The sequence below is a fragment of the Myxine glutinosa genome, chromosome 5 (assembly GCF_964187855.1).
Source record: "Myxine glutinosa chromosome 5, kmMyxGlut1.1, whole genome shotgun sequence".
Lineage (NCBI taxonomy): Eukaryota > Metazoa > Chordata > Myxini > Myxiniformes > Myxinidae > Myxine > Myxine glutinosa.
The window spans coordinates 188,264,175-188,408,353 of NC_136265.1; positions in this window are offsets into that span (position 1 = coordinate 188,264,175).

The window sequence follows — 144,179 nt, forward strand, 5'->3', positions numbered from 1 at the left end:
TCCAAGGCAAGCCCTAGGACCCCGCTCATTGCTTAGTGATGGGTGTGTTCAAATGTGTGTGTGTGTGTGTGTGTGTGTGGTGTGTGTGTGAGAGTGATTTTCATTGAAGTGGACAAGAGGTTTACATTGTTTGAGAATTGTGGAATCTTTTTTCTGAAATTTAAATTTTTAAAAAAATGTATGTTGCAAGAGAAGGTTTGGTGAAGGCCCGACGTGGAGATCGGTTTCTGAGGTTTGGGACATGGAATGTCGGGACAATGACAGGGAGATCAGGAGAAGTGGTGGAAGTATTGGTCAGAAGAAGAGTGGACATATGTTGTGTGCAGGAGACGAGATGGAAGGGAAGTGGTGTGAGAATGGTGAAGGGTAGGCAGGGACAGAAATACAAGTTTGGGTGGCAAGGGTGCCCGGAGGGCGTGAATGGTGTTGGTGTCCTGTTTTCTGAGGAGTTTGTAGACAGTGTGGTGAGTGTGACGAGAGTGAGTGAAAGGTTGATGATGGTGAAAATGATGATTGGAAAGCTCTTGGTGAACGTCATCTCGGGATATGCTCCGCAGGTTGGTCGGAGCGAGGGAGAGAAGGACAAGTTCTGGTGTGCAATAGAGAAGCTGATGGAAAACGTGAAAGATGAGGAAGTTGTTGTGGTAGGAGGAGACCTAAATGGACATGTGGGAAGGAGTATGGACGGTTTTGAGGGAGTTCATGGGGGTTACGGATATGGTGTGAGAAATGGAGAAGGTGAAAGGATTTTGGAGTTTGCTGATGGAGCTGATTTGTTGATTTGTAATACTCAGTTCCAGAAAGAGGATAATAAGCTTGTTACATACACGTCAGGTGGGTCGACGACAACCGTTGACTACCTGATGGTGCGTAGGCGAGATAGGGGGCACCTCCGGGACACAAAGGTGATCCCGGGGGAGGAGGCTGTTTCACAGCACCACTTGGTTGTCTGCGACATAAGGTTGAAAGGTGCGAGGAGAGCTCGGCGGGTGAAGTACCAACCGAGAATGAAGGTGTGGAAGTTGAAAGAGGTGACAGTGAGGGAGGCATTAAAAGAGAGGCTGAGTATGGCAGAGGATTATGTGGTTGAGCTTGAAAGTGGTTGGATGTCAATGAAAGATAGTCTGTTGGGAGCCGTTGGTGAGGTATGTGGATGGACAAAAGGACCACCGAGGCACTCGGAAACATGGTGGTGGGATGATGAAGTTGGAAAGAAGATTGACGAGAAGAGGAAGATGTTCAAGGAGTGGCAGAGGGCGAAGGGTACGGGGGCAGAAAAGGAAGAGCATGAAAGTTATAAGGCAGCCAAGAAGGCTGCAAAGAAAGAGGTAGCAAAGGTGCAGGAGGCATGCAGGAAAATGTTCGGAGAACGCTTGGATTTGGAAGAGGGTCAGAGAGCGGTATTCAGGATTGCAAAGCAGATAGCGAAAGAGAGGTGTGATGTGATGGGGGTGAGTTGCTTGAAGGATGAAGTGGGACAAATCGTTGTGGACCCAGATGGAATTAAAGGAAGATGGAAGAGATATATGGAAATACTGTTGAATGCAGAGAATGAATGGGATGGCAACATCGAGAGTAACCCAGTTTTAGGACCGGCAGAGAAGATAACTGAGAAGGAAGTTGAGGAAGTGATAAAAGCAATGAAGAGTAGAAAAGTGGGAGGGCCGACGGGAGTTGTGGGAGATATGTTGAAGGCAGCGGGAAATTGGGGTGTGAAGAGAATGTCAGATCTGCAATCTGGTGGTGAAAGAAGGCCGCATTCCAGTGGATTGGGAATTGAGTACCCTCGTCCCTCTATACAAGGGGAAAGGTGACCCTCTGGACTGTGGCTCGTATCGAGCGATAAAGTTATTGGAGCATGGAATGAAGGTATTGGAAAGGGTGTTGGAGAGGAGGATAAGGAAGAAAGTGAAGATTGACGAAATGCAGCTTGGATTTATGCCAGGAAGAGGAACGACAGACATACTTTTTATTGTGAGGCAGTTGCAGGAGAAATACATGGAGAAGAGGAAGAAGTTGTTTCTTGGGTTTGTTGATCTGGAGAAAGCATTCGATAGGGTTCCACGTGAAGTAGTGACATGGGCACTGAGGAAGTTAGGAGTAGAGGAATGGTTGATCAGAGTAGTGATGGCAATGTACAAAAGAGCGCACACAGCTGTAAGGACGAAGGACGGGAACAGTGGTGAGTTTGAGGTGAAGGTGGGAGTGCATCAGGGGTCGGTACTAAGTCCACTACTATTTGTAGCTGTGATGGAGGTACTGGCTCTGAACGTAAAGGAGGGTTTACCGTGGGAGTTGTTGTATGCAGATGATCTGGTGTTGATTGCAGAAAGTATGGATGGACGGAAGGAGAAGATGAACAAGTGGAAGGAATGTATGGAGACGAAAGGTCTGAAGGTGAATATCGGAAAAACAAAGGTGATGGCAAGTGGTAAAGCATGTGGTGAGGTGGAAAGAACTGGGAAGTGGCCACGTGCTATGTGCAGGAAGGGTGTCGGAGAGAACTCAATTCAATGTACAATGTGCGCTGAGTGGGTTCATCAAAAATGTAGTGGTTTGAGAGGGTCATTAACCAGTGTGGCAGCTACATTCAAGTGTAAGGTGTGCACAGAGGGAGCTGCAGATGGAGGAAATGTTGAGTTGGATCTTGGAGACGGCATGAAGCTGGAAGGTGTGAAAACATTTTGTTACCTAGGAGACATGCTGAATGGAGAAGGTGGATCAGACTCGGCAACGGTTGCTAGAGTGAGATGTGCATGGAAGAAGTTTCGGGAACTGAGTGGCGTGCTGACGAGGAGGGAAGTGTCGTTGAAGCTGAAGGGAAAGGTGTATGCTGCATGTGTGAGAAGTGTTATGATTTATGGGAGCGAGACATGGGTAATGAACGTAGAGCAGCAACGAAGGCTGGAAAGGGTGGAAATGCAAATGGTTCGGTGGATGTGTGGAGTTTCGTTGAGAGGAAGCCAAATGATGAATTGCGAAAGATGATGGGAATAGAGCCTGTGATGGATGCTGTGAAGAGAAACAGTTTGAGATGGTTTGGTCATGTGTTGAGGAAGGATGAAAGTGACTGGTTGAGAAGAGTGATGGAAATGAATGTGGAAGGAAGTCGAGGACGGGGAAGACCGAGAAAGACTTGGCTAAAGATGGTCGAAGAAGAAATGCGGGCAAGGGGGTTAACAAGGGGAGATGCAGAAAATAGGGCAAAATGGAGAAGATTGTCATGGGGACCGCAAGGCTAACCCTCGCTCTTGCAGGGAAAATGGCCTTAAATTCCATCAATGAAGAAGTATATAAAAAAAATTCAAACTTTATTCCCCATGGCAAGTCAATCATATGTATAAAGTTTCGCATTGATCTGTTAAGCAGTTCTGGAGAAGATAGTTTTTTCATTTTTCAATCCAATGTGACCACTAGACCATGTGACTGATGATGTCATAAATGTAATTCTTAACTTGCATTGGGTCGTAGATCAGATGTGAAGTTTCTGATTTTTTTGAATAAGGATTTGGATTCAACCAATTATGGCTGGAATACTGCTTCACCGATGTCTTCGTTATCATGCTATATACAGTCGTGGCCAAAAATATTGCCACCCTTGCACCTTTTTCAAATAACTCACAATTTTCTCTAAAAAGTAGTTAAAATTGACAAAAGTATTTGGTCTACACAATTCTTTATTTCACTGTTAATATTATAGAACCTTTGTTTTTGATTCAGAACTTAATACATCCTTTTAAATCCGAAAATAAAAAGAAATAGCATTGATAAAATTATTGACACCCTCGAGTTAATATTTGGTAGCACAGCCTTTGGACAAAATAACTGCAGTCAAGCACTTCCTATAGCCATGAATGAGCTTCCGCCACCTCTCTACTGGCAATTTGGCCCACTCTTCTTGTGCAAACCGCACCAGTTCTCCCAGATTTGAGGGGTGCCTTCTCCCAACTGATGTTTTCAGATCTCCCCACAGGTGTTCAATGGGATTTAGATCTGGACTCACTTCAGAACAGTCCAGCGTTTTGTCTTGAACCATTCCTGGTGCTTTGTGAAGTGTGTTTGGGGTCATTGTCCTGCTGCAAGACCCATGACCTTCGACGGAGACCCAGCTTTCTGACACTAGGTTGAACATTGTGCTCCAAAATGCCTTGGTAATCTCCTGATTTCATGATGCCATGGGGACCGAAAAAACAACAACAACCACGGTTCCCGAAAAAGGCCAACCCCCGCTTTGCGGGGAAAAATGGCCTCTAAAGGTGGGGGTTTTTTTTTTGATGCACACATTCAAGGCACCCAATGCCAGAAGCAGCACAGCAAACCCAAAACATCACTGAACCTCCTCCATGTTTGACTGTAGGGAAGGTGTTCTTTTCTTTTGAAGGCTTCATTTTGTTTTCTGTAAACATAGAGATGATGTGCTTTACCAAAAAGCTCTAATTTGGTCTCATCTGTCCACCGGACTGTTGTAAAAATCAAATCCACAACATTGTCCTAATGGTAGGTTTAATTCAAATTCGATCTCTGGCAACACCTGTAAGATATAATCAAGCCTTGTATCAGGATTACATAATCATGGAGGAGTTAAGCAATTAGCAATCAATGCAAGCAAGCCTGGAACATCTAGATATACACACCATTCGAGTATACACTGTCACTCAGATTAAATGTCACAGGAATGATTCGGAGCGATGTTCGTCCGACTTCTTATAGACGCCTCTCAGTGGTTGGAGAGAGCATCACACCTGGGTTCAACTTAGATACAATTTCATTACATTCTCCCCGCCGTTAAAACTACACTTCCGCTAAGGCAGGAATCAAGCTAGCAGCATATAGCAGCAGAATAATAGCAGTGAGCAGCAGTTGTCCGTCCATGTCAGTCGGTCCAACCATAGCGGTCGGGGCGGCGAATCTCCCTCCTGGCGTGGGTCCGGAAACTACCGGGTACTACATCCCCAAGACCGGAGTCCCCTGCGTCGGAGTAGCCGCCTAAGTCAGGTGACGGCGGTGGCACCACAGGGCCTACAGGTTGGGGAGCGTTTAGCGGTGAAGATGCTGGCAGATACTCCATAGGTGGATCAACGGGAGAGTCCATGGACTCGTTAACTGGTTCGTCAATGTCCCCGCATGGGGCCAGGTGGCGTACGGAGACTGTCGACTCGCGTCCATCAGACATCAATACACGAGCATGCTCGGGATTAGCTTGGAATACCTGCACCTTATCCACTAGTGGGTCATATTTACTCATGCGAACTGCACTATTGAGGAAAGCCGGTCCCGGCTCAGCAAGCCAACTCGGTAAAGGTCAGGTACTACCCGAACTCCTCGGGTGATAATAATAATAATAATTCATTTATTTTGTATAGCGCTTTTCCAGAAGCCCAAAGGCGCTTTGACAGAGTGGCAAACATAATGCATAACAATACATGAAAACAACAATTGCAAAAAGACAAGAATCAATAGGGAAATATTTAAAGCAAAAGGAGGGAGAAGGAGAAGAGATAGTCAGGGGTTAAATGCTGTGGGTTGAATGTTGAATGCAGTGTTGAACAGGTGGGTCTTTAGTGATGTTTTGAATGTGGTGAGTGAGGAGGAGTCTCTGATGGTGTGAGGTAGTGAGTTCCAGAGGGTGGGAGCAGCGATGGAGAAGGCCCTGTCCCCCCAGGATCTGAATTTGGTCCGGATGGAGGGGGTCAGGAGGTTGGTACCAGCAGAGCGGAGGTTGCGGGTGGGAGTGTGTCTGGAGAGGAGGTCAGCCAGGTAGGATGGGGCCAGGTTATGGAGGGCTTTGTATGTCAAGAGGAGGATTTTGTACTGGATTCTCTGGGGGATGGGGAGCCAGTGAAGCTTGTAAAGGACGGGGGTGATGTGGTCACGGGTCCGGGAATGGGTACGTAGACGGGCAGCGGAGTTCTGAATGTATTGGAGTTTATTGGTGATTTTTGAGGGTGAACCATAGAGGAGGCTATTGCAGTAGTCCAGACGGGAGGTGATGAAGGCGTGGATGAGGGTTTCTGCAGCCGTGGAGGAGAGGGATGAGCGGAGACGGGCAATGTTTTTCAGGTGAAAGAAGGCTGACTTTGTGATCTGTTTAGTGTATTTGTCGAAGGAAAGGGTTTGGTCAAAGATGACGCCAAGATTCCGGATGTGAGGGGAGGTGGATACTGGGATACCGTCGATGTTGAGGGCAAAGTTATGGGTGGATTTTGTGAGCGTTTTTGGGCCAATGATGATTATTTCAGATTTATCACAGTTAAGCTTGAGGAAGTTGATTTGAAGCCAGGATTTTATTTCAGTGATGCAGTTTGTCAGGATAGAGTGGGTGTCGGTGGAGACGGACTTGGTGGAGATGAAAAGCTGGATGTCATCGGCGAAGCAGTGGAATTGGAGAATTGGTGATGAAACATCCGTTCGTGGGGAGTTTGATTGGTAGCTGTACACAATAAAGTCCTGATCGAGTTCAGTGCCACGGGTAGCGACCAAGCCCATTTGTCTAGGCCTCGGCCGAGGGACTTAAGACTCAGCGTAACGGCTCTCCATATAGTACCATTGAAGCATTCGACCTGTCCATTCGCCTGCGGCCTATACGGAGTAGTATAGCTAGAAGCGACATTATGCTGGAGTAAGAAGTTCCTCACTTCCTGGGACAGGAACACCGTGCCTCGATCGGTATGCACATAGGCCGGATTCCCAAAAATAGAAAACAAGTTCTGCAGGCACTGGATAACCGTGGCGGCCGTCATATATACGCACGGGAAAACAAAAGGGAATCTCGAGAACTCATCAACGATCGTGAGTAGATAACGAGAGTTACTCGAAGCCGGTGATGCCGGCAGTGGTCCTTTGAAATCCATCGCCAATCTCTCCCACGGCCTAGTGGCTCGGACCAGCGTACCCATAGGAGGGTTGTAGAAACGCGGTTTGAGTTCAGCACATACAGAACAAGTGCGACAGAGCTGACGAATATCCTCAACAGAGTCGGGCAAGTTGCGACTGCGCACAAAATGAGCGAAACGCGTCACCCCGGGATGGCACAAGGTGTCGTGCAAAACGCGCAGGTCCTCAAAAGAGGTGAGGCTCGCACACATCGCCGGCCGCGATAAAGCGTCGGCAACCAGGTTATCCCGCCCAGGGCGATATTTGATTGTGTAGCAGAAATCGGCGAGCTCGATCCGCCAGCGAGTGATTTTCTCATTCTTAATGCGTTGAGCATGCTGTGTGTTGTACATAAAATCAACGCTCTGTTGGTCTGTGATAATTTGGAAGCATCGTCCGAGCAAATAGGGACGCCAACGCCTGATCGACTCGACGATGGCATACGCCTCCTTTTCGACAGACGAATGTCTCCGCTCAGCGGAGGAGAGAGTCCGTGAAAAGAAGGCCACAGGGCGCCCCCCTTGAGAGAGAGTTGCAGCTATCGCATGATCCGACGCATCGCTTTCCAAAACAAAGGATTTATTTTCGTCAATCGTCGCCACAGCGGCGCCAGCGATGTCAGACTTAAGGCTATGAAAAGCGGCCTTGGCAGCAAGGCTCATAGGGAACGCTTCGCAATCCAGAAGTGGGTGGAGCTTCGCGGAGAAATTTTGAACCCACTTGGAATAATGAGCAAACAGCCCGAGATCACGCTTCAACGAAGCACGATCGCAGGGCGGGGCCATGTCGAGCAAGGGTCGCAGACGCTCCTTATCCGGAGCGACAGAGTCGTGGGTCACGGTGTACCCCAGGAGATCTATCGTGCGAGCAGAGTAGCGACATTTAGCCTCATTCATAGTCAAGCGATACCTCTGCGCGACCTCGAGGAAGCGCTTCAGATTAGCATTATGATGTTCCTGGTCATACCCGCAAACCGTGAGATTATCCAGATAAACGAAGACATCGGCAAGTTCTCCTTAGCGATGAGGTCGTCCATAGCCCTCTGAAAACACGCGGCCCCCTTCGTGACCCGAAAGGTAGCCGGGTGAACTGGTATAACCTCTGACCTGATTCAAACGCAGTATAGATGCGATCTGCCGCGGAGATGGGGATCTGATGATACGCACTACGTAGATCGAGAGTGCTATAGACCGAATACTGTGCCACCTGTCGAAACAGAGAGTCCAGTCCCGGGAGTGGGTAGGCGTCCAGCTGGGTAAAACGATTAATCATCTGCGAAGTCGATTACCATGCGTTTGCGATGCGATTCGCTTCGTACCACCAGAACTTGGGCCCGCCATGGCGACCGACTAGGTTCTCTGATACCTTCCTTTAGTAGCTGCGCCGTTTCTTCCGCAATGAATTGTGCGTCAGCTCGTGAGTAGCGTCGCGATTTAACCGCGCCAGGTGTGCAGTCCATGGTCATATTGGGGAACAGCAACAGTGGCTCAATTTCCATCCCTGCAAGAGCACACACAGCAAGAGTATCAGTACCACCAAGTTCCATTTCCAAACGTCCATGTCGCTTGAGAAAATCATGTCCGAACAAAACTTCTGCACATAATGCTGGTAAGACCATTAAATGCACATCCGGAAACATTCGACCCTTAATTACAAGCTTCAGTCGACATTCCCCTTTTGTGCTAAGCCATCGCCCCTGAGAGGCCATAAAGATTCTGCGTCTTGTCCCAAGAATCGGCCATCCATGTTTCTGCACAAGCCGAAGATCCACATAACTATCCGTGGATCCCGTGTCGATTAAAGCATTTGCAAAAATTCCTTCAATCATGAGTGGGATTATAGCACGAGACAGGCCAGGTGGCCCTGTAGTTATCGAGTCGTCGAGGGGAGGCGCTCGAGCCTCGCGTGTGGATCCGACGCCAGCTAATGTCTTTCGTGCCATTGAAGTCGCTTGTAGGCCAGTCGTGCCACCTCCAGAGCGCGCTCGAGCCACGCGCGAAGTTCCCAGCTTTCATGCAGTTAAAGTAGCTTGTAGGTCGATCGTGCCGCCTCCGGAGGGCGCTCGTGCCACGCGCGGAGTTTCAAAGCCAGCATTCACCGATCGGGAGGCCGATCCCGGAAGTTGGCAGGGTGTCGGAAGAATGCCTGTCAAGGACGGTCATGCTGCGTACTGAAGTGATTGCGACACTTGTTTAGTCGGCGCGGTGAGTCTCATCAAGGTCGAGCTCTCAGCTCGGGGCCCACGGAGAGGGGCGATCCCCATCAAAGTCGGGCGAGACGCGCCGAGCGCCGTTCGTACCGCGGGCTCAGAGATAAGCACATTCATCGTCGAGCGAGCTCGCTTGCCTTGCGACGCTCGGCAAACTTTTGCAAAATGTCCCGTCTTTGTGCACAAATGACACTTTGCGTCCTTAGCTGGGCAAACTGACCTGGGATTCTGATTCCCGCAGAAATAGCACGTAACGTTACTTCCTGACTTGGGTCCTGCTGCAGCAGCCACCGTCCAGCCTGGATCGGGATCCTCGAGAGTATCCGTGGTCCCCGATTCCGGCGGAGGTGCCGAGGCGGCATCCTCGATCTCGGCGGTAGCTCTCTCCGGTCAGGTCTGTCGAGATATCCCCGCAGTGACGTGTGGGCATTCATACGCGTCGGATTATTCCCGTGCTTCGGTGTACACGTGAGATAACCGAAGTGCTTCGGCTAGTGTCAAGTCGGATGCTTCAAGTAGTCTTTGTCTGACGACCGGCGACCTTAGACCTTAGACGAAAGCATCGCGGACAAGGTCATCGCAGACCTGTTCATGGGTGCGTACCACAGGGGTACTTTCCTTCAGTAGGCATCGGAGGTCTTGAGCAAATTGATCTAAGGTCTCCGTGGGCTGTTGTCGACGAGACGCAAGCAAATGTCGGGAATAGACCACGCTTCGTTTTTTTATGTAGATACGCTTCAGCTCAGCCACAGCAACATCGAACGTCTCACATTGTTCAATGGTCATATACACAGTGTGGTGCACCGTAGATTGCAGCACAGCGACCTTTGTTTCATTGGTGACAGCCTCCTGGGCATTGAACTGATTATTCAAGATTTTCAGCCAATGTGTTAGTTGGGCGGCCGCGTCCGTCGCCTGGGGATCTGCTCCGAAGACAGGCACTTGGATCATCTTATGAGCCATGTCGTACTCGTTCGGGTCTCGTACTCGTTCGGGACGAAGAGACGAATTTGAATTAAGTGTTGTAAAAATCAAATCCACAACATTGTCCTAATGGTAGGTTTAATTCAAATTCGATCTCTGGCAACACCTGTAAGATATAATCAAGCCTTGTATCAGGATTACATGATCATGGAGGAGTTAAGCAATTAGCAATCAATGCAAGCACGCCTGGAACATCTAGATATACGCACCATTTGAGTATACACTGTCACTCAGATTAAATGTCACAGGAATGAGTCGGAGCGATGTTCGTCCGAGTTCTTATAAACGCCTCTCAGTGGTTGGAGAGAGCATCACACCTGGGTTCAACTTAGATACAATTTCATTACAAGGACAATCTCCCAGAAGGATTTTGGCTTGTTCAGGTTTGTTTTGGAAAACTCCAGTCGGGCTTTCTCAGCAGTGGGGTCCTCCTAGGTCTCCTACCACAGAACCCCCTTTCATTGAGTTGGCGACAGATGGTGCGAGTTGAAACTGTCGTACCTGGTGTCTGAAGGTCAGCTTGAATCTGTTTGTCAGTTGATCGAGGTGCTTTCTCCACCATTCGAACAATCCTTCGCTGCAAACTTCGATCACGTTTTCTCTTGCGTCCACATCCAGGGACGTTGGCTACAGTGCCATGAGCCTTAAACTTCCTGATAACATTGCGTACGGTGGACACAGGAACATCAAGGTCTCTGGAGATGGACTTGTAGCCTTGAGATTGTCAACGCTTGGCTACAATCTTGTGTCTGACCTCCTCAGACAATTCTCTGGTTTTCTTTATTTTCTCCATGCTCATTGCAAGCCTGGTGTTGGCTTAGCGGTTAGGGTGCCAGCTTGGGATCCTAGGATCCTGGGTTCGAATCCCGGTCGATCGCTAAATTAACGCCAGGGGGGTTGACTCAGCCTGTCATCCTTCCGAGGTCGGCAAATTGAGTACTAGTTCACTGGTAATTCCCTGTGTGTCACAAGAGGCGACTAACAGGGTTGGCGGCTGGAAGGGCATCCGGCCATAAAACATTGCTTCAAAAAGGGGACCAAGGTGCCTGAAAAAGGCCACCCCCTGCTCTGTGGGGAAAAATGGCCTCTAACGGTGGTCTCTCTCCATGCTCATTGCGGTACACACAGTGACACAAAACAGCAGAATGACTCCTTTTCTCTATTCAAATTGGTTAAATGAGTGATTTTATATTGCAGGCACCTGCAACTCACCACAGGTGAATTCAATTCCAAAGTAAAGGAGCATCACGTGCTTGAAATCTAATTATTTCTAACCACTTCTGAAAGGTGCCAATAATATTGTCCGGGATTTTTTAGGATCTCTTTGTGGAATAAGCTAAGATTTAGTAATTTTTCAGCTCGTTTTGTTTTGTTCCACTGCAAACCAAAGAAATACATTTGTGGATACCAAAAGATTTTAAAATTTCAACATTTTTCTGGAAGAATTGGTGCATTATTTGAAAAAAGTGCAAGGGTGCCAATATTTTTGGCCACAACTGTACCCCTTTGGGAGTTGACGACATATGCGGTTTCATTTTTTTTCGTTTAGTGGTTTTGGAGAAGATGTCCAATTTTCTTCCTTTGATATAATATGGATGTCATATGATGTCAGTTATCAATAACAAAAACTTCACCATGTGGAGTCCCTCCTGTTTAAAGTTTGGCAGCGATCAGACAAGCGGTTGCAGAGAAAATCAAAGATATATAGATGTGGACACACAGACAGACAGGGCCGTTACAATGGTCTCACATCCCGACTCGGGGGCGAGACTAAGAAGGAGGTAGTATTCCCACAGTCAAAATAAACATAAATCATTGTCATCAATGACTATTCTCTATTTCCAGAATATTAGTTTTTGTAGCTGAAAACCAAGCCTAGACATGTTGCCACTGCCATAGGGTGTTGTGGGTTAGGGCTGGTCCAGCTTCCACAACAACTCTATCAACCTGCAAGCACTTCATTTACTCTAAACTATTCAGTGGCCCATGTCATATTCTTTCTGCTTTATTCATCAAAAACGTGAAGAATGCAACAATTAAATTTTGTTTTCCTTCATTATTAAGATGATAAAGAAAATCAACAGGTGACACCATACCTAACCCAACAGTATATTTTCACCAGGATATGAAAACGATGACAATACGTCCAATATAATGGGATTTTCTTATTTCTCCCTGAAGGATATGATCCTTAAATCCACAATAAACCCAGTAGATTGATTCGATATATTTCCCAGCAAGACACAGTGATCATATTTTACTTGCTCAAAAGGATAAAGCATGTGCTATTGGGGTTTAAGTTATTAGTGCAACAAAATAGAATAATCATTAAAATATGCAAGTAATTTTTCATTCTAGACCCCATGTAGGTGGACTTGAACGAATAGACATAGAATGCCAGTTCATCAACAGTCTGATTAGTGCTCGCTACGCTATATCCTTCCTATTGCTTAGGTATGCGAAGTATTGATTTCTCCTGTGGGCTCAGAACTCCAGGCTCCCACTTTTCATGCTTCGACTCTGTGGAGTTCAAAGCTGTAAACATCACTGACATTAACCACACAACTAGTAACCACTTTCTTATTAAAGTTTGGAGGTTCAGTTTATCTGCTCACCTCCATTTCATTGTTCTACTTTTACTTTGCCTGTGGAAGTGGCTGTTGTTTAAAATGTGAGACAGACATGGAGCTACAGGTGAGGAGGAGGGAGACAAACGTGGAAGGAGGGAGGACACCAACAGCGGAGGATAAAATACAGAGAGACTTGGACAACCAAATGGTATGGGAAGAATGGGGTGGACAGGATGGATACAGAAGGAAACTTGCCCTCACCCCTCTTTGTCTGTGTACTATCTTTTTGAAATGGTGAGCATCAATCAAGGAAGTAGCATGTACCATTTTTAGTCCTCGATATACGAGTAATTAATGACTTGGCCTGGGTTTGAAATTCCAACCTCCTCCACTCTGAGTGGACACTCTAACTCTGATGAATTATGTCATTGGGGCCACCGAATGTTAAATTTAAATTAATTTTGGACTTCTTTGAAGTTTATTATTGGACATTATGTTTCGGTGCTAAACGTAGGTTTTTCTTTAATTAAATGATCGCCTTGCACTGCAACCTTTCTTCAAAGATTTTCACTGTAGGTTACTGTTATTAATAACACTGACATGGTTTGTTCAACTTTGTGATAATCCTCAGGTCGCATCTTAAGGCACTGTTATACAAACCGAATCCATGTTGTATTTATCTGTTTACAATAAATGTAAATGTTTGGTATCATTCTTCTCGTTCAATGTTGAGCTTTGCCTGTGTGTGCAGCTTTTCAAATGCAGCATGAGCAGCAGCCGCCGGAAACGGGAGACAGATGAACGCACGAACAGCCACCACAGTTCTCATTATATAATAGATATGTACTCAGTGGGGGCTTCCTCAGAGGTTCTAGGTTCTAGAAGCTCACCAAGAAGAGTCTAAGTGTTAACCAAGCAGTGAGAGAGACTTCTGTGCTGACTCCAATTATGTTTCTGCTGTTCTGTATAAATATGTTGATTTTAACCTCAGGCCTGTAATTCTTCTATGCATTCAATTTATTGAATTGTCTTGTGAAATTGTCATTATTTCTCCTTGTTCATCAATATCGATGGATCCTTGTCTCTCTTCGTTTGTCGATTTATTTTTGTTTGTTCAATAATTTTTTGCTTATTTTCCTTTTTTTTATTCCTGCATAGTTTTTTTAACAAGTGATGGCAAAAGATTGCACTTGTCGTGCTGGGACCAGTCACCTTCTTGAAAAGTTAAATATATTGCAATGTGTTGTGGTCCATATTTTTACACGTATAATACCTGAAATTGATTTTTAGCCTCACCCATTCCATTGATGAAGGAAATGGAGAGGCTATTGCAATCGGTGTGAGTACACATTCAGACGTGCTTCATTATAGATGATGAATTATTTTATATAATGCAAGCTACAAATATATATATATATACAGACTTGGCATTTAATATGGAATATTTTTTTTGTGGGGGTGAACTTACTTTTCAAGATGACTTAGAACCAAAAGTTCATTGGAATTATGTTGAAATTATTCTAGATTTTGTTATTGTGACCTTTAAAAGAAACAAAAACCACAGTTGACATTTCGAAGCAAATAAATTGATCCTTGAAAGTGATGGAAACTGATATCGAACTCAATTCACAGACAGTACTGTGTTAAATTTCTGTGCGTTTTCCAGAAGTATCTCTTTGTTTTGCACATTAGCCAAAAATTTTTTGAACAAAAACAAAAGTTAAATTACGACTGGGATTACGGACAGTAAAATTACAGTTCAGTACTTCGTGTAACCCCCACGAGCATTAAGGAGAGCAGTTACACGTTGAGGCATGCTGTTCACGAGATTTGCCAAGGTTTGGACAGGAATCGCTTGCCATGCAGTGACAATAGCCTGCTGCAATTCACGCACAGAGGTCGGCTGCTGGTCCAAGTGGTCGATTTGACGCATTAATTCTGCCCACAAGTTCTCTATCGGATTCATATCCGGGGACATGGCAGGCCACTCCATATGCTTACACCACGGTCAGCAAGAAAGTGTTGGATCATGCGAGCACGATGAGGCCGTGCATTGTCATCTTGGAAGACAAAGTTTCCTCGAAAGGCTGCATGAGCAAATGGAAGCAATGTTTCTTCCAGAATGACCCTGTACTTGAACTGGTTCAGGTTTCCATTCAGAACAACCAGGTCAGTTTTGCCCCCTGCATGAAAAGCAGCCCAAACGGTCACCCCACCACCTCCAGCTTGGACTCTTGGCACTATACAATCTTCGTTGTGGGCTTCATGCACTTGTCTGCGCACTCGGACGCGGCCATCTTGACGATAGACCAGAAATCTAGACTCGTCACTGAAGGTCACGTGATTCCAGTGTCTTGGCTGCCATTGACGGTGCTCTCTGGCCCACTGCAATCGGTGCTGGCTGTGTTGTCTGGTCAGGCGTGGCTTTCTCAGGGGACGCCTGGCACGATAGCCGGCTTGAACCAGTCGTTGGTTGACTCGCCTTCTGGATACAGGCACTTTTGTCAGTTGCTGCCACTCAGCCCTAAGCCGATTAGCTGACTTGGTACGGCCATTGCGGACTAACCGGTGCAGCTGGCGATCATCCCTCCTTGTGGTTCTGCGGGGACGTCCTGGCCTCGGTATTGGAGTAGGGACACCCCTCTGAGCATTTCGTTTCAGGATGTTTGACACCTGATGTTGAGTGATGCCATACTGCCGAGCAATAGCACGCTGTTTCATGCCGTAATTTCGTAAAGCCACCACTCCATGACAAACAGCATTGTCGAGTTGACGGACTATCTCCAGAGGAAGCGGCAATAACTTTTGGAGACGTGCAGCAGTTGTTTTCCACTAATACAGAACGCAACAACCCTTGTATACCTGACTGTGAAGCCAATCATCAAATGCACCTGTCTGTACATTTTGCCACGCCACCTGTGATATAATCCTGTTGTTGACTTCTTGCTGCGACAGACAATCAGTGACATGGTTCTTTTAACAAATAAATCACCAAAGTGTAAAAGAAACTCACCAGATTGATATACTGAGTTAAGAAAGAAAACCCAAGTCAAGAAAAAAAAAATATTCCATATTAAATGCCAAGTCTGTATATATATATATATATATATATATATATATATATATATATATATATATATATATATATACATACATACATACAGTGAAACCTTGACTTACGAGTTTAATTCGTTCTGTGACCGAGCTCGTAACTCAATTTGCTCGTTTCTCAAATTAAATTTCCCCATTAAAATGAATTGAAATGCTATTAATCCGTTCCAGCCCCCCAAAAACCACACCAATTTTTTTTGAAATATATATATATAAATATCTCGCGCTTTATATTTCACCTGTATGCAGCATACAAGTTGGCAGGATGGCCTGGACTGGAGGTACGCACACTTGACTCTAAACTGTCCAGCCTGGGTTTGAATCCCGACCCAGCTATAACCTGTCATGTCGGTGTTTCACAGGCAGGGTGATTCATCAATGTGTGTACCGCTAAACTGGGCGCCCCGTTTGCGTCCCATTAGTTGTTGGATGTTAAGGATCTCACCGTGTCTTCCACAAAGAGAAGGCGAGCTATCGCCGGCACTCTGAACAAGTTGTGGCTTGGCATGCTCTTCTCCTCTGCCGTTATATACGTCCTCCTCGGCATCTTTTTCCAGAAGAGCCCTGTCTCGTCGCAGTTGAAGATTTGCTGGGGGATGTATCCTTCGGCTTCTATCAGTTCGGCAAAAGTTATAATAAAATCTTCAGCTGCCTTCACATCCGAGCTTGCTGCCTCACCATGCCTGACGACGGAGTGAATGCCGGTCCTCTTCTTAAAATTATCAAACCATCCCCGACTGGCTTTGAATGACTCTTCCGATGCCTCGTCCGTTGATGTTCCCGCCGTCTGCTGCACCAAATCCCCGTAAATGTCTCGGGCCTTCTCACACATGATGCTCTCGGTCACGGTATCTCCTGCGAGCTGCTTCTCCGTCAACCACACAAACAACAACTTCTCCATCTCTTCATGGACAGAGGTCCGGAGCTTTGAAATAATCGTAACGCCCTTGGCTGGCGTCATAGCCTTTATCGACTCCTTCTGCTTCAAAATCGTAGAAGTACTACGATCGTACTGCCTCGCCAAGTCGACAACACGCACACCTCACTCATGTTTTTCGACGATTGCGTGTTTTATATCCAAGCACATCATCCTCTTCTTCTTCTCAGCACTGCCCTTGGCACTCAATTTCTTAGGACCCATGGTTAAAACTAAGAAATTTTCCAAAATAAACAAAATGCGAAAACAAAGCAGCAGCGATATACGGCAGAGATGCTTGCACGGCAAGATAACCACGTGACCTGAACGCTCGTTGGGCCACCTAGTGGCGGGTGGCGTAAGCTCGTAACTCAGATCTCGGCTCGCATCACAAAGCAAAAAACCGCCCGAGCGACGGCTCGTATCTCGGAAAACTCGTAAGTTGGTGCACTCGTAAGTCAAGGTTTCACTGTATATATATATATATATATATATATTTTTTTTTTTTAATAGCCATAGATGATTCTGTCTGTTGGACGTCTGTCCGGGGTGTGGCTTACTAGGTTTGCAGAGTAGCTCCACCCATAGCTCCACCCATTCTGGGAGAGGCTTCATGTAAACAAATATCCACCATTTTATTAACTAGCATAGCTTTGAGGCCTGTTTTGTAGGCCCGTGGTGTCTTGCTCTCTCTCCCAGTTTTATTTCAAATCTAATTCGATATATCATTTCATTTTTCACAGTCGCTAACATAGTTTTAGACTCGGTTGAAAAAAAACGGGAAGAAAATCCGATGAAAGTTGCCGTTTATAGAACGAAATGAATTCTCAAAGGCCTGTAACTTCAAGGCCATTGAGTCTCTCTCACGCCTTTATCTCCAATCTAACTCACCATCTGATTTCATTTTTAGCGATGGTTTTAGACTCGGTGTCAGCAATAATTGAGAACATTCCACACACGTGGGAAAATGCAGATATATTTTTAAAAATCGCGTCATGATGTATCATACACCGCCCAACATGACACCGATGGCAACGTGTCGACATATATTAAAAATTCGCTTTTGCTTTTCCGTTAAGATATATTACTTTTTCGTTTGATGAAAGTAGTCACAAAAACGTCAACAATGATGCCGACATATATTTCTTCGTTTTTATTTCATTCAACATTATTATCCGGAAGTAAAATATGTTTCAGGAAATTACCGAGAGATATTTCTTCGTTTTTTTTTATTAGTTATGTGCGCATACACTTTAAATAGGTTTATTTGAAATCTTTAATTTTCCACAATATAATTTACTTGCCATTTATCATTTGATGATTACGAGACACTTCCTCTTGAGGATCGTGACAATTCATGCGCTGCGTGGAAACTTCTATTTCCAAAATGAATGAGACGATCGATGAAGAACGCAGATTTGAACAGGATGTAGCAAGAAAACGAATGAGACGGGCGAACGAGTCCATCGACGAACGTCAATGCAAACTTGAACATGATGGAGCAAGAAAAAGAACGAGACGGGAGAAAAACGAGAGAAACGAGACGGGGCAAGCCGATTGGAGAGGCGAGTGAGGAGCGATTGGAGAGGCGAGTGAGGAGCGATTGGAGAGGCGAGTGAGGAGCGATTGGAGAGGAGAGTGAGGAGCGATTGGAGAGGCGAGTGAGGAGCGATTGGAGAGGAGAGTGAGGAGTGATTGGAGAGGAGTGTGAGGCGCGATTGGAGAGGAGTGTGAGGCGTGATTGGAGAGGAGTGTGAGGCGCGATTGGAGAGGAGTGTGAGGCGCGATTGGAGAGGAGTGTGAGGCGCGATTGGAGAGGAGTGTGAGGCGTGATTGGAGAGGAGTGTGAGGCACGATTGGAGAGGAGTGTGAGGGCGATTGGAGAGGTGAGTGAGGAGCAATTGGAGAGGCGAGTGAGGAGCGATTGGAGAGGCGAGTGAGGAGCGATTGGAGAGGAGAGTGAGGAGCGATTGGAGGGGAGTGTGAGGCACGATTGGAGAGGAGTGTGAGGCGCGATTGGAGAGGAGTATGAGGCACGATTGGAGAGGAGTGTGAGGCGCGATTGGAGAGGAGTGTGAGGCGCGATTGGAGAGGAGTGTGAGGCGTGATTGGAGAGGAGTGTGAGGCGCGATTGGAGAGGAGTGTGAGGCGTGATTGGAGAGGCGAGTGAGGAGCGATTGGAGAGGAGAGTGAGGAGCGATTGGAGGGGAGTGTGAGGCGCGATTGGAGGGGAGTGTGAGGCGCGATTGGAGAGGAGTGTGAGGCGCGATTGGAGAGGAGTGTGAGGCATGATTGGAGAGGAGTGTGAGGCGCGATTGGAGAGGAGTGTGAGGCGCGATTGGAGAGGCGTGTGAGGGATTGGAGAGGAGAGGAGTGTGAGGGATTGGAGAGGTGAGGGATTGGAGAGGAGAGGAATGTGAGGGATTGGAGAGGAGAGGAGTGCTAGGTGGAGAGAGGAGAGTGTCAGGTGGAGAGAGGAGAGTGTCAGGTGGAGAGGAGTGAGGGGTCACATATTATGTGAAATAAATAAATTGTGATCATTACACCATTTCTGGATCTGATGACTTGCCAGTAACCATTTTGTAAAAATGAATGTGCAGCATCAAACTCAATATGTCGAAATGTCACACACATCCATGCCCGTGGGATTCCCACGCGGGTGACCCCGCTAGTATTTATATGTTGTGTGTGTGTGTGTGTGTGTGTGTGTGTGTGTGTGTGTGTGTGTGTGTGTGTGTGTGTGTATGTATGTATGTATATATATATATATATATATATATATATTGTTGCGGATATGGGATTTGCATCCATCCATATCCGCTTGTAAATATTCCCCTATTTCCTCAATACTTCCCAACTATCCCCAATCCCCCATTCCCTAGTCCCATTTTCTGTAAACAACACTCTGTAGACCCGACCTCCCCCTATTTCCCCCCATTAAATGTCGCATCCAGGTCCACCGCATCTCACGTAGACAACTATAGGACATCTTGCTAGTTATTCTTAGTCTATGTCAGTTAAGGATTCGTTTCCATTAATTCTGACCCTTCGTTGCACCAGAATGTGATTGTATGGCACCGTTAGGAAGTTTAGGACCTCCCAATACCTCCCCGCAGCTCTTCCTCACGGTTCAGAAACAACAACAACAACAACAGCAACGGCGGCGGCGTGCACAGTGAGTGCGCGTCCTCACTCCGGCTTGGTTGGTAGGGGGTGTTGGGAGGGCACGAGGCCTTCCCCACGAGCCGCCATCGAACATGTGCTCGACGGGGTTACCAAATAGGGGCTCCCTGTCAGCTCCTCATCAAGGGCGGAGCCCGGTAACCCCCGCACCCAATGGAAGCGGCGGACCGGTCCCATCTGGGGTGGAGCCAACCAGCCGAGGGCGTGTCACTCCCCGTTGAGCATGCGCAGCCGAGGGAGTGGTGACGTCAGATGCGCGCTGAGCTTGAAGCAAGAGAGACGTCCCTTCCGAGCGCAGTGAGACCTCCCTGCATCTCTTGGACCGTGCTTGATCCTGCCCCCGAGCCAAGGTGCACCTTGTGCTATCGACTACCTGTCCCTTCCTGCCATCAATCCCTGTGTAAGTCAGCCTTGTCCCGTTTGTCTGTGGTCTGTCTGGGCTAAGATAAGATTGTATTTAAGTGCCTATCTCTTCTGTGTCTTTACCTCACTACCTTGTAATCTACCCCTTTTCTCCACCACTAATTATACCCTCCTCCGGAGGTCTTGAGAACTGTACCCCTTGCGTCGTTTCATTTATCCCAGTCGTTGTGTCCTTTCCAATCATTGATTTAGCGTAGCGTGATTTGGCCAACGTTCGGGTGGAATCGGGTGAGTTGGGGAAGAATCGGGGGAACTGTTAGGTCGCGGCAATACCACCGCTCGGTAAATAACATCTAATCCGCGATCCGTAACAATTGGTGTCGAGGAGTGAGATACGAGGCCCGAAGCGCGCTTAACGCGCTCAAAATTACAAGCAGTTGGAAATTGTTTTGTTTTTAAAGGAAAACCCGAATTTTGAAAGTCGCGCTATGGCAGATCAAGACGGCTGGGTTCCGGTAGAGGAGAGTGAGGCAGGGTCGATCCAGGACCAAATTGAGGGACAAGAGGAGAGCGAAGCAGTGAGGGCGGCAGGTTCGCAAAATGGCGTCCTCGCGCACGAGGTTTCGGGCGCACAAGATGGCGTCCTCGCGCACGTGGGTGTAGCGGCACCAAATTTTGCCGCGCCCGTGACCGTAGCAGTACCAAATTGTGCTTCGCCCGTGGTCGCGGCAGCCGAGCCAGAGATGCCAGAGTACATGCGAGTCTTTATGATTCAAATGATGGCAAAAATGGATGCTCAGGGGGAGCGATTGGAGGGCCAAATGAGGGCTGATAGTGAGCAAATGAGGGCTGATAGTGAGCGATTGGAGGGCCAAATGAGGGCTGATAGTGAGCAAATGAGGGCTGATAGTGAGCGATTGGGGGGCAGAATGGGGGGCAAAATGGGAGAAATGGGGGAACGGTTAGAACAAAGGATGGGGGCCCAGATCGGAGGGTTAGGGAGTAGAATAGAGGGATTAGACAATAGATTAGGGGAAATACAGGAGGGGTTAACGGGGGTAGAAAACAGAATGGCCGCTCAAGAGAATCAAATGGAAGGGATGAAAAAGGGGTTAGAGGGGTTAGAAAACAGTATGGAAGGCAAATTGAGGGACATGAGGGACCAAGCGGAAAGGGAAGTTTAAAAAATGGGGCAGCAGATAGAGGGGGTCAGAATGGGGGTAGAAACTAAATTGGATGCTCACAGGGAGGAAATGGAGCAGATGAGGGTGGCATCTGGGCAGGAGATGCAAGTGATGGGAGAAGAGATCAGAAGAGGTGTGAGTGAGGAGGTCGGAGGAGTGCGCGAGGAGGTGAGGCACTGTAAGGAGCGCATGGAGAAGGAGGTGAGAAAGGGGACTGTAAAATTGCAAGGTGGTATAGAGGAGTTGACGCTGGGAGTAGAACAACTGACAGTGGGACAAAAGCAGTTGGGGGACCAGGTAAAGAAGAACACAGCGGTAATAGAGGGTTTAAAATCGACACAGAAGGAGATGAAAAAGGACGTAGGGGTAATTAAAAAAGAGTGTCAGACGGTACATGAGGACCTGACGAGGAAAATGAACAAGGTGGTAGAGGTGATGGAGGTTAAAGAGCGGGAGGTGCGGGAGCATATAGAAAAAAATAAGGTGGAGTTAGAGGAAGAACCTAAGGGGGCGCACGAGGAGATGAAGGAGGTGAAGCAGAAATTAGAAGAAGTGGAAGAAGGGGTGAGCGAAATTAAGAAGCGACGGAGAGAGGATAAGAAAGAGATAAAGGAGGAAGTAAAAGAATTGGTCCAAAGTCTGTGTTCGGATCGTGATGATGTGCTCATTAACCGGATGAGGGATTCGCAGGTGATGGAGGAGAAGCGAAGAGAAAGAGGACCCGGTGTAAGTGGTGACCAATATGGTCGTGCGTATGATGCGCCAGGTGATTTGATAAGCTTGGGGGTCGAGATGGACCCGGATGTTCGTGAGAGGCCAAGAGTGAGGTGTATGGCTGGTCTGGAGGGTATGGAACGAGGGTGCGAGCGATAGGGTCCGGTGATGGGAGAGGTGCGAGGTGTGAGTGAGCAAGGTTGTGGTGGTATGGAATGGGTAGCGGGTTGCGGAAGTGTGACCCATGCATCGACACCAACAGGGGTAGTTTTTAGAGGGACAGGGGAGGCACGGGAGCCCCTTGGGGGTAATGTACTGTGGGGGCCCGGCCGGTTCGGCCCCGCGCTGACCCCGCAAGGGGCGACGCACGGGGTCCGGCAGGCGGGCAACGACTCGCATACGAGGTGGTCCCACAAGGTCCCACTCGCGCCGTATGACGGCAAGAGTGATCTACGCGTGTACCTGGCGCAGTTTAACTGTGTGTGTAAGGGCAACGGTTGGGGTGAGGACAAAGGTGGAGTACACCTGGTGGCCGCATTGCGCGGCGCGGCGGCGGAGGTGCTGACGGCATTACCACCGGGTGCTCTCACCCTGCCAGCCCTCCGCGACGCCCTAATTAATCGATTCGGCATTGAACAGCAGAGCGAGCTTGTTAAAGCTCAGCTCGCGCTGCGAAAACGCAAGCCCCAGGAAGCCATCGGGGAACTTGCCCACGACATTCGCCGCGCAGTGGGGATCGCACATGCTAACATGGCAGCGGATTCCCGGGAAAGCCTGGTGCTGGACCATTTTATCCAGGCCCTCCCGGATATTGAGCTCCGGCAACAGCTCGCCATGTGGCGCCCGCAGACTCTGAGCCAGGCGGCTGACGCTGCAGCCCGTTGGGAAGCAGCGAGGACCCTGGCCCGGGGGAGCGAGCGTCACGCAATGGCGGTCCGCCAGGTGGGACCCCCGATGGAGGGCGGACCCCTTAGGGGGCCCGCCCCCGACGTGAGTCCTGACCTGGCGGGCATGGTCCGGAGGCTGGTGGACCAGCGCCTGGCGGGACCTGGACCATGGCAGGCGGCCCCGGAGGTGGCCCGCGGTGGACCACGAGCGGGTAATCCAATTCGGACCTTCGGGGGGGGGGAATTTGGAATTCCGGAGACAAGCACCTTATCAGGTGAGGTGCTATACTTGCAACCGTCTGGGTCACCTGGCGCGGCACTGTCGAGCCACGCGCCGGGATGATCCCCGGCGGTTGAGGTCCTTAACTCCGCCCAGGGGGGAGCGGGTTAGCCGATCCCAGACACCCCCCCGCCAAACCCCGGGAAACTAGAAGGCCTTACACCGGCGAGCAGGCGCCCCCGTGGATTGCCTCGGCTTTAGATGCCGAGGCGGGACCCAGTACCTCTGAATAAGGGGGGCCTATTAGTGCCAGAGGACTGGGGGATTGATGAGCGATGGGCCCGGTGGGGAAGGGTGGCATCCCTGCCACCCTTCCCATGAATGGGGCAGATGCGCTATAGATTATGGGGTGTATGGCAGTGAAAACTAGCCCGGGTGGGTTAGGATATTGTGTGTAGGGACCTAGAAGATGACATTAGGTAACGTTAAGGTTAGTTAGTGACAAGGATACCTGTAGAGGGGACACAGGTAGATTAGAGTGGATGATAATGACGAGGGAGCGCAATAGTTTAAAGGGACGACTGGGAAGCGCAAGTTTCAGAGGGGAGTAGTTAGATGAGATGATGCTGTGTGAGAACTGGACAGGTGTGTGGAGCAGTGTATGAGTAGTGAGTGTTGTGGATCAGCGCGAATGCGCTTGGGGGAGAGAAGGGTGCAGGCGGCACCAAGTATGAGAGCACAGGTATGCAAGTACAGGTGTGTGGAATATATGGAGCAGAGAATGAGTGGTGTGGAGAGAGTTGGAGTAAGTGGTACGGAGTGGTGTGCATGGTGCGAAGGTGTGGATGGGGGAAGAGTGGACCCCTTTTCACGAGTACCCGGGGAGGGTAGTTTAAAGAATAGTTAGAAGGTATAGGTAAATTGTGGTTGGATATTGGCATTTGTGGTGCGGTTGCAGAATGGTATTGTGGATGGGTGCATTGGTGAGGTGAAATTGGCTGGTCGTGTGGCCTGTTAGTATGAGTGTGAATGGTTGGGCACTCCGCCACTGTTAGATGTCGGCCAGGTGAGGCCGCAGGTGGGCTCTGGGAGCCGTTACTGTCAGTGGGTGCCTGAGGATCCCGGGTGTGGATCGGGCAGGCCGTGCCAGAGAGGGCACTAAGGGGGTGAGAGTGTGAGAGGGCCTTCCCCAGTTAGTTAGGTTAGGGTGAGGAGCAGGTGAGCTCGGTAGGCAACAACAGTGGTGGAGGTGTGCAGGTGGGCGGACCAGCTGGGAGCGTCACACGACCCAGCCACCGAAATTGTGCTGGGGCACCGAGTGTTGAATCGGGGGAGTGAGACCTCAACTTGAGAAGCACCACAGTTTGGTCAATGGGAATTGGTTTTTAGAACCCATAGTGTAAGTTGGCCAATGGATTGGCAGGGAAAGACCCCGGGTAATGTAAAGTTGTTAAAGTCATTTAGGAAATAGTTAGGATTGATGAACCTGTCGCACCATACGCAGCCACTTACCTGAGGTGATGATGATGACTCCACACCTGTGTTCCTTTGTTCTGTGTTGCAGGAAAGGAGAATTGCTGTGTGGATTTGTGAGACGCATCACGACGTGGATGAGACATTGGGGTGATTCCATCTCTCCCTCCTTAGGAGGGATTGATGATGAATTGGTGATGGCAAATTTTGATGTTGAGTTGGAGATGGCAAATTTTGATAAGATTTGGAAAGGGCAAATTTGATTGGTTAGGAGGGAGAGAAGACGAATTTGGTTGATGGGAGGAACGGGGAAGACAGTAGGGACGTTTGTTGATGTGTAAAGTAGATGTTTATGGGTAGTGTTGTGTTTTGTGGATACAGTAAGGGGTAAGGGAGGGGCAATGTAGGTTACCTGGTGGGGGGGGGGGGGGGCGTACGGTAGGAACGTACCTGTCTCACCTGGTTCCCATGTGCCCCCAGTGTGCATTACCTTGAATTGCGTGCACTTTTGCGCCCTTACCACCTTACTCACTTGTCTTCTTTTGTCTCCCACCTCCGAGGATCTGGCTTTGGGGCAGAGAGAGAGGAGAGAGAGGTGCTGGCTCCGCAGTTGTGGGCCTGTACTTCCGCTGCTTGCTGCCTGGATCGATACACCATATGGACCACAATTTTTGTGGCCGCCCACCATGGACCGCAGTTCTTTTGCGGGCAAGCACCACCCGTTGATGGACCTCTGGGTCAACGTGGCACCTATGCCATACAGGTGAACCACTTTTAGTTGGCCCCCTGACGGCCACAATTCAGAAATGGACGCGGTTGGCGCCTTTCTTTATTTCTAAAGAAGCCAGAAGGCCAAGTGCACTCCATGAAGGCAAGACCAGCGGCAGAACATCGGCCGGCTGCGACACCACCGGTGACCATTGACACTTAATTGTGCATTTTTATGAACACTTTATTGGTGCACCGGATGGTGCTGACTGTGCGTATGGGGTGGTGCTTTTGGTGCTTGGACGGGGTGCTCTGCACATTATTAAAGGCCGTAGGGCCACAGGGCACTCGTGGGTTGGTGTATCGATGCTGGCATGTGTGCTCTCTCTATGCATAACATCTGTATGTGTTCCTCAAAGAACAGGTCCTGGATCGTAGTGTAAATATCAGTCTTGTATAAATGATGCTCCCTACCGGCTGTATGTTTAGTTTGAGGATGCTTTCCGCGATTCGGTTATCCTGTGGGTGTGTTTCTGTTAGGAGAAGGGTGCAATGTCGCAGGGGGACATATTTACTCATTTGTGAACATCTGTAAAACTGTCGCACTCAGGGTTGAGTTAATAGTAGAGGGAACTACATCTGAGTGGCACACTAAAGTAGATAAAATTTATCGGGTCGGGCCGCCCCGAGGTAGAGAAGGGTGCAATGTTGCGGATATGGGATTTGCATCCATCCATATCCGCTTGTAAATATTCCCCTATTTCCTCAATACTTCCCAACTATCCCCAATCCCCCATTCCCTAGTCCCATTTTCTGTAAACAACACTCTGTAGACCCGACCTCCCCCTATTTCCCCCCATTAAATGTCGCATCCAGGTCCACCGCATCTCACGTAGACAACTATAGGACATCTTGCTAGTTATTCTTAGTCTATGTCAGTTAAGGATTCGTTTCCATTAATTCTGACCCTTCGTTGCACCAGAATGTGATTGTATGGCACCGTTAGGAAGTTTAGGACCTCCCAATACCTCCCCGCAGCTCTTCCTCACGGTTCAGAAACAACAACAACAACAACAGCAATGGCGGCGGCGTGCACAGGGAGTGCGCGTCCTCACTCCGGCTTGGTTGGTAGGGGGTGTTGGGAGGGCACGAGGCCTTCCCCACGAGCCGCCATCGAACATGTGCTCGACGGGGTTACCAAATAGGGGCTCCCTGTCAGCTCCTCGTCAAGGGCGGAGCCCGGTAACCCCCGCACCCAATGGAAGCGGCGGACCGGTCCCATCTGGGGCAGAGCCAACCAGCCGAGGGCGTGTCACTCCCCGTTGAGCATGCGCAGCCGAGGGAGTGGTGACGTCAGATGGGCGCTGAGCTTGAAGCAAGAGAGACGTCCCTTCCGAGCGCAGTGAGACCTCCCTGCATCTCTTGGACCGTGCTTGATCCTGCCCCCGAGCCAAGGTGCACCTTGTGCTATCGACTACCTGTCCCTTCCTGCCATCAATCCCTGTGTAAGTCAGCCTTGTCCCGTTTGTCTGTGGTCTGTCTGGGCTAAGATAAGATTGTATTTAAGTGCCTATCTCTTCTGTGTCTTTACCTCACTACCTTGTAATCTACCCCTTTTCTCCACCACTAATTATACCCTCCTCCGGAGGTCTTGAGAACTGTACCCCTTGCGTCGTTTCATTTATCCCAGTCGTTGTGTCCTTTCCAATCATTGATTTAGCGTAGCGCGATTTGGCCAACGTTCGGGTGGAATCGGGTGAGTTGGGGAAGAATCGGGGGAACTGTTAGGTCGCGGCAATACCACCGCTCGGTAAATAACATCTAATCCGCGATCCGTAACAATATATATACCTTTCGGTTTTTATATCAGTCACTATGCGACCTTCATATCATCAGTGAAAAACCGAAAGGGTCACAGAGTTACAAGTGTATGGAAAGCCTCACTGCGTTGCCCTGATGAAGCCCCAACAAGGGCGAAACCAGGTCGGTAACTGTGAGTTTTGCATGCACTTGTGACAGTATCTGAATTTATAATCCGTAATGACGCACTGCTAGATGGTTCCTCTGGAACTTTGCAGGCAAGGCGGACGTGCATGGCGATGACGTCATGTTGTCCGCTCATTAGGTTGGAGAACCAGATTACAGATACCATTATTAGTAACTCCCAACCGCAACCAGGTCGACTCCATATGATGAGTGGATACCAGAGATAACGTTACCGCGTGGCAGGCGGTGCTTATCGCTCCCAGCAAGGTGCAGCAGCAGCTGTATGGGACACCTTGCTGGCGGTTCTCCACTGATGAAATGAAGGTCGCATAGTGACTGATATAAAAACCGAAAGGGTCACAGAGTTACAAGTGTATGGAAAGCCTCACTGCGTTGCCCTGATGAAGCCCCAACAAGGGCGAAACCAGGTCGGTAACTGTGAGTTTTGCATGCACTTGTGACAGTATCTGAATTTATAAATCCGTAATGACGCATTGCTAGATGGTTCCTCTGGAACTTTGCAGGCAAGGCGGACGTGCATGGCGATGACGTCATGTTGTCCGCTCATTAGGTTGGACAACCAGATTACAGATACCATATATATATATATATATATATATATATATATATATATATATATATATATATATATATATATATATATATATATATATATATATATATATATATATATATATATACAATATATATATTGTTGCGGATTAGGATGTTATTTTTACCGAGCGGAGGTATAACCACGGCCGAACAGTTGTTCCCCGACTAAACCCGATTCACCCAAACGTTGGCCGTATCGCGCCACAGATACTCAATCTGGAAAACTCTAAAGCGACCGAATGCAAAGAGGAAGAAGAAGACGTACAGAAGAGTAATGGGGTTTATTATGTACACGTAAGCAAAAAGGAGCAGTCACGATTATGTACAGGGACATGAGACGCAGGTGACACAGTGCAAATTATTAACTTATCTAACAGGCTTAATTACTACCCAGGACAGAACAAATGAAGACACAGACTCACGCGGGGAATTGATGATAGGAATTGGCTGGAAGGAGGTGTGTGGCTGGAGGGGGAGGACGGCACGGAGCTGGCTGGAGCTTGATCCCGCACGGGACGTCGGGCTGGACCTCGACAGCCGCTGATGCCACCGAGCCTGTCGTGTGCGCGGGATCACGGGTCGGAGCTGCTTGGTGGAGCCGACGCGCTGGTGGGGGGGTCTGGCGTGACGGGTTCTCTCCTCTCTTTCTTGGTCCAACCACTCTTTCTCCACCGACAACTCAACGCAACCACTCAACGCAACCACTGACCACCCCTGACGACCAACTCAGCTCTTGTCATGGACCTCTCTACGCAGCTCTGTTCTGACGACCCAGCTCTTTCCTTGGACTCATCTCTCTTGGGGGCGTCTCTCATGGGCTATATATCGCCCCACCCTTGAACCTTTGCGAACCTCCCCGATTGCTCTTCCTCCGCCCTCTCAAACCAAACCCCTCGTGCTTGGTTGGTTGTTCGGGGCCGGGCCACTCCTCCCCTCTCTGACGAGGTGGGGACCCGCCTTTCTTCCCCAACCCTGCCTCGTGGCCAATGGTGGTTGAAGAAAACCGCCAAAAATGCAGTTGGCCATTGAAATGAAATGAAAGGGGATCTACTCTTATTTCACTTGGTGCAATGGAGTATTTAAATTAATGGGAGACACAGCCTTACCCTAAGACACATAATAAGATATAAGCTACTGAACAAGGGTTTTATCGGGTCCTGCAATGTGGTGTTTATGGAATAACTACCGAGACGCCCTTTGACCTTTACACTACGGAGGTATTTACAAGGATCATGACATTTACAAAGGGTGATCTTTACAACAATTTACACTACAACAACAACAAAAAAAAAACATTCTCATATCCACAACACTGCACCCTCCTCCTCTTAGGCACATCCCGGGCCTACAACTTAAATTTAGTGTGACACGTAGGTGTAGTTCCCTCTACTTTTAACCTGACCCTGAGTGCGACAGTTTTAAAACATAAATAAATGTGTCCCGCTGCTCCATTGCACCCTGCCTAACAGACTTACGCCCACAGTTAACCGAATTGCGGAATGGTCTTCAAACTACACACTGACGGTGGGGAGCATTATTTACAATTGACACTACTTTTATTTACAAGACTAACCCAGGACCTGTGATTGTTCTTTCTGGGGGGGGAGACAGTCTGCTCTGCATCGACGCACCATGAAAGCACCTATAACGCACCAACACACCCTCAAGCACCAATCGGTGCAGTCACCACAGTTCAACAATGTTCAATAAAAATAAAATCAACAACCCCTAACCCTGCAGGTGATCTCTTGCTCTTCGGCTCCCTCTGCTGGCTATTATTATTTCTTCCAGTTGTTGTCATTTTCTTTGCTGGCGGCCTATTTGCAATAAAACTTGCCCAAACGTGTCCATTTTATTTATTTTATTTATGGCCCACAGGGCCGACTAGTGTGGTTCACCTGTAGGGCATCGGTGCCCTGTGGCCAAGGTCCGCCAGCAAGATTTCGGGCCCTCATGGCCGGTTCCAGCAGAGGGGCCAAGCACCAACCCATGGGGTCCATAAGTGGTGCTCGGCCACAGACATGTGGTCCATAATGTGGTGCATCGATGCAGGCAGCTGGTTCTGAGGGTTCCGGGTGCACAAGGGCCGACTCACGCACGCTCCCCTCGGCGCCCAATGGCGCACAGGTCATGTGGGAGACAAAAGGGGGACAAGACAAATGAGCGAGGGGTAAGGTCACAAGGGTACACATCAAACAAGGCAATGCAAGGCGAAATGCGTACGGAGGGCGAAGTGAGAAAGCTCGTCCCTACCGTACATCACCCCCCCTGTCACCTACACTACCCTTGCCCTTACCCCATATGTACAAAATCTACACATTTACAAATTCGTCGCTACTGTCACGTCTCCCCATATTTCCCCTATACCAAATTCGTCTCCACAATCCCTCTAACCAAAATTTGCCATCACCCAATTCATCATCAATCCTCATAAGGAGGAAGAGATGGAACATCAAGCACAATGTCACACCCACGTCATGATGCGTCTCACAATCCAAAACATTTGCACCAAAAATAATCAAACATGGCATGGTGTGGAGTTACGTCACCTCAGGTGAGTGGATGCAGATGGTGCGAGGAGGCTCCAATCCTAACTATCCTCTTAATGACTTTAACATACGTTACACTACCCGGGGTCTTTCCCTGCCAATCCATTGGCCAACTTACACTATGGGTTCTAAAAACCAATTCCCATTGACCAAACTGTGGTGCTGCTCAATTTGGGGTCTCACTCCCCCGATTCATCTCCCGGTGCCCTTGCACAATTTCTGGGCTGTGACGTGTCGCTCTCCCAGCAGGTCTACCCACCTGCACACCTCCACCACTGCAGTTGCCACCCGAGCTTACCTAGCTCCTCACCCTAACCTAACTAACTGGGGAAGGCCCCTCCTGGCTCTGTCACCCCACTCGGTGCCCTCTGGCACTGGGCTACCCAGGTCCGTCCTCCGGATCCTCGGGCCCCATCCACAACAACTACTACCGGCTCCCAGAGCCCACCTGCGGCCTCACCTGGCCGACATCCTCACAGTGGTGGAGTGCCCAAACCAACTACACACACTAACAGGCTACATGCCCAGCCATTTCCACAACACTAATGCACCCATCCAAACATCATTCTTCCACCCGCACCACAGATGCCAATATCCAACCACAATTTACCTGTACCCTCTACCTAACACTTACACTACCCGCCCCGGGTATCCGTGTGGGGGGTCCACTCTTCCCCCATTCACACCTTCACACCATCCACTCCACTCCATAGTTTCCACCATACTCACTCCACTACCATCCATTCCAATACTCCATACCATTTATTCCATACACCTGTTCCTCATACCTGTTGTTGCACACCTGTGCACTCACACCTGGTGCCACCTGCACCCTCCTTCCTTCCTGGACCATTTGGTCAGCACCACACGCAATTACCACTACTCCCTCATACACTGCTCCATACACCTGTTCAGTTGCACACCTGTGCAATCACACCTGTTCAATCACACCTGTTCACCATACACTTCCAATCCTCAAACACACGGCATCATCTCATCTACTACTCCCCTCTGAAACTTGCGCTTCCCAGTCGTCCCTTTAAACTATTGCGCTCCCTCGTCATTATCATCCACTCTAAACTACCTGCGTCCCCACTACAGGTGTCATTGTCACTACCTAATCTTAACGTTACCTAATGTCAATCTCTAGGGCCCTACACATTATCCAAACCCACCCGGGCTAGTTTTCACTGCCATCAACCCCATAAAACTAGTGCTCCTTTGCCCCCTTTGTGAGGGATGGTGGATTGGCCATCCCATCACATGGGGCATCTCTTACTATAAATTTTGCTTACCAAATTCCAACCAATCAAAAATTTCCAATCACTCTACCAATCCTATTCACTTTTCTAAATTTCGTATCAAATCACTATCACTATCACTATCACCATCATCACAGTCCGCTATATCCTAGCCTCGGTGCGTCATGACATCATTAAACTCGGCTTCGTAAAGCCGAGCAATGAATTCGGGTGGTTTGGTCGCCTGCAGGTTGAATCCGTCCGGCTTTCGGTTCAAGGGAGGTGGTTTGGTCGGGCCGAGATTCCACGCACCATCTCGGCGCGGCACCTTGCGGTCCCGGGCCCGATGGCTCAATCTCCCCCGGTCGGAACCCCGTCCCCACGAGGGGGCACCGTTCCGCTTCCTCCCACTCACTCTTGAACCGTACCGGTCGCCTCGCCCGCCAAGGCCCGGACTCGACCGTGCAGGGCGGGGCCAAGCCCGAATCGGCAACGACGCTTCGAAGAGAAGCGACGCAGCATCGATCCGCGCCAGGCCTCGCATCCAACAAAGCACACTGCGCCCCGAGTGCTCGCATCGGCTATCCGTCGCTCTAACCGCTAACCCGGTTACCGTCGATGCTTCACCGGCATGCTCACACGCATACGCTACCCCTTTCACCCTCACCAAACCCGGCGTTCCAACGCCGTCCGTACATTCCACCAACGCACTCCCTGTTACACACCACCCCTCTCGCGCACACTCACCGTTCGCACACTCTTTTAACACACCTCGCACACCGTCTTGCGCACTCTCCCTTGGTACGTACTCCGTACCACTCACCTTGGCCGTGCACTCTGGCATCCACCCACTAACGCGCTCACATGGGCTCTCCCACACTCGCGCTACCACCAACTCAGGTGTGCTTCCTCGCACACGTTCCACCACCACCTTACTCTCCGTGTCACACTCCGTACACCCCGACGTGCATTCTCGCTCGCACTCGGTTTCACACTCGCGCTCCGATGTGCCCTCTCGCACCTGCGCCATCACCAACTCACTCTCCGTGTCACACTCCGTACACCCCGACGTGCATTCTCGCTCGCACTCGGTTTCACACTCGCGCTCCGATGTGCCCTCTCGCACCTGCGCCATCACCAACTCACTCTCCGTGTCACACTCCATACACCCCGACATGCATTCTCGCTCGCACTCGGTTTCACACTCGCGCTCCGATGTGCCCTCTCGCACCTGCGCCATCACCAACTCACTCTCCGTGTCACACTCCGTATACCCCGACGTGCATTCTCGCTCGCACTCGGTTTCACACTCGCGCTTCGTAACACGCTCACCCCTTGACGCACACTTTTTTTCCACACGCGTGCCATTTCCACTCACATGGGACCCTTCACCAACGCCCGGATGCTTCCTCGATCCCAAGCGTGCGAAAATTCTTTTGTCGCCAAACATCCTCTTACAAAATCTCCCCGCACAATATACAGCACGACTCACCTGGGGGATCCTTTTCTCCACGCGCACCTGCAAACCTCCATTCGGGTTAAGCACAGCATCGTGATGCGAGCAGGGACTTTGCACATTTTCCATTTCTCCCTGCAATTCCCGGGCTACCTCCGTCGTCTCTTCAATTTTAATTGTACCCACTACTGCTTTGTCTTTGTTCCCCTCGACGACCGTTGGCTTTAATAAAATTCCCTCTACCTCATCGGTCGCCGGCTTTTCCAAACCCCGTGTCGCGATTTCTACCCCCGTCATTGTACCCGCGCTTTCCTCCGCTTCGCTCAACCAGCGCTTCTCGACCCGCGTTACCTCCTCGTGCACCCCTGGGACCCTTTCGCCCAACTTGCGGTCTCTGTCCCTCTGCTCCCTTTTCTCCCTATCGGCCCTCATTCCGTTCGTTATTTCTTCAGTTCTTTCTTTTAGTTCCTTAGTCATTTGAACACCCATGTTGTTAATTTCCCTGGTGGATATGAGCCCCTGGGCATACATTTTGTTTTCTTCATCCCACTGGGTCAAAAATTTCAACAAATTTGCAAGAAATGGATCCCAGGCCGTTGGCACCGCGGGCTCGGCTGCCGCGCGCTCGTACGAGGCGCCTTTTTGCGCGCCTGCAACCTCGTGCGCGAGAGCGCCATTTTGTGCACCTGATACCCCCTCAACCACGTTGCCAATGTTCTCCTCTACTTCGTCCCTCTGATCCTGGGTTACTCCTAACCCCTCTCCTAGTTCACCCACCTGCATCCGATTGCCTTGACCAGCCATGGCGCGATTTCAAAATTCGGGTTTTGCTTTAAAACAACACAAATTTCGGTGGTTCCAAATTTTGACCAAATTTTTTATAGATGTTTAAAAAAAAATTTGGTTCGGGCCTCGTATCTCACTCCCAGACACCAATTTGTTACTGTAATAACACAATTGGTGTCCAAAATTTGGGCTAAATAAATTTAGTCCCAGGTTCGAATCCCAACTCCTGACACCAATTTGTTACGGTCCGCGGATTAGGATGTTATTTTTACCGAGCGGAGGTATAACCGCGGCCGAACAGTTGTTCCCCGACTAAACCCGATTCACCCAAACGTTGGCCGTATCGCGCCACAGATACTCAATCTGGAAAACTCTAAAGCGACCGAATGCAAAGAGGAAGAAGAAGACGTACAGAAGAGTAATGGGGTTTATTATGTACACGTAAGCAAAAAGGAGCAGTCACGATTATGTACAGGGACATGAGACGCAGGTGACACAGTGCAAATTATTAACTTATCTAACAGGCTTAATTACTACCCAGGACAGAACAAACGAAGACACAGACTCACGCGGGGAATTGATGATAGGAATTGGCTGGAAGGAGGTGTGTGGCTGGAGGGGGAGGACGGCACGGAGCTGGCTGGAGCTTGATCCCGCACGGGACGTCGGGCTGGACCTCGACGGCCGCTGATGCCACCGAGCCTGTCGTGTGCGCGGGATCACGGGTCGGAGCTGCTTGGTGGAGCCGACGCGCTGGTGGGGGGGTCTGGCGTGACGGGTTCTCTCCTCTCTCTTTCTTGGTCCAACCACTCTTTCTCCACCGACAACTCAACGCAACCACTCAACGCAACCACTGACCACCCCTGACGACCAACTCAGCTCTTGTCATGGACCTCTCTACGCAGCTCTGTTCTGACGACCCAGCTCTTTCCTTGGACTCATCTCTCTTGGGGGCGTCTCTCATGGGCTATATATCGCCCCACCCTTGAACCTTTGCGAACCTCCCCGATCGCTCTTCCTCCGCCCTCTCAAACCAAACCCCTCGTGCTTGGTTGGTTGTTCGGGGCCGGGCCACTCCTCCCCTCTCTGACGAGGTGGGGACCCGCCTTTCTTCCCCAACCCTGCCTCGTGGCCAATGGTGGTTGAAGAAAAGCGCCCAAAATGCAGTTGGCCATTGAAATGAAATGAAAGGGGATCTACTCTTATTTCACTTGGTGCAATGGAGTATTTAAATTAATGGGAGACACAGCCTTACCCTAAGACACATAATAAGATATAAGCTACTGAACAAGGGTTTTATCGGGTCCTGCAATGTGGTGTTTATGGAATAACTACCGAGACGCCCTTTGACCTTTACACTACGGAGGTATTTACAAGGATCATGACATTTACAAAGGGTGATCTTTACAACAATTTACACTACAACAACAAAAAAAAAAAAACCATTCTCATATCCACAACAATATGTTGGAGTTGTTGATACGTGCGGTGAGTGGCCATGGAAAGAAGTGGAGCTAGTCCCTGGTCAGAGTTTGCCAGCGATGTTTGCATTCATGGATGACCTGACAATTTTCCAACAGTCGGCTGATGCAGCAGCAGAGGTACTGGGACGACTGGAGGTGTTGTTTGTCAAAGAGGGCCAAGTGGTAAGAGGTGGAAAGAGGAGGTGGAAAGCAAGAGGACTGTCAGATGCTTGTGATTGGCAGGTGGTGGCAGAACCAAAGCCACAATTGGTATTCCCAGAGGAGATTTGTGTGACAATGTTGTGGCCTGACATTGTCATCTGGTCAGGTGCAACAAGACACGTCATCTTAGGGGAATTGTCTGTACCTTGGGAAGAGAACATGGAGGAGGTGCACGAGAGGAAGAGAGGAAAGTACAGTGAGCTGGAGGCAGAGTGTCGGGAGAAGTGTTGGTGAGTTTCTTGTCAGCCATTTTTAGGTGGGGTGTAGAGGGTATATTGGCAATTCCTTTTCTGCTTTTCTTGCTCAAATTGGAGTGTGTGGTACAGAAAGGAGGAGGATGTGTAACAGAGTGGCCCAGGTTGCCTGGAAAGGCTCACTTTGGATTTGGAGGAAGTTTATGGAGGCACGTCGAACGGTGTAGGTTGAGGTTGTGGGTGGTGGTTCATTTCAGCCTAAATAGGGTAGTGATTGAGCATGCAAGAGAAATGGAGATGTGTGAATGGTGTGTGTGTACATGTGTGTGTATGTGTGTGTGTGTGTGTGTGTGTGTGTGTGTTTGTGTGTGTGTGTGTGTGTGTGTGTGTGTGTGTGTGTGTATGTGTGTGTGTATGTGGTTTTGCATGAATGTGTTTTTGTTTGAGTGGTGCATGTTGTAAGGGTAGGTGGTTAGTTGGTTAGGTGTGCTCTTTTTTGGTGTGTGAGTGAGTGGCTGTGGATTCTGGGAGTGGAGGCGGTTTTGTTGTTGTCGTCTGTGTTCTCACTGGCTGAGGGTGGGGGTAAGGCAAAATAATTATTTGACATTTGTGATGGATTCTGATTTGGATGCAATAGCTTTTACATTATATTTGCCCTCATTTCAAATATATTAATGTTTCTTTTTCGCTTGAGCAACGCCGGTACTCCAGCTATAAACGCGTATGTACTTTATTCGGGATACAAATACAAATACAACTTTGCCTGGGGGGTAACATAGGCTATGTGGCCGCGGCCTCATGCAGGAGTGTGGGGGACTGGGAGAGGGGAGTAAATTCTCGACGTAAATGTGTACCGTGTAGCGCCCCCTGGTGATGGTGGCAGAGGGTATTACAATTTCCTTTTTTACCTGAGAAACACTGACGTTAAAGCACTCTTTGCATGGGTGCATGTTTCCTCCTTCCCTTCCCCCCTCCCACAAAACGGATGGGACTGTCAAAGCCACCCCCGCACCTCCCAGAAGATGTATATGTAGTATATCTTTCCCCTTCCTCACCCCTACCTCTCTTGCCTCACCCCCCTGCCCCCCCACCCCGGAAACGCCGGGTACTCCTGCTAGTACGTGTGTGTGTGTGTATGTATATATATATATATATATACATATATATACCCCAATATATATTATATATATATACAGTGACCAAGGGTTGGCGTCAGGAAGAGGCATCTGGCCATAAAAACATTGCCTCAAAACAGAGAACCATGAGCTCATGGGGCCCGCAAGGCTAACCCCCGCTCTAGCGGGGAAAATGGCCTTAAAACGATCATTCATTCATTCATTCGTATATACAGAATCCATCACAAATGTCAAATCATCATTTTGCCTTACCCCCACCCTCAGCCAGTGAGAACACAGATTACAACAACAAAACCGTCTCCACTCCCAGAATCCATAGCCCCCCCCCCCCCCCCATCCACTCACTCGTACACCATAAAAAAAGCACACCTAACCAACCAACCACCTACCCTTACAACCTGGGTATATATATATATATATATATACCCAGGGTCCCAGGTGAGGCTTTACATTCTTAAATACTTAGTTTTGTTTGTATGTTTGGTGTGACAATCATTTCAGGTTGATTTACAACAACAAAAAAGCAAGAACAGTGTCATAAATAGAACAGTATGTTGTGCACAATATCGCATCTGTGCATTTGAAAAGTATTTATATGGAAGCAGTTGAGGCATGCACTTGGCCGACCACACCATTTACTGCAATTATTTTCTGAGTGGCAGATCGAGGTGAATGGTTTGCTGGTGTAGCCACTTGGTCTGACAGCTATATTGTTGATGCAGTACTTTCTCGTGTGCATATGTGCGCTTCATTTTGGAACTCGGATTGACTAGTACTTCCAGCTCCAAATCAATCACCCCATTCAACACATGCTGTTTTTCCTTTAATGTGTAACACATTTAATCAATACTCAGACTCCTCTGAAGCATCGTGCTACCAACTGTACAACAACCAAGCATATTGCAGTGCCTACATCTTGTTAAATCCGCAGGGTGACAATCTTAAAGTCTGCGGAATGAATTGCAGTCTTTTCTCGGTATCATTTCATGACTTGTCTGTTATAATAACTTTTTAGTCATAATATTTAATGTAAAAAAAAAAAAAAAAGATTCGGATTCGGATTTTGGTGAAGATTCGTATACAATTTTTAAAAATAAAAATTTAAGTGATTCTTCACCATTGAGAGATGTGGGCCATGATGTGGGCCATGAGAGATATAAACATGATATTTTAAAAATTGTGGCTGGATTACGACAAACCTTGGTGGATGAGTTGGATAGGTGACAAGAACAAGCAGATTCGATTTTGGTGTGTGGCAGGGACGAATGGACGGGACGCAGAACCGGTCTTTCAGGGGGATACAAATCGTAAACTGTTCAGCCAGGTGGAGGTATGCACTCTACTAGTGCCGTTCATGTTAATTTCCTTCAATCATACCCGTAGCTTTTATAGTTTGAGATATTAAATTTTGTCTTTATTTAGTACATTTGAAGTGTACGAATCGGTTGCCACATCAATGCAATTTCAACCACTATGTCCGACCCAAAAACACCCGTCGGTTCCTTTTGGGTGGGAAAACACAACCATACATTTTCTGAAAGCTTTGAACCTGTACCTTGTAGACGTGTACAGTGGACCTGTCAAATAAATCGCTACGTGGATGAAATTGCGTTGCCGTGGCAACCGATTCGTACACTTCAGATGTACTAAATAAACATAAATTTTCATATCTTGAATTATAAAACCTACAGGTATGATTAAAGTACTGGCTCTTTATTTGTTTTATGACCATGGCAATCCATTGTCAAGATTACTTGCTAGAACCAAGGTCAGAATAAAAATTACCGATGTATTGGTGAAATACGTAGATGTATTTTTGCACACAATGCTTCCAGGTATGTTGGAAAAAGGCTGGCAAATGTTTTTTTTTGTGCTTCATAATAATTTAGAAAATAATTGTCAAGGGTTGGTTGTTCGTTGGGGAAAACTGATCCTCAGAAATGGAGGTAGAAAAAGACATTCTTGTTGAAAGAATTTTAAAAAATAAATAGGAATGTCTTATTTTCATCGAGTTGGTTCATATACATATTTTGGAACTCGTATTCCTTCCTCAGTATCGTTGGAAGTATCGTTGGAGTATCGTTGAGAGAGAGGAAGACAAATGATGAATTGCGAAAGATGATGGGAATAGAGCCTGTGATTGATGCTGTGAAGAGGAACAGGTTGAGATGGTTTGGTCATGTGTTGTGGAAGGATGAAAGTGACTGGTTGAGAAGAGTGATGGAAATGAATGTAGAAGGAAGTAGAAGACGGGGAAGACCGAGAAAGACTTGGCTAAAGATGGTGGAAGAAGAAATGCGGGCAAGGGGGTTAACAAGGAGAGATGCAGAAAATAGGGCAAAATGGAGAAGATTGTCATGGGGACCGCAAGGCTAACCCCCGCTCTAGCAGGGAAAATGGCCTTTTAAAATGCATGTTGTTGTTGTTGTATTCCTTCCTCAGATGCCTGAGATGGAGGGGAACCTCCCTGAGATCGATCTTTATTTGTGAACTATCCCAACCGCATTGGATGAAATTTAAACACATTTCTACGTCAAGCTTCATAGTAATGCTGGTGTGATTCCTGAACGAGCAATGGCGTCTATATTAAAGGTTCATAAAAGGACGTGATGAACGCATCGGACGTCCTCGAAGTTCCTTTCATCAAACAGACCACAACAAAAGATGTGGATTCATGGAAAAAACTTTTGAAAGCAGCTGAAATTTCCAAATGTGCAGAATAACGACTCGTATAATGGGTACTCTCTCTGCTATCGGCAATATTGTAGAAAGCATTTGCAGTGCCTTGAGAAAGTATTCGCACACCTTGACTTTTTCAAATTTTGTTATGTTACAGCCTGAATTTAAAATGGATGAAATTGAGATTTTTTTTTTTGTCACTGATCTACACACAATACCCCTTAATGTGAAAGTGGAAATTAATTTTTTGGAAATTTTTACAAATCAATAAAATGGAATACAAAAATATCTAACTTACGTAAGTATTCAACCCCCTGAGTCGATACTTCGTAAAAGCGCCTGTCACAGCGATTACAGCTTCGAGTCTTTTTGGGTTTGTCTGTATCAGCTTTGCATATCTGGATTTGGGGAGTTTCTCCGATTCTTCCTTGCAGATTTGCTCAAGCTCTGTCAAGTGGGTTGGGGAGTGTTGGTGACCAGCAATCTTCGAGTCTTTCCACAGATTCTCAATGGGATTCAAGTCAAGGCTTTGGCTGGGCCACTCAAGGACATTCACGTTCTTGTTCTGAACCCTTTCCTGTATTGTTCCGGCTGTATGCTTGGGGTCATTGTCCTGGTGGATCTTAAATCTTCGCCGCAGTCTGAGGTCTTTTGCACACTGAAGCACGTTCTCCTCAAGCATTTTCCTTTATTTGGCTCCATTCATTATTCCCTCTACCCTTACAAGTCTCCCAGTCACTGCCACTGAAAAGCATCCCTATGGCACGATGCTGCCGCCACCATGCTTCATAGTAGGGATGGTGTGAGATGGATGATGAGCTCTGCTCAGTTTCCACCAGAAGTAGCGCTTTGCATTCAGGCCAAGAGTTCAATTTTCATCTCATGAGACCACATAATATTTTACCTCATGCTCTGAGTCTTTCTCGTGCCTTTTTTTCAAACTCCAGGCATGCTGGAGGCATGTCCTTCCAGCAGGTTCTCCTATTTCAGCTGATGAACTCTGTAGTTCTGTCAGAGTTGTCATTGGATTATTGGTCACCTCCCTGATCAAGGTCCTTCTTGTCCGGTTGCTCAGTTTGGTCGGACTGTCAGCTCTAGAAAGAGTCTTGGTAGTTCCATATTCTTTCCATTTCCTGATGATGGAGTTCACCATGCTCTTCAGAACTTTCAACACTCTCTAAATTGTTTTATACCCTTCCCCAGATCTATGCCTCCTCACAATTCTATCTCGGATTTCTAGGGACAGTTCCTTGTACTTCATGGTGGAGTTTCTGCTCTGACATGCACTGTCTACTGTGGGACTTTATATAGAAAGGTGTGTTTCTAAATAATGTCCAATCAATTGAATTAGCTGCAGGTGGACTCCAAATTGTAGAGACATCTCATGGATGATCAAACGAAATTGGATGCACTTGAGCTCAATTTGGAGCATAATAGCAAAGGTATTGACTACTTATTGACTCAAGACGTTTCAGCTTTTCATTTTTAATTATTTTGTAGAGAATTCTAAAAAACAAGTCCACATTGACATTATGTAATATTATGTGTAGATCAGTTACAAAAAAAAAAACCTCAATCAAATCAATTTTAAATTCAGGCTGTAACACAATAAAATGAGACAAGTCAGGAGACGATGATGGTTCACGAGCGAGCAGTATTCAATGACAAAGGACGGACTATAACCGAAACAGGCCCGGACAGGCCAGGCCCGGAAATGTCAAAACGAAGGTTACTGACCTTGAAATGAGATATAAAATAATGTATAATCAGTTATGAGGTTAGTTAGCTACACAATACCGAAAATTCGGTTTGATTCCGACAACTTTGAAAATTGGACCTTTGTGACCTTCAAAGGTCAAAGGTCGAGGATTCTGAAATTTGTTGGAAAACTTGTATTTCATGATGCATGTGATAATATAAGATCATGTACAGCATTTCACCCTATCAGGAAGCGAACAATGTAATAAAACCATCAAAAATCGACTTTTTAAAATTACGTGACCTTGTGACCTTGACCTTGGGGCGAAAATGAAAAATCGAGCTCCGTGGGGCTAGACACATGACATTGGCCTAACCAAATACCGAAACCCCTGTCAGATTCCACCAAACCCCTCGGAGAAGATGTAGCTTGAACTCGATTACCCCCTAAAAAAACATCTTTTTCAGGGCGTCGCTCCACCCACAATGGGCGCAATACGCCCACTCTCGGCAGGACACAACTAGATCATGATATCAACCTCCCACCCAAGTTTCATCAAGACCGGATGATATCATCGGGTAGTTATGCTGTGGACAGACAGACAAACACCCATGACGAATATAGTGGTCACTCTTTTTGATAACTCGTGAACCAAAAAGGTCAAGGGGTGTGAATACTTCCTGAAGGCACTATATGCAAAAGAAAACAGCAACAGCTTGAATATCAAAAAGCCTGGGGCCTTCCAGTTATGAAGAATATCTCCATGAGCCACGATAGTCAACAAGAGAAACAGCCAAAGCCTCATCCTCCAAAATATTTGAGAAAGTCTGCGCATTTTTTGATAAAACAAAGTGCATAAAAGGGACCTATTCCTGAGATCGACTTTTGAAGCAGTAGATCGTAGTCCTGATCTGATCGTAGAAGCAGTAGATCGATCGTGAAGCAGTAGATCGTATCTATGGAAAACAGCATAAGAAATGATATACGACAATGTTGGCTGCTATATCGAGGGACGTAAGAACTGCAGAAGCACATTAACACCATTCATGTTAGGGCATGCACAAAAGATGATGAAGAACATGCATTATCGGCCTCACCATCAACTATGACCTCTTCTCGGCCAACTACATAGCAAGACTGGTCTCCACAGCCAGCTGCAGACTGGGCAACCTCCATTGATCTAAGTCTTTCCTTGTAAAATCAGAGCTACTCATTCAACAAGGCCTTTATCCATAGCTCAATGGAGTAGTACTTTTCTTTATGGGTTCGCATCACATCTGCCTCCTGGATTCGGTGGCATCTAAAGCTCTGGACCTTGTTGGAATCTACCACAATGAGGCTGAAGCACAAGTCAGTGGTCCCTGTTTTTTTTTAACCTCGTTTTCTCTGATATTGCTCCCCCTACCTTTTCAGTCCTCCCACCTTCACCAACAACACCAGGATGCACGCATTCTTCCGGTAACCTCCTTCTGCTTAAATCTACAAAATACAGGCTGATTGCACACCTCAACTCCTTAGTTCCTCACTTCTCCCATCTGTGCAACTGCCTTCCGGAGGCCGTTCTTTCCCACGCTTTCTTCCAAGGCTTCAAAAGCAGGCCATGCACTGCCACCTCAGGTCTTCCGACATTCTGACCCTTATTACCCCCAATGTACCACACACAAATAAGGTTGTGGAAATAGTACAGACTGACATGTATAATCATTAACAACATGGGGCATTCTCTGGGCAGAGATGGGTTGTCAAATCTATTTGTAAGAATCAGGCCATTGAGGAGACATCCATTAAGAACATTCACACATGAAAGGATTCCGTCTAAAGGCTGGGGGCAGTGAGCAGGTATTACCTGAACGTTCTGTAGATCAGAGAAGTACCTGTATTTGGAATCTCAGGCAAATGGCACAAATCTAGATATGAGGCTTATCTCATGCAGATATTGTACCATCCAGGACAAACTGGGTTGATTCCTTTGTGGATAAAATGAATTGGTTTGTCTTTCCATTGTTTTGTAGTACCTAAAGATGCTTCTTGGGATGCTTCTTCCTTCATATGCAGCACATGGCTGCAAGAAGCATCATTGTCTGAGGGCACGGCTGTGCCTCTGATGCCATGCCCTCTGTAAGCTAGGGATTTGGAATTGGGCCATAGTTTCGGCGATGGATTGGCTACTCTTTGTGAAGGACATCATGGGCTATTTATCGTCCACCAACTAATGCCGGCAGACAAGATGCCCAGTTTAACGTCCACCTGAGGGACGACACACATTGATGCCTCGCCCTGCCTATGAGACACCAGGTTGAGAGTTTATGTAGTAGCCGAGATTCAAACCCAGGCTAGACGGTTCAGACGAGTGTGCATCCATGTAGACCATCCTGCTAGCCCTAGGAACACTTGCTAAATATCCAGGAAAAAAAGTATCAGAATTACAAATCCTTTAGACATACAAGAGCAGCCAACTCAGAATATCCATAAAAAGGTTACCAAAGCAAGATTTGAAAATCCTTACCGACAGAAAATTCCATTTGAATGAGCATCTTTCAAGTCAGGAAATTAAGTTAAAGACGCAGAGGTTACAAGCTCTATGGTCACATGATCTTGGCAGCATCAACGAGCAACCTGTCTTGTAACACCCATTAGGGTCACTGTAGAAAACAAACAAGGCAGCTCCAGCAAGAAACAATGAGAGAAGGGTGTCACCAGCCGACACCTCGGCCTTCCGCCTGCATCATAGATGGAATGGCTCTTGTACACAGAGCTAATGCGGAAAAGAAACCATGGTGACTTGGCAACAATAATCCTTGTGTTAGTCTTGATGGTTAGAACTGACAGCAAAAGTAACTAGAACGGCACTCAGTAGAGAGCATACTTCTGCCTGGTTGGCCATATCACTCAATGGTGAAGAATCACTTAAAAAATTAAATAATTCTCATATCCGAATCCATAATCAGATCTTCACCAAAATCGAATATATTTGTCCTTGTCAGACACCCTACCGGTCCACCAGGTTTCGTCCAAATCCGTCCACAACTTTTTGAGATATCCTGCTATGTATCGTTTTTGGCCCGATCTCCCAATGGTGAAGAATCACTTTAAAAATTCTAGTAGCCGGATCCGAATCCCGTTCATCACCAAAATCTAATCATTTCGTCCTTGTCACATACGCTACATCTCTGACAAATTTCGTTCGAATCCGTCCACAACTTTTTGAGATATTTTGTTCAAAAACAAACGAACAGACAGGGGTGAAAAGATAACCTCCATCCACCCTTGGTGGTGGAGGTAAATATGAGATCTTTACGTACAATGACATACTGATAAAAAATGCATAGGGAAAAGAGAAGGACTGGTCCTGGACTGCTGCCGAGCAACACTATAGAAAAGGAGGAAGACAATGGAGGAAGAGGTCCCTCATTCAATGTTTTTCCAGCAATATTCCCTGTTCTACTGCACTCATTAAGGTCCATTTTTTTGTTTGTTTTGTTTTGTATACAAGATTGAGGCTCGTGTAAGAGCTAACATTAATCACAAAAAAAAACGGACGCATAAAACATATAATAAAGGGAGCGGGAGATGATGGAGAGAGAGACGGAAGCACACAAGTACAACAGTAGAGAACAGGGACCTCAAGCGAAATACAGCGAAGGAAAGAACCTAAAATCACAAAATACCAACGGGGAGAGGGAGCCGAGAGAGACCAGGCCGTGCACGAGGTGCGAACAAACAACGACTAATTAGTAATTACACACAAGTTTGCAATACTTACAAAACCAAGACTAAGTAGAAACACACAATAACACGTACGCAATAAAAATAACCAGGGGAAATTTGACAAAGACACGAATGGAAAAATACTTAAACTTTGATGCCGTGGAGAGATTGAAGTAAGCTGCCTGATTGAGGGACCGGAAGCGGAAGTGATTATCATTATTCTCTGTTCTACTGCTCTTATTATGTTTTTTGCAATGAATAGAGGAAATCCTATTGGTGAAACTAAGTGAGAAAGTCACGTATGCACATCACACACTTCCAAGAAGACCATGTCATGCTCAGCAGAGAAGCAGCATTCTGTGTTCCTGAACTGGTAAATTCACTAGATGATGTCGAGTCTCCTCGGGCTATGATGGCATGTGCCATCATATTGCCTTTCTATGGCTGGTACACATGGGTAAGTGTGTGGTATAGACGGGCGTCGCCACTCCTCTCCGTCCCTCTGCAGGCCGTTGGGGAATTCACCCTCTTCCGTTGGAGTCGACTGGACTCTCATCCACCAGATGTGCAGAGCCATCCGCCATTAAAACCGCATGGCTGCGGACCGTTACCCTGGTAAGGGGGGCTGACAGGTACTACACCTTGCCCACAGGTGACTTGGGATTATGCAAGGCAGGGGCATCCACCTACCCGAGGTCTCAGAAGACACCCACATACCCAACCCAATTCACTAGAAGTGGATACACTAATAAAGTTTCAAGTTCAGGAAGCATCACAGAACTACAAAATGGTTCTGGTGGTATTCATGGACACTCTTACCATTGCTTTCTACCGAGAGAGGTTGGAAAGATCTGTCAGTTGTGGAACCCAAACTCGATTCAGGTGCATACACATAGGTAAAGTTAGCACGTCACGAGGAAAGGATAAATCGTTGAGGGCTTTCTTGGACTGCAATCCTTCAGGACTTTGAATGTATTAGTTCATTTGTAGGACGGGGAAAACTGCCTGGTTTAAAGTTGATTGCCAAGAACGAACTTCAGAAGGCGATAACACGGCTAAGAGAAAGGTGATGATGACACGACAGCAGTGGGACTTGTCTGAGGATCTTTTTTGTCTACCTTAGCAGTTTACCTTTTTTAGTGTAAGCAACTGGATCAGGTATCACATGGGTGCATGAGCTGAAAATGCGACACCAATGTTCTGAGCTAAGGAGAGAGACATCGAATCGAGCCGAATACTTTCATGTGAAGGCTGTCTCTATCTGCACGCTCATTTATCAGGCCAATCAATGTCTGGCATACAAGATGAGAGGAGTATGCCCACCTTTCCAGCCCTGAATCAATTTGTCGGCAGGCCAACCCCAGGAAATATGATTAAAAAAACTTTTGATGGCATTTTTTGTTCAAAGCTGACAACCGGACTAGAAAGTATCAGTATGGTCCAGGCTTTCAGAAACACCCGGTTGCCAAAATGAGATTTGACCTTGAAGGTCAAATTTGGGGGGTCAAAGGTCAAAAGAGGTCAAATTTTCAAAAATTTTTATTTTGTCTTGTCCTTTCATATTACATCGAGTTTGGTATGAAGACATCTTCGAAAATAAATGCCAAATTCTCAATAATGTGTTGCTTTTTGTGTTATTATATAACACTCGCATAACCATTCTTTAATGATGCTTCTCCTTTTATTTTTCAGGTTCCAAAAATGGATGGTGATGGACTCCCTCCACTTGCCACACTGAAACGGAAGCGAGATACCAGTGCAACTGTTGATTATTCCAGTTGTATTATCTGCCAAGAAGGGGTAAGGCGCAACGAAAAGCTAAGTCTGGCTTCTGCTGACGGGAAAACAAAGATCCAGCAAGCTGCTGCTGAAAGGAGACGTCTTAAGGATCGGGCATCCTTGGCTATTTTGAACAGACTGATGAGTATAACAGATGAGGACTGGGCTGATGAAGTAATGAAGTGGCACAAGACGTGCTACATAAATTTCGCATCGGAGAATCGCTTGTCTCGACTACGAGATCGAAGGAGCAAGGAACAGGCAGCTGATGAATCTACTACCACTACAGCAAGGATGGATGAACAAACTGCAAGTTCGTCGTATGAATCTCGTAAGCATGGGCATGCCTCAGTTGAATGGGAACACTGTATATTCTGCCAACGATCAGGAAAGGCTCAGCTCCACAGTGTAATGACAATGCAAGTTTCGCAACAGATCATCGACTTGTCAAAAGAGGACGTTGTCATGTCAGTTAGGATGGCCAATGTTGTAGACTTAATTGCTGCAGAGGGGAAGTACCACAAGCAATGCTTTGTTGAATTTGAGCGGAGGGTGAAAAAGACAAAAGGCCGTCATTCTCTGTGTTCAGATCCAGCCCTGAATGCCCTGGGGGACATGTTACTGGAGGGTCTGTCCGTTGGTAATGTGTACGATATGGGAACTGCTTGGGAGAGATATGTAGAACTATGCAATGCCAAGAACCAAGATATCCCTGATAGCTTCTTGTCCAGAAGACAGACCTTCTATACTGCATTACAGAATGTTATTGGTGACGAAGGTTCATTCATAAGACCACGTAATCGAAAAGCACAACTTCTTCTTTATCCCAGTGACAAATCTCAGTATGTCATTGCCTGTGCCCTGTCGGATATCTCTGACCGAAAGGATGACTGTGATGAAGATGACGCACCCACGATACAGCTGCCACCAGTCAATGAACTGCAGGAAATTGTTCACTCTGCCCTTCAACTTCGAGCAGACTTGGAACGGATGCCTGGTCACGATAAAGTGTGGAGGGGTCTAACAACAGACGCAGTGGAAGCCATTATTCCAGATAGCTTATATCTGTTTCTCTCTGTACTGTTTGGTGGGACTGATGTGTTGGATACTGATGATCACGGAGAGATAGAAAGTTCTGCAAGTTCAACGAAGCAAAGAATACTAAATATCGCTCAGGACATTGTATTTGCGCTTTCAAAGGGGAAAAAGTTGACTCCAAAGCATGTCGGCCTGGGGATGACCTTACACCAAGCCACAAGATCAGAGAAACTGGTGGATCTCTTTCATGCTGCTGGTGGTACAATAGGTGTCGACACAGTAAGACGCATGGACACAAGTATCGCGAGTGACATTCTTTGGAAATTTGAGGAAAATAACAACACGTACATCCCGGATGGCTTGGTACCCTATGAACCTGGTAGGCTAATCTTAGGATCAGCTGACAACATAGATGTCAACGAGTCGACAATAAGTGGTCAAGGTTCATACCATTGCACACAGTGGAATGCTTGGCAACGCGGACCACCTCCTCCAAGAACTCCTGTTAAGCGTGTGCACGGACGAGAGAAGGCTCTGAGAAAGGAGACTGTCGATAAGTTGCATGATGTCGATCCCCCCAAACTACCTATTGGCACAAGAGTTGAACCCAGGATTCCGAATGCTTCTAGCATTGAACCGAATGACTGGTTCAAAAGTAGTCCATGTAGGAAGGCAGCAACACGAATGACTCACGTCTGGGTAATCTCCAGGATGGACACAGGTAATGGCTGTGCTGTTCCTCCATGGGCAGCATTCAACGAGTGTGTGAGTACCGTAGATCCACCAGTGACGACGGTGGGAATGGCACCGATCCTCAATGCTACTGCGGATGAATATGGGACCATCACCACGATCATAAACCGATTTGTCCAGCTCAGCAGATACCTTGGACAGCGCCATACCATCGTTTTCTTCGATCAGCCTCTCTATGCCAAAGCAAAGGAGATTGTGTGGGCTTCTGAAGAGTACAGCGAAGTAGTTGTCCTGCTTGGTGGTCTCCATATCTCCTTCAACTTCCTTCGGGCCATTGGTCAGCAAATGGAAAGTGCAGGCCTAGATGATGTGTGGGTGGAGTCTGAAATCTTTGGACCAAATGCTGCCAAGTCAATGATGGATGGGAAACACTATTACAGGGCTATTCAGGGACATATCTGGGCCTATGAAGCCCTTAGTCGGATCAAGTTTGAAGCTTTCTTGGATTGGCTACAGCGGCAAAATCCTGAACTCCATCAGGAACTGGTTGTGCTTCGATCAGCAGTATCAGCATTGTTCAAGAAATATGGTACGAGAACCCGAGATGAATGTCTGTTGAATGCTGTGACTGAATGCAACGAGCTCCTCGACCGTACAGAATATGTAGAGAAAGCTGACGAATTCCACGCCATGCTGAAGCAGAATCCCAACAATGCCTTCTGGTTGCAGTACCTTGAGATGGTGGAAATTTTATTATCATTCGTCCGCGCTAATCGAGATGGGGATTGGTTGCTCCATCTTGATTCATTTGCCGAAATGCTACCATGGCTGACCATATATGACCATGTCAACTATGCCCGGTGGGGTCCTGTTTACCTCACTAACATGAGAGGACTCGCACAGACCGCACCAGAAGTCCACGAAGAATTCCTGGCAGGGAATTTTGTAGTGAAACGACACGCAGGCAGATTTAACCAAGTTCCAGTTGATCAAGCCACTGAATGGATTAACAAGGTATGCAAGCTCTCAAATGGTATAATTGGCATCACACGGAATGACACGGCAAGAGACAGGTTCTGCACAACTTGGTCTGAAAGGTCGCAGATATCAGAGGACACCATGCGTCTATTCGGTCTTCGCAACGACGAATCGGACGAAGATTTCTCAACTCGTAAAGATGGTCTTCCATCCAAAATGACACGGGATTTGGATGCGGTGTCCAAGCTTGAGGCTCAGTTCCGACGATTCAAGGCGTTCACAATATCCGATCAAGACGACGCAACTCCCACTATTACACAGCTGAAATCACTGACTACCAACGACATTGCAACCGAAGAGATAGCTGCAGACCTCCTCACTGCCGACGAAAGGGGGAAAGATCTCGTGTTGAAGAATGTGAAGGAGAGATTAGTGGAGAAGTCTGTACCTTTCTTCGATCGACAGAAACGCCAGAAATCGAAGACGTTCGCAACCCTCTACGAGACACCGGTGCAGGATGGGAAGCAGAAGGTCACCAAGACAATCAAAGCGGACAGGTTGGAGGTTGGCAGGCAACTGACGGACGATTAGAAGTGGTGTGGATGAGGACACCATCTGTTCCAAGTAGCTGTTTGGAACTAGTTACTTGTGGATGTAAAAGCAAGTGTCGCATACAAGCTTGCCGTTGCCACAAGATTGGACAACCATGCATGCCTGCATGTGGCTGTGATGCTGAAGGATGCATGAACACGACAGGAACTGATACTTAAGAGAAGTGATTTGGCGACACCTCAAATCGATGGAAGATGATGTCTTGTTTCTTCAAATGTAGTTGCCTAATGCATCATTTACATATTACCAACAGGAACAATTGATTCTTAAAGTAAAATTTGACTTTCGACTTTGAAATTTCACCTTTAAACTGAATGCATTTTATTATGCGTATTCAAAGAGTAAAAAGCATTTACATTCATGAATCTATTCACATTTAGCTATTGTTACAGAAGTTTAACCCCTTATAACTCATTAAATATTCAATGGTTCATACCAGACTCGATGTTGTATGAAAGGACAAGACAAAATAAAAATTTTTGAAAATTTGACCTCTTTTGACCTTTGACCCCCCAAATTTGACCTTCAAGGTCAAATCTCATTTTGGCAACCGGGTGTTTCTGAAAGCCTGGACCATACTGATACTTTCTAGCCCGGTTGCCAGCTTTGAACAAAAAATGCCATCAAAAGTTTCTTTAAGGGTCTTGGCCTGCCGACTAAATCTATGGTTGGGCCATAGAGTTTGTGCAACTGTCATTTGATGAAAGGCCCGCCCGTTCCTGAGGTCGGAGATCATGGTATGTAAATCCACCAAATAATGTAGACTACTACTATCTGATTGCCAGTTTCTAGAAAATCGTTTCAAGTGCAATCAGGCTACAACTGTATGTGACCATGATTGAGGATGAGCAGGATGTGATAATTACTATGGAGGATGCTGTTTGGATGAGGAAGATAACACTAATTTGGAGTTGGACACTTTTGTGCGGGTTATACAATAGCCAAACAGTGGAAGGAACTGTCCGCACAGAGATAGACATTGCAACTCCATTGAGAAGATCGACAAGAAATTGGAGTTTACTTCGTGGCAGTTCAGGGATTTGCCCGTGTATCTATTAGAGGATTATTATTGGTGTACAGGGCAGAATAATCCCTGACAATTACCTCGTTAATTTGCAGTCCACCTCATAAAAGAGTAATTCTGTTTCTTTAGTGATTAAATGATTAAAATCGTAAGATTAGTGCGGCTTTGTGATGATAAAAAATAACGACTCCAGTAATTATGTGACCTTCACTGTGGACAACAGGTTGGCCTGTTAAGTATCCCTATCTGAAAAACAAGGAGATGATACTTTCAGTCCCCCACCTTTTAGGTGGCATGAGTAAGAGATATCTGCAATATGAAAGCTAAATGTTCAACGTTTAAAAATATATATATCACGTACACAAAAGTACATGGAAGGATGATCGGACAGAGCTCATGTTAATGTCGTCGGAGGGGTGGGGGACAACAATAAGACATCAACTAAATGCAAAAACATCATATGTATTTGTCTATGGACCAGTATATACTGCTACGACTGTTGGTATCATTTGGATGAGCAAATTCTAGCATGTTTTTTGAAAGCTGAGAACCTGTACTTGATGGAAATGTCTGCACTTTTATTGAAAGTAACTTGGTCATTCATATCAAGTTGCCATGGTAACACGTACACCAAATTCACAAAATTATATATCTCAACTATAAAGCTATTGATGTAATTTATATGTGTTTTTTTAATAATAGTTCCTAATCATTGGTCACATGACCTTGGCAATCCCAGGTCAAGCGTTACTGGCTACAGCCAAGGTCAGTGAGAAAGACACCGATTTTTCGGTAAAATAGACACAGTATATATTTTCATATAAAGCTTGCAGACAGGGTTACAGGAATTGAGGGTAACTTAAATTTTAATGAAACTTATTCAATATGGGGGTAAATTGATTATTAGTTATCAAACATTCAAACACCATTTTTAGTGTGCTTTTAGGGTAACGAAGGAGCTGGTACACATATCACACAGGACAAAGACATTAGTAGACATCATTGTACTTTTACATTTAATTACAAAGCTGTTAATAGACAATGGGCAAACACATGGTACGTGGGATTTGTACCTGTGGGTTCCCTGCATCATGAGTTTTTTTTTGGGCCCCGCTCCTCCGACAAGTCAGAGACGGGGACATTAAAATGAGTTCCATCCGACCGACCGATCATCCGTCCATGTACTTCTGTGTATGTGATATTTCAAAAACCGTTGAACAATTAGCTTTAGATATCGATTCCACATGACATTATCTCAACCTGATTAGATCACGGTGGTAATTGGCTGAATTATGTTGCCATGGCGACCATATCCCCTGCAAGCATGCACAGCTGGGGCCCTGCTAGGAAATAGGTGGTTTGGATGGGCAGAGGTGGGATTGGGTTCTGGGTGGGTTTTTTAACTGGGTTCCACATGGGTCCCATCTGGGTTGCCAATTGTCATTCTACGACACCCTTTGACATCGTATCCCACCTTACAAAGCTGGCTGGGGCCCACATGGGTTTTCGTCTGTTAGGTGGGCTGAACTGGACTTGGGCTTTGAACTGGGCCCTATGTGGGTTCCAGGTCGGCCAAGTCAATGTTATTTTCAGAAGTTAAAAAAAAAGGCAGCTATATACACTACTCACAATAAGTTAGGGATATTGGCAGGTTCTTCGGTGTGGTTGATTTTGTGTATTAATTATGTTGAAAAAAGTTGTTGGTCCTAATTCTATGGTTATTAATGAGTGTGAAAAAACACAGCATTCTTGATTTTAATACCCTAACCCTAACCCCTATAAAAAAAAAGAAACTCACTTCCACAATATCCCTAACTTATTGTGAGTAGTGTATATATTCTGTATATTGTATGTTTTAAGAATCATGTTAAAATCGAATGCCTGCTGTTATTTTAACTATGAAAGCTGTTTTTATAACAACAAAAAACAAATTCAGGAAAAGACTCGCAATACAAATCAACACACCCGAGAATTGACTTGTCGGGGTTCCAGTTCTCTGGGCCCAAATCCAAGTTCGTAATTTTTTCCCGCAAGAGGATGGTCCAGGATACATCAATAGCAGTTGGTGGAACCATCCTCAGAGCATCTTCTGAAGTGTCCTTCCTGGGTGTTGTTTTCGACAAGGGGCTTACGTGGAGCTCCCACGTTAAGAAGGTCGCAGTCAAATGTGCCAAGGGCCTAAATCTAATTCGATTCCTCACTGGCACTTCCTGGGGAGCCCACCAGGGAAGTCTTTTTCTCCTGTACAAAGCCCTTATCCGCCCTCATCTGGACGATGGTAGCCAGGCTTTTTCAGACATGTCAAAAACCAACCGCAGAAAACTTGAAGCCATTCAGGCTAAAGCCCTGCATGTCTGTCTGGGCGCTTTCGTGAGTACGCCTATCTCTGCCCTTTTGGTGGAGGCCGGAGAGATGCATCTATCCCTCCACTGGGAGGTGTCCCGGCTAAAATTCTGGGCCAAATCGATATCCTCTGGGACCAATCACCCACTCCAAGCTGTTTTTGCAGACTGTTGGGGGTATGAGGCATGGTGCAAAAATCTAAATTCCGCTCCCTTCGGGATGGCCTGTAGGCGGGTAGCGGATGAAATGGGTCTGGACTCCTTGCCCATTGAGTCTGTCAATAAAGTTCCAACCTGCCCCCCCTGGACTCTTACTATGCCTCAAATCCACCTGGATCTATGGGGGAGAGTTGACAAGGCTAACCTCTCTGCATCTTGCATCCAAGCGATCGAGTTCATCCATTCGGTTTGGAATCAATCTCTCCACGTTTACACGGACGGTTCTAAAGTCCCTTCCCTTGGGAGAACTGCGGTGGCAATATGTATCCCTGATGTTAAGGTGACAAAGGCTAAGAGGTTTTCGGATCATCTCTCCGTCTTCGCAGCGGAACTCTTTGCTATCATATTGGCACTGGAATGAATAATCGAGTTCAAGCCTCTCAGTGCCGTGATATTTTCTGATTCCCTCTCTGCACTTATGGCACTAGAGTCTCTACAGGAGGGATGCAGATTTGACCTGGTGCACGAAGTACTGCACCTGATCAACATTGCTAGTTGGAGAGGATCTGTGGTCAATCTGTGCTGGATACCGCTCATGTGGGCATCGGAGTGAACGAGGCCTGCGATCTTGCAGCCAAGTGTGCGATCACATCCGAATGCGTCACCCAAATCCCTTTGGGACCGTCTGAAATTATGAATGTGGTCAGGGACAAGATCGTTAAAAAATGGCAATCCCAGTGGGACACCACCACGAAGGGTAGGTTTTGTTACAGGGTGAATCCAGACAGGACCCCCCTTCTCGGCTACCCCAGTTGTCCCGCAGAGACCAGGTGGCTCTCTCCAGGCTTAGACTTGGGCACTGTCGCCTTAATGCGTTTCTTCACGTGATAGGGTGTCATCCTTCCGGGACTTGCGAAGCCTGTAGGGTGTAAGGTTCTGATGTAAAATAGATCACGAGGCGATGTCAAAAAGAACAATCATTTATTGCAGCACCCGGAATTAGGTTCATGTTGACGACCCCGTTCACACACCGCCTGTCCCCTGGCCGGAACTCCACCTTCATACTCCAAAACGCGAGCAAGCACTTCCGGTTCCACACAACTGATGTAATACCATTACATCTCCCTTTCCCACAACAAGAAAAGTAATAAAGTAAAAACAGCAAACCCTTGTAATACCATTACATGTCTGCACTGTCATTAGATCATTGCAACACCACACCAGTAACCCAGAGCAGTTAACACGAGATAACAAAAGTGTATAAATGCAAACATCAGATAAGCACGTGTTTTATCGATCAAGACGGCATGGCGCTTTCACAGCTCGGCCAGACCTCGTATGAACAGTTGTCAGGTTCTGTGACGGAGGCAACTTGTGACTAAAACTGGCAGAACGCTGGGAAGATTGATGAACCATCTCTGCTCTGGGTGCACAATGACGTCACAGTCATGATTCACAGGTTCATTTCCAGACCTTGCAGATGGTTCGCTGTTCCCACTCACTATGGCTTCAGAACTATTGTTTGGGCTCAAAGATTGATGGGGCACCGTATCATACGCCGGGAGCTCCTGAATGTGAACTCAGTTGCGTCGGAGTGTTTGACCATTTGGTGATGCGAGCAAATATGACCGTGGTTCTTCACACATGCCGAGAACAGTGGCCGGCTCCCAACAATGGGTGTTGTGGTTCTGAACGCGAACTCGCTGTCCAGGGTATAGGCATGACATTTCGTGTGCCCGAGCATGCCTATCGTGGTAGAGCTTTTGCAAGTAGCGGCGCCTCTCCAGCTCCTCATGGATGAGGTTGTCATCGTCGTGAACGTTGGTGATTCTGGTTGGTACCAGCGATTTGATTTTTCTGCCCATTAGCAGTTGAGCAGGACTTGCCAAGCTGTAGCTCACTGGGGTGGACCGCCAAACTAGCAGTGCCAGATGAAAATCGTTTCCCGCACTTTTTGATTTGCGGAGGATAGATTTCACTGTCTCGACTTGGCGCTCAATTAATCCATTAGATTTTGGGTATGTTGGGGATGAAGTGACGTGGTCAAAATTCAATTTTCCAGCAAATGAACGAAATTCTGCGCTGGAGAAATGAGGACCATTATCACTCATAACCGTATCAGGAATTCCGAACTCAGAAAAAAATCTGTCCAAAGGTCGCAATAATCGTGCGACTGGGAGCAGACCTGGGCAGTTTGCGAACAATAGGAAATTTGGAACAATAATCTGCGATGACAAGCCATTGAGCTGCATCAAAATAGAACAGATCACATCCGACTTTGCTCCATGGTCTCAGCGGAATGTCATGTTGCTGTAGTGGTTCAGGCAGCTGAGATTTCCGGTGTCGTTGGCAGGTAGGACAGCATTCCACTAGCCGATCAATGTCCTTGTTAACGTTATATCAGTACACAGTATCCTTCGCCAGCAGTTTAGTTTTCTCATGTCCAAAATGGCCTGAGTGGAGTTTCTGCAGAATGTCGTTTCTCATACTCTTCGGTATAACGACTCTCTCTCCTTTAAGAATTGCGCCATTTTCAATTGACAGCTCATCCCGAAAACTCCAGTATGTCCTAAGAGCCTCAGGGAGGTCCTTCAGATGGTCTGGCCATCCACTGATAATAAAGTCTCGAAGTTGACTCAGGTCAGAATCACGGAGTGTTTCCTGTTGTAGCTGAGACAACTTCTCAGAAGAGAAATGGACCAAGTCAACACGCAGGTCCAAGTCAATTGTCATTGTATTGAGTGGACGATTGAGGAAGGCGGGATAGGCCATCGGCAAGCTGATTGTCTGCCCCAGGGCGGTACTCCGTTGTAAAGTTATACCCTTGGAGTCTGACAAGTATTCGTTGCAATCTCGGTGGGGCAGCAATCAATGGCTTGTTAATGATCATCAACAACGGTTTATGATCGGTGAGCACAATGAAGCTCCGACCATACAGGTAGGTATGGAAACGTTCAATGCCAAACACGTTGGCCAATAGCTCACGTTCAATGCAAGCGTAACGTTGTTCAGTATCTGTTAGAGTTTTGCTTGCATACGCCACTGACTTTAGCTGGTTTCCATGGGCCTGAAGCAATGCTGCTGCACCAAGGCCTTGAAGACTGGCATCACATTGCAGGTAGACTGGCTCCTCTGGCTGATAGTAGTGGAGAAGAGATGTTTCCGACACCTCATTCTTCAGATGATCAAATACAATTTGATGGTGCGGCTCCTGTAGGAATTCAGAATCCTTTTTGAGAAGGTCTCTAAGAGTCGCGGATTTCACACTGAAGTCCTTGATCAAGCGCGACAAATATGTCATGAGGCTGATGAAATGTCGAAGCTCGGCTTTGTTCTCAGGTTTTGGAACAGCTCTCAGATCTTCAACCTTCTGCTGGTCAGGCTGTATTCCTTGGCTACTATAAATGTTACCGAAGAAGGCAATGCTGGTCTTTTTGATGTACCATTTGCTTGAATTGAAAACGAGGCCTTCACATTGTGCTGTTTTCATCAGTTCCTTGAGGTGCCGGTCATGCTTCTCCTCCGTGGCACCATAGACAGCGATGTCATCTGCTATGCCAACTGCACCTTTACAATTCTGGAGAATACGGTCCATTTCCATCTGGAAAATATCCTGGCTTACACAGTCCAAATGGCAACCGTTGGAAACAATACCGGCCCGCTGGGGTCTGAAATGTAAGAAATTGTTGGCTATCTTCATCGATTCTTACAGACCAATAAGCTGACTTGGCATCAAGTTTGGAGAAGTATTTTGCTGCTGCAAATTTGTGATTGAGCTCTTCTGTTGTAGGTATTTTTTGATACGGACGAATCAGGGCTCGATTGAGGTGTTTTGGGTCCAAACAAATCCGAATATTGCCATCTTTTTTGGTTACATATGTGAGAGAGCTGACCCACTCTGTTGGTGCCTTGATATGCCGTATGACTCCCTGTAGAACAATCGCATCAAGTTCTGATTGAATTTTGTCCCTGAGAGCAATAGGGGTTCTGCGTGGTGGAATGACATGTGGTGGGACATTTGGGTCTACAACAAGCTTGTGCATTGTATGAAATTCACTGATGCGGTCAAATTGTTGAGGGTATGCATCCATAAGATCCTTCACACTGTTGTAAACCAGTGGCTGGTTACTGTTCACTGAACAATGCAATGTAACAATGTGTAGATTCTCACACGATGGGAGGCCCATAACTGCAGGACCACTGACATCCACAACAAAAAAACGTGTGCTGGTCCACGGTGATCCCTTGTAACTGCAGGCCACGTCTACAGTGCCAAAACACTTGATGTGGGTTACATTGTACGCAGTTAAGACACTCTCTGCTGTCTGAAGAGAGCCAATGTAGGGTTCATAATTTGAATTCAGCATTTCAGGAAACATGTGTCGAAAAGTGCGAATGGGCAATGTGTTTCCTTGTGCACCTGTGTCCACCTTCAGCTTAAGATAATGAATACCTGGCCTGTTGCATAGACTGACATGAAGTGTTGTGTAAACCTCATTACGTTGACCAGGTGTATCAATCGAATCAAAAGTCAATGAATCAAACTGTGACGCAAGATCATCAGGGTCATCGGTGTTGTGCTGACGCTCGTGTTGCTGTTCCATTATAGATGCGTCATACACTGCTTTGTGTTGTGCACTGGCATGGTGAACACTGTGAGTGTTAGGAAACCGTGAATACCTTACGCATGGGTGTTGTCCTGGAACTCGAGGGTCTGGTGTACCTTCTTGGTCTATGCTGTGAAGATCAACACGCGCATGTGATGTCCGGGGGTTCCAGCGAGCATTCCGGCGAGCATTACCTGTAGGATCATAGTTGTTGGTTGCAAAGCTTCTCAATGTTTGGTGTCTGTAGGCACTCGATGAGAGGTAGGGTCGCAGTTGTTGAAATTTGGATGTAAGACAGAACTTCGCCCAATGGCCTAGTTTAGCACACAATCTGCATGTGTCGTTGCGAGCAGGACATTGGTTACGTGTTGGAGGGTGTGAGGTACCACAGTTTTTGCACTTACTGAGTCTCGGGCCAACAGTGGAGATGTTTACATTGTCGGTTGCTTTGCTAGCAAAAGCACTCATAGTTTTTTTTTTTTTTTTTTTGTATACTGAATCGAGGCTCGTGGAAGAGCTAACATTTATTTCACAAACAAATCAACCAGACAAACAAAATATACAAAAAGAGGGAGCGGAAGACAAGATGGGGAGAGAAGGGGAAGCACACAACCACAACATTTGAGAGCAGGGAGAAGTGTGGGAGGGAGAGGGCTTGGGGGGAGGAGGCGTGGGAAGGGGGAGGGGGGGAGAGGTATAAAACACAAGGGGACCGAAATTAGCGGGGGTAGAAAAGATCAAGGTTTTGGATGGGGGAGGATAAGAGATGGTGGTGAACAGCTGTTTTAAAGACCTGGAGGGTGGAGTGGGATTGAAGAGAGTGAGGGAGTTTGTTCCAGAGGCGGGAGAAAAGAGGAATGAAGGAGTGAAGGTGAGCAGAAAGTCTTGATTTTGGCAGTTTAACCATAAGAGGGTTGCAGGCAGATCTTGTGCGACCTGTAGGAATATTTGGGGGACAGAGCCCAGAGAGAGCTGGGGGGGCAAGGCCAGAGAGGAGTCGGTAGAAGACAGAAAGACCACCAACCTGCCTGCGGTGAGTGAGTGAAAGGCCCTTGGAGTTAGCTTCATCGCGGGAGATTCCAATGATTCTGAACGCTTTGGTTTCAACAGCGTGAAGACGAGCTAGGTGTGAGGCAGGAGCACCAGACCAGAGGGGAGAGCAGTATTCCATAGAGCTGCGGGTGAAAGCCTTGTAAGTGGTGAGGAGCTCAGGTGTACCAAGGAAGGACTTCACACGACGGAGGATGCCCAGTCGGCGACTGGCTTTGGAGGCCAAATTTGAAATGGGGTTGATGCATCGTGATCATCAGCTGTTTGATGTATGTGGCCAACGCCTCGTATGTGTGCCCCAGTTTCAAGGCCTCGTTAGGAGTGAAGGTCTTAGGATTTGTCAGAAGCTCCTTCTGAAAGTTGGACATTTGGGTACTTGCAATGATCTGTTCTATCAAGCGGTCGTCCTCTTCTTGTTTGGAAATCGAGTCCTCTCTGAAATCACACTTCTGGGAGAGAAGCTTGCACCGGCTGATAAAGGCGTCCAGCGACTCTCCGAGATTCTGGCTGTAATAACGAAGCTCCAGTCGACAGATCCTGAAGTTATCCGAGGGTTCCATTTGTTCCAGGAAGCAATTGAAAATATGTGCGGGTTGCTGCCGATGTTCGTCTGTTAAAGTCCATGTGTTGTACCATTTGAGGCCTTCGTCTCCCACTTGAAGCAGAATCAGTGGCACCGGGTTTTTCTCTGTAATGCCTTGAACTTGAAAGTACAGCTCCAATCGCTGCCTAAACATCTTAAAAGCCGCTGCTGTGTTAGGCGCGATCCAATCCATGCACGGAGTTCCCGCCAGGTCTGCCATTGTGAACTGCGGCTGCGAGGTCAACGAGGAATGAGCCGATTACAAGAGGCACGAGAAACACCGGCTTTTTACCTCGATGAGCTCGAATATGGTTCGTAAAACCGCTGCCACCATGTAAGGTTCTGATGTAGAATAGATCACGAGGCGATGTCAAAGAGAACAATCATTTATTGCAGCACCCGGAATCAGGTTCATGTTGACGACCCCGTACCACAGAGTTCTATAAATAAACAAGAGTGTGCAGTTCCTATACTGCTAACATTACGATCGTGTGCGCACATGAGGGCACGTCCGCCATTACCAAAGAGGGCAAAAATTGCTCGGATAACCCGGATGTACATGCATTGGCGTACGAGTTTGAATGTAAACAATACGTAAAACTGTCACTCGTGAACGAAACCATACCTAGCTTTATCTTAGCCAAATTATGGAAATAAATAAGAAAAAAGTATTTCCTACAAATGCATTTGATAAAAGAGTGTATTTTCTTACCTTAAATTGACAATTTAGGGCTGAATGCCGATGTAGAGCTTTGAACAGAAGTCATTTGTATCGGCGATATACACAGTTATAATGCAGTGGGTTAAGCTTTAACTTGGTAAGCTAATACAGTCTATTCCATGCAACAATCCGGGGTAACACGATAACAATCATTCTAAAATGGAAACAAAATCAGTTCAAAGGCTGGTTCAAATGTCTAATGAAGTATGCAATCCAACAAAGTACAGCATAATGATCCCTCAATTCTGAACTTGAGTTCGTGTGAAAAGTCCGTCGTGAGATTGCCGTCATGCTGTAACTTTAGTATAGCCTGAGGGATTCAGTGTCATGAGTGTCGGCCTATTCAATTCACATGATTCAAGTTCATGCATATTTCCAAATGTTCCTCAGTTCTATTCATTGATGCAATACATCCGTCATAGGCAATAGGCATCTAGTAAAATCCACAGCCACATTCTGCTGATACACACAATTTTCAGGCACTTCAAGATGTACCGTACCCAGGAGAGCATCACAACAGTGATATAATTTATTGTCCTAAAAAAAAATAGTTTTTGTCAGTTGGTGTCTCCTTGATGGCTTATTTTCATGAACAAAACGTTCTGTGTACAGTCTGCCATGATGATGAAGAATAGTCCTAATGAATAAGGAGCTGATTTTCTTTATAAGCTGAGTGACATGATCATCTTCTTCCATCAAGTATTGGTCAAGCAGTGTTCATTCAGATCTGAGAAGACAGAACCATGCACGGTATTCAGGACTTCGAACTGAACTGACTTCAACAGATTGGAGGATGTCCTCATGGGTCCACCTTCAGTAGTACACAATGTTTTCCTAATATTGAAAGAGAAATAAACTTCAAAAATTTTGGTAAACCGAAACTTTTCAGTTTCAGTGTTCAGAACTTTCAGTTCTTTGCAAGCCTTGGTCAGCTTTGTGCTTGTGTCCTTCAATCTCTCTGCCACTGCATCTGGAGATGTACAATAGCTATGGTCAGGAAGTGGCATGTCTGGTTTTCTCTCCTTTGGTTGTGAGGCTTGAGTTGTAGATGGTGTGGAGTGTGGACAGAGGCCTCTTTTTAGGTGGCTTTCTCCTTTTGGGCATCTCCTTTTGTTTGAGCACTGGGTAAGATGGGAACACAGTTGGTATGGCATTTTTGTTCAGTTGATGTTTGCTGGCTTCCGTGTCACCTCTGGGATGAATACCCAGATAGAAAAAACGAAATATGACAAATTATCAGTTCTGTAATTTAATTTATCTATATATGGCTTGATTTTAGTGCTTATTTTGTAGAAAACCCGGATAGAAAAAACGAAATATGACAAATTATCAGTTCTGTAATTTAATTTATCTATATATGGCTTGATTTTAGTGCTTATTTTGTGTGTTTGTTTTATAATACTGTCTTACAGTGATTTGACAGCTGTTATCAAAGTAAACTATGTCCTGTTAATTTTTTTTTCAGGGTTTCTCCAGTGCATGATGAGGGGTGCAGATGGAGGGGTGTGTGTGTGTGTGGTTCCAGGGTGTGGCTGTGGTGTGTGTGTGTGTGTGTCTGTGCGTGTGTTTTTTGTCTGCGTCCTTTCATGCATGTATCTGGGACGTAATGTTTAGGACTTTTCTTGTTTATTTGTTTGTTTCTTTTGCAATTTTTTCATGTGCTTCTTCAAGGGATTTGCCTTTCTCGAGCGTTGGTTCTACTTAAGTCCACTTATTGTGGTTGTCTTTTTCACTTTTTTTGTAGATTGTTGATTTGATGTAATTTTCCATTGATTTGTAGTGAAAAAAAAAGATTCTGAAAAAAAAATGTTATATTGCTCCTTTTTGCAATCATGTTTTACAATATTTTCAACTACATAACCATCATTTAAAGAAAAATAAATTGTTGCCCCAAGCAACAGCAGCAAAAGCACCAACACTAACAGACTATTGTTACGTGTTCCTCCCCGACCTCCTGGTCTCGGTATACCTCCGAACCCCGGGAGGAGCCACGGCAGAAAAATATTTTATTCCGTGTCAAAATCAATAAGGCAACCACACCAATGGTTATAAACAAACCAATAATATATTAAAGAGCACACAGGAATCATGATACAACAATAATAACAATCAACCATACAATCAATGTCTTAAGATGGTACCATCTTATCTAGCAACTTAACTCACTCACGGCACTCCCAGGGAATGGAACCAAGCACTCCTCAATGTCTCTATAACTCTCCAAGGCGAAGTTGATTCGCTCCAGCGATCGTTGGACCAATGTCCGATCCAGATCAATCGAGGCGGAGGCGGTCAAGGCGACACAGAAGTCACGTGGTCGAACACCCAGCAAACTCGCGGTAGAATGGAAAATCCCCAAAGACGCGCGCCGACGTACACGTTCGCCGTTCAATCAGCGAACCGCCGGGTTATCTTCAAACGCCGCTTTAGTGCACAGCCCTCCCCGGCAGACCACCGGAGGATAAGACCAGCCGACGCGACAACAACCTTTTCCGATGAATGCAGCGCGCGGGGCAGAATGGCGGACGGCTCTTCACTCAAGCCGGAGCCTCTAGGCAAGGATTCTCCGGAACCTCAATGCCGATGCCTGACTTCGCAGGTTCCTCAATATTCCGGTGATAACACCTATCGCACGAACTTCCTTTCAAGGTCTCAAAGTTCACTCGCGACGTTCGCTCGACCACGCCCGTGACGGAGCTTCGACACGCGTCTTCCCCGACCTTTGCCTCACCACCTCCTCCTCTTCACCTCCTCGTCTTCCTTCGGTTTCCTGTCTCATTTTAAGTTAACCTTTTTAACTTTTAATAACTGTTCATAAACAATAAACCTTTAGAAGACAATAATAGTACATAGAATCAGAAATCTTTCAAGTGGAGGAAAACCCCAAACGGAAGTGACGAATCCGTAACACTATGCAACAATAGATACCTGATTGCCAAGTGATCAACATTAATAATTTGGTGCATTCCCCTAATTAAGGAGGGTGGTGCAATTACAGCTTAGGTGAAATTTGAGGATCACGAAAACAAAACAACAGGAGCTTTCTTATTGTAGGCCGACCAAAATGTGTACATTAATTGGTAAATTAGTACCGTATGGGGTTAATGAAGGAATAGAGAGATTAGGATATTCCCAACAACAAGACTAAACCTACCTCGTACATAATCATCCTTCAAGAAGTGGTCACTGCAGACTCTGTGGTTGACAGTTGGTGTGAAGCTACTTCGACTAATGTTGGTCTTCCAGTTCTGCAATAGGATTGGATCTTCAAGGGGGAATCTGAAAATAAAACGACAAATGATATTTACCATGAGGAATACAAAGAGTGCGTGTCCTCACCATCATTTTTCGGCAGCAAACAAAAAATTGTAAATATTTAAAAAAATTAGTAAAAAAAAAAATAGTGAGGCCTAATATATAAATATTTATTACATCATTTTAGACAGAGACTATTTGTAAATACAATATCTGATCTAGGCCTTAGGCTTAATCTCCTTCAATTAAACATCACTTCATGCCTAGTAGGCCTAGGCCTATAGAGTTTTAGTAGTCTAGTCACAATTGAAGGCATCAAAGTTTAGACATTTTGCTTAATAAGCTGCCGGTAGTGTAGTCTCGGTTCCAAGGCCTACGTATCAATCTTGGCCCTAAAAACATATGATATGTCATGGTAGTAGTACTATCACTACTTACTAGTACTAGTATCATCAGGCCTAGCTAGGGGCTAGGCAAAGCCATAGGGCCTAGGCCCGATCCCAGTTTATTTTTTCCCACTAGATTTTCATGATGTTGAAAAACTTCACCCAAACCTCACAATTATGCCGACACGATCCCCTCCCTCTCCTTCCACTGTAGGCCTTGCTTCCGTGGTTCATTTGGCACAAGTGTGAGAGTGTAAGGGCTTAATCATGTAATAATAGCCTTATATTTGGTCTAGGGCTAGGCCTATAATATTTTGTAATCTCTACCAATCTACCTCCAGGCGTGCTATGATAGATCAATTAGATTTCTTGCATGCATGGACTGAAGTTGGGGACATAAAAGTAAGTTTAGTTAATGTCCTAGCTCAACTAACATGAATTCAGTTATGTCATGACTCGCATTCATTCAGTCAGTCATTCATTCATTCATTCAGTCATTCATTCAATCATTCATGCATTCAATCATATTCATAATCATTGCCGTTCTTCATGTTCTTGCGAACTAGAAATTTATGATTTTAAACTTGCTCAGAGTAAAGTTTGTCACTTTTCGAGGAAATAACTTTAACAAAAAGATTGTGAAAGGTTTATTTATGTCATCAAACACAAACAGTCAAACTATACCTGCCGAGAGTCGGACTGACGTGACTGAAACAGGCCTAAGCTTATGCATCATGATGTGCATTTGACTTACATTGCGCTACCGACTATGTGCTGAAAAGTCACGAAACGAAGTCAATTTTCACGAAAAAATATTCGAAATACTTGTGGGAAGAAATATCTATCCCCACTTTTCTTCTGTTGCAGCAACGCCAAACGGCACGGGAATGTGGTATTTTGGCAGCAATATTCTTGCAGCTTTAGTACATCACATGAGGTAAAACATCAACAAAACTTTACCGTTACGGTGTTTTGAATGTCGCGGCCGGCTGACGTAAACAGCGCTGATTTTCCCTCTTTGGTAATGGCGGCTCACTCTTCCAAACGGAACAGGGTCACGTGATAGGAGCGCACTCGGAGAGCACTCTCGTTTGAGCAAGCACTTCCGGTTCCTCACAACTGATGTAATACCATTACATAGGGAACCCGAGGATTTATCCCACTTATTTACGGTATGCCGCCTATATGACGGACCTAGGTTGCTTCTATTTAAAATCGTTAGAGGGGATCGGTGGGTCTTGTTGTGATTGGTACTACGTACTGGGTAGTGACGTCTGGGGGCGTGGCTTGAGTGGTTAATGGCGGCTCGTCATGATGGCCGTGTGCTCTGTGAGAGCTTGGAATCACCTTTAATCAAGTGGTTTATTAAGTTACTGCCCATTGGTCGGTAGTACGTAGTACCAATCACAACAGGTCTGACCTGCCCGTCATTTTTGGTCATTTAAACCAGAAGCATCCCCGGTTGTGCAAGGCGCTCCTAAACTTTGTGAAATCGTGTGGGAGACCTATATCGGTTTATGGATATCCCATAGGCCTCCTTTTCAATATATTTTCCTTTCAACACAGTTATGTAAAGACGCGTGGCGTGTATAGAGCCTCGCTGCTCTGAAAACGCCACAAAACTCAAAAGAAGAAGAAGAATTGATTTGTCGTTCATGAGCGGAGTGAGGACGAGTCGCCGGGTCTTCCTGTAATCTCATCTCACATTTTTTCCTGGCGTAATCTCGCGAGATTTACAGTGGGCGCCAAATCGGATCAAGAGACGTCCATGTTTCCGGCTCGCTTTGATCAACTGTGCTAATTGTTCCTGATTTAAGTGAATGCACAAGCATCTACTACAGCAGAAGCTAGCAGCCAACGTGTTATCGAGACATGTTCAACAACAGTTTTTAAACGTGAGTTTGTTGTTGACTAAAGTGAATCATTCGACATTCCGTTTGAAGAAACTGCAGTTTCCAATCAGCAGCCATGTTGTTGTTGTCGACCCCGATGTAGATCGATAATAATATTTGAATCGTCATTTTTATGGTTGCGAGTAAAAGCTGAATTATAGTAGTAAATTCATTCAAAAAGGACCCGAGCAACGCTGGGTGCTTTCGGCTCGTGTGTGTGTGTGTGTGTGTGTGTGTGTGTGTGTGTGTGTGCGTGTGTGTGTGTGTGTGTGTGTGTGTGTGTGTGTGTGTGTGTGTGTGTGTGTGTGTGTGTGTGTGTGTGTGTGTGTGTGTGTGTGTGTGTGTGTGTGTGTGTGTGTGTGTGTCGCCATCTCTCAGTGATGGGTGAACGGATATTATCTTATCTTCGTCAAACATTTAGAGGTTCACACCCTTGATATTCTGGAAGCAGGAATACCACAGCAAGATGTTCCAAGACATTTCAAATACCACAGGAACACCATTGAATTATTAAAGTATTTACCATTATTAGCTTGTTTTGACAGATCTAAGTTAGGATGTTCTTTAAGATCACTTCAAGCAAAAGCCTCTAAAAATACACTCCATTCAATATTTTTACTGACAGTAAAGCAGATGTGATGTAGCTAATGCAGGACTGATTCTCACCCCATTTACATTCACATGAGGCCTCGGAAAAATGAAATGTATAACCCATGCAAATCTCATGTCCAGCTCATGTGGGCTAGCCCACAAAAAGCCCATGCTCTGCCCACATGGGGTAGCCCACGAAAAGCTCATGCCCTGCCCACATGGAGTAGCCCACACAAAGCCCATGCCCTGCTCACATGGGGTAGCCCACGAAAAGCCAATTCCGTGCTCACATGGGGTAGCCCACGAAAAGCCCATGCCCTGCTCACATGGGGTAGCCCACAAAAAGCCCATGCCCTGCTCACATGGGGTAGCCCATAAAAAGCCCATGCCCTGCTCACATGGGGGTAGCCCACAAAAATCCCATGCCCTGCCCACGTGGCCTAGCCCCGTTGGGTCCACGGTGGAGCCTATGGACAAATCCAGCTGGGGCCAACAAGCGGAACACACTTGGAACCGCACAAGTTATCCCACATCGGACCCATATGGGCCCCAGCTGGACATGCTGGCTGAATCAGCCTATCATCCTTCCGAGGTCGGCAAAATGAGTACCAGCTTACTGGTAACAGGGGCACTGGAACAGCGGTACAGCTGTGCTTCCATAAAATTATGCAAGCTGCATGCGAAATGATGATGATCATCAATGTATGATACCATACTCTTTACTTTGTGTCCATGCTGCCGAAAACTTGCTTCCTCTTCACAAAACACAGCGTATGATCTTCAACGTCCACGAATTAATGCAACCATGAAGCTTTAACAGGAGACTTAGCTAAACGTCCATCTCAAGGACAACACCCACATTGATGCGTCACCCTGCATGTGAATCACCAAGATGACAATTTATAGCTGTGCCATGATTCGAACCCCGGTTACACGAGACAGCTGAGAGGTGATGGTGAAATAATACTCCACGAAAATGGTTCTAAAGGAGACACCATTCTACTTTGAACATACATGCTTATTGCTAACAGTTATTGATGTGAAAAGAATAGCTGCTGGATCAATCACTGTTGCCTGAAGTGACAAAACAAATGAATACTTCCAGGTTAATTAGTCCCCCTATCAGTTTCACTGGAGGGGGGACTGTAGGTTTGCTCTCCCTCTGTCCCACCTGTGGAACACTTTCCACCCTTACCCTATAACACATTCAACTGAAACTTGGTACAGTGCCTTTGGAAAAGTATTCACACACTATCTCATTGACTCAAGACATTTCAGCTTTTCATTTTGAATTAGTTTGTAAAAGATTCTATCAAAAAAATTCCACTTTGACATTGTGGGGTATAATGTGCAGATCAGTGACAAAAAAAATCTCATTTTAATAAATTTTAAATTCCTGCTGAAACACAACAAAATGTGGAAAAAGGGGAGTGGGGGTGGACAAATGTAAGACTTTGAGGATTGGATGAGATAATAATGGGCAGCACATTTGAAAGACTGAAGTGAGGAGAAAGAGATGCCAGATACAAGGAGACTATTCTGCAATCTGGAGAATAAGGGGGTGAATGAATGTAGGTAAGCAATCAGCCTGGACCTGGACCTGAGGGTGAGCAGGTGAGGGTTTCTTGAGGAAGGCGCATGTGACCTGGGAGGGTTATGGGAAACCAGAGGCAGGAGAAGCAATGCCAGTTGTAAGCTTGTATAAAATAGAGAGTTGCTGGTGGGATGGTAACACTCCTTGGGGATTCACCTCCCGTCATAAGTTTCCAACGACGCCGAAAACCGCCTTTTCACTGCCTTAAACGCAAGGTGAGAAGAAGGAAAATCAGCTCAGAGAGTTAAGCCATTCTGTATGGAGCTCCACATCAAAGCCTTATAAAAGTTAACCTGATGAGCTCAGTGCAGCTCAGAGATAACTTAGCTCTACGGAGAAAATTCAGGTGCCAACTAGCTTTTGATTTTGATACCAGTTTGGAGATATTATATAGGGAGGCCAAGCAGTCCCAATGAATGCACCTCTTCAAGTGGTTGTCCAGAGAATGTCAGCACCTTTTCATTGTTTACAGTGGATAAATCAACACTTTTCTTAATTTTTGGACATTAGCTGGCTCTCACAGCTTGTTTGGTCACACTTCTGTAAAGGTAGATCAGCAATGGAGAGACTAACATCTCTACAAAGTGTGAGATAGGGTTGGGTGAAGGTGTGCAGAGCTGGCAAGGACTTTATGTTTGAGTTTGGGGAGGGATGATGTGGCTCTGCGATCATTGTGCACCTCTGAAAATTGTCCCAAAAGTCATCCAGTGATCATGGCCTCCGCAAATTGTCCCAAAAGTCACCCAGTGACCGTGACCTCCGCAAATTGTCCCAGTGACTGTGACCTAGCTGCCCTGACAAATCCGGGCAGCAGGGAAGAATAGGGAAGATTTGGTCCCTGACTTGCATTGGGGGGACGGGGGGTACAACCACCGCGAAGAGGCGTCCCCGATAGTTGTCGAAATGTGTTGTTTCACATGGGGAGTAGTTGACACTGAGCCATGTTTACTTTTTTCCATGGAGCGGTTTCGGAGATATAGAGGTGCAAAGTTTTTCGGTTTTTCCACAAATTAATGTACCCCCCAATGGTACAATTCAATTTTCAAAAATAAATTCTTGGCACAGGTCCAAAATTAATTATTCTCTTTGTAGGAGACTGTTTAAGGTTTTGGACCTTATTTTTCAATTTTCAAAAATCAATTCTTGGCATACAGTCACGTGAAAAAGTAAGTACACCCCATGTAAAGTTTTGACTTTTTCAACACATTTCAACATACAGCTATTTGATCTTCATTTCAACATACAGCTATTTGATCTTCATTTCAACAATATTGATAGATAAAGGTGATATAATATTACAAATATCATGAAACATTTACATTTTGTAGTACATTGTATAATTTAAATAAACATAAATGCAAATTTTGTATGTGTAAAAAGTAAGTACACCCCCACATTTATCACTACTTCAAATACCTAAAATTAGAATCAGGTGCACCAGCTCAGGTGCAAATGATTAGAACATCGTTACAGAGGATCTTGGAGGAACCTGTCTTATTTAAACCTCAGACATTTAGTTTGGTTTGCTCTTTGTTGTTGAAGTGTGGAGCGTCACCATGCCGAGATCAAAAGAGCTATCTGAGGCCTTCAGAAAGAAGGTTATAGATGCCTACGAGTCTGGGAAGGGATTGAAAAATATCTCCAAACAACTTGAAATCAATCATTCGACTGTCCGCAAGATCATCTACAAGTGGAGAATATTCCAAACAACTGCCAACTTGTTCAGGCCAGGCCGCCCCAGCAAGTTCAGCCCGAGAGCAGACCGCAAGATGCTGAAAGAAGTCTCTAAGAACCCCAGAATGTCATCACAGGACCTACAGGTAGCTCTTGCCACTGTTGATGTCAAAGTGCACGAGTCTACCATTAGAAAGAGGCTGCACAAATGTGATCTACATGGGAGGTGTGCCAGGAGGAAACCGTTGCTGTCCAGAAAGAACATCAGGGCAAAACTAAAGTTTGCCAATGAACACCTAGGCAAAGACCAGCACTTCTGGAACATTGTGCTCTGGACAGATGAGTCAAAGGGAGAGCTATTTGGCCACAGTACAAGAAGACATGTTTGGCGAAAACCAAAGACAGCATTTGACCACAAGAACCTGATACCAACTGTAAAGCATGGTGGTGGAAATATTATGGTTTGGGGAAGCTTTGCTGCATCAGGGCCTGGGCAGCTCACCATCATAGAATCCACTATGAATTCTTCATTGTACCAGAGGGTGCTTGAGGATAAATGTGAGGCCATCTGTCAGAAAGTTGAAGCTCAACCGAAGGTCGACCTTGCAACATGACAATGACCCTAAACATACCAGTAAATCCACCAAGGAATGGTTGAAAAGAAAGAAATGGAGGGTTCTGGAATGGCCAAGTCAAAGCCCGGATCTAAATCCCATCGAGATGTGGGGGATTTGAAACGAGCTGTGCATGCAAGAAACCCCTCAAACATCGCACAGCTGAAAGAATTCTGCATGGAGGAGTGGGCAAAAATTTCTCCCAATTGATGTCAGAGACTGGTAGACAGTTATAAGAAACGCCTACTTGAGGTTGTTTCTGCCAAAGGGGGCAACACCACCTATTAGAGTCAAGGGTGTACTTACTTTTTCCACATGCGAAATTTGCACTTATGTTTATTTGAATTATACAATGGACTACAAAATGTAAATGTTTCATACTAATTGTTATATTATATCACCTTTATCTATCAATATTGTTGAAATGAAGATCAAATAGCTGTATGTTGAAATATGTTGAAAAAGTCAAAACTTTACATGGGGTGTACTTACTTTTTCACGTGACTGTAGGTCCAAAAATAGTTAGTCTCTTTGTCAGAGACTGTTTAAGGTTTTCGACCTTATTTTTCAATTTTATTTTGGAGGAGACTGTTTAAGGTTCAAGACTATTTAACCCTCTACCTTTTTTTAACCTAATAAATAGAATATTTTAAAACACAAAAGACAAATTTCAACAATCTCCTAATTTAAAAGGATACTGAAATATATTGCACTGATGTAAAATTGAGCAAAGATGATCATAATAACTTTTGGATTAAACCTATCATGAAGGATTAATATGAGCTACTCAATCCCTTATAAAGGAAGAGCATTCTCTGTCTTTGGGAAGCCATCAATCAAAGTAGTTATAACAAAAGTTTCACCACTATTTATGGAGATCTATAGCAAACTCGAGGAGGTAATGAAAGATGTAAAGTGTCAAAAAAGAAAGCTCTTTTTTCACTGAAGCTATCAAAGACGAGGATACAACTATTAGCTCTAAACACGGTGAAATTTCTATATTCAATAACCCTAAATATGTAAATCTTGATGAAATGAAGGATGTTAATCTATCAGGTGAAATGACATTTCATTCAGTAGTAGTTAAGAACCATTTTAAAATTACCTTTAACATAAAAAATGTCGTAGTTGAATCTGTTAATGAAAAAAAGTATATGGATATAGATGGTAATGAGTTTTCTACGAATTAAATATGAGTCATTATTCAAGTGAAGATTTTGAGAATTATGAGTGATGATAGTATCTCTATTGGAACAGAAGACAGTTATGATACTGAGAGTTTGTGTTCTAATGATAGCTATGAAAGTAGTGTTATAGATGATGATGATTATGAAAGCACCGATTATAGTGAAGATGATTTTTAGTTTAAGTAATCTTTTACTATATAAATATGAATGATCGTTTTAAGGTCATTTTCCCCACTAGAGCGGGGGTTAGCCTTGCGGGCCCCATGACAATCATGGTTCGCTGTTTGAGGCAATGTTTTTATAGCCGGTTTCCCTTCCTGACGCCAACCCTTGGTCACGCTCTTACGATGCGCAGGGATATTTTACTATATAAATATGATAAATCCAAACGACATACCAGATATTGAGCCTCTTGAATTCCCTGATTCTCCATATGATAAATTAGAGAATTGTCCGGTTTGTGATAGAGTGGGATTAAATACAGTCAAAAGCCCATAAACAATGTTTATTCTGTGATTATCTTTTAATTAATGATGATAAAAAATATGAAAATAAACATAACTATTTTAAAATCACACCAAAAATGAATTATTTTTCAAGATTAATAAGAGAAATGAACGTTAAGTATGAGGGTGATGATACACTTTTCCTTACAATGGAAGAGATTGATAAAATTAGGATGATGTTTCCAGGATTGATGTTATTTGCTATTCACAATTGTCATTTTCAGGGAAATATCAACACAAGCTATTATATAAATAAAATAATGGCTTATCTTGAAATTAAACCTGAACTCGGGATAAAATATAGAGTTTCTCAAAAAGCCTGTAAAAAATTGGATGACTTGTTTTCCAAATATATAAATGAATATATTTTTTACCCGTTTGGGAAAATAAGATAAAATTTAACAACCATAAAAATCTTCCAAATTCATTAAGATGTCTAATAGTTGGTTTAAGCGGATGTGGAAAAACCTGTTTGCTTTTAAAGATGCTCCTTACTCCCAACTTTTTGGATTATAATTTAATAATATTCACCAAGTCAAGTTTTCAACCTGAGTATCAACTACTATCACAAGGTTTTAATGCGGGTCTTCAAAAAGAAGACATAATCGGTTTATTTAAACTTCAAAACAAACTAAATGATTAGAACATTGAAGATATAATACAACTATTTTGTGATACAAAAAAGAAATCAAAACATAAACCCATAACTTGTATACTCAGTGATAATATGGATGATATACCTTCACCCTAAGATTTCGATAAATCAAAAAAGAACCTCGTTATCTTTGATGATTGTGTTAATGAGAGAAACCAAACGGTTATGGATAGCTACTACACAAGAGGGAGACATTTTCTTGAAATTGTATTCATCTCAGTCAATCATATTTTCAACTCCCTCGTCGCTCAATAAGAAACAATGCCAATACTTTATTTTATTCAAGTTAAATTCAATAGATGTAAATAATTTTTGGAGACAATTGTTCTACATTATGTAGTATAAAGGAATTTGAGAATTATATGAAACACACGACTGGAAAATATAAATATATTGTTGTGAAACAAGATGAGATACTAACTGATATTTTTTATATTTTATAAATAATTACATACATAAATGACAACTATTATTAATAATCTTGTGGGTAAATCTGCTTCAGGAAAAAAAAACTTTCATAAATCTAGGCTCTTGAATAGTAAAAATGAAAAGATTGTAAGTTTTTTTTTAAAACACCCTATAATTTGTATTGTATCTACAACAATCGGAGCAATGCGACCAGGATAAGTAGAAGGTGAAGATTATTACTACATTTCAATGGAGGAACATATGCGATTGAGGAACGAAGGTCAAATATTTGAGGAGGTGTCTCTTGGCACGACAAAATATTCATATTGTAAGAGTGAGTTAAAGAAATTAAAATCTGGTGGTCTTAGGATTTTAGAAACTAATCCAGAAGGAATGAGACAAATTATGAAACATCTGAGTGATAATGGAATTAAGATTTTATAATTCGCTTTTGATGTTGATGAAGAAACTCAACTCCAACGTATTGTTGCGGATCTCGGGTTCGTCGACATACTAAGGGGAGTTTATTACCCCTCTCCCCCTCAAACTCCGGGTCCACTGAGGCCGCCGACCGCGACTAAGATCGTGATCGATGGATTGCTAAGCAATTCCGATCGCCAACCTCCCAGCCACACGCCGAAGAGTTTGCTGGTCAAATAATCCCAAATACCTTCAAGACGTGACTGAAGAAACCGGGGATCGAACCCTCGCTTCCCACACTTTATTGCGTGCCGGGTGGATTTGCACGGTGTGGAAAGCGGCGTTACCTGACGTGATTTACGGACCTGATTCAAGCCAAATTCGGTCTCGGATGATGATAGGCCAATGGCGAAAAGACGTACCCGAACAGGTTTGAAAGTATCAACAAAATGTACAGCCTTTTATTTACAAGGCAAAAGAAAGAGACAAAGATGCAGCCTTATTAATTCCTTACCTATAATAAACCCCACAGGTGCCTTCAGACACTCACACACAGGGAATGACACACCTGTTATTCTCGTACCGATGGTGGTTTGCAGGGACTGACTCGAGGGTGGCCGCTTAGTGTGCGCAGTTCGATCCTCGATCCGGACGTGCAACCTGGATGAGGTAAGGTCCGAAGGCGAACCGCTGCCTCAAAGTCAGCACGAACGACGAACTTCAGCACAGGTTGGACGAGCTTCAACGCAGGCAGGGCTAGATGCAGCGCAGGTTGGACGACCAGCTTCAAGATGAGTCGCGGGAGGGGCCAACGCTTGCAGGTTAGCCGGATCAGAGCGAGGGATCGGAAAGAGCGATGGGCGTTGGCGAAGCGAGAGGGTCGTCGGCGAAGCAAGAGCAAGAGGGTGAAAATGCAATGGGTGGGGATTTTTATCAGACCTGAAAAGCTTCCAGAATGTTCCACAGCCTCCCATTGGCTGAGGTTCGTCATGTGCGGGCATTCAAGCCTTCCTCCCCCTAGGAAGGTTTCAGTCCTCCTTCCCTCTCTCATTCGGGGAGGTTTCACAACCCATTGGTCGCTTGCTGGTGACGTGTCCACGACCCCTCATTGGTCACGTGGGCTTCGCTTTTGGCCACGCCTTCCTTTACATCAAAATGTCTTCCCTCCACCAAATGGAGGTTTGAAATCCTGCCTAAATCAATGCATATTGGTCTCAATTATTACACAATGGAAAGGGGATAATCTTTACATTCAATAAGAAATAACTAACTACTGCAGGCTACATGTTGTCGTGCAATTAACTATAGGGGGTTTGCCTTTATGGTAAAACCGCAACAGTATGAAAAGCAGAGATACTAGTATTGGTGAAGAATAATTTACAACTCATATTAATGCTAATAAAGAATTTGATAAAATATTTAAAGAAAAGGATTTCTTTGAACACATCTACATTAATGATAAAGAAAAGGAAAATTTCCCCATTGACCTTTACAATTCAGTAAATGATATTTTTCAATAAATAAATACAGAAAATGAATGTAAAAGAAATAGCAAGAAGGTTTAAGGAACATCAAGAGTTCGTTTCAAAAGTTGTAAAGCAACAGGAAGAGATAAAAAAGAAACGGAGACAGAAACTAACTGGTGAAGAAGCCTTTGAAAGAAAACAAGATAATTTTTTTAAACCGCTTTAAAAAACTTCCCAACAAAGAGAACAACCCTCTACAATTCCCATGATGAAATACACTCCTGGAAAACTTCAAATGCTCAGATTTTAGCCAAATGACAGAGCAAGAATTAGATAATATAGGAAAATTAGAATATGATGATGAATAATTATTTCAACAACTGGAAAAGGTAAATCAACTTCCTCATTATGTTGTGGAAGCTCTTCAGAACAATGAATATTCAGCAGATTCAAAAACCATAGCAGTCTCATTCCAACAGAAGAACCAGCACAGTTCTATCTTTTTAAAGAAAAGGTATTGATATTTAATGATAAATTGATGTTCTTAAGTTCTGCCTGACCACCTATTAAATTAACCTCTAGTCTAGATTAATGTTTTTTCTCACAAAAGATGGACACCATAGTTCAAGTTATTTTGATGAACCGTTGAATATGAAAAATGAAGATGATAGGGTGTAGGTGTATATTGATTTTCTAAACTCACTTGATTTTGGAGTTTCTGTTGCTGGTAAAAGAAGGAAAATTGAGAAGGAGAAACATTTTTTTTTTTTTTTTTTTTTTGTATACTGAATCGAGGCTCGTGAAAGAGATAAGAGGATTTATTGAACCTCAATATTATTGATGCTTTAAGTAAGCTTCGTTCAGGTGTTAGCTTTCTTCCAAATGACCCATCACAATTAGTTAATAGGCTATTATTGTTGTTAGGTAGTAAGAAGGCTGGAAACAACAATTGTTTTAATGAAGCCTCAGCCATTTTAGACCAGTTGATGAATATGAAAATAATTAATAAACATCAATACAAAGATCCTGATGTTGGCTTAGCGGTTAGGGTGCCGGCTTGGGATCCTAGGATCCTGGGTTCGAATCCCGGTCGATCGCTGAATTAATACCAGGGGGGTTGACTCAGTCTGTCATCCTTCTGAGGTCGGCAAATTGAGTACCAGTTCACTGATAATTCCCTGTGTGTTGCAAGAGGCGACTAACAGGGTTGGCGGCAGGAAGGGCATCCGGCCATAAAACATTGCTTCAAAAAGGGGACCATGGTGCCCGAAAAAGTCCAACCCCTGCTCTGTGGGGAAAAATGGCCTCTAAAGGTGGTTCAATACAAAGATATTTTATTTCATATTAAATATGATGAGAAGCACAATTCTTAGTTTTAATTTCACGACAAGTGATTACACGGCTTCATTCCCTAACCCACTACAACTTGACTCCGCAAAAGAGTATGAGGCATCTTTATTGTCAATGGAAACTTATAATCCCTTGTTTAATATCACGGAGAAAAACAAGTTTAGTTATGATTCGGAAAGCGGATACAAAACTATAACGTTTCATCCGGAGCTTACGAGATTTCTCAAATATCTTCCGAAATTGGTCACCTTATGAAAGAACAAGGTGCTGAACCGAAAAATATTGTCAAAAACATACTTCAAAATCAACTATTAAACTTAAAAATAATTATAAAGTTGATTTCATGATTGATAATTCATTCAGAGAGCTATTGTAGTAAGGGCATTTTATGAGATATTTCACAAATCTGTTAACTAAATTGTTACCAAAAAATTTCTTCACCAATATGTTTGTAAAGGTGTGTAATAACATGTGTTAAAATGTTGAAGTTCAACTCCCGTGGGAAACCCAGAAAAAAAGCTGTTGAATTCGGGTACCGAAAAATTATTTTCGAGAATTTTTATTTTTTTAAATCGGCCCTTAAGTAACTTATGAGGGGTCAAATAAGGGTTTTTCATGATTCTGAGTTGATTGTTAACATTTATATTTTCACTTTTACATTTACACACAAAGTAGCTTTTATTTCACATACATATATAATACTCAAGAGTTATTTCTCATTCACAATGTCAGAAGTTTCAACAGTCATTGTCTATGTCTTCTTCAGACTCAACAACATCATGACTGCAGTTTCTGCATGTAATGCCATTACAGACTCCACAGGCCGAGATGCACGTGACCCCATTCTTCTTGCAGCTGCATCGCCGGTTGCTGCAATCTCCATGACAATTACAGCTCGTGAACTGCAATAGCTCCTCAGGAGCCGTGGGGTCCAGTGTTGGAACTGGCTCATACCCATGCACACCTATTGTCCATCCATAGTCACTGGGGCCATTCCAGTTGGAGTGTGGGAACTCAGGATCGTTGGCTTTGATCACCCACCCCGCTGCCCAGAGTGTGTCACCTGGAGTGAGGAGTGGCTGATCATGAGCCAGGGAGGAGGAAAGCTCAGCGAGGGGGAGAAACATGATCGCGTTCGTTCCTATCTGTTTCCTGTTCGTAAATGGAATAATCTTTACTTCAGTTCCTCTCAGGATCTTCGCTTTGTCGAGTGCCTTCAACTTCACCCGGGGGAAAGCTGCTGTTGTCTGTGGATCTGGCAAAGGTGGTGCCGGAGAGGTGACTTCGATCCAACCCATTGAGTGAAAGGGAGTGTTTCCGTGAATAGAGACAATGTTTAAATCTATATTGTCTCCAACAAACTGAGTGACTGCATTGTTTGTTTCCCCAACCTCCATAAAGACCACCTGATCATTACTTGACAATTCACTTTCACTGGCTGGCACTTTGGCTGTCATCACTGATTGATCCTCAAGCGCAGCATCAACCGCAACCTCATCATTGATCTGTTCATCGGTTTCCTCCACAATGGTGTCAAGAGTGCCAGAAGTATCTGGAACATCATCTCCACTCCTACTATTAAGGAAGCAGTATTTGTAGTTTTGTGTCTCCGTGTAAGACTCAGTGTATCCCAGCCGGTGGAACTTGTTGAGCATCCATTTTGACCCAAATCTATGATCAAGTTGTATGGCAAGCCCCATTTGGTGTGGCAATACTCCAGACCGAGGTCGACAGGCCTTAATAAAATTCTGCCCCCAAACGGCAACTCTTTCGTCTGTCTTGACAATCGGTCTCAAGAACATCTGAAGGCTTGCAGGAACAAGTGTCAGCTGACTATCGATGTCAGTCATACTGTGTGTGGTGGGGTATGACTTTGGACCTAAATCAATCAAGGCAATATCATTGGATATGAACTTGAGTGCCGTCTTTATGATCTGAGTCTTCTCATCTCCATGGTCAAGATTAGCATGATGCGCTCGCAGAATATTGTCGGTGCCATCTTTGAGACAGAGTACATCTGCCCTTCTTTCCTGTGTTGTGAAATACAAGGTGTCTTCGTATTTCTCTAGAAGTTTTATCTTTAGCCAATGCTTTGAATAAGAAAGGCTCTTCTCTGGTGACTGATCAAACTCCTGCAGCTTTTCATGGACTTGGTCCATGTTCATTACCCCATGCTCTAATTCTGAGTCTAACCATTCGCAGAATTCAATAAAAACTGCCTCTCGCTCCTCATCAATACTCCTCTGTCCTCTCTTCCTTTTTCCTTCCTCAACTGTCACCTCTCGCAAACATAAGTTTGCATCGCAAATGGTACAGTGTTTCTTCTGCTACCAAGTCGTTGATCCCTTCCAGGCGTCCAGTGACTTCAGTGCCCCAGTCATCCCCGCGACTCCGTGCTGTCTTCAGCAAGCTTGCCTTCAGTGTATCTGCAGTCAAATTATCTGGCACTCTGTATTTCTTTCTGGCTTGTGCTGGATTATTTTTGTAGAGCTGGGCTGGTTGGTTGCAAAGAATGCATACATCCTTATACAGGAGGTCAACTGACTGTGATCTTCTAGAACTGCAGCCAGTTGATGAACTGAACTCACAAGTAGTGCGTCTTCTCTTCAACTTTGATGACTCTTTCTCTGCCTTTGATGCTTGAGCTGACTTCTTGGTGGTTGCAACAAAGTTGTTGTACAGATCATTTTTACACTTCTGGTGGTACCTCAGTTTTCCTTCCTTTTGAGCCTCCTTCATACGTTCCACAACAGTAACATTTTCGACAGTTTCTGCTTGTTTCAATAAAGTTGAGTATCCCTTTGGAGTTGCCTGTATGACCCTTTCAGCTGGTGTATCCGAGCGTGCACAGATGAAGCAATTGAGCACAGGTGGAGTAACGTCTTCATCCATATTGCTAGACTCCATGTCCTGCAAAGTAGAAAATGAGATATATTTAGAAATTATTTTTCCACAAAGGAGTGTCTGTGGTGAAATATAAATGTTAACAATCAACTCAGAATCATGAAAAACCCTTATTTGACCCCTCATAAGTTACTTAAGGGCCTATTAAAAAAAATAAAAATTCTCGAAAATAATTTTTCGGTACCCGAATTCAACAGCTTTTTTTCTGGGTTTCCCACGGGAGTTGACCTTCAACATTTTAACACATGTTATTACACACCTTTACAAACATATTGGTGAAGAAATTGTTTGGTAACAATTTAGTTAACAGATTTTCATATGTTTCCCTTACTATTGGGTTTCTCCTCAAAAAAGATTGAAACTAACGGGGCGTTTTACAGTGATGTTATTCAAATATCCTCGGGTATAAATTCAGTATCGATTCAGTGTGATTTGATTGATGGTGCTTATAACGATGGAATAAGAACAAATACAATATTTTCAATCTTTTCCTTTTTTTCTTTTTTTCCTTTTGTATACATAATCGAGGCTCGTGAAAGAGCTAACATTTATCACACAAACAAATCAAACAGACAAACAACCAAAGTATATAAAAAGGTGAGCGGTAGCACATACTCAACCCCGATTGGTTATAAATTCAATATAGAACCAAAAAATCTTTTCTATTTACCTGTGTCAGGAAAAACCATATACAGAGTAAATTTTAGGATAACCGATCAACATAATTGTATGATTTCCTTTAATGAAGAAATTATATCCATCAGAATTCACCTACGTGAAGTTTTCCAATAAATAAATACGATGATTGTGAGGAAACACGAGTTGGTAAAATATAAAATAATTACAAAAGATGGGGATGGGATGTTCCTTTCACCATACTATAAGGGTGAAGGTATGCTTCTTGGTAGAGGATACTATAAAACAAAGAGACAACGGGGTGTAGGGCATCAATTTAGAAATAAAGGAGATGGGATCATTGATACTCTAATGGGTATTGGTTCAACCATTCTTAAACATAAAGACCTAATTGGTTCAACCGCTTCTGCCGTGGGAAATGTAGCGGCAAAGGCAAAAGGCAAAACTCAACTATCTCCACAAGAACGACAAAAAATCATTCAAATACTTGGGTCAGGGTTTCAAAAGTTTCAACAACTGTTTTTTACTAAATAAATACAAGTATGGAAGCAATAATTGATAGTATCTATTATTTGAATGATACAATTATCATCTCAAACTCTACTAAAAAGGAAAACTATTTTAAGGTAAACGCTATAACAGGAACAGACTGGAATTCAAACGGAACAAAAAGTTTTGAAATAAATAATCAACAAACTTGTTGTGTAAATTTAAATTCACTAAGGCTGCGAATAACACTAATGCTACACTTGTAAATGATTTCTTCTGGAAAATGTTTGATAATGCCCGTTTGTATATTGGAACACAATAGGTTGAAGCGGTTGATTATGTCTCTGCTACATCTGAAATGATGAAATTTACACGATATTCGTTTAGTGATAAAATGGGTAAGGGAGCTGTTGAAGGTTTTATTCCTGATATGTCAATGGGAACAAACACAGACCCTGGTCATAATCAAAGAAAGTCAATGTATAATGATGAAACGAAAGTATATGATTTATAGTATACATCTGGTCCGCTGATTTAATTGAACTAAATAATGATAAGGGATACAAGTATGCTTTCACCGTTATTGATTTGAGGAGTAGATTTGCATGGGTTGTTCCTTTGAAAACCAAGAGGGGTAATACTCTTTTGTTGTTAGCTTTCAGTGGAATATTTAGTAAAAGCAAAAGGAAACCAAAGAAGTTATGGACTGATGAGGGAACAGAGTTCTATAACAAAGCATTTATGAATTTTTTAAAAGATAATGGTATTACGTTATACAGCACCTTTAATGAAGGAAAGGCAGTTGTTATTGAGCGTTTTAATCCCACTTTGAAAGAGAGACTGCATAAAAAAATTCACACAACTCGGTTCTCAACAATGAGTATCTATATTTCAAGACATTGTAGATAATTACAATAATACAGTTCACTCATCAACAAAATCAAAACCATCAGAAACATTTACAAAATCAGAATATGAAAAGGAGATTAATTTGAGAAAGCCCAATTTCAGAGTTGGTGATTTTGTAAGAATATACAGATGGAAAAACCATTTTGAGAAGGGTTATACAAAGAGATGGACTAATTAACTTTTTTAAATCGTTGATGTAATGGATACAGTTCTTTGGACCGACAAATTATATGATTTAAAAGGAGAAGAGATTTTAGGTTCATTTTATTCACAGGAATTACAAAAGACAAAGATGATAAATCAAAAATTAAATAATTAAAAACATCACCCACCCCCTTTATGTTTCAACCCACAAACCACACCCACATCCATACCATAACACATCCATACTTCCCCTCACCCAGATTAGTTAATTAATTCCCTACATATAGCTCAATTATTTAATTAGTAATAAAAAAACAACCTTGGTATTTAAATGGAAAACATCACAAATGTGAGAAATATCAAATAAGTATTATTGAAGAAATAACAGGGGTAAGAGTAGATAAAACAAATAAGCGAATAAATTTAAATACGAATAAGTTTGAGGCTCGAAGAGGCAACATCCTTGAGTGGACTGAAAACTTTGATGGTTGCCAGGAGATTGAGGGGAAAATAATTAACTACAATCTCAAATTGATATGTGGTTCTGGAGGGGTTAGATGGGATCATTAAGAGAAGTTTATCATTTCATATTGGCTCAACAGCGATACCTAAACTGAGAGTTAAATTCTAATGTAATATTTATCAATATTTTAGAGGGTGATTCTGCTTTTAAGAAAATTAAGCTATTACCTAAAAATGAAACACAAATATTCGTTGGGTCTCTGTATGAGTATAATGAAAAATGGGGGAGGTAGGAAAAGGGGTGCAATTTTTCGAGAGAGGAGGTGTGAGTTAATAAATTTTCATAATTTTCCCCATTGACTTCAATGTTAAATGCTGTGTGTCCTAGAACCCCCATTCTGAGTCTACTCACGATGCTCGCAATAGTCCAAGATGTGCCAACGTGTTTCTATTTTTCATTCTACAAGTGCATATAGAAAGTTTTTATTTATTTATTATATAAACTAGTGTGTTGAAATATTAGAAAGTTGTTGTCTTGAATAATTACTTGTATAACTTTATCGACACCTATGGGCTTTGCTCCACTCGCCGTACCCTATGCCCTTTTCTGTGCCAGATACTTCCATTCATTCACTATGGTGCATATGTGCCTGCCTGTCCTCCTCCTCCACCCCCTTTCCTCTTCTTGTTCAGTTCTTTCATTAGCCTCACTTTATATGACAACAGACTTTGCAGCAGATGTACCACTGTGGTGTCAAAAAACAAGTAAAACGAGACAGAATCTCAAAATGCGAAGCCCGTCCGCATCTGCTTTGTATTCAGATTTCCTCTTCCGTATGCTAAACATGACGAAAACAGCTAAATATATATACAAAAAATTGACGATTTTAGGTGATCTTGACCTTTTGACCTCAAAAGCAAAAGGCTTCAGTGACCCTATATGCAAACTACTCAAATTCCTTGTTAATTGAATGAAAATCGACGATTTTATGCAACCTTGACCTTTGACCTTTTTCTAGACTATAAAAAAAACAATCGGTTTCTAGCCTTTGATTGGTGAACCAATTCAGTGACCCAATATGCAAATTCTTTCAAATTTCAGGTCAATCGGATGAAACTTTACGATTTTATGTAACGTTGACGTTTGACCTTTTGATCTAAAAAATAAAAATTAGCTTCTCGCTTTTGATTGGTGAACCAATTCAGTGACGCAATATGCAGATTCTTAAAATTTCAGGTCAATCGGATGAAAATTGACGGTGTTATGCAACTTTGACCTTTTAATCTAAAAAAAACAAACAATTGGCTTCTCGCTTTTGATTGGTGAACTAATGCAGTGACCCAATATGCAAATTCTTTAAAATTTCAGGACATTTGGATGAAATTGACTATTTTATATTTTGCTGACATTTGGCCAAATTATTAATTTGTCTTCTCTATATTCTCATAATAAAGCTTTCTTGAAAATTTGAAGATAAAGCTTAAATGGTAAATTAAATTTCAGCTCAAGGGATGAATATTTATGATTTTAGGTGATGCTGACCTTTGACCTTTTGACAAAATTATTAATTTGTCTTCTGCATATTCTCATAACTAGTGAGGTACCCGTGCTATGCACAACGTAGCACGGGTACGTAGCACGGTGCTACGCACGGGTGGTAGGCCAGAAGCAAACAGACAATGCAGAAACGGTGAATGCTAAATCATGAAACCAATAAATTCCACATTCCTGTAGCATCTTCAGTCTCACGTCAGACATGGACAGACAGCAAGTTCGTGAAGGACTTCCATGAAAAACATACCCGTTGGCAAACAAACGGGTACGTTTGTGCCATACCCAGTCAATGGCGAATCTGTATATGGCGATCCGCGAATTCACGTTTAGAAAGAAGAAACCATCACGGCATTTCGTCATTCACTTGAACTCAATATCTTTTTTCATTCCAAACAGCATAACTCAATCACAAATGAAATAACATTAATATAAAAAATAAACTTTTAACAACATTCGTGACATAAACAAATATTTCAATCCTGATGTGAAGTTCCGTACGGTTAGGTGAATACAATTACAAATTCAAAATCGTAATTGTATTCACTCAATTCCAATCATCAATTGATACTTTAACAAAACGATTAACACGATTAATGTTTAACGATTTAACATTACGATTGAATGACTGTTGTATTAGGATATTATCAAACCTGCGCATTGCCGTCATCTGTCCACTTCCGCATTTGCGGCAGATTCCTAATTGTCATCAAAATCTAAACAGTATTTGTAGAATTTCAATAAAAGCCACATCACTGTTCATATCGGTAAATATTATTCCATCGTATTTGGAAAAATTGGAAAACTTGGAAAACTTGGAAAAACAATATAGCCTATTTTACGCCCAGGGGTCCCAGGAATACCCACCCAAAATATCGTTGCGATCGGTTGAGCCGTTTTTGCGGTACCTTCGAACGGACAGACGGACATTTGGTGAATTCTAGTAAGATAAAGCTTTGTTGGAAATTGGATGACAAAGCTCAAATGGTATAAAAAGTTAGGGCCTGGCCAGACACACAGACACACAGATAGACTGAAGTGATTGCAAAACCCCATCTCCTGCTGTGCGTGTAACCCCCTTATCATTAAGAAGTAATTCACTGACACCAAATGTCGCCCCCGAGTCAACAATCCCCAAGTCAACAGAATCAGAAGACAAGTTTCTGAGAGAGTGCTGGAACTTCTGCAACAGTGTTGGGAAGAACTTCCCGAACAATATTTGATTCCATTGTAGAAAGAACGCCACGAGTGTGTTCGGCAGTTATATCTGCAAAAGGTGGCTACTTTGCTGAGTCAAACATTTAAATTAAATTTTGTTAAACAAAATGATTCCATGATTTTTTTATTTATCTCCAATTGTTTATTTGTTCTATTAGCCTGGTGTTGGCTTAGCGGTTAGGGTGCCGGCTTGGGATCCTAGGATCCTGGGTTCGAATCCTGGTCGATCGCTAAATTAACACCAGGGGGGTTGACTCAGCCTGTCATCCTTCCGAGGTCGGCAAATTGAGTACCAGCTTGCTGGGATGAATGATCCCGGTGTGTACCCCAGTTTAGAATAGGTACACCGTATCCCTGCGCATCGTAAGAGGCGACTAAGGGTTGGCGCCAGGAAGGGCATCCGGCCATAAAAACATTGCCTCAAACAGGGAACCATGATTGTCATAGGGCCTGCAAGGCTAACCCCTGCTCTAGCGGGGAAAATGGCCTTAAAACGATCATTCATTCATTCATTTTTTTTTCAAATGTCGCACCCAGAGGTAGCGGGTATTACTAGTCATACTAAAATTAGGCAATTCTCTGCATATTATGTCAGAATCCTATATAATCGAAACCTGGAAACTGCCTAGACAGTTTCCCTCAAATTTTGCATAAGTCTCGAGATAGCCAGCCAGGGTCATGGGCATGGAATAAATTCCTTGATGAAGGAGATTTCACCTTAAAAGCGCCACGCTGACTGCGGTGAGAAAAGCGTCGTGACAAAATGGCGCCGCCAGCACATGTTGTGTTCTGGGAAGGATGGTCCCCAATGTCGATGGTCATGTTTGATGACATCACCTGGTGTCACAATGTTGTGGTGTGATGGTGGTGATGGTGTGCGCGTCTGTGTGTGTGTGTGTGTGTGTGTGTGTGTGTGTGTGTGTGTGTGTGTGTGTGTGTGTGTGTGTGTGTGTGTGTGTGTGTGTGTGTGTGTGTTTGATCTCTGGATTGTTATTCATTATAAAATTTAAAAAAAAATTTGGCCTTTTGTCCCAAATTTTTTTTGGCTTTTCGCTTCATGTACTAAATATTTCCAGCTGTTGTTGATCTCTAAATTTGTGTCATTTGGTAATTATTTTTCGTACAACTATTTGCTTACACAGTATGTTGAACATCTGTATTTTTCAACTAGCTAACAGTTTATGTAGACAATGTAGGAAACTGAAATTTGAGATGAATTGTGCAATCAATTCCTTTTCTTGCCTTTGTCTACTTCCGCTTGCTGAATCATCGTGTACCTGTCATGTTTTAGATTTATCACCTTGCTCCTGTCCATGTCTCTCCACTCTGAGATTAAAGAAGGTTATGGGGATTGGAGGTTCGAGTTATGTCCTTACAGTTTACCTTTGTTTCACCCCTCCGTTCATTTGCTACACACATCTTGTTAATTCATGTTGATCCATTGGCAGTAGAATTGAGAAGTTCGTTGTGGTTTTTTTTGCCAGGTTATAACAAATACATTTAGATGGAGAAAAAGTCAATTTTGCACAATATCTCCATCCCAACAACATATTCATGTCAACCCCAACAGTAAAATCAAATAGCACAATATTGTGCAGCACTCAACTACAGAATGTGGTTGTGTAAGAGCTTGGAAAGTAAGCTAAAGTACCACATTAAAAAAAATATGGTGGTAAATGTCTCTTAATTATTTATTTTTTTGTGAAAAGTAGGAGAGAGGTAAGGAGGGTGGGAACTGATAAAGGCGCACATGAGAAAAATGGAGGGGTGAAAGGGATTGTAAAGGGCAAGGGCAAACATAATTGGAAGGTATACACAGCCAAGCCTAATCACAAAAGGTCCAGCACCAGCACAAGCATGCTCTTATTTGCTTATGTTCCCTGCTATTCTCATTACATCTAGGGATTAAGCCTGGTGTTGGCTTAATATGACGGTTAAGGTGGTTTGATTAAGAGGTCTTGAGTTCCATCTCCTGTCGATCCCCTGCCGCACCGTTAAACAAGGGGAAACTGACATAAAATGTAATAGCCCCCGTTATTTTAGTAATTTTGCTGTTCGGAATTAAAGGCCAGTCGTATAATAAAATAAAGGCCAGTCGCCCATCTATGGTCGGATTAAAAACAAAATCTGCACATGTATACTCATGTATTGTCTTTGTGCCATGTTTGAACAAAATCTGTCCATGCATGTCGAAAAATGGTTGGGGACACGTTTAAGTAACAAAATGGCTGCCAGTCGGCCATCTTGGATCTGATCTCGAAACAAAATGACGTGCACATGCAAGCAATCATTTATTTATCTGTGTACAAAGTTTGAACAACATCGGCAAATGCATGTTCGATAAATGGTTGAGGACTTGTCCAACATCGGGTTTTTTACAACTAAAATGGCCGCCAGTCGACCATATTTGATCGCATCACGAAACAAAATGACTTGCATGTGTTTACCATCATGCATTGTCATGTGTGTGTTTACCATCATGTGTGTGTCTGTTTGTGTTTTGGAGGTATGAACAAAATTGGTCCATACATGTCCGAGATATGGTTGTGGATGTACAGACGGACAAGACCCAATCCATAACCCCCCATTTTGGACTAATGGGGGCTAATAACACGAGGTGGGTTGACTCAGCCTGTCATCCTTCCAAGGTCGGAAAAATGAGTACCAGCTTTTTGGAAACAGGGGGGAGAGGAAGGGGGGGGGGGGGGTAGAGATGAGCACTGCATCAGCGGCACAGTTGTGCTTCCAGAAATGATGCAACCAGCAGCCGCAGGCTGAATATGAAATAATAATAATCTATAGGGATTTGCCTCCTTCAATTTCAATCTGATCAATCGATCTTGTTCTAAACACTCTTTCCTGGTGAACAGTTTCATGAACCACCTATAAATTCCGAGTTAAGAAACTACTACAGTTACATCTTTACGGCCCCAATTATTCCCACCTTACGTTCTTCACGAACCGGCTGGCCAGGTTTGACATCCGCCTTCGGGGGCGGAGGCATTATGTTTTTGGGTTGTCAGTTCGTCCATCCATCCATACATACGTCCGTTCGTACGGGCTAAGCCTTGTTTTTTTCAGCAACCACATGGCCGATTGAGAGAAAACTTTCAGGGTAGGAGCAACACCCATGTGGGATGCTTATATGATAATTGTGATGTCATAGGTCACGTGGTATGGCAGCCATGTTGGATTAAACACAAGTAATTAAATAATTATATCCCAGAAACCGCTGAATGGAAAAATTTGAATCTTGGCACATTTTTCAAGTAATCCCAATGGGGGAACAAAAGCATGATAATGATGACATCATTGGTGAAGTGGTATACCAGCCATAAATGTTAAAAACCAAATGCCTCATCCAAAAATCTGAAATTGCACGGACATGATCATTGACCCATTTGTATTGAATTATTAAATTTATGACATCATATGTCACATGGTTTGGCAGCTATATTGGATTTAACCATCTTCTCCCAAAAAAAACATCTTCTCCCAACATACCAAAGTGATCGACTCAAAACTGTATGTGTGTCATCGACTAGGTATGGTGATTAAAAGTTGATCACGAAAACCATCGGTCACATGGTGTGACAGCCATATTGGATTTAAGGAAAATACCAAATAATTATGTCTCATTAACCGCTTACCCTATCGATGCAAAATTTTACAAATATCATCGAACACTATTTCTGCATATCATTTGAAAATGTTGATGTCGTAGGTCACATGGTTTGGCAGCCATCTTAGATAGAAAAACGAACCTTATCCGATCAACACAAAACTTCACAAATGTGATCCCCTGCCCATACATACGCAGAGTGTACATTTTTGATGTCATATGTCATGTGGTGTGGCAGCCATATTAGCTTGAAAGCCGATAATTAAAAAAAATCCTTCTCTGAAACCGCTTCACTGATCGATGTGAAACGTGTCCTGTCTGGTAAAAATGTGATACTTGAAAACAGCTGAAGGGATTAAAATCAAACGTGTATATTTTTAGGACAGTCAACGAGGGCATCTACCCATTGTCCCAGGCAGAGACTATGTGGAGGGATATTGGCAACACAGTCGCATTGCTCTACTTAAATTTTTTCTGGTGTCCAGTGAGAACCTGATTACGCATCACAAAATATCATCCCTGAGATCTTTAGCGTCCACCAACGGCCAGTGCTGGCAGACGGGACACCCAGTTTAACGTCCTTCCAACAGATGGCACACACATTGATGCCTCATCATGTGTGTCAAACACCAAGGTGGCAGTTTATAGCTGGGCTGAGATTCTAAGCTTGGTTAGACAGTTCAGAAGCAAGTGTGCACAACTCATACACTCGCCCACATTGATATGGAACTGCCATTTCCTTTACTAAACAAACCTTTGTTAAGTAATTGAGCCTTTGGGTTTCACTAAATCCTTATGCCAACTAGGATGGAATGAATGAATGAATGAATGATCGTTTTTAAGGCCATTTTCCCCGCTAGAGCGGGGGTTAGCCATGCGGGCCCCATGACAATCATGGTTCCCTGTTTGAGGCAATGTTTTTATGGCCGGATGCCCTTCCTGACGCCAACCCTTAGTCGCCTCTTACGACGCGCAGGGATACGGTGTACCTATTCTAAACCGGGGTACACACCGGGATCAACTAGGGGGAACTGTGATTGTGTGCTGGGATTAAAATTAAACAAAAAACAAACTTTGTTCCCACCCAACATGAAGTTGGTGACTAAAGCAATTTATTATTTTATTTTTGCACCTGCATCTCAACAGCATCATTTTTTATATTTGTATGATTCATGAATTTTATTTAAAATCTTCCCATAAGCGCATTGCTTGTTTGTCAGGTATATTCAATTATTCATATCTTGTATTTCAACATTAAAATACCTGTCCTGTTGTCTCACTTGTACTCTTCCTCTGCACCTTCTCATAAATGAGGCCCATTGTGAAGTTTTCTTGCTGTATTTTCACAAACCCAGCTAACACAATAATGCTCTTAAAACATCATAACAACTTTTTGTCAAAAGGTCAAAGGTCAGCGTCACATAAAATCGTCAATTTTCATCCAATTGACCTGAAATTAAGAATTTGCATATTGTGTCATTGAATTGGTTCACCAATCCAAAAGCTAGAAGCTGATTTTTTTTTTTTAAGATCAAAAGCTCAAAGATCAAGGTTGCATGAAATCATCAATTTTCATCAGATTGACTTGACATTTGAACAGGGTTTCCATATTAAGCTATTGAAGCCTTTTGCTTTTGAAGTCAAAAGGTCAAGGTCGCCTAAAATCGTCGAAATTTTTATTTTATCTGTTTTTGCCCTGTTTAGCATACCGAAGAAGAATAAATCTGAATACAAAGCGGTAATTAATACCAATCTGTTGGAGGAGTTGGAGGTGGGAGAACATCTGGGGACAAGCGACCACGACGTAGTAAGCGTGCAACTCTATTGTTGAAATGTGAAGTTTAATTGGGATTGGTGGTGCAAGGCTGTTGGATTTTAGGAGGGTAACCTTTGAGCTTTTGATTGGTAAAGTTAATGAGTGGGCTACCTGAATCAGAGAAATGGGCAACCATCAAGGAGCGAATATGAAAGATGCAGAGTAGGTATATAGTGGGGGGGGCCTATGTACTTAATTTCAAGTTCGTGTGCAGTTCATGTTAATTTTGGGCAACCACTATAAATGTATTCTACTGGGTCCTACTAATCGGAAAAATGATGTCGCCATTTTTTTCTGTTGACCTTTAGTGACCTTGACTCAAGGTCAAAGTTCAAACGTCATTACAGTGACCATACTTCTCCAAAGTATATCAACCTGGGTACCAAAATGTGGTAAATTTCACAAGGAACATTGATTATGACATTTGTTTCGTCATTTGACCTTTTGTTTTTTTGCAATATGCAAATGAGCTAATTAGAGACAAAAATATGCATAATTAGCATACCCTTTCAAATTGATGAATTAAAATACACATAGTATGTTCAAAATATGCATATTACAAAGTATGTTCGATCCAAGTTATCATTTGAAAGTATTAAATAATTTGACTTACCAATGGGCACTAATAAAAATTAAGGTATGAATGAGGTTGACTGTAGAGTGTAGACCTACATGTAGATACTACAGGTCATTGTATCTTACAAAAGCATTAATTCTTTATCTTAACAGGATTGGAGTCCTTCCCTGAAAAAAGCAAACAGAATATATGTGTAACGCGAACATCTGCCAGAATCAATTTTGTGTTTTTAGGCAACAAATTAAATGTTAAAAATACTAACAATGGCTAAAAACCCAACCAACATGAGCAAATGAGCATGATGAATGAACAGTATAAAGAAAAGCATTGGGAACTTGAATCCAAAAATCAATATTCTAGACATCCGACTTATTTTGCTTGATCGCATCACATGGTTAAAATGACATTTGACATTTCACCTTGAGTCAAGCTAAGTAAAGTCAAGTACATGTCAAAGGTCAGTTAATATCAAGAACATGTCAACAGAAAACAATAAGCAACATATTTTTCCAGTTTAGGATCCAGCAGAACACATTTGAGATGGTTTTCTAATGATTGGCATTCAATAATAATCCGAAGTGATGGGATTTACGTGTATGGTGAAGACTATATGTTAATTATGCATTTTTTTTTCTCTAATTAGGTCATTTGCTTATTAATTTGCATATTGCAAACATCTGAGAGGGCAAATGACGAAACAAATATCATAACCAATGTTCCTTGTGAAATTTACCACATTTTGGTACCAAGGTCGATATACTTTGAATGAAGTATGGTCACTGTAATGACGTTTGAAATTTGACCTTGAGTCAAGGTCACTAAAGTCAACAGAAAAAAATGGCGACATCATTTTTCCGATTAGTAGGACCCAGTAGAATACATTTATAGTGGTTGGCCAAAATTAACATGAATTGCACACGAACTTGAAATTGAGTACATAGGCCCCCCCCCCCCCACTAATAATTCCATTGAGGTGCACGTGCAAAGGTATAGGGTAGAAGGAGATCAGGGTGTTTGCCTTAGACGATGTAACTAGTGGGGTACCTCAGCGCTCTGTACTGGGACCGTTATAAGTTAAGAACTCCGATTGGGCAGAGGCCATTTTGCCCATCAAAGCCTGCACTATTTTTAGCAACTCTCTGTACAAATTATTTGCCCCTGCTTTATCCTTTATTAAATGCTGATCATTAACAAGGAAGCAGCATGCACAATTTTTAAAGTCTTTGGTATTACTCAATTGGGGTTCAAACTGCCGACCTCCCAAGCGATCAGAGCGGATGCTCCAACTTTACTGGTTCACCATTTACATAAACAATTTTGAAAGTGGGATTAAGAGTAGGCTTTCTAAATTTGCAGATGGCACAAATGTTGGAGGTCAGATATAGGTATAGCAGAGAGGGTTGGATACAGTTCAACATAAAGAAATGTATAAGGTGCTGTGGATGGGTGGGAATAATGAAAATAGGGATTACATAATGAAAGGGGCAGCACATAGGAGAATGACCTGGGGGTGGTAATGGACGCTGGGGAAAGGGAGGGCGGTTTGGGGAGGTGTATAAGTAGACAACACCGTGCCAAATAGCTATATACAGTCACATGAAAAAGTAAGTACACCCCATGTAAAGTTTTGACTTTTTCAACATATTTCAATATACAGCTATTTGATCTTCATTTCAACAATATTGATAGATAAAGGTGATATAATATAACAAATATCATGAAACATTTACATTTTGTAGTCCATTGTATAATTTAAATAAACATAAATGCAAATTTCGCATGTGGAAAAAGTAAGTACACCCTTGGCTCTGATAGGTGGTATTTCCCCCTTTGGCAGAAACAACCTCAAGTAGGCGTTTCTTATAACTGTCTACCAGTCTCTGACATCGACTGGGAGAAATTTTTGCCCACTCCTCCATGCAGAATTCTTTCAGCTGTGCGACGTTTGAGGGGTTTCTTGCATGCACAGCTCGTTTCAAATCCCCCCACAACATCTCAATGGGATTTAGATCCTGGCTTTGATTTTGCCATTCCAGAACCCTCCATTTCTTTCTTTTCAGCCATTCCTTTGTGGATTTACTGGTATGTTTAGGGTCATTGTCATGTTGCAAAGTCCACCTTCGGTTGAGCTTCAACTTTCCGACAGATGGCCTCACATTATCCTCAAGCACCCTCTGGTACAATGAAGAATTCATAGTGGATTCTATGATGGTGAGCTGCCCAGGCCCTGATGCAGCAAAGCTGCCCCAAGCCATAATATTTCCACCACCATGCTTTACAGTTGGTATCAGGTTCTTGTGGTTAAATGCTGTCTTTGGTTTTCGCCAAACATGTCTTCTGGTATTGTGGCCAAATAGCTCTACTTTTGACTCATCTGTCCAGAGCACATTGTTACAGAAGTGCTGGTCTTTGCCGAGGTGTTCATTGGCAAACTTTAGTCTTGCCCTGATGTTCTTTATGGACAGCAAAGGTTTCCTCCTGGCACACCTCCCATGTAGATCAAATTTGTGTGGCCTCTTTCTAATGGTAAACTCGTGCACTTTGACATCAACAGTGGCAAGAGCTACCTGTAGGTCCAGTGATGACATTCTGGGGTTCTTAGAGACTTCATTCAGCATCTGGCGGTCTGCTCTTCGGCTGAACTTGCTGGGGCGGCCTGGCCTGAACAAGTTGGCAGTTGTTTGGAATCTTCTCCACTTGTAGATGATCTTCTGGACAGTCGAATGATTGATTTCAAATTGTTTGGAGATCTTTTTAAATCCCTTCCCGGACTCGTAGGCATCTAAAACATTTTTTCTGAAGGCCTCAGAGAGCTCTTTTGATCTTGGCATGGTGACGCCACACACTTCAACAACAAAGAGCAAACCAAAATAAATGTCTGAGGTTTAAATAAGACAGGTTCCTCCAAGATCTTCTCTAACGATGTTCTAATCATTTGCACCTGAGCTGGTGCACCTGATTCTAATTTTAGGTATTTGAAGTAGTGATAAATGTCGGGGTGTACTTACTTTTTCCACATGCAAAATTTGCATTTATGTTTATTAACGCACAGATTGTAAACCTGGTGCGTTATAGCGTTTGCCTGGGAATTTCGGGCGCTCAAAAGTGAAGCTAGTTTCTGTCACCCATTTCTGTCGCTCATTTCTGTCGCTCATTTCTGTCGCTCAGATGTGTAAACATGACGTCATCAAATCTATATTTATAGGATAGGTTATAGGAGATATATATGTTATAGGATAGGAATATAGGACCCAAATGACCCAGAGGACCCAAATGACCCAGAGGACCCAAATGACCCAGAGGACCCAAATGACCCAGAGGACCCAAATGACCCAGAGGACCCAAATGACCCAGAGGACCCAAATGACCCAGAGGACCCAAATGACCCAGAGGACCCAAATGACCCAGAGGACCCAAATGACCCAGAGGACCCAAATGACCCAGAGGACCCAAATGACCCAAATGACCCAGAGGACCCAAATGACCCAGAGGACCCAAATGACCCAGAGGACCCAAATGACCCAAATGACCCAGAGGACCCAAATGACCCAGAGGACCCAAATGACCCAGAGGACCCAAATGACCCAGAGGACCCAAATGACCCAGAGGACCCAAATGACCCAGAGGACCCAAATGACCCAGAGGACCCAAATGACCCAGAGGACCCAAATGACCCAGAGGACCCAAATGACCCAGAGGACCCAAATGACCCAGAGGACCCAAATGACCCAGAGGACCCAAATGACCCAAATGACCCAAATGACCCAGAGGACCCAAATGACCCAGAGGACCCAGAGGACCCAAATGACCCAGAGGACCCAGAGGACCCAAATGACCCAGAGGACCCAAATGACCCAGAGGACCCAAATGACCCAGAGGACCCAGAGGACCCAAATGACCCAGAGGACCCAAATGACCCAGAGGACCCAAATGACCCAGAGGACCCAAATGACCCAGAGGACCCAAATGACCCAGAGGACCCAGAGGACCCAAATGACCCAGAGGACCCAGAGGACCCAAATGACCCAGAGGACCCAGAGGACCCAAATGACCCAGAGGACCCAAATGACCCAGAGGACCCAAATGACCCAGAGGACCCAAATGACCCAGAGGACCCAAATGACCCAGAGGACCCAAATGACCCAGAGGACCCAAATGACCCAGAGGACCCAAATGACCCAGAGGACCCAAATGACCCAGAGGACCCAAATGACCCAGAGGACCCAAATGACCCAGAGGACCCAAATGACCCAGAGGACCCAAATGACCCAGAGGACCCAAATGACCCAGAGGACCCAAATGACCCAGAGGACCCAAATGACCCAGAGGACCCAAATGACCCAGAGGACCCAGAGGACCCAAATGACCCAGAGGACCCAAATGACCCAGAGGACCCAAATGACCCAGAGGACCCAAATGACCCAGAGGACCCAAATGACCCAGAGGACCCAAATGACCCAGAGGACCCAAATGACCCAGAGGATCCAAATGACCCAGAGGACCCAAATGACCCAGAGGACCCAAATGACCCAGAGGACCCAAATGACCCAGAGGACCCAGAGGACCCAAATGACCCAGAGGACCCAGAGGACCCAGAGGACCCAAATGACCCAGAGGACCCAAATGACCCAGAGGACCCAAATGACCCAGAGGACCCAAATGACCCAAATGACCCAGAGGACCCAGAGGACCCAAATGACCCAGAGGACCCAAATGACCCAGAGGACCCAAATGACCCAGAGGACCCAAATTCTATGTATGTTTCTATGATGATGTATGTTTTGGTGAAAGTACATAATGTGAATACTCGTAGCAATTTTACAAAAACCATGGCATAATTTCAAATCTTGACCCGAGATGATAATTATGCTACATCATAATTTCCATGTGCCAACCTGGGCGGAATCCAAGTGGATTCACTTGACTTGTTTAAATTATACAATGGACTACAAAATGTAAATGTTTCATGATATTTGTTATATTATATCACCTTTATCTGTCAATATTGTTGAAATGAAGATCAAATAGCTGTATGTTGAAATATGTTGAAAAAGTCAAAACTTTACATGGGGTGTACTTACTTTTTCACGTGACTGTAGGTAAAGCTAACTGGGCTTTTGGTTGTATTCATAGGGGGGTAAATTCTAAATGAAAAGACGTAGCTAGCCTCATCTAGATTCCACATCTAGATGACTATGTGCAGTTTTCGTCACCACGTCTAAGCTTGGAGATGGTTCAGCATAGGGATACTAGATAGAATTTGGGCCTAGCTAGACTCAGCTATGAGAAGTAGTGATTACGAGGGGAATTGATTGAGATGTTTAAGACAAGGAGGGGTATAAACAAAATAAGTGCAAAATAGTTTTTCAGCAGAATTGACAGTGATAGGACCAGTGGCCTGAGAGTGAAGAGGAGAGTTAAGACAGTAATAAGGTGGGGCCGGGTCTTTCAATCAGAGAGAAATTAATGCATGGAGTGATCTCCGTACAATGTTAGTGGCACTACAAAAAGAGTAATAGGTTGAAATTGGAATTATATAGGTACTTGGATCCATTGGGGATAAAGGGGTATACCGGGATATTGACTTGCATGTTCATGGGTGACGATGCTGGGGTTAGTGCAGCGCAGGCACGTTGACCAAAATTGCCTCCTCCTGCTTGTACATCCTTGTATCGTGAAAACATTATTTTGTAGGGTTTTTAAAACAACATTAGACGTTATCAAAACATTATATTTCTAACATTTTAAGTGTTGTTATATTGAAAATTCACATCATAAACATCAAAATGTTTCAATAACGTTTTAATGACATTTGGATGCAACCTCGTGAGCGGGTGGCAAGAAGGATTGCTCTTAGGTTTAGGCGCGTACCAGCCAAAGTTCATCTGTGACGGCAAGTGTACACGTTGCTTATATAGGGGTGTATATTCGTACCAATCAGTACGTGGCATCAAGGCTCCCATCTTGTTAGTATCTAACCACGGAGACAGAAATGCTACGATACTAGGTGGCCCGGTACTCGTTACTCACCTGGGCCTCTTTTTTTTTTCTTTTTCTTTTTTTCCACCTCCGAAGCAGTCCCTTGCAGTTGCTTTTATTGCTGTCGGCTGTATCAAGCCGCGGGATCCGAGAGCACGCCTACCGGTTGGCTCACCGCGGTGCTGGTTGGCCGGTAAGGGCTTTCTGACTCCACCTCTGATGACGCGTCGACATGCCACGCCCATGATCCGGCGGCTCCTCCCCCTTCTTTTCCGAGATGGAGCACATGGGCAATGGCGTCTGGGGCGAGCGCTGAGGCGGCTGCGGCTGGCAGAGGCACGTACCACAATTGGTTGGAGAGGGACGTTGCAAAATGAACGGAATAGGGCCTATCTTATTTGATGAATGCAACGCAGATTCAACTATTGGAAACAGGTCCTTAACTGAAACACACAATAATGAAATAACTACGAAGAGGGCCTATGGTTCGCTACGTGTTGTTCATGGACTAACTAGGGTGCTATCTTTAACCAGCCAATTGAGGGGAATATTTACAGGGGAATATTTATAAGGGATACATTTACTAAATTTACTAGTGAAGGTTCTAAAAACCGTAACAATGCATATATATTTCAAAGTTCATAGACAAGCAAACTCCAAATGAACAAAACTTGTTGTTTATTAAAGAAAAAAAAAACAATAAACAAACACCATGTACGTATGCATGTATATGTACATATATGCAACAAAATGTATATATTTTTAAAGAAAAAAATTACAAATTGCAATAAAGAAAACGTCTTTCCATTGACATTCTTTTCAACAGCAAAGAAAAACCAGAAATTTCCTTTTTTTATTCACACAGTCATGTCATGTCATGTCATGTCATGTCATGTCATGTCATGTCATGTCTTCAATGATCCACACGCTTGCTCCACTCGACCCACTTGGACGTGAACCTCAACTTCAGATGTTGCCCATGTTGCCCGCGATGATGCTATCTCCGAGGGCCTTTCACTTAATCACCGCAGGCAGGTTGGTGGTCTTTCCGTCTTCTACCGACTCCTCTCCGGCCTTGCTCCCCCAGCTCTCTCTGGGCTCTGTCCCCCAAATATTCCTGCAGGTCGCACAAGATCTGCCTGCAACCCTCTCATGGTTAAACTGCCAAAATCAAGACTCTCTGCTCAACTTCACTCTTGCATTCCTCTTTTCTCCCACCTCTGGAACAAACTCCCTCACTCTCTTCAATCCCACTCCAGGTCTTTAAAACGGCTGTTCACCACCATCTCTTATTTTCCCCAATCCAAAACCTTGATCTTTTCTACCCCCGCTAATTTCACCCCAAATACACTTTTTTGAGGTGACTTTTGACTTCTTTCCTGGAAGTCCTTGGTGTCCTTGCGTTTTATACCTATCCTGCCTCCCCCCAGGCCCTCTCCCTCCAAAGACATCTCCCGATGTCCCTGCTCTCAAATGTTGTGTTTGTGTGCTTCCTCCCCTTCTCTCCCCATCTTGTTGACCGCTCCCCTTTTTATATACTTTGTTTGCTTGTTTGTTTGATTTGTTTGTTTGATAAATGTTAGCTCTTTCACGAGCCTCGACTCTGTATACGAAAAAAAAAAAAAAAAAAAAAAAAAACAACCTTTGTCTGATGTGAAAATGTTTTGTGTTACCTGGGAATCTCACACAACTGTGCTGTGCACCATCATATTAAATAACTAGTGTAACAATTGCTCTGCTGAATGTGGATCGAATGTCCGTAAAAGGTTTGTCTGGTTGTCTTTCTGCTTTATGGTTGCACTGGCTCGCACTCAAATGTTGTTGGATTGAAGTGGCATAGTTTGTTTATTTTTTTTTTTTTTTTTTTTTTTTTGTATACAAGATCGAGGCTCGTGAAAGAGCGAACTTATAAATTTCTTATAAACCAGTCATTTAGATATTTCTTTGAGTTTAATACCCTTAGTTAAAGAAAAAGGATAAAAATACAGGAAGTAGTCTTTTAACAATGAAATTCGTGGTCGAGCATAAACTGGGGAACTTTGGTACTAACTGGTGTATCGATTCCATTGGAGATGACAGCAGACTTACCAGCCTAATTAAACGTAAATGCTAAAAGCAGGCTTTGATTTATGGCTTTGATAACTTTTACCCACCTGCTTCACTTTAAGTTGTAAAACTGTTTGTACATCGATTGTCCCATAAGGAGCCTCCGTGGGCCCATTTATTACCACCTCCAGACTCCAAATGGTCTCAATTAGTACACTGGATCCTTACTTGAGAGGCAGGAAGGGTCGTGTTATTATCCTCTCTGGGGTAAAAAGGTTACAGAAGATCTAGGCTCAGGTCAGTTAGTCTGTGGCGGCCGTGATATGCATACAATGCCTTTGAACACAAATAATAAAACAATTCCGGAAACGGTCGAAGTTGGTGGTAAGGCTTCTTCTTCCTGTTGTATATCTTTCCACTCCCTCTCCCCTCACCTCTCCCTTCACCTCTCCCTTTCACTCTCCCCACTCCCTTCCTTAACCCCTCCTTTCCCCTCCTCCCACCCCCGGTACTCCTGCTAGTTAACATTACAATATGCTATTATCATCTGTGTTGTTGTTACTTTTGTTATTAGAAGCAGCCATGGAAAAACGTCACGATAACACTGGTTAACAGCCAAAATGGTTCTGACTTATTTTCTACTGTTTCTAACTAATTTGGTGCCCACGAATCCGAATCTGACCTTAAAATTTCGCTATCACGTAACCATGACTTAGTACATCATAAGCGTGGAAAAAAATATTTAGAGCATGCGAATTTTTTGATTAAGTCTCAATAAGTCTATTTATTGTCACAAAAAATAATATGAACTTAAAGTTTTTATTTACATCACATTAAAAAATGTAAATCTCCAAAAATAATATGAACTTTAAGTTTTTATTTACATCACATAAAAAGTGCTTCTGAACTTTACTTTTGCGTTTGTAGGAGCAATCACTTTCACGCTGTAAAGTCCAACAGTAGTCGCCCATCATGTTTGGATTGAATCGGCCTTGATATCGAGTCTCCATGATGGCAATTTCCTGGTGAAACCTTCCTCCATGTTCATCACTGACATCACCAAGATTTTGTGGAAAGAAGTCAAGATGAGAATGGAAGAAATGTATCTTGAGTGACATTCGAGCACCGAGCACCTGGTAACTCTTCCAACATCTTGTCCACAAGCTCTACATAATTTGGTGCTCGAAAATTTCCAATGTAATTGTTAGCAAGAGCCACAAAGCTATCCCAAGCAACGCTTTCCAGCTCAGATAGTCTCGTCACAAAGTCCTGATTAGTGAGTACAAGACGAATTTGAGGAATATTGAAAACACCCGCCTTTACTTTGGCCTCAGATACAATGCCTTGGAACTTCATTAGCAAGTAGTGGAAGCCAGCACCATCTTGATCCATGGCCTTCACAAAGTTCATCATCAAACCAAGTTTAAAATGAAGTGGTGGTAAGAATACCTTCTCAGGGTCAACAAGACCATCAACAGTTGTCGCGCGAAAGCTTCGGTTAATATCAGGGCTCGTGGATGGACCAGAACGGAATTACTTGACGACGACCAAACACGGATTCGGCTATAAAACGCGGGAGGAAGAAGGGAAGTGGAAGCTGTGGCAAAAGCGCTTAACTTCCGCGAACCGACGACAGCTGCAGGGAAATTAATGAACCGAACAACCACAAGATTCAATGTACAAAAATAAACACGTTTATTTCACGGAACCCGAAACAATGAAACGCGACGGAAATCAAATAAAGGGCCAAGATTGGGATCCCACACACCTCACTTCAGAAACGAGACACAGGAATGGATGAGAGGAAAAGAATCGTCGTGTGGTTGTGAATGTGGTGCGTCCTTATCTGTCTCGTCGTCTTGTCCCTACGTGGCTCCAAGCTCCGCTGCACACCACGAGGTCCCTCGCTCCCGCACCACAGCACCGCGAAGGCCCGAGCCAACGCCCACTCCAGGCTCCTCGTCGACCGCCTACGAGGTCCGTGCACCGCTCGAAGCTCCAAAGCACCGAGCACCGCTCCAAGCACAAGCACCGAGCACCCCTCCAAGCACAACGAAGATGGCGAACCAACGACCACCAGGGACCTCCCAAGACCAAGAAGAGGCGCAAGAGCTTCAAACACACCGAGACAGCCAGAAAGCACAAGGGTTCGAGCTGGACGTGCAAGAGCAAGAGGGACATGCTGCGCAAGAGCGAACTGCTCAAGAGCGAACTCAAAAAGAGAACCATGACAATTACAACTACATATGGGCAGGGTACAGCCCGAAGTGGAGATCGGTTTCTGAGGTTTGGGACATGGAATGTAGGGACAATGACAGGGAGATCAGGAGAAGTATTGATCAGAAGAAGAGTGGACATATGTTGTGTGCAAGAGACGAGATGGAAGGGAAGTGGTGTGAGAATGGTGAAGGGTAGGCAGGGACAGAAATACAAGTTTGTGTGGCAAGGGTGCCCGGAGGGCGTGAATGGTGTTGGTGTCCTGTTTTCTGAGGAGTTTGTAGACAGTGTGGTGAGTGTGACTGGAGTGAGTGATAGGTTGATGATGGTGAAAATGATGATTGGAAAGCTCTTGGTGAACGTCATCTCGGGATATGCTCCGCAGGTTGGTCGGAGCGATGAAGCGAAGGACAAGTTCTGGTGTGCGATAGAGAAGCTGATGGAAAACGTGAAAGATGAGGAAGTTGTTGTGGTAGGAGGAGACCTAAATGGACATGTGGGAAGGAGTATGGACGGTTTTGAGGGAGTTCATGGGGGTTACGGATATGGTGTGAGAAATGGAGAAGGTGAAAGGATTTTGGAGTTTGCTGATGGAGCTGATTTGTTGATTTGTAACACTCAGTTCCAGAAAGAGGATAATAAGCTTGTTACATACACGTCAGGTGGGTCGACGACAACTGTTGACGACCTGATGGTGCGTAGGCGAGATAGGGGGCACCTCCGGGACACAAAGGTGATCCCGGGGGAGGAGGCTGTTTCACAGCACCACTTGGCTGTCTGCGACATAAGGGTGAAAGGTGCGAGGAGAGCTCGGCGGGTGAAGTACCAACCGAGAATGAAGGTGTGGAGGTTGAAAGAGGTGACAGTGAGGGAGGCATTAAAAGAGAGGCTGAGTCGGGTAGAGGATGATGTGGATGAGCTTGAAAGTGGTTGGATGTCAATGAAAGATAGTCTGTTGGGAGTCTTTGGTGAGGTATGTGGATGGACAAAAGGACCACCGAGGCACTCAGAAACATGGTGGTGGGATGATGAAGTTGGAAAGAGGATTGACGAGAAGAGGAAGAAGTTCAAGGAGTGGCAGAAGGCGATGGGTACGGGAGCAGAAAAAGCAGAGCATGAAATTTATAAGGCAGCCAAGAAGGCTGCAAAGAAAGAGGTACCAAAGGCGCAGGAGGCATGTAGGAAAATGTTCGGAGAACGCTTGGATTCGGAAGAGGGTCAGAGAGCGGTATTCAGGATTGCAAAGCAGATAGCGAAAGAGAGGTGTGATGTGATGGGGGTGAGTTGCTTGAAGGATGAAGTGGGACAAATCGTTGTGGACCCAGATGGAATTAAAGGAAGATGGAAAAGATATATGGAAATGCTGTTGAATACAGAGAATGAATGGGATGGCAACATAGAGAGTAACCCAGTTTTAGGACCGGCAGAGAAGATAACTGAGAAGGAAGTTGAGGAAGCGATAAAAGCAATGAAGAGTAGAAAAGCGGGAGGGCCGACGGGAGTTGTGGGAGATATGTTGAAGGCAGCAGGAAGTTGGGATGTGAAGAGAATGACAGAGATCTTTAATCTGGTGGTGAAAGAAGGCCGCATTCCAGTGGATTGGGAACTGAGTACTCTCGTCCCTCTATACAAGGGGAAAGGTGACCCTCTGGAGTGTGGCTCGTACCGAGCGATAAAGTTATTGGAGCATGGAATGAAGGTATTGGAAAGGGTGTTGGAGAGGAGGATAAGGAAGAAGGTGAAGATCGACGAAATGCAGTTTGGATTTATGCCAGGAAGAGGAACGACAGACGCGCTCTTTATTGTGAGGCAGTTGCAGGAGAACTACATGGAGAAGATGAAGAAGTTGTTTCTTGGGTTTGTTGATCTGGAGAAAGCATTCGATAGGGTTCCACGTGAAGTATTGACATGGGCATTGGGGAAGTTCCGAGTGGAGGAATGGTTGATCAGAGTGGTGATGGCAATGTACAAAAGAGCGTGCACAGCTGTGTGTTGGACGAAGGACGGGAACAGTGGTGAGTTTGGGGTGAAGGTGGGAGTGCATCAGGGGTCGGTACTAAGTCCACTACTATTTGTAGCTGTGATGGATGTGCTGGCTCAGAACGTAAAGGAGGGTTTACCGTGGGAGCTGTTGTATGCAGATGATCTGGTGTTGATTGCGGAAAATATGGATGGACTGAAGGAAAAGATGAACAAGTGGAAGGAATGTATGGAGACAAAAGGTCTGTCGGTGAATATCGGAAAGACGAAGGTGATGGCAAGTGGTAAAGCACGTGGTGAGGTGGAAAGAACTGGGAAGTGGCCATGTGCTGTGTGCAGTAAGGGTGTCGGAGTGAACTCCATTCAATGTACAATGTGCGCTGAGTGGGTTCATCAAAAATGCAGTGGTCTGAGAGGGTCATTAACCAGTGTGGCAGCTACATTCAAATGTAAGGTGTGCACAGAGGGAGCTGCAGATGGAGGAAATGTTGAGTTGGATCTTGGAGATTGCGTGAAGCTGGAAGGTGTGAAAACATTTTGCTACCTCGGAGACATGCTGAATGGAGAAGGTGGATCAGACTCGGCAACGGTTGCTCGAGTGAGATGTGCATGGAAGAAGTTTCGGGAACTGAGTGGCGTGCTGATGAGGAGGGGAGTGTCGTTGAAGCTGAAGGGAAAGGTGTATGCTGCATGTGTGAGAAGTGTTATGATTTATGGGAGCGAGACATGGGTAATGAACGTAGAGCAGCAACGAAGGCTGGAAAGGGTGGAAATGCGAATGGTTCAGTGGATGTGTGGAGTATCTTTGAGAGAGAGAGGAAGACAAATGATGAATTGCGAAAGATGATGGGAAAAGAGCCTGTGATTGATGCTGTGAAGAGGAACAGGTTGAGATGGTTTGGTCATGTGTTGAGGAAGGATGAAAGTGACTGGTTGAGAAGAGAAGAGTTGAGAAGACTCAAAAAAAAAAAAAAACCCCCAAAAATATTTCCTCGTCTGTTCTTATTCATTGTTCTTATTCGTTTATTCGTTGTTCTTATTCGTTCGTTCGTTCTTCGATCACGTGTTTCACCCCCCATTTCCATTTTCCATTTCCCCAGATAGTTTTCACTGCTCAATTTTAAAATGTTTAAACTTTCCCCTGAAGTACTTTCCCCTGAAGTCGTATATTATAACACCTTTTTCTTCTTCTTCTATAAAAGGATGCTTTTGACTTGCTCACCAAATCTATTAATTCCAAAAAAAATTCCATCTCTTACAGTTCCTCTTTTCTACATTCCCGAAACTCTCCTGCACTCCACCCCTCCTCCGGCTTTCTCAAACGTATTTTTGACTCGAAGGTCACAAGAAACTCATTTTGCAATAAATGTTCGTTTTCCATTAATCGTACACTTTCTAAAATCCAATCTCACCCCTCCCCTCCAAATCTTCCCCATCACCCCTCCCCTCCAAATCTTCCCCATCACCCCTCCCCTCCAAAACTTCCCCATCACCCCTCCCCTCCAAAACTTCCCCATCACCCCCCCTCCCCTCCTAATCTACCCCCTTGCCCCTCCCTTTCAAATCTTCACCCTTGCCCCTCCCCTCCAAGTCCATCCCATCACCCATCCCTTTCAAATCTCCCCCCTTGCCCCTTCCCTCCTAAACTCCCCCCACACCCCTCCCCTCCGAGACTCTCCCTCGTCCCTCCCCTCCTAGACTCCCCTCTCACCCCTCCTCCTCAAAGCGTCCTCCCCGCTTCTTCCCCCTTCCAACTTTCACCTTCATCTCCCCCAACCTTCTGCCTCGCTCTTCCCGCTCTTCAAATAACACCTCACTGTGCCTCACCCAATCACCATCAAACCTTTTGTCCACCCCATCCTTCCCTTTCTCCAAGCTATTCTGAAATCTCTGACACACCTTCAACAGCTCTCCCGACATCTTTCTCCTCTTCCACATCTTACCCTACTTACCCTACCCCTCCCCCCCCCCCCTGTTCTGTATCCGATGCTCCCCCTTCTTCATTAACGGTATGGACCTCAAACATCCGGGGCCTTCGCTCAAACTTGACTGATCTCTCCATACAGGTTGCTTCTGACAAACCAGACGTGATATGCTTAACAGAATCTTTCCTCCTTCATGATGTCTCTGATTCCTTGGTATCTCTCCCAGGTTACTCCCTCCTCCGGTATGATAGACCTGAGCCTCGTCCTGGAGGTGGGGTTGCTATCTTTATAAAAAAAACTCTCTTCCTCACTCACCCTGCACTGCCCTCTCTCCACCTCACCCCCAGGAATACCTCTGGCTACGGCTTCCCCGTCGCTCCCACCTTTTGTTCATATGTGTGTTATACCGTCCACCAAACAGTGATGACTCCATCTACATCTCGCTGTCTGATAATATGGACCAACTTCTATCTACCCATCCCAACTCTCTCTTCCTCATATGTGGTGATTTCAATTGTCACCATGCCAGTTGGCTGGGTGTGGGTACCTCTCTCACCAGCCATGGCTCCTCACGAAAGGACTTCTGCGACTCACTGGGACTGACACAATCGGTCAATTTCCCGACCCGGATCTCAGTCAACGGGGCACCTTCTCTTCTGGACTTGGTTGTGACTAACTTCCCTGAAATTGTCTGCTGCTCTTCTTCTGCTCCAATCGGCTCATCTGATCATGTGCTTGTTAAAGTGGACATCTCTCTGACCATTCTCAGAGAGCCTCATCAGCGTCGACGAGTCTGGTATTTCACTCAGGCCAACTGGCACGGTCTTCAAGCAGCCATCAATCATCTGGACTGGTCTCCCATCTCTACCGCCTCTGACATCAACTCATCCTGGGAATTCTTCCAAAGTAAATTGCTCTCTCTCATGCACAAATTTATCCCATCTTGTCTTCAGTTGTCATACCCTTCCTCCCGTCCATGGTACACGGAATCTTGTGGTGAGGCTGTTGCCCAGAAACAACTTGCCTTCGTCTCCTGGAAAGCAAATCCAATGGAAGGAAATCTCATTTCCTTTCACAAAGCCCGAAACAAGTGTGTGTCCACCCTCAGGAGAGCCAGGAAACAATATCTCTGCGTTCTCAAGACCGAACTCTCTTATCTGTCTCCCTCTTCCAAATCATGGTGGCGTCTGGTCAAATCTGTTTCTGGTGTTTGTTCCCCCTCCATCCCCCCCCCCCTCACCTCAAACGGCAACACAGCTGATTCCGCATGTGAAATTTCTTTTTCACAAATTTCACACGCATGTGAAAAAGCTGAATGCCTCAACTCTGTGTTTGCCTCTAAATCTTGTGGTTCAAACCCATTCCTCTCTGTACCCACCGTACCCAGTCGTACCCAGCTGCTCCTGGACTCTGTGTCCTTTCCTCCTGAGAAGGTGGAAAAGTTTCTGTCAACCCTCGACTCTGATTCTGCAACTAGACCTGACGGCATCAGCCCACGGGTCCTAAAATCCTGTTCTTCCGCTCTTTCACTTCCTCTCTCTGTTCTCTTCACCCTCTCTTTTGCTCAAGGTCATCTGCCATCTGCTTGGAAATCAGCCAACATCACCGCCTTGCACAAAAAATGTGCAAAAACAGATCCTAGCAACTACAGACCAATCATCCTTCTCCCAATTATCAGCAAAGTCATGGAATCCATCATTGCTTTGGATATGAAATCTTTCCTCTTCTCCAATGGCTTGATCTCTGATCATCAATTTGGTTTCAGACCAGGTCACTCTACTCTGGACATGCTGCTTCTGCTTTGTCAACAATGGATGGAGGTCCTCAATGCCAAACAGGAAATTAGAGCCGTCTCCCTTGACATATGACATGCCTTCGATACGGTCTGGCACCCCGCTCTGCTCACCAAACTATCATCCTTTGGTATCCATGGAAATCTCCACGCATGGCTGGCGGACTTCCTCTCTAGTCGTAGTCAACGTGTGGCCCTGAATGGGTTTCTCTCATCTCCTCTTCCTGTTCAGGCTGGAATTCCCCAAGGCAGTGTTCTGGGCCCTGTGCTTTTTCTGGTCTTCATCAATGATCTCTCTGACTCTCTTGAAAATCCTCTCTATCTCTTTGCTGATGACTCTACTCTCTGTCGCTCCATTCCTCATCCCTCAGATCAGCAGTCTGCAGCCTCCTCACTCTGCAGACCTGGACAAAATCACAGACTTGGCAAACAAGTGGAACATGTCTTTCAATCCTGACAAATCTCACACTCTTCCGATGTCTCTCCGAAAAGACCGACTGGACAACCCTCCCATCCACTTTCTGAATAATCCTCTCCAAGAAGTTCTGTCACTCAAGCTTTTGGGTCTCACTATCTGCCATGATCTTTCCTGGGAAAACCACATTTCAAATCTGGCCTCCAAAGCCAGTCGCCGACTGGGCATCCTCCGTCGTGCGAAGTCCTTCCTTGGCACACCTGAGCTCCTCACCACATACAAGGCTTTCATCCGCAGCTCACTGGAATACTGCTCTTCCCTCTGGGCTGGTGGTCCTGCCTCACATCTGGCTCGTCTTCACGCTGTTGAAATCAAAGCGTTCAGAATCATTGGAATCTCCCGCGATGAAGCTAACTCCGAGGGCCTTTCACTCACTCACCGCAGGCAGGTTGGTGGTCTTTCCGTCTTCTACCGACTCCTCTCTGGCCTTGCCCGCCCCCCCCCCCCCACAGCTCTCTCTGGGTTCTGTCCCCCAAATATTCCTGCAGGTCGCTTAAGATCTGCCTGCAACCCTCTTATGGTTAAACTGCCAAAATCAAGAGTCTCTGCTCACCTTCACTCCTTCATTCCTCTTTTCTCCCGCCTCTGGAACAAACTCCCTCACTCTCTTCAATCCCACTCCTCCCTCCAGGTCTTTAAAACAGCTGTTCACCACCATCTCTTATCTTCCCCCATCCAAAACCTTGATCTTTTCTACCCCCGCTAATTTCACCCCAAAGCCACTTTTTTGAAATACCAACTTCTCTCCTCGAAGTCCTTGGTGTCCTTGTGTTTTATACTCCTCCCACCGCCCCCCCCCCACCCCTTCCCACGCCTCCTCCCCCCAAGCCCTCTCCCTCCCACACATCTCCCGATGTCCCTGCTCTCAAATGTTGTGTTTGTGTGCTTCCCCTTCTCTCCCCATATTGTCTACCGCTCCCTCTTTTTATATATTTTGTTTGTCTGTTTGATTTGTTTGTGTGATAAATGTTAGCTCTTTCACGAGCCTCGATTCTGTATACAAAAAAAAGAAAAGAAAAAAAAGAGCGATGGAAATGAATGTAGAAGGAAGTCGAGGACGGGGAAGACCGAGAAAGACTTGGCTAAAGATGGTAGAAGAAGAAATGCGGGCAAGGGGGTTAACAATGAGAGATGCAGAAAATAGGGCAAAATGGAGAATATTGTCATGGGGCCCGCAAGGCTAACCCCCGCTCTAGCAGGGAAAATGGCCTTAAAATGCCTGTTGTATATCATTTTTAGCCTGATAATTCAATGGTGAAGATTCACTTTAAAAATTTTTTAAACTCTATCCGGATCCAGATTCGGATCTTCACCAAAATTGAATCAATTTGACTTTGTCACACACCCAACCTGTCCACCAGGTTTTGTCCGAATCCGGCCATAACCTTTTTGAGATATTCTGCTCACAGACAGACTGAAGACAGGCGTGAAAACATAACCTCCGTCATAACCTTCGGTATTAACAGGGATATTGTGAAAAATTGTTTATAACTTACCATTAAAGCAACGCAGGTAAAACAAATCATACGTTGTACTGTAACTCATCCCACTGACAGGCAAACGGCAGCTGTGCCATTCACTGCAGATCTTGAAATGATGAGATGCTGTTCTGATGAATGAAGCATGTTCTTAAATACAAGAAAATATCAGTGTCACCATGTCACACCTGAACGATGCTCAAATGAACACACGAGGGTTAAACAAAAATTTGAAGGGATTCTTTGTTAAAGTTTTTTTCCCCAAAAAAAATTCCCCTCAAAATTGTTTATGGAGGTACTTTTAAGCTGAGAACATGGTGGGTGCAGGGAAGGCTACATTTTCTTGTTAACGTTTTTTTTGTTTGTACATTGTTTAGCACACTCAATCTCTTTTGCACACGCATACACATACAGTACATACATACATGCATACATAAATATACACACCATACATACACACATACATACATACATACATACATACACAGTACATACATGCATTCAAACACACATACATGCATACATACATACATACATACATACATACATACATACATACACAGTACATACATGCATTCAAACACACATACATGCATACATACATACATACATACATACATACGTACGTACATACGTACTGTCGTGGTCAAAAATAATGGCACCCTTGCACTTTTTTCAAATAATGCACCATTTCTTCCAGAAAATTGTTGAAATTAAAACATATTTTGGTATCCACATGTGTATTTCCTTGGTTTGCAGTGGAACAAAACAAAAAAAGCTGAAAAAATTACTAAATCTTAGCTTATTCTACACAGAAATCTAAAAATGGCCCAGACAATATTATTGGCACCTTCAAGAAGTTATTAGAAATAATTAGTTTCAAGCAGGTGATTCTCCTTTACTTTGGAATTGAACTCACCCGTGGTGAGTTGCAGATGCCTGCAATATAGAAATCATCAGGGGGGTTGACTCAGCCTGTCATCCTTCTGAGGTCGGCAAATTGAGTACCAGCTTGCTGGGATGAATGATCCCGGTGTGTACCCCGGTTTAGAATAGGTACACCGTATCCCTGCGCATCGTAAGAGCGTGACCAAGGGTTGGCGTCAGGAAGAGCATCCGGCCATAAAAAACATTGCCTCAAACAGGGAACCATGATTGTCATGGGGCCCGCAAGGCTAACCCCCGCTCTAGCGGGGAAAATGGCCTTAAAACGATCATTCATATATTCAACCAGTTTGAATAGAGAAAAGGAGTCATTCTGCTGTTTTGTGTCACTGTGTGAAGTTTGTGTGTGTGAAGTTTGTGTGTGTGAAGTGGCCAGCAATGAGTCCAGATCTAAATCCCATTGAACACCTGTGGTGAGATCTGAAAACATTAGTTGGGAGAAGGCACCCTTCAGATCTTGGGAACTGGAGCAGTTTGCACAAGAAGAGTGGGTCAAACTGCCAGTAGAGAGGTGGCGGAAGCTCATTCATGGCTATAGGAAGTGCTTGACTGCAGTTATTTTGTCCAAAGGCTGTGCTACCAAATATTAAGTCTTGGGTGTCAATAATTTTGTCAATGCTATTTTTTTTTATTTTCTGATTTACATGGATATATTAAGTTCTGAATCAAAAAAAAGGTTCTGTAATAGTAACAGTGAAATAAAGAATTGTGGAGACCAAATACTTTAGTCAATTTCAACTTCTTTTTAGGGAAAATTGTGAGTTATTTGAAAAAAGTGCAAGGGTGCCAATATTTTTGGCCACGACTGTATACAAAAAATAATGAATAAAAAAAAGCAGTTCATGGGTTAACTGATAACGTGATAAGTAAGGAAGGGTGGTTGGAAAGTGTGGTGGCATGTGTGGTTTCTCCTTTCTGAGGTCTCTGGGTTCCTTTTCTGAGGGAGGTGACCATGATAAATAATTATATAAGCTAAAGAATAATTACATAAGCATGATAAATAATTATATAAGCTAAAGAAACTTAATCTGTTTCTGGTGTTTGTTCCCCATCCATCCCCTCCCTCACCTCAAACGGCTACACGGCTGACTCCGCACGTGAAAAAGCTGAATGCCTCAACTCTGTGTTTGCCTCTAAATCTTGTGTCCCAAACCTACCCCTCTCTGTACCCACCGTACCCAGTCGTACCCAGCTGCTCCTGGACTCTGTCCTTTCCTCCTGACAAGGTGGAAAAGTTTCTCTCAACCCTCGACTCTGATTCTGCAACTGGACCCGACGGTATCAGCCCACGGGTCCTAAAATCCTGCTCTGCCGCTCTATCTCACCCTCTCTCTGTTCTCTTCACCCTCTCTTTTGCTCAAGGTCATCTGCCATCTTCTTGGAAATCAGCCAACATCACCGCTTTGCACAAAAAAGGTGCAAAAACAGATCCTAGCAACTACAGACCAATCAGCTTTCTCCCAATTATCAGCAAAGTCATGGAATCCATCATTGCTTCAGATATGAAATCTTTCCTCTTCTCCAATGGCTTGAACTCTGATCATCAATTTGGTTTCAGACCTGGTCACTCTACTCTGGACATGCTGCTTCTGCTTTCTCAACAATGGATGGAGGTCCTCAATGCCAAACAGGAAATTAGAGCTGTCTCCCTTGACATATCATGTGCCTTCGATACGGTCTGGCACCCCGCTCTGCTCACCAAACTCTCCTCCTTTGGTATCCATGGAAATCTCCACGCATGGCTGGCAGACTTCCTCTCTAGTCGTAGTCAGCGTGTGGCCCTGAATGGGTTTCTCTCATCTCCTCTTCCTGTTCAGGCTGGAGTTCCCCAAGGCAGTGTTCTGGGCCCTGTGCTTTTTTCTGGTCTTCATCAATGATCTCTCTGACTCTTGAAAATCCTCTCTATCTCTTTGCTGATGACTGTACTCTCTGTCGCTCCATTCCTCATCCCTCAGATCGGCAGTCTGCAGCCTCCTCACTCTCTGCAGACCTGGACAAAATCACAGACTGGGCAAACAAGTGGAACATGTCTTTCAATCCTGACAAATCTCACACTCTTACGATGTCTCTCCGAAAAGACCGACTGGACAACTCTCCCATCCACTTTCTGAATAATCCTCTCCAAGAAGTTCTGTCACTCAAGCTTTTGGGTCTCACTATCTGCCATGATCTTTCCTGGGAAAACCACATTTCAAATCTGGCCTCCAAAGCCAGTCGCCGACTGGGCATCCTCCGTCGTGCGAAGTCCTTCCTTGGCACACGAGTTCCTCACCAGATACAAGGCTTTCATCCGCAGCTCAATGGAATACTGCACTCCCCTCTCGGCTGGTGCTCCTGCCTCACACCTAGCTCGTCTTCACGCTGTTGAAACCAAAGCGTTCAGAATCATTGGAATCTCCCGCGATGAAGTTAACTCCGAAGGCCTTTCACTCACTCACCGCAGGCAGGTTGGTGGTCTTTCCGTCTTCCACCGACTCCTCTCTGGCCTTGCCCCCCCCACCCCCCAGCTCTCTCTGGGCTCTGTCCCCCAAATATTCCTACAGGTCGCACAAGATCTGCCTGCAACCCTCTTATGGTTAAACTGCCAAAATCAAGACTCTCTGCTCACCTTCACTCCTTCATTCCTCTTTTCTCCCGCCTCTGGAACAAACTCCCTCACTCTCTTCAATCGCACTCCACCCTCCAGGTCTTTAAAACAGCTGTTCACCACCATCTCTTATCTTCCCCCATACAAAACCTTGATCTTTTCTACCCCCGCTAATTTCACCCCAAATACACTTTTTTGAATTACCAACTTCTGTCCTGGAAGTCCTTGGTGACCTTGTGTTTTATACTTCTCCCACCCCCCCCCCCCCACCCCCCGCCCCCTTCCCATGCCTCCTCCCCCCAAGCCCTCTCCCTCCCACACATCTCCCTGCTCTCAAATATTGTGTTTGTATGCTTCCCCTTCTCTCCCCATCTTGTCTTCCGCTCCCTCTTTTTATATATTTTGTTTGTCTGGTTGATTTGTTTGTGAAATAAATGTTAGCTCTTTCACGAGCCTCGATTCAGTATACAAAAAAAAAAAAAAAAAGTACCAACTTTCAGTTGAATATGTTTAAGGGTCTGGGAAAAAGTCTGGAAAACCATAGGTAGGACCAAAGATCGTAGAGCGGAGCAAGATAGCCCACTCGTGCGAAACAGAGAAGTATCCAATTGTATCTGCTCGGCGGCCATTTTAGCAGGCAGGCAGAGTGAGCTTGCGCTCGCCATCCATCATCTCGCAGTTTATCTTATCCATCGCCATCTTATCATATCATATCTTATCCATCATCTCGCCATCCATCACAGTTTTATCCATCTCCCAGTGAGTTATGACCATCATCATTTTGTATAGTACAACCCATAAATCCATAAACATGGATTTCACTCTACCAGCATCCCTTTAACCCTTTGAGGTACATATACATGTACTAATATATCCAGTGTAAATGCTTGGAAGGAGTGATTCATGTCTCATAATGCTTGCTAGGACAACTTCTTTCATACTCTGTGATCTGTATGATTTGAACGACAGCCTACATTTATCTATATTTGATCTACATGCAAATATATGGATATTAAAGTTCTTGTTTAATGAAGATCATTAATCTGATTTAATAATATTTGAATATTTGGGGACAGAGCCCAGAGAGATCTTGGGGGGCAAGGCCAGAGAGGAGTCGGGAGAAGACGGAAAGACCACCAACCTGCCTGTGGTGAGTGAGTGAGAGGCCCTTGGAGTTAGCTTCATCGCGGGAGATTCCAATGATTCTGAATGCTTTGGTTTCAACAGCGCGAAGGCGAGCTAGGTGTGAGGCAGGAGCACCAGCCCAGAGGGGAGAGCAGTATTCCATTGAGCTGCGGATGAAAGCCTTGTATGTGGTGAGGAGCTCAGGTGTGCCAAGGAAGGACTTCGCACGACGGAGGATGCCCAGTCGGCGACTGGCTTTGGAGGCCAGATTTGAAATGTGGTTTTCCCAGGAAAGATCATGGCAGATATTGAGACCCAAAAGCTTGAGTGACAGAACTTCTTGGAGAGGATTATTCAGAAAGTCGATGTGAGGGTTGTCCAGTCGGTATTTTCGGAGAGACATCGTAAGAGTGTGAGATTTGTCCCGATTGAAAGACATGTTCCACTTCTTTGCCTAGTCTGTGATTTTGTCCAGGTCTGCAGAGAGTGAGGAGGCTGCAGACTGCCGATCTGAGGGATGAAGAATGGAGCGACAGAGAGTAGAGTCATCAGCAAAGAGATAGAGAGGATTTTCAAGAGAGTCAGAGAGATCATTGATGAAGACCAGAAAAACCACAGGGCCCAGAACACTGCCTTGGGGAACTCCAGCCTGAACAGGAAGAGGAGTTGAGAGAAACCCATTCAGGGCCTCACGTTGACTACGACTAGAGAGGAAGTCCGCCAGCCATGCGTGGAGATTTCCATGGATACCAAAAGAGGAGAGTTTGGTGAGCAGAGCAGGGTGCCAGACCATATCGAACGCATGTGATATGTCAAATGAGACAGCTCTGATTTCCTGTTTGGCATTGAGGACCTCCATCCATTGTTGAGACAGCAGAAGCAACATGTCCAGAGTAGAATGACCTGGTCTGAATCCAAATTGATGATCAGAGATCAAGCCATTGGAGAAGAGGAAGGATTTGATATCCGAAGCAATGATGGATTCCATGACTTTGCTGATTAATTGGAAGCAAGCTGATTGGTCTGTAGTTGCAAGGATCTGTTTTTGCACCTTTTTGTGTGAAGCAGTAATGTTTGCTGATTTCCAAGATGCTGGCAGATGACCTTGAGCAAAAGAGAGGGTGAAAAGAACAGAGAGAGGGTGAGATAGAGCGGCAGAGCAGGATTTTCGGATCCGTGGGCTGATGCCGTCTGGTCCAGTTGCAGAATCAGAGTCGAGGTTTGACAGAAACTTCTCCACCTTGTCAGGAGAGAAGGACAAAGAAGGTAATGATGCATTACATACAAGTACATTGTTGGGATAGGATTTAAAATTGTGCAAGACATTGAAATGTCTATGAACACTGAAATGTTTCAATACATGGACATCTGTGCATCTAATACCGACTTAATGTAGTGCAAATAATTGAAAATAATTTATTCATATCTTTTCGTAAATTGTCCTGAGATGCAATGGTCAGCATGGGTACTGTAAGTTTAATTTCCACCTGTAAAACGTGTGAAAAATCATTGCAGGCAAGCGTTTAAAAGTACATTTGCCAATGATACATAACTTTTCTTTTTTTCTAGTGAAGTAAATCTTCCAGTGAAGCAGCCAGAATTCCGCTTGCTTGCTAAAATGGCCGCCGTTCTGCTCCATTGCGTACTTCACCGAATTGAACGCGGTTGCGCACGAGTGGCCTATCTTGCTCCGCTCTACGATCTTTGGGTAGGACGGACAGACAGACGCAGAGCAAACCCTATAGTCCCAAGAACACAAAAGGAGCAGTGGCTTGTCACAACCACTCATTTGGGGTAGAAAACACCAATTCGACATTCACCTTCTGACAGTACGTCAAATAACCAACAAACTAGCTTTTAGGAAATACGCAACAGCAACAGTAAAATAACACGTTGACGAAGTGCAACTGCCACGCCAGCGTTGATATAGCAAGTTATTACACACAGCTGGAAGTAACAGGAGCAGGTGGCAGACAATTTGCAAGAGCAGGTGACAGGTCCGCTCACTTGTTCCAACACCAAGTGCTCAGCACGAATATGAACGTTCTTAACAGAAGGCCCACTTTAATCACTGCTGTAAAAAAAAGTGCGAAAGAAAAACGCTAAAAATAACATAAATTAGAAATTTTGTCTCTGACATAGCATTCACATACTTCGACATCGCCAGAAACTCTTGGAGGAGTTGGTACATATATTTCATGCAGAACATTAGGAGACAATATACGTACTTTTACATTAATTACAAAGACATTAGTAGACGATGGGTGAAGCCACCTAGTTTATGGGTTTGGGAACCCCAGTTCATTTCATTATATGAGCAGAGGTACCCAGCATTGGCTGGTGCTCGCAGTGGTACCCAACGTTGCCCGGTCCCAGCAGGGGTACCTGGCATTTCCTGGTGCTAGTAGGTGTACTCAGCATTGGCCAGTGGTAGCAGGGGTACCCAGCATTAGCCAGTGCTTGCAGGGTACCCAACGTTGCCCAGTGCTAGCAGGGGTATGCAAGGTCGCCCGTTGCTAGTAGGACTACCTGCGATTTGCCTTTGTTAGCAGGGGTACCCAACATTGCCCAGTCCTAGCAGTGCTACGTGGCATTGCCTGGTACTAGCAGGGGTACCCAGCGTTTCCCAGTGCAAGCAGGGGTACCTGACATTGCCCAGTGCTAGCAGGGGTACCCAGGTTGCTCAGTGCTAGCAGGGATACCCGGCATTGCCCGGTGCTAGCAGGGATACCCAGCATTGCCCATTGCGAGCAGAGATACCCAGCATTGCACAGTGCTGTTCTAATCTTGTTGGAATTTTGAAGAAATCAAATTGTTTTTTTGTGGCGGCCTAAACACTTACCTACACCCACTAAGGAATGGGGTTGGGGATCGTTTAATATTACCTTTTACATAGATACAATGCCTTAGGCACTATAGAGCGATTAACCCAAAAAATCCCCAAAAAACAACTTTTTTTTCATGAAATGTATTTTGCCTAAAACACTCCCAGGTACTCACTGATGAACCTCTGAAAGTTTGATGAAGATCCGTTCAGTCGTCTCTGAAAAAAGGCGATACAGACAGACAGACACACGTCTCTCTTTTTTCCGTATGGATGTGCTAAGAACGCAACACTAAACAAGTGAACCCAGTGTGAAAAAAACTGATACCCGTAAAGATATAATGAGAAAAAAACCTTCAATAGGCAATTATTTAATGAGAACGCAATGCCAAAATAATTACATCCAGGGAGCATGTGGACATTTGCCCATGTACAACATGCGACACAATGGGAGGCAATGTTGCTTCCTCAAGGAAAGCTTTACTACACAGCAGCCATTTGTGTGCAAATGGCATAAAATCTTTGCTGTAATGCACTTAACTCCAGCACCAGATGGAATTACAAATTTGCTGCTCTAGCAACGCACACTTTTACGGTCCACCTGCGCACGTGACAAGACGCCTGGTCCACTGGCAAAAATATACCAAGGAAAACTGAGCTCCCGCTCCTACCTGCCCTGTATGGCAACGGCCAGTATGAATGAATGAATGATCGTTTTAAGGCCATTTTTCCCCGCGAGAGCGGGGGTTAGCCTTGCGGGCCCCATGACAATCATGGTTCCCTGTTTGAGGCAATGTTTTTATGGCCGGATTCCCTTCCTGACGCCAACCCTTGGTCACGCTCTTCGATGCGCAGGGATACTGTGTACCTATTCTAAATCGGGGTACACACTGTGATCATTCATCCCAGCAAGCTGGTACTCATTTTGCCGACCTCGGAAGGATGACAGGCTGAGTCAACCCCCCTGGCGTTAATTCAGCGATCAACCGGGATTCGAACCCAGGATCCTAGGATCCCAAGCCGGCACCCTAACCGCTAAGCCAACACCAGGCTAGGCACCAGGCTTCAGTGGAAATCTCAACTCTTTGAATAATATATTCAATTATCAGCCGAGGTCAGAGAAAGCCTCAAATTGTTATTTTGATATTGTGACCTTTGAGTAAATTACCCACATTTGAATTTTAACAATGGTTAGGTACAATGGCATGAACTTGAAATACATGTTTGACACTGCTGAGGTCATTCCTGTATTAGTCGAATGGGGCTGTTTAAAAGGACGTCAAGATTTTGCAAAAATGTTGACAAGTGAAAAAAAAATCGGAATAAAGACAAATAACATACATTTGCAGAATCTTATCCTACTATATTAAATAAAGCAATTCTATGCATGTATGTATGTATGTTTATATGTATGTGTGTGTGTATTTATGCATGTATTATGTATGTATGTGTGTATGTATCATGTATATTGTATATGTATATATATTGTTACGGGTCGCGGACAAGATGTTACTTTGGGCCGAGCGGATGGTCAACCGCGACCGTTACAGGATCCCCGATTGGCCCGACTCCCCCAACGTTGACCAATCGCGCCACAGGTATTCAATCGGGAAACCTCTAAAGCGACCGAAAGAGAAGGAAGAGAGAAGAAGACAGAGTACGGAGGAATAACAGGATTTATTATACACACAAGCAAAAAGAAGGAGCGATCAAAGTTATTTACAAGCAATGGATGGAAGAAGCAGTCACACAGTGAATCGTTAGCTTATCTATGCAGTTTACTTAACCCCAGGACAACGATTAAGACAGACAACGTTCACACTTACACGGGGGAAATTGCAGGCAGGAATGGCGGAGGTGGGTTGCTGGAGAGGGAGGCAGGGTCAGGTCCCTGCAACCGGCAGGGCTGGAGGTAGCAGCTCCCAATTCTTCGCGTTTTTGGCGGGAAAACCCTCGGTCGCGTCGACGCTGCTGATGCTGTGGACGTCACGCGCTGGCTCTGTCACACCTGCTCCTCTCCTTCTGGTGGAGCCGTCTCCCTCCTCTCAGCGCGTCTCTCCAAAGCTTGTTTCATCTCCAAGTACCTCTCCTTTTTGGTTTGGAGCGTCTCTCATCTCTCATCTCACAGCTCACAGCTCATCTCACAGCTCATCTCTCCTCTCATCTGCCGAAGCAGTCCCTTCCAGTCGCTTTTATTACTCGGGTCGGAATCAAGCCGCCGGCTGCGAGGGCACGCCTACCGGGCCGCTCACCGCGGTGCTGGTTGGCTGTTAGGGCTGTCCGATTCCCCCTTTGATCATGACGACGTGCCACGCCTGTGAGTTGGCGGCTCCTACCCCCCTCTTCTCCGAGATTAGCACATGGGCAATGGCGGCTTGCGGGATTGAACACCACTCGCACCGCTTTTGAAAGGAACTTTGGAGAGCGGAGATGATTGGGGAAATTGAAAGGGGCCTACGCTTATTTCGTTTGATACAATGCAGAGTCAATCTAGTGGGAAACATATTTAGCCTACATAGAATAAGGAAATAAGCTATTTAAAAAGATATATCGTGGCCTGTGTGTAAGTTTCATGGAATTAACTAGGGGGACGTCCTTCGACCTTATTTACTCTACGAGGGTCAGTTAAAACACAGCAAACCAGTTCTCACATTCTTTACACTTTCCAAATTCGTTACAATATATATGTATATACAGTCACGTGAAAAGGTAAGTACACCCCATGTAAAGTTTTGACTTTTTCAACAAATTTCAACATACAGCTATTTTTTTATTTTTTATTTTTTTTGTATACAAGATCGAGGCTCGTGAAAGAGCGAACATTAATCACACAGAAAGACAAACAGACACATAAAACAAATAACATCGGGAGCGGTAGACAAGATGGGGAGAGAGGGGGAAGGACACAAACACAACATTTGAGAGCAGGGACCGAGAGACATGGAGACATCGAGAGATCTGTGGGAGGGAGAGGGCTTTGGGGGGGAGGCATGTGAAGGGGGGGAGGCATGTGAAGGGGGGGGGGGTGGGAGAGGTATAAACATATGGACACTGCCAGGATTTCCAGGAAATAAGTTGGAATTTCAAACAAGGTGGATCTGGGGTGAATTAGTGGGGGTAGAAAAGATCAAGGTTATGGATGGGGGAAGATAAGAGATGGTGGTGAACAGCTGTTTTAAAGACCTGGAGGGAGGAGAGGGATTGAAGGGAGTGTGGGAGTTTGTTCCACAGGCGGGAGAAAAGAGGAATGAAAGAGTGAAGGTGAGCAGAGAGCCGAGATTTCGGCAGTTTAACCATCAGAGGGTTGCTGGCAGATCTTGTGCGACCTGTAGGAATATTTGGGGGACAGAGCACAGAGAGAGCTGGGGGAGCAAGGCCGGAGAGGAGTCGGTAGAAGACAGAAAGACCACCTACCTGCCTGCGGTGAGTGAGTGAAAGGCCCTCAGAGATAGCTTCATCGCGGGAGATTCCAATGATTTTGAAAGCTTTGGATTCAACAGCGTGAAGCCGAGCCAGGTGTGAGGCAGGAGCACCAGCCCATAGGGGAGAACAGTATTCCATAGAGCTGCGGATGAAAGCCTTGTATGTGGTGAGGAGCTCAGGTGTGCCGAGGAAGGACTTCGCACGACGGAGGATGCCCAGTCGGCGACTGGCTTTGGAGGCCAGCTTGGAAATGTGGTTTTCCCAAGAAAGATCATGGCAGATAGTGAGACCCAAAAGCTTGAGTGACAGAACTTCTTGGAGAGGATTGTTGAGAAAGTAGATGGGAGGGTTGTCCAGTCGATCTTTTCGGAGAGACATAGTAAGAGAGTGAGATTTGGCAGGATTGAAAGACATGTTCCACTTGTTTGACCAGTCTGTGATTTTGTCCAGGTCTTCAGAGAGTGAGGAGGCTGCAGACTGCCGATCTGAGGGAAGAGGAATGGAGCGGCAGAGAGTGGAGTCATCAGCAAAGAGATAGAGAGGATTTTCCAGAGAGTCAGAGAGATCATTGATAAAGACCAGAAAAAGCACAGGGCCCAGCACACTTCCTTGGGGAACTCCAGCCTGAACAGGAAGGGGAGATGAGAGAAATCCATTCAGGGCCACACGTTGACTACGACCAGAGAGGAAGTCCGCAAGCCATGCATGGAGATTTCCATGGATACCATAGGAGGAGAGTTTGGTGAGCAGAGCTGGGTGCCAGACCGTATCAAAGGCTCTTGATATGTCAAGGGAGACAGCTCTGATTTCCTGTTTGGCATTGAGGACCTCCATCCATTGTTGAGACAGCAGAAGCAGCATGTCCAGAGTAGAGTGACCTGGTCTGAAACCAAATTGATGATCAGAGATCAAGCCATTGGAGAAGAGGAAAGATTTCATATCCGAAGCAATGATGGATTCCATGACTTTGCTGATAATTGGGAGCAGGCTGATTGGTCTGTAGTTGCAAGGATCTGTTTTTGCACCTTTTTTGTGTAAAGCGGTAATGTTAGCTGATTTCCAGGATGCTGGCAGATGACCTTGAGCAAAAGATAGGGTGAAAAGAACAGAGAGAGGGTGAGATAGAGCGGCAGAGCAGGATTTTAGGACCCGTGGGCTGATGCCGTCTGGTCCAGTTGCAGAATCAGAGTCGAGGTTTGACAAAAACTCCTCCACCTTGTCAGGAGAGAAGGACACAGAGTCCAGGAGCAGTTGGGTTCGACTGGGAAAGGAGGGAACAGAGAGAGATGGGTTTGGGACTAAGGATTTCGAGGCAAACACAGAGTTGAGGCATTCGGCTTTGTCACGTGCGATGTCAACTGTGTGGCCATTTGAGGTAAGGGAGGGGATGGAGGGGGAACAAACACCAGAAACGGATTTGACCAGACGCCACCAGGATTTGGAGGAAGGAGACAGGTTTGAGAGTTCATTCTTGAGTGAGGAGAGATAGTGCTTCCTGGCACTCCTGAGGGTAGACAAGGGATTTAGACATTTAGACATTAGATTTGAGGTAGACAATTTGATCTTCATTTCAACAATATTGATAGATAAAGGTGATATAATATAACAAATATCATGAAACATTTACATTTTGTAGTCCATTGTATAATTTAAATAAACATAAATGCAAATTTCACATGTGGAAAAAGTAAGTACACTCTTGGCTCTAATAAGTGGTATTGCCCCCTTTGGCAGAAACAACCTCAAGTAGGCATTTCTTATAACTGTCTACCAGTCTCTGACATCGACTGGGAGAAATTTTTGTCCACTCCTCCATGCAGAATTCGTTCAGCTGTGCGATGTTTGAGGGGTTTCTTCCATGCACAGCTCGTTTCAAATCCCCCCACAACATCTCGATGGGATTTAGATCCAGGCTTTGACTTGGCCATTCCAGAACCCTCCATTTCTTTCTTTTCAGCCATTCCTTGGTGGATTTACTGGTACGTTTAGGGTCATTGTCATGTTGCAAGGTCCACCTTCGGTTGAGCTTCAACTTTCCGACAGATGGCCTCACATTATCCTCAAGCACCCTCTGGTACAATGAAGAATTCATAGTGGATTCTATGATGGTGAGCTGCCGAGGCCCTGATGCAGCAAAGCTGCCCCAAACCATAATATTTCCACCACCATGCTTTAGAGTTGCTATTAGGTTCTTGTGGTCAAATGCTGTCTTTGGTTTTCGCCAAACATGTCTTCTGGTACTGTGGCCAAATAGCTCTACCTTTGACTCATCTGTCCAGAGCACATTGTTCCAGAAGTGCTGGTCTATGCCTAGGTGTTCATTGGCAAACTTTAGTCTTGCCCTGATGTTCTTTCTGGACAGCAAAGGTTTCCTCCTGGCACACCTCCCATGTAGATCAAATTTGTGCAGCCTCTTTCTAATGGTAGACTCGTGCACTTTGACATCAACAGTGGCAAGAGCTACCTGTAGGTCCAGTGATGACATTCTGGGGTTCTTAGAGACTTCATTCAGCATCTTGCGGTCTGCTCTCGGGCTGAACTTGCTGGGGCGGCCTGGCCTGAACAAGTTGGCAGTTGTTTGGAATATTCTCCACTTGTAGATGATCTTCCGGACAGTCGAATGATTGATTTCAAATTGTTGGGAAATCTTTTTAAATCCCTTCCCAGACTCGTAGGCATCTATAACCTTCTTTCTGAAGGCCTCAGTGAGCTCTTTTTGATCTAGGCATGGTGACGCTGCACACTTCAACAACAAAGAGCAAACCAAACTAAATGTCTGAGGTTTAAATAAGACAGGTTCCTCCAAGATCCTCTCTAACGATGTTCTAATCATTTGCACCTGAGCTGGTGCACCTGATTCTTATTTTAGGTATTTGAAGTAGTGATAAATGTAGGGGTGTACTTACTTTTTCCACATGCGAAATTTGCATTTATGATTATTTAAATTGTACAATGGACTACAAAATGTAAATGATTCATGATATTTGTTATGTTATATCACCTTTATTTGTCAATATTGTTGAAATGAAGATCAAATAGCTGTATGTTGAAATATGTTGAAAAAGTCAAAACTTTACATGGGGTGTACTTACTTTTTCACGTGACTGTATATATGTATGTATGTATTTATGTGTGTGTGTGTATTTATGTATGTATCATGTGCAGTGCATTCAGAAAGTATTCAGACCCCTTCACTTTTTTCACATTTTGTTATGTTGCAGCCTTGTGCTGAAATCGTTTAAATTCATTTTTTCCCTCATCAATCTACACTCAATACCCCACAATGACAAAGAGAAAACAAGATTTTAGAAAGTTTTGCAAATTTATCAAAAAGAAAAAAACTGAAATATCACATTCACATAAGTATTCAGACCTTTTGCTATGACACTTGACATTTAGCTCAGGTGCCTCCCATTTCTCTTGATCATCTTTGAGATGTTTGCACACCTTGATTGGAATCCACATGTGGTAAATTCAATTGAGTGGACATGATTTGGAAAGGCACACACCTGTCTATATAAGGTCTCACAGCTGACAATGCACATCAGAGCAAAAACTAAGCCATGAGGTCGTATGAACTGCCTGCAGAGCTCAGAGACAGGATTGTGTCGAGGCACAGATCTGGGGAAGCCTACAAAAAAATTTCTGCTGCATTGAAGGTTCCCAAGAGCACAGTGGCCTCCATTAATTCTTAAATGGAAGAAGTTTGGAACAACCAGGACTCTTCCTTGAGCTGGCCGCCCGGCCAAACTAAGCAATCTGGGGAGAAGGCCCTTGGTAAGAGAGGTGACCAAGAACCGGATGGTCACTCTGGCTGAGCTCCAGAGATCCTGTGTGGAGATGGGAGAAACTTCCAGAAGGACAACCATCACTGCAACACTCCACCGATCTGGGCTTTTGTTTGTCTGTCTGTTTATTTGTCCGCACAGAATAAATATGATGTTCTCTGCAACCGTTGGTCCGATTGACAAGAAATTTTAACCGTAGGTGCAACTCCACCTGTAGAATTTTAAATAATAATTATGACGTCATATGTTACGTGGTTCGGCCGCCATCTTGGAAAACCCGAAAAACTTTGCACCTCTATATCTCCGAAAGCACTGAATAGAAAAAATTGAGACATGGCTCATTGTAAAGAACTCTCCATGTGGAATAACATCTGTTAATGATGATTTCATATGTGCCTCCATTATGATGTCATTTGACAAGTACAAAATTTCATACGATCAAGATAAAATTTATTGAGCATCATGTCGGTATAAATTGGTGGAGGGAAAAAATGATGTCATCGGTCACGTGGTTCGGCCGCCATCTTGGAAAAACCGAAAAAATTTGCACCTCTGTATCTCCGAACGTGCTACATAGAAAAAAATTGAGATGGCTCATTGTAAAGAACTCACCATGTGGAATAACATCTGTTAATGATGATGTCATAGGTGCCTCCATTATGACATCATAATTCGACAAGTACAAAACTTCATCCGATGAAGATGAAATTTATTGACCATAATCTAGGGATAAATTGGTGGAGAAAAAAATAATGATGTTGTCATCGGTCACGTGGTTTGGCCGCCATATTTGTTTTAACACAAAAGCCTTCAAAACCACTGAAAACAAATCCTGGCGAGGGTCTGCAATCTCTTGATTGCTCTTTCTAGTTTTCTTTCTTTTCTCCATGCTCATTGCGGTACACACAGTGACACAAAACAGCAGTATGACTCATTTTCTCCATTCAAACTGGTTGAATGAGTGATTTTTATATTGCAGGGAACTGCAACTCACCACAGGTAAGTTCAATTCCAAAATAATGGAGAATCACCTGCTTGAAATCTAATTATTTCTAACAACTTCTAAAAGGTGCCACTAATATTGTCCTGTCCGTGCCGATAAAGACAGGTCTCGGACGGTTATGTTAATACTTGGTGTTCCGGTTCAATAGTCAGGATCGAGCTTACCTTTCTTAGGCGTTCAGTCAACAATGGCGGTCCTTCTTTATATGTGCTAGGAGTAGTGGAGCGAAGGCTAGCGAAGCTCTTACCTGCACAGCGCGTCCTCGAACCACGATAATCAACTCAAACCGACACGTAATTAAAATTTAACAACAAAAGGGTTTAATAAAATAAATGTCAGGAAACAAGAAAATGCACGGTAAACTAATATTCCTAAATGGAGCGCTCCCACATGGACCCGTATACAACACAAGGGGAAAAATAACAAAGTAATAAATGTGTTTGTTTGTGTTCTCAGATTTGAGCGGCTCTTGAGCCCCGTCGCTCCGAGCGCGGGTACACAAACGCCTTGGTGTGAAGTCCGTGCGTGGGAAACAGGCCTTGGCGCGCAGTTTGTTCACTACAGCCACCGAGCGCAAAGCGAGCAGGCTGTGTTCGTCTTCGTTGTCTGGTCCACACAGCACCGTGGTTTCTCAGCGCACCCAGTCGCCGCACAGCCAGCACCAACGAGCCAGGGAAAGGAAAATGTGGCTGCTCGCACCGATCGCCGGACCAAGAAGAGAAAATGCGTGAATGCGTCCGCCTTCCACGAACACCAGGAACCAAACAGGGATGTGCGGCTGCCCGTTCTGAAACCCCGAACCAAAGAGCGTCTGCGTCTTCAATAGCCAGGACCAAGAAGAGTGTGAAATGCGACTGTCCTTTCTCAACTCGGGACCAAAAAGAAGAATGCGTCTGTTTGCAATGAGAACCCAGCGCAAGAAGAAGGAAAATACCGCGACCCAAGTCTTTTGTTCCCAGGTCTTTTATGTCATCAGACGACGTCCACGCGTGCTCCAATCAGCGAGTCCATCTCCTCACTCTATGATACCGGACCAATCACTACCCCGTGGGGCGGGGCCCCACACCCAGCCTGCTTGGTGTTGTGATATGGCGGGTGGCGGCGCCAGTGGTATGTGAATGTCCTGGTTCCGGTTACTTTTATTTGGTGTTATAATTACGTGCCCATTGCTTGGCGGGTAGTGTGTGTGTGTGTTACATTGTCATAAGGAACAGAGGAGAAATCACAGAGGCAATTCACATACAGGAGATTTCCCCTTAACCCCTCCCTAATTAACATAACCCAACCCCTCGTCATGGGGACAAATATACGACCTTACACGACATCCAGTCTAACGGATTCCGACTTAGGTACAGGTTTCTTCTTCTTCACGACAGTCGGAGAACACTACCTTATACAATCCTACCTGGCCCGAAGGCATTCCATTGCCTACCCCCTCACATATGTAACAATATTGTCCGGGCAATTTTAGGATTTGTGTGGAATAAGCTAAGATTTAGTAATTTTTTTCAGCTTTTTTTGTTTTGTTCCACTGCAAACCAACGGAATACATATATGGATACCAAAATATTTTTTTATTTCAACAATTTTCTGGAAGAAATGGTGCATTATTTGAAAAAAGCACAAGGGTGCCAATATTTTTGGCCACGACTGTACATAGTCGAGGTTCGTCGAGGAGCTAGTTCGAGTACACTGAATGTATCGGGATGCAACAGGACAAGAGGAACAGTAGAGAGAGGGGGGGGGGGGGGGACACCAACAGCAGAGAGAGGGAGGAAACAGCAGAGTTTAACGCTAATATAGAGGCAGACTTGGACAAGCAATGGGTGTGGGGATGAATGGGGGAGGGAGAGTGTAGGACAGGGTGCAAGGGTTGGACAAGATGGATACAGAAGGAAACTCTCAGGATGGAAAATTGGAAATTTAGGAGCAGGAATTTGGGTTGGGGGGTTGGGGGGGAGATGGGAGGTTGAATTGGGGATGATCTGAGATGGTGGTGAACAGCTGCCTTGAAGACCTGTGGGGCATATCATAAAGAGATTCAAGAGAATGTGGAAGTTGGTTCCACAGGTGGGGAAAAGAGGAGCAAATGAATGGAGATGAGCAGTGATTCTGGGTTTAGGTAGTTTCACCAGAAGGGGGTTGATGATGCACCTTATGTGCCCTGCAGAAACCTGGGGAGGGGGAGGGGGGACAAAGCACAGAAAGAGCAGAGGGTGCAAAACCAGAAAAGAGGCAGCAGAAGACAGAGAACACGAACCTGTCTGCGATGGCGAAGTGATAGGCCCATGGACCCCGCTACATCGTTGGAGATTCCAATAATCTTAAAGGCCTTGGTTTCCATGGCATCAAGCTGAGCAGGGGAGCCAGCTCAAGGGGAGAGCAATACTCCATCAAGGTGGGGATGAAAGCCTTGCAGGTGGGCTTCAGGTGTGCCAAAGAGGGACTTTGTATGACAGAGGATGCCCAGTCGGCAGCTGGCTTTGGAGGCTAACTTTGAAATGTGTTTCGCCCATGCATGATCATGTCTGATAGTGTTGCACAGGATTTTTAATGAATGAACTTCCCCAAGAGGATTGTCAAGAAAGTAGATGGGGGCGGGGGTGAGCGGGGGGGGGGGGGGGCGGGGTTGCCAAACGGTCCTTTCTAAGAGAGATGTTGAGAGTGAGATATTCGTCAGGACTGAAAGACATATTCCAAGTGTTTGACCAGCTTGCGATTTTTTTCAAGGTCTGAAGCGAGGGAAGAGGCTGCAGCCTGCCTGTCTGAAGGATGACGCATGTCACAGCAAAGGCTGGAGTCAAAAGCAAATAGATAAAAGTAATTTTCCAGATAATTTGTAGAATTTGTTTTTCACTTGGAAGTTGTGGGTTACGATGTGTAAATAAATTAAGGTGTAAAAAGTCCAATTTTATGCAATTTAATTCCAGGCTACAAGGCAACATGGTATGAAATCGCATCGTAACTGGTATATAACCGAAAGGTTTTCAGAGTCATAAGTGTATGCAGGACTCACTGCGTTGCCCTGATGAGCCCCAAAAGGGCGAAACCAGGTCGGTAACTGTGGGTTTTACATACACTTATGACAGTATCTGAACTAAGATCAAAATTCTGCTCTGTCGGAGGGTTCTCTTGAGAGCTTGACAGGCAGAGCGTATGTACATGGCAGTGACGTAATTACGTGCGCTCATTGAAAGCTGGAGAACTGAAGATATATATATATATATATATATATATATATATATATATATATATATATATATATATATATATATATATATATATATATATATATATATATATATATATATATATATATATATACAGTATATATATATATATATATATATATATATATATATATATATATATATATATATATATATATATATATATATATATATATATATATATATATATATGTACATTTGTGCATGCATTTGTACATGCATGGTATATATATATACAGACTTGGCATTTAATATGGAATATTTTTTTTGTGGGGGTGAACTTACTTTTCAAGATGTCTTAGAACCAAAAGTTCATTGGAAATATGTTGAAATTATTCTAGATTTTGTTAATGTAACCTTTAAAAGAAACAAAAACCACATTTGACATTTCGAAACAAATAAATTGATCCTTGAAAGTGATGTAAACTGATATCAAACTCAATTCATGGACAGTACTGTGTTAAACTTCTGTACGTTTTCCAGAAGTATCTCTTTATTTTGCACATTAGCCAAAAAAATTTTGAACAAAAACAAAAGTTAAATTACGACTGGGATTTTGGACAGTAAAATTACAGTTCAGTACTTCGTGTAACCCCCACGTGCATTCAGGAGAGCACGTACATGTTGAGGCATGCTGTTCACGAGATTTGCCAAGGTTTGGACAGGAATCGCTTGCCATGCAGTGACAATAGCCTGCTGCAATTCACGCACAGAGGTCGGCTGCTGGTCCAAGTAGTCGATTTGACTCGTTAATTCTGCCCACGAGTTCTCTATCGGATTCATATCCGGGGACATGGCAGGCCACTCCATATGCTCTACACCATGGTCAGCAAGAAAGTGTTGGATCATGCGAGCACGATGAGGCCGTGCATTGTCATCTTGGAAGACAAAGTTTCCTCGAAAGGCTGCACGAGCAAATGGAAGCAATGTTTCTTCCAGAATGGCCCTGTACTTGAACTGGTTCAGGTTTCCATTCAGAACAACCAGGTCAGTTTTGCCCCCTGCATGAAAAGCAGCCCAAACGGTCACCCCACCACCTCCAGCTTGGACTCTTGGCACTATACAATCTTTGTTGTAGGCTTCATGCACTTGTCTGCACACTTGGACGCGGCCATCTTGACAATAGACCAGAAATCTGGACTCGTCACTGAAGATTACGTGATTCCAGTGTCCTGGCTGCCATTGACGGTGCTATCTGGCCCACTGCAATCGGCGCTGGTGGTGTTGTCTGGTCAGGCATGGCTTTCTCAGGGGACGCCTGGCAATATAGCCTGCTTGAACCAGTCGTTGGTTGACTAGACTTCTGGATACAGGCACATTTGTCAGTTGCTGCCACTCAGCCTTAAGCCGATTAGCTGACTTGGTATGGCCATTGTGGACTAACCGGTGCAGCTGGCGATCATCTCTCCTTGTGGTTCTGCGGGAACGTCCTGGCCTCGGTATTGGAGTAGGGACACCCCTCTGAGCATTTCGTTTCAGGATCTTTGACACCTGACCTTGAGTGATGCCATACTGCCGAGCAATAGCACGCTGTTTCATGCCGTAATTTCGTAAAGCCACCACTAAATGACAAACAGCATTGTCGAGTTGACGGACCATCTCCAGAGGAAGCGGCAATAACTTTTGGAGATGTGCAGCAGTTGTTTTCCACTGATACAGAACGCAACAACCCTTGTATACCCGACTGTGAAGCCAATCATCAAATGCACCTGTCCATACATTTTGCCACGCCACCTGAGATATAATCCTGTTGTTGACTTCTTGCTGCGACAGACAATCAGTGACATGGTTCTTTTAACAAAGAAATCACCAAAGTGTGAAAGAAACTCACCAGATTGATATACTGAGTTAAGAAAGTAAACCCGTCAAGAAAAAAAAAAATTCCATATTAAATGCCAAGTCTGTATATATATATATATATATATATTGTTATGGATACGGAGTACGGCTCTTCCCCCTTAGCAAGGGGTGGTTAGTCCCTTGTCTTGTTAAGCTGACCGTCTCCGCTCCTGGCACTTGTAACGCTATCCCGCAGGATGGAACGGATCAGGGTTATGGGTCCAGGGTTTATCCCGAATACCTTTATCCGTCCCTCCGCAGACTAGGGAGACAAGTACCACTCGAACCCCGGTTTTAGATGGTCTAGTTGCCGAGCGGTTTTTAGCAACCCGAAGTTCGAGTCATTAGCCTTCACTAAACCCGATCCTGAACGTTGGCCGAATTGTGCCACGTACACCCAATATTGAAACCACTAAAGCGACCGAACGAGAATGAAGAAGAAAGAAGGAGAAGAACGGAGGAATAACAGGATTTATTATTTACACACAACTAAGCAAAAAGAGCAGTCAAGGTTATATACAGGGAAATGGAAAAAGCAGGACACACAGTGCAATATTTAGCTTACCTACAAACAGTCTTACTTAGAAACCCAAGGACAAAACAAACAAAGACAGACTCACATGAATGGGGAATTGCAGGGTGGATCGGCTGGAGGGAGAAGGTTCAGCTCGGGCTGGAGCACGGTTGGGCCGGCCGCCGTTCCTTCGCGGTCACCTCGGCACCGTCGTCAGACGCCCACGCTGCGGTCACCTCGGCACTGTCGTCAGACGCCCACGCTGCGGTTGCGTCCGCTGCCGCGGTTCCCAAAGCTGCACTGGTTCACACCGCTGAGGTTCGAGCTCCCCTGCTTCAAGCTGTTGTTGCTGCTGCGGCGTGTGCTCTTTCAGGGTTCTCTCCCTTCTCTCCCTCTCTCCAGCTTGGTTTTCGCAGCCCTCTCGTTCAAGCTCTCTCTCTAAGCTCTCTCTCTAAGCTCTCTCTCGCGAGGCGTCCCGCGGCGGTCTTTATAGGCCACACCCTCAAACCTTTTCGAACCTCCCCCAAGCGTTCTCTCTCCGTCCTCTCAAGCCAAACCCCTCGTTCTTGGTTGGTGGATTGGTGCCGCTCACTCCTCCTTCCGATCACGAGGGCGGAGACACGCCTTTCTTCTCCGAGGCTTAACCATGTGGCTAATGGAGTCAAATGCAGCAAAGTGGCGTAAGGGAGGCAAAATGCAGCAAAGTGGCGTAAGGGAGTTAAAATGCAGCAAAGTGGCGTAAGGGAGTTAAAATGCAGCAAAGTGGCGTAAGGGAGTTAAAATGCAGCAAAGTGGCGAAAGCTGGCACTTTGAAGATACCATGTCAGAGGGATCTACCTTATTTAATTCGGTGCAATGAAGTGTCAATTTAATGGGAAACAGAGCCTTCAACTACATAGATTAGGGACATAACTACCGAGGGAATTTATGATTGGCTACGTGTTGCGGTGGCCTAACTACGGATGACCTTTGACCTTTCTTTACACGACGGAGGGTGATATTTACAACAAGCTTTACCTCAAATTACACACACCATTCCCAAATCCGTTACAATATATATATATATATATATATATATATATATATATATTGTTGTGGATTTGAGAATTGTGTTTTTTTTGTGTGAAAATATCACCCTCCGTAGTGTAAAGGTCAAAAGGTCGTCCTCGTAGTTACTCCATCGCATCACGTAGCAAACCATAGATCTCCCTGTTCAGTAGTTATCTCCTTATTATGTGTATTAGTTTAAGGCTCTGTTCCCACTAGTTGACACTGCATTGCACCGAATTGACATAAGATAGATCCCTCCAACGCCCCCATGGCATCTTCGAAGTGGCAGTAACTTTGGGTGGGGTTATTGGCACCACCTTCACCCCAAACTCCATTACGCACGCGGTCAAGTTGGGGAAGAAAGGCGTGTCTCCGCCGATCGTCATCAAAGGTGGAGCAAAAGAGCCCGTGCCAGCCAACCGGCACTGCAGTGAGCAGCCCGGTAGGCGTGCCCTGGTAGCCCGCGGCTTGATCTCGGGGAGGGCAATAAAAAGGGCGACGGAGGGACTGCTTGAGGAGATGAGTGAGGAGGACGCACTGAGCAGTTCAGTTGAGGAGGAGCTGAGAGTTGAGTGGACCGCAGTTCAGTTGGAGTTCAGTTGAGGAGGAGCTGAGAGCTCAGTGGACCGCAGTGCCGTTGGAGTTCGGCTGAGGAGAAGTTGAGCTTTGACACGTAGTTTCGACCCGCCGCTGCGAAGCAACGCCACCGTGCGACCCAGATTGCGGAGGGTCGGCGGCCGCTCACCTCGAGCCTTGCCGTTTACACGGACCGGACCCGCATCCTCCCCGCCTTGTGATCCCGCCTCGTCCGTCCAGCCATCCCTCTGGTCCGAGCTGAACCTTCTTCCCTTTCCAGCCATTCGTGCCTGCCTTCATTTCCCATTCGTGTGAGTCTGTCTTTGTTTGTTCTGTCCTGGGTTTTTAAGTAAGACTGCCATAGGTAAGCTAGCGTTGCACTGTGTCCTTCTGGTCCGTCCCTCTTTCTGTAATTATTTTCTTATTCTTCCTTCTTCCTTGGTTTCTTTGATTGTGTAAATAGTAATTAGTAAATAAATCATATTTGTATTTCCCACCTTTGTTCTGCTTCTTCTTCACATTCGGTCGTTTTAGTGATTTCCCCATTGAAAACCTGTGGCGCGATTTTGGCCAACGTTCAAGAATCGGGTCTAGTCCTTGTTAATAGTTCGTGCCGCGGTTGCTAAAACCGCTCGGCAATTAACATCTGTCCGCGGTACGAACGGGGCTGCGCACCTGCCTTTCCGGAGGTAGCTGTGCAGCGTCAGGAGCGGAGATGGCCAGTGAAAATAGAAGGGGGGATTAACCCCCCCCCTAAGGGGAGTGCCGTACTCCGTTTCCGTAACAATATATATATATATAATTATTTACTAATAACAAACATTACTAATACATTACTAATAATGGTATGATTACATGGTATGGATTACATATAATAATGGTATGGAGAACCAGATTACAGATACCATTATTAGTAACTCCCAACCGCAACCAGGTCGACTCCATATGATGAGTGGATACCAGAGATAACGTCACCGCGTGGCAGGCGGTGCGTATCGCTCCCAGCAAGGTGCAGCAGCAGCTGTATGGGACACCTTGCTGGCGGTTCTCCACTGATGATATGAAGGTCGCATAGTGACTGATATAAAAACCGAAAGGGTCACAGAGTTACAAGTGTATGGAAAGCCTCACTGCGTTGCCCTGATGAAGCCCCAACAAGGGCGAAACCAGGTCGGTAACTGTGAGTTTTGCATGCACTTGTGACAGTATCTGAATTTATAATCCATAATGACGCACTGCTGGATGGTTCCTCTGGAGCTTTGCAGGCAAGGCGGACGTGCATGGCGATGACGTCATGTTGTCCGCTCATTAGGTTGGAGAACCAGATTACAGATACCATATATATATATATATATATATATATATATATATATATATATATATATATATATATATATATATATAAAAAAAAAAAAAATATATATATATATATATATATATATATATATATATATATGTACATTTGTGCATGCATAACTGCCCTCAAAAAACAGCTGTGCAGGATGTAGATGGAAGGTAATGCTCATAGACGCATGTGAAAGGTTAATTGTAAACCCTTGATATTGTATTCAAAGTGGCCTTTGATCAAAAGTTGGCCTTATTTGCTGTTGTATTCAGAGAGACGCCACTAACACAAACAGGAATGTCTTATTTGTTGAGGATTCCCATGAAATGACTTGCTGTTGGTTAAATAATGCTGCAGGACATTTCATGTACAGGCATGAGTGTGATGTGCTAAGACTACCAGGAATGTATGTTATTTAAAATGCAATATGCCCTGCTCTCGTTGCACTGATGCATTGGGGGTATTTGGAGTCAAATCTACATTTGTGTTGCATACCCTCCGAAAATGAGAGCAAGTGCAAGGTGATGGGGAGTGAGGATGTGGATGCGAAAGGTTATATTGTTGTGTGTTCTGTGTGTAAAATGTGCAATACCAACGTTGGCCCAACCAAAATGTGCAAGATATTTTGGACAAACTCTGAGTAATGTGATATTCAAAAAATAAAATAAGCGTACTATATTCACTTTAAAATGTTTATAATTGTGATTTACAATGAAAATTTTCTAAACTTTGCTGAAAGTGTTGTTACTCTTGTTGTAAAACAAGCTTCTTTAAATTTTGTCAAATCATTTTTTTAATGCAAGGCCATAATCTTAATGATTCGTCATCATAGTTTGTATTCCATCAAGTCAGGTGCAGACACTTCAATTCCTAAGGCTCCCGCCTTCCCTCCCCCTCTCCACTTCCCTACCCCTCTCCACTTCCCTCCCCCTCTCCACTACCCTCCTCCTCTCCTTCCCTCCCTTCCTCTTCCTTCACCACAGATCCCCCCTCTCCCCCGCAATCCTCCCTCCCCCTCACCCCTTGCTTCCCCTCTCCTCTTTCTCCCCACCTCTTCATATTCCCAGCAGCAAGCGACTCTGCGTTGCCTGGCAACACGGGTACTTTTGCTAGTATGTGTGGTATATGTATAAACATATATATATATATATATCCATATATATAATTGGTATCTGTAATCTGGTTCTCCAACCTAATGAGCGAACGTCATGACGTCATCGCCGTGCATGTCAGGAGGGAAGTTGTTAGCGGGGAGGGGGGGAGGGGGGGGGAGGGGAAGAGGAGGGTTTCCTCCTCCACTCTATGCATGCAGCCGGAATAACGTTTCTTGTATTAACTATCACGATGAGCCAAACTGCTTCAGAAATTAAATTACACTCATTAGTTACCTGCCAAACAATGTTCAAGGAAATTCCCCCCAAAGTAGAATACAATGTATATATATATATATATATTGTTACGGTCCGCGGTTAAGGATGTTATGTTTGCCGAGCGGAGGCCCCGCGACCTAACAGTTTCCCCGATTCACCCAAACGTTGGCCGTATCGCGCCACAGATATTCAATGTGGGAAAACTAAAGCGACCGAAGGTAAAGAGGAAGAAGAAGACGTACAGAAGAGTAACGGGATTTATTATTTACACACACAAGCAAAAAGGAGCAGTCACGGTTATGTACAGGGACATGAAAAAGCAGGTGACACAGTGAAAATTACTAGCTTATACAGACTTAATTGACTACCCAGGACAGAACAAACAGAACAAACTCACGTACACGAATGGGGAACTTGTAGGCAGGAATGGCTGGAAGGAGAGGAAAGTCCAATGGGTCCGGCAGCACGATCGGCTCGTTGGGCAGCCGTCGTTCCTTCGCGGCCCTGCTCAAACCCGCCGTCCAGGCCCCAAGCGGCTGTCGAGTGTTGTTGCTGCTGTGGACGCTGCTGCTGGCGAGCAAGGCGACGAATAGCAGGCTCTGTGCTTCCCTGGATGATCTCTTCTCTTGGACCTCACAACCCAGCTCTGCCTTGGACCCTTTCAACTCAGCTCTCCTCTGACGACCCAGCTCTTTCCTTTGCACTTCACCACGCAGCTCAGCTCAGCTGTTGGACCTCACAACTCAGCTCTTGTCATAGCTCATCTGCTTGGGGAACGTCCCGCGGCGGGTTATATAGGCCCCGCCCCTCAACCTTCGCGAACCTCCTTGATGTTTCTCTCCACACCCTCTCCAAGTCCAACCCCTTGTTCGTGGTTGGTTGAGTGGGGCTGACTCACTCCTCCCCTCTATGACGAGGTGGGGACCCGCCTTTCTTCCCCAACCCTGCCTCGTGGTCAATGGCGGCAATTGTTGGTTGGCAATGCGAATGGCAATTGACGAAAGGGGAAATGGAGGTTTTTGGGAATGGGAATGAAGGGAATCTATCTTTTTCACTTGGTGCAATGGAGTGTCATGTTAATGGAAGACAAGGCCTTACCCTAAAACACATAATAAAGATATAAACTACTGAACAAGGGTGTTATCGTGTCCTTCAATGTGTGCTTTATGGAATTAACTACCGGGACGCCCTTTTAACCTTTACACAACACTGGAGGCAGGAGGGGCCAGAATCAAACGATGTTACACAGCAATTTACCACAATACAACACAATAAAAAAAATACAATCCTCATATCCGCAACAATATATACTAGCAGAAGTACCCGGCATTGCCGGGCGGGGGAGGGGAGGGGAGGGGAACGGGGGGAGAGCGAGCCCCTTGGTAAAGCGAGCGATTTTTTTTTTCATAGCGTCATAGCGATTTTTTTTTTCATAGCGTCATAGCGTTCATAGCATTCATATCGTTCATAGCGTCATAGCGTTTCATAGCGTCATCGCGTTCATAGCGTCATAGCGATTTTTTTTTTCATAGCGTCATAGCGTTCATAGCGTTCATAGCGTCATAGCGTCATCACGTGATCGCTCTGAGCGAATCAGCGCCCACCTGCTCTGATTCCGTTGATTCCATGCGCTGAAATGCGCTGAGGTAAATATGAATAAAAAATATGGATCGTCAAATATTTTGAGTTTGGCCATGTTCGTCCCAGGCGCAATGGCCATGTCTATGCCAAATATCAAGCACGTAAGCCTCTCCATTTAGGAGTCTATCGGTAACATTACACACACACACACACACACACACACACACACACACACACACACACACACACACACACACACACACACACACACACACTGTGTTTTATATATATATATATATATATATATATATATATATATATATATATATAGATAGATAGATAGATAGATAGATATATTTTTTTTTCTCTATATATATATATAACTGTGAGAAATAGTAGAAACTCCACAGTACGAGCAGGGCGTCTCATTTGCATTAAATCAGACGCGGACGTAGCTTCAAGACGTCGATCTTGTTCCGTTGAACTTGGGGACGACTAAGAAGAAGACCTTTGTTGTTCGAAAGCTTGTCGAAAATTTAAGATCGACGTACTGAAGCTACGTCCGCGTCTGATTTAATCTCCCGATTATATATATATATATATGTATTGTTGCGGTTTTAGAACCCACACTTTCTTGTAAATATCCCATCATTAAAAGGTTAAAGGTTGCACCCCATAGTTAGGCCACAAGCAACACGTGGGCCACCATAGGACTTCAGTTATTTCATTAGTATGTGTATAGGTAAGGCCGTGTTTCCAATAGGTGAAATCTGCATTGTGTCAATCAAATAAGGAGTAGGCCCCATTCTGTTCATTTTGCAAGCCTCCCTCTCCAAGCGACGGCATTACGCGCCCTCCAGTCTGCCCTATGGCTCTCCCAATTTGTTACGCGCCTTTGTTAGCAGCAGCTGCCTTAGCGCTCGCTCAACGCTGCCATAAGCCATGCGGTGAGGCCCGGAAAAAGGCGGCGGAACGCCAAGAAGAAGGTGTGGCCACGTCATCCAGCTGTCAATGGTGGGGCCGGTAAGCCTTAACCAGCCAACCAGGGCTGAAGTGACATCACCGAAAGGCGTGGCTTTGGGGCCCGCGGAGTGATCGCTTGTTGAGTCATAAAAGCGAACGCAAAGCCCTTTCAGAGGACTTGCTAGCGAGCACATTTACCAACAGGACTTACTTACCAGAGCGCGCATGAACTTACTGATCGGGAGAGCGCACCTTTGTAAAGACTTACCGCGTGAGAGAGCTCACCTTGACTGACTTGCTGGGAGAACGCGCTTTGCATTGACGGGACTGGGCTGATGCAGTGGCGCTTATGAAAAAAGGACCTTATCAAAGGAGTACATTGGAGAGGGGGTGTTTGGCGCATTTGTATAGTGCACATATTAATTATGCAGCGTACCAGGTTCCCCCCGTTATATAAATTGTCCGGTCGCGTTCCACTACACGCGGAGAGCTGCTGCCGTTTTCCATCTGCTGCATGGGCCGAGTCGGGGACCGGACGAGGTGGACGCCATCGCCGGACCCTCTACCTGTTCCACCCTACCATCTACAATCCCCGTGTGAGTGTGTATGTTTGTCCTGGGTATTAAGAATAAGACTGTCTAAGGCTGCCCTGTGTAACTGCTTCTTCCTCTTCCTATCCTGTACATTCCTTTCGTTTCCTCTTCTCCCTCTTGTACATTTGTTAATAAATTGCCCTGTTCTTTCTTGGTTTCCTCTTATCCGATCGCATCCGTCTTTTCTCTCATTGGGTAAACGTGGCACGATTAGAAACCGCTCAGAATCGGGTTTAGTCATTTGTTAATAGCTCGGAACGCGGATTGATATCCGCTCGGCATTTTCCATCATATCCGTGGTTCGAGCGGGAGTTATTCCCGCGTTTCCGGCCGGCGTTAGTAATTAGGTTGTAGTGAACCCCTCGGCCTAACAAACCCTACCTAACGCCATGCCGGGAAGGACGATATAACGTCCAGGACTCAGCGTCGGCCAGATAAAAGGACAAAGGGATTAACCCCCCCACCCTCCCTTGATAAGGGGAGAACCAACGCCCGAGATATACATACACAATATATACGCAACAATAAGTGGATATACGCAACAATATATACATACACATATGTGGTGCACACTAACCCTAATCACAGTGGCACATGACTGTGATTGCAAAAATCCTGACAAAGCAGTCGGTTTAGCCATGAACAGTGTGCAGCCTTTTCTTCTTTCTTTCTGTCCCTTGTAAAAACAGTATGACAGGCAGGACTTCTCTGAACGGTGTGGGTGATGAAGGAATTCATTGAATTTATTTCTGCCACTGCACTCCAACTGATTGCTCATTTGCAGGCCACCAGATGAGCATTACAGCAATCAAATTGAATACGTCAAGCTCACAAACATAGCTTGGTCTTCCATAGGAGCTTATATTTTGAAAAATGAATAAATAAGTAAGTATACTGAACAGCAATAGAAACGTCACTTCATAAAAGTAATTCCTGACCATTTCCCATAGAAATATCAATGCATTTCGTTTAGATATCTCGTTATTTACATTAGTCTATCTAAATTTAATCCTAACTACCGACAGTGGTGCACACGTGGATAAAAACAGGTCACCAAAACGCGGGCAAAAAAATGACCATGGTACAAAGTCGTGCATGATTCCCATGGAAATCAAAATGCACGTGCGTCTCCTTGTGACTTTCCCGATAAAAGGCACCCCAAAACGTTTGTTCGTCATTCGTGTTTCGATGCCAGCGCCATGCCCAGACTTACGAGGATTCAGAGAGACCAGGCTATTGGAAGATTGCATGCTGGACAGACTGCACAAATCGTTGCCAATGCTTTGCATGTCAACGTGAGAACCATCTACAGGTTACAGGAACGACACCAGGCCACCAACAGCACCGATGACCGCCCATGCAGTGGCAGACCGAGGGTAACAACGCCACGACAGGATCGACAGATTGTGCGTCATCAGTCATCACATCCAAGATCGATTTACCAGGGCTACAGAAACTGCAAGACAAACAGTTGGAACCCACCAGAGACACATTAGTGGTGATACAGTCCGTCGACGTTTGAAGAACAGGGATGTCCGTTGTCACAGGCCGTATCGTGGCCCCATTCTTACAGTTCGACACTGCCGTGACCGACTACAGTGGGCCACACAGCATCAAAATTGGCGTTACCAGCAGTGGAGAACCGTTCTTTTCTCAGACGAAAGCTGATACTGTGTTTCCACGGCAGATGGCAGAGTGAGAGTTTGGCGTAGACGTGGGGAACACTACTCAGATGACTGTGTGATGGAAAGAGACTCATGGGGTGGTCCAAACATCATGGTATGGGATGCTATTGCTCTCAATCACAAAGTCGGTCCTGTGGTGTTCCAGAATATTGGTCCAGGAAGAGGCAATGGTGTCACAGCTGCTCGCTACATCGATCAAGTCCTCAGACCTCACGTTGTGTCACATTTTGGACGTCACGGAAATCATGTCTTCCAGCAGGACAACGCCCGTGCCCACACTGCCAGAGCAACAAGGGACTTCCTGCAACAGAATGGCATCCAAACCATGCACTGGCCTGCGCTCAGCCCCAATTTAAACCCGATAGAGCACTTGTGGGACGAGGTTCAAAGAAGACTGAATGACGTTCGACCAAGGCCGACAACTGCAGCTCAACTCAGTCAGGCGTTTCTCAGAGTGTGGGCCCAAGTGACAAATGCCTTCGTCAACCGATTAATCCACTCCATGTACAGACGATGTATGGCTGTCATCAACGCTCACGGGGGTCACACAAGATACTGATTTTGACCTCCCTTGTTCTCACCTGGTCTTGTGTTTTTCTTATTCAGAACATTTCACATTGTTGTTTGAACTGTGGTGACCATACCTGTAATGTTTCATGTTGATCCGAAATCTCAATTCGTGTTGATCATGACTTGAAAATAAAGACTCCAAAATATTGATTCTGACTGACGTTTCTTTTGCTGTTCAGTATATAAATAAATAAACCAACTCACAAAGCCACCCTTTGGTGGAGCTTCAAGACAAGCCACCCTTTGGTGGAGTTTAAAGTAATTATGGTTCATAATCGAGTAAACATTCGTGCTTTGACAAAACAACTACTTATTTATCCCAGTCGTTACCGTGCATGGCTTTCCATTCATACGCAACAATGTAGCTTATGTAACCTTCCTGCACGAATGCGTCCTGTAGTTTTATATTTATTATCAAGGTCTGAAGGATTATGCGGCACCGTCTACCTGCTTACAGGTATCCGATTTTCTGGTGTCTTCAATGGGTGTTTTCATTCGATTCAAATGTGGCCATTTGTCGGTATATGATCAGGGTTGCTTATGAATTGCTGCCCTTATAGTTATACGTTACAGTATTTGGAGTTAAATTACGAATGTTTTCTTTAATTGTTTTGTCCATATGAGTCTCCATGACGATGTAAAATTAAGTGAAACTTGCAAAAAAAAAGATTTTTTTTTTACATAACATGTAGTTCTTGCTGTTTGTGTGCTCCTTTCATGTACTTTTATATACTTTTCTATAGCTTCGAGAAGTATTACTACATATAATTTTCTGTGCTCCTTCTCTCTCTTTATAAAGGCTTACTGCTATTGTAGAATAATAAATGTTACTGTTTCAACTACTACGTTAAGCTCCATTCCCGAATCTTTTTTTTTTCAATGTCAGAAAGAGAGCTTTTAAAACACGCATCTGTAAGATTAAATGGATACAAATTTTTGTTCCAAGTACATTTATTATTTGCTTTCTAGCCAAGTGAATTGATGATATTCTTCTCCAAGGATACCATCTGTATAATAATAGCGTAAGGACTCGATTTTGTTATCCCTTTTATGCCGCACCCAGTTACCCGATGCCCACGGCACCAATGGATTTACGATTTACGAACCGCGCTCTTTGTTTATCACATACAGCCATACTCGAAAAATCTGAATTAGCCGATGTTGGGGCCCAAAAGCATCCGATTAACTGCCGATACGACGCCATCTTATGACGCCATCGTATTGGCGTCTGCTGGGCGAAGGCGAAGCAAGCCGTCCGCTGAGTGGACAATCCAGAGCATGCATTTGTGCCGGTGTCGGCGATCGTTGTTCATCTATGCACTCTTCATTCTCATCTTTCTTCCTAACTCTTACTCGGACAAGCAAATCCCCTATGCCATCCATAATGGTACACTCTATCCATACACCACATCCTCCCTTCCGTGGATGTTCCACGGGTTTGGGCTAGTTATTATTATTCTAGAACAACAGGAACTGCTAAAGCTCGGTCGTGCTGCTTCTTGCTTCTTTTTCTTCTTCCTCTTCTTCAAATGACACACTCGTCTCCTTTTTGTAATAGAACATTAAGCAAAATACAAGTGTCCACATCTCCATGGCTTTGAAACTACCTTTTTAATGAATGGTTTAAAGAAAATGAGGCTCCTAGGGAATTTGCATTTTCAATTTGAGGAAATCCAGAACCTGCTCATATAAATGACGAGACTTTAATCCAATTCCACCGGGCCGTTGTAAGGGAATTGGTTTCCGATACAGTATGGAATATTTAGGGAGTTTGCTAGGAATGTCCGTTGACAGCATAATGGCAGGGACCCACAGAAATGTAGTATAATGTAAAATGTGACTTCAAGACCTCTATCCCCACCACCCACTCCAACTCTCTGCCCTCCACTTCCCCTTTCCTCTTCAAGTCCTTAACCCCCCGTCCCCCCACCCTCCCACTGCCCTAAAGCTTCAACTCCCTGTTTCCCAATTCTGTCCCTTCTCTACCCCCACCCTACCCCACCCACTTCAAGTCTGTCTTCCCCTCCCCCTTTCCCAGGGATTATCCTGGAGGATTTTAGCAATGGGAGAAAATCTCCCTGTGTACAAAACAATGAGATTTTTTCCAAACACGATGGGATTATACAAAATTGTTTTGAGGTAAAATTTTACTCGTGCTCGTCAAATCTCATTATTCTCGGGGTATTAATTAAAAATCAATATGGTCAAGAAAACAAAGACTTGTGTGTTTCTTTCTGTATTCAAATAGACTATCTCACTCCCTGTGGCTTTTATTGCGTAAATGATGAACCATGCCACAGATAAGTTTAACACATAAGTTGCCATGAATTAGCACATTTGATCACATTTAAATATGCCACTTCCTGTTGCCGAGGTGATATGCAGATCCGTCAAAAATAGAGTGGGGGGCGTCATAGTTTTAGGATCCAAAACTCTGGCTGTTACACACAGCTTGTGATGTACAGCAATGTCTGTACTCTCGTCCGTCATAATTGTAATGGCAGGTGACTTGTGGAGCTTCTCGCTGACGGATTTGTCAATTGTTGTGGAAATAGCATCCAGAAAACCACAGGCTGAGTTTGCCGCAATCGCTCGTTGGTGATCAGATGACGATATATGTCGGGTTATTGTAGTCGATTTGAAATTATTTGTACCTTGACTTAGACTGTTGACTAACTTCTCCGATCTACACAGTGAACAATACATTTTGTTCTGATCGGCATCATATCTCAGCGAGTCTCCGAATTTAAGGACCCACCTGTCTTGAAACGTTATTAAAGTTTTGCCGGAAGTAGTTGTCTGCACTGTGGCGGCCCTGGCCACCGTCCCGCTTTCGCCCTGCACACGGTCACTAGCTGGATCATCCTGGTCGTCCTCGGTGTTAGAACTACTGCCGGTAACTATAAAGAATCGTTTTATACTTTGCCCATCAGGCTGTGGTTGCGGAGGTCTCTTTTTCGGCGACATTTTCGGAAAAAGCGTAATCCAGAAACTACTGCAGACAGCGAACACGTGGCTGCCGAAAAGCCGTCGTTTAATGCCGCAAAACATTGTCACGGCTACCGTAAAGCGTGAAAGCGAAATTAAAATGGCTACGGTCAGTTTACAGTTTAAAATAGCTTCGTCTTTGACAACTTCCAGACCTGACAAAAGCAGTAGTAAGTACACGAATTGAGATTGTTTCGCCTAAAAACTGTACCGCGACAACTGGCTCTATGCGATTTTTTATCGCTCTGGCCAAAATTGAATGCGATATTTTCCAACTTTATGCGAGAATATCGCGGAATCGCGGCCAAAGTCAACCCCTGCTTTCCTATTCAAGTGCACGACACTTTCCCCCCCTACCCCCCCCCCCTCAACTCCATGTCCACATAATACTCACCAACTGAATAAGACTCCTAAGGTTTCTCAGTGAAGTAAATCGATGAAAAGGAAATTATTTGTAGGACGGAATTGACTGAATAATTTGTGGTTATATTATTTTAAGGTGAGAGAAAATGAAGTGTAACACAGGATTCAGACCTCAGCACAACATGAGAGTGTGGTCCTGTCGTCCTTTATTCCAGCTTCAAACACACAAACAAACCTACGTGATCCAAAAATACCAACGTTAAATACCAACGTTCTCTTCACACCCCAACTTCCTGCTGCCTTCAACGTATCTCCCACAACTCCCGTCGGCCCTCCTGCTTTTCTACTCTTCATTGCTTTTATGGCTTCCTCAACTTCCTTCTCAGTTATCTTCTCTGCCGGTCCTAAAACTGGGTTACTCTCTATGTTGCCATCCCATTCATTCTCTGCATTCAACAGCATTTCCATATATCTTTTCCATCTTCCTTTCATTCCATCTGGGTCGACAACGATTTGTCCCACTTCATCCTTCAAGCAACTCACCCCCATCACATCACACCTCTCTTTCACTATACACACAAACATACATACACAAACAAAACACACACACAAACAAACACACACACAAAAAACACACAGAAACAAACACACAAACATACATACACAAACAAAACACACGTAAAAACACAAGCACAAACACACACAAAGAGCACACACAAACACACAAAAACACGCATACACAAAAACACACACAAAACACACATACACACACAGAAGCACACTCACAAATACACACACACAGACACAAAACACATGCACACATACATTAGCACACACACACAAAAGCACATCCAAAAACTCACAATCTCACAAAAAAACACAA